A 127,484-nucleotide genomic window follows, 5' to 3' on the forward strand; every position below is an offset into this window, starting at 1 on the left:
CTGTTCTCTGCATTAATTTACTTGCAATGCCATTTAGCAGCTTCTTTTTTTTTTGTATCATTCACAATAAACCCTGTAAATATTCTTCATACTTTCACTGGTCATAAGGACACAAAGCCTTTTTAGCTGTCTGTGGCTGAGTAAATAGTCTTTTCAATGCCCCTTGCTTGGTGACTGGTGTCCTGTTATGCAAAAGGATTGTGACCTTAGATTTATCATCCCAGGCATACTCTTTGCAGAGCAAATGGAAATTACTGAGTTTCCTGACATTCAGGAGGGACCACAGAGATGTGTATGCATGTATGACCTACTTTTGTATGTACAACCTGCCTTTGAGGAGAGGAGACATACATATTGCCAGATCTGGGGAAGCTGTGGGAAGGGCAACTGGCACAGCCAGAGTCAGACTGGAAGTCCTGAGTCCTCAGTCTTTATGTAACAACTAGAGTATAAGCTGCCCCATAGCCATGGGACTGTATTTCTCTGGATAGATGTAACAATTTGAAATAATTACATGAAGTGTCTAAAGACTGTGTTCACATCAAGTTAAACACAGACAAATGGAGACTCACTTTGGTGGGAGGACTCTGCATCTGTGCCATTAGAGGGTACTTCCCTCTCAGCATTGCACATTTTGCTGAAATACAGCTCCTGAATCAATTTAGTTGAGTGTTGTACATAAAAAAACCATGTGATTTTGGCTTAGGTTGCTAGCTGCAAGAACACTGTCACCAACCATAATAAACAAACTGCCTCAGCCAGCTTAAAGATGCCATTGTATTTTCTCTCCACTGCTATTGAGAGCAGAGGAAAAACAGGAAGGCCTGAAGTCCAGAAAGGCACAGAGGCAGCAAGAAGAATAAGCCTCTAGAGGTAAATGAGCAGTGTAAATTACACCTTTTCAGTTTATTAAGTACTAATTAAAGGTTGCAAGCCTGGCATTCTTTTACCAGACGTGTGGTGCCAGGAAAGCAGCCACCCATGTATTCAGAGGTCAGTTGCCATCCTGTGATTATATAAAATCCAAGCGTGGCTTTTTCTTTTTTGGGTATTGCTGCCATTTGAATAATATATCCCCAGCATGCCTGGCTGGGCGATCCATTATTCACATGCAGTTATCATCCAAAAGGGCTGTGTGACTGCTTCAGGGAGCTCATGTGACACCCAGGCAGCCTGCCCGAGCGCTGGGAGACTCCTGAAGGTCTGAATGACCTCAGGAGTCAGGAAAAAGGTTCCCTGGCCATCCCCCATAAGCAGTGAGAATGACCTGATCCCTGGTGTCTTTAGGCAAGATATTCCTGACTCTGAATGTAGCTGTCACTACTGAATATACTATACATCTTCATGTAGCTCCAGATGAAGAATACATGCTCTCTGAAACCCTCCTCTGTGAGGAATGTTTCTTCTGCAGAAGGTTTATTCTGGTTTTCTTCTGCAGAAAAGCAATGAACTACAGAACATTTTCAACATGGCTGCCACCAAGTCTGCTACTGCTATTAAAGCCAGGCAGAGAGTGAAGGAAGGGAGCATAAAAGGATGACAAGGTAGCTCCAGGGATGGTTACAGGGACCACCCTGCAAGCAGGAAAGTGCACATGAAGGACCTGGTTTCAAAATTAGCATCAAAGGTTAAGATGAAACAGGATCCTCTCCTTATACCTAAGGAGAAAGGAAAGTTTGTCAGAGAGTGGGGAACGGTAGAGATAGGGAAGTGGAATAAACAGGGGGGAGCTACACCAGTGAGGACAAGCATCCTGTGCTGCAGAAGAGGAGGAAAGGGAGATGCTGTTGAGGAGATCAGCAAGCAGAGTGCCCTCTGCAGCCCTGCTCTGCCAAGGCCAAACAGAAGCATTGCTATGGAACCTCAGCTTTGAGATGATGAGAACCCAAACAGGAGCTTTGACTGAGAGTCCGGCTTAACTGTCTGGAGCTAATTTAGTCATGCACTAAAATGTTTTTCTCCCACATTCCAGCCTGAAGCAAACAATAGTAACTCAGCCAGACCTTTTGTGGCAGTGAAGCCAATGTGAGATCAAGGGTGGCTAGCTGGGTCATGCACCATATGATCTGCAAGCTTCAAACAAGAAGCTGACTTACTCCTGGCTGTTCTCACTGTGCCTTTCTTTGTGCAGTCACTTTGTGTTGCTCTACAAAGGCAGCTTAATCTAAGCTATATTTTACCCATACTCTGTGAGTGTTTACAGTGAGCATCTCCCAGACAGGAAAAGAAGCATGAGCGATGTTCCTGCTAAATCCCATACCAGCTAAACCCCTGCTATCTGAACATCTTCAGCATAATTCCAAATAATCCACTTGACTGAACTACAGATGAATAGAAGGAAGGTTAGGCAAGGTTAGATTACTGGTTTTCTTTCGATGTTTTAAATCCTTTCCCTCCCTTAAGCTGCATTAACAAATGCTAAAATTATTTCTTCTTTCACAACTTGAAGGAACTGTGTTATGACAGGTTTTTCAGCTTACTAACAAAACTATTCAAAAAACCACAGGACCCCCCCCCACTTAAGAGTGAGCCCTGTTCACTCTTAAGATGCTTCAAACTGTTTTGCTTTTCTACAAAGCTGAAAGTATTTCGGAAAAAAGTTTGAGGACTGATGAAATTGGGTTTTAGTTTTATGCTTGTGTAGTAATAAGAGAAGAACAGTTTGAATGAAAAGCTTAACAACAGTTAGTTTAGGATAATTATTTAGTGAAAATATAAGGTAGTATTTAGAGATATAACAAGATAGAAGTTTTCAGAAAAGGTATATTCTGGGAAAATAAGCCTAGGAAATGCAAAACCTCAGTGTGCACTTCCCTTAACAGCTGAATGGCAAAAACACATCTCAGGACATTGCAGATGCCAAGGTAGCACCTGCATACCCCTATTTTGGCTTCCTAATTAACCAAGTATTAGTGGTGGATATCAACATAAAGCTATTCTTTGGGTTGACTGCATCTAAGCTGTTGTGTGTAAAACAGTATTGTGTGGCACAAACAGCAGAGAGTGTAATTTCAGTGCAATCTCTCCCCAGGCTGCATTCCTTAATATTGCAACCACTTTGCTTAATTATGCAAATGTTACTGACAGTATTAAAGGAAAAAGCTGGGATCTCTAATCATGTGGATCTCCACATTTATATTCTGGATACATCCAACCATTAAGCTGTAATACTTTTAAGACTATTCATTGTAGCAATTGCTTTGTGCTTACTGTATTCTGCACAAATGAATTATTGAATCTTTCTAATTTTGGAAGAGACTCCTCCATTTTTGTCAATCATAGTTTGGACTATAAAATAATTAGTCGAAAGATACGTGTTTTACTGTAGCCAGACATTGGTTCTACAATGATTTCTGCTAAAATGTGTAGAAACAAGATTTCAAATTTCGACTTAAAAGTAGTACAAATGAAGTAAATGTGTGGACCAAATACCTTTCTTTTTCAAACATTCCCACTTCTGTTTATAAAAAAGCAACCAAATTAATAATGTGAAGGTAACAAAGTCCCAGTCCTGCATTATTGCTAGGGTAGCAATAAATAAGTATAAAGAACCCCAAACATTGTAAAAATTGTCTTTGCATCTCACATCGGTGGGGCAGATGGCTTACCTGGAATACAACAATACATTAGCAACATCAATTAAAGTCTGAATTATTTTAAGGTGTTCAGGAGGAGGGTTTGATCCAAACCCACGTTCCATCATCATATGTGACTAAATGTAAGAAAGATTTACTCATCTAAATGAAAACAGGGAGAAACAGGGAGAAGCAGTCACATACTTTGATCTCTCACACCACAGGCTTTTGGAAGACTTCTCTAGTAATGTGTTTGCATTGTTCATATTTTTCTCTTATGTATCAATATACCATGGAATACAGAAGCAAATTACCTCATCTGTAACAGATTTTTTCAACTGGATGATTATAGATTTACCTCTGGGATAGTATTTGAATCTCCACTACCACATTTGCACCTTGCATCAGGAGGAGAGAAAGAAGAGTGTGATCAGGAGAAAGGCTCAGCAAAGCTGCTGATGGCAGCAAAAGTGGCTGGAGAAACTTGTGTTAAATTGCAGTGAATCAGTGCCTCGGCATGAAAGGGAATTAATTACTGGGCACAAGTATGCAGTCAGTAATAGCAGATAGTTTGGAATGAAGATTAATTGTTTCCCTAATATATTATATTTGTTGGCCAGACTCTGCTTGCCTGGCTGCCACAGCCTTATGGGAGCCCTGCCAAACAGTTTCTTAGGACCATGTGAAAAAACTGAGGGATTATCCCTTCATGTGCTCTTTATGGTGAGTTCTAAATATTTCAGTTTAGACTGTGCTCGTGCCACCACATCAGGCTAAGATTGCCCCTGAGGCTGACTCATGGTATGAAGCTCTCCGTTTCCTCAGGCAGAAGGCTTTTGAATTTGGAGGAGTCTGAGAAAATGGAAAAGCTGGCAAATAAGTAAGAAATATAATGTCTGGAGAAGATCAGTACTCATTCTGTAAGGATCACTTTTCTTTAAGGAGACTGGGATTTAGTGAAGCTGTCATTCTGAAACACCTGCCTCCACCTTGGCAGGGTCCTCACCTGAGCCTGCTGGGTGACACGTGGCATCAGGGAGGCAACTTTTAGGCTCACATTTGTGAGCCTAAACACTAAAAATTACTCATCTGCAGGGCCTTGGGTTTCTGTGCTTTCTTGCATCAGTCCTGCACTCACTGCTTTCTTCTACCTCCAGAGAAGCTACTTCCCATCTATATGGTGATGCTAGAGGAAAGGAGAATCAGGCCATGTGGCTGTCCTAAAAAACATTGTCATCCTGGAGCCAGTGGCACCTGCTATGGCAGAAATTGTCATTACCAGACTAGGAGCTGACTTTTAGAAAAATGAAGAGTCTTCTCAAAAGTTTATCAGAGCCTGAAGTACTGATGAGACAGATCACTAATGATAGTTTGTATTAAAAGTACAGCAGCAAGAAAGTTGATGTTCCACAAGCTTAAGCACTTGGAAACTTTTCATTATTATATAAACAGAGTTCCTCACAGTCTGGATGTCTTGGGATCTCAGATATTTACAGACTCATTCAGCTGTCTGCAGGCAGTTGACCGAAATTCACCCAGGTCTTTATTAATTGATGCTTGCAAGTGACTCTGGTCCTGGCAGCATAATTCCCCAGGAAGATTTGGATGCTTTACAAAAGTGACCAAGAACTGCATCTTTGTCTGTAATCCCAATTATAGGACTAAGTAGTAAATGGATGTGTAGCCTAAATTATCCCTTTCCTTTTAGAGGTGGTTCTTGCAGATAAGGAGCAACTTGGAGGAAGAGGGCTTGAATTCTCTCTTCAGGTGTTGAATCTACATTTGTTCTTGACACTTCTTTGCTTGCAATAAGCACTGCAATATTTTTCACAGCACAGGAGTTGAAATCCTACTTTTGCACTGAAAATGCAAATACCAAAGAAAAATGAAAAGGAGGAGCAAAGATGGCTTTAAAAGGATGGATCTTCATGAACACTAGCGTTGCTTTATATGCCCTTGGTGAGCCAGTAATTCCTTGTTTCACTGGACTACAGAAATGCATGAAGAGTTACCAAATTAATGCATGACATCCATAAAAATAGGAATTTTTATGAATGTCATGTATTAATCCCTCTGATCTAGTAGCACGGTTGCAGAATATAATTGGCAGCTTTATCAGCAGGAGTCAACATTTGTCAAATTATCATTACATTAAAACTGGCTTTACATGCACATCTTGTATAATCACAGAAGCCAAGTTCTTGCATATTTTCAAGCCACAAATCCAGCCTGAGTGATCCAACCAACTTCTTTATGTGCTCTAAGAGTTAAGGTGATATAGAGCATCTGGTTAAGGTTATATAAGCACCTGGCCCTAAGCACTCTGTAGTGCTCTCAGTTGCCTAGATAAGGTGGGAGAGAGTGAAAGCACATTGATGTACTACTGATGTAAAGCCCTTCTCAGCCCAAATTATTACGGGTCTCCTCACAAGAGCTATGAGTGAAAAATGTAAGGGTAAGGAGACTAGAATGAGAAAAGAGGCATGTGGCAGTGAAAAGATAAGCCATCTACAGTTCTTAGAATTTATTCAGATACATAAAATATTATTTTAATTTTAAGCAAGGACTAGACAGATCATTGATAAGGACTGGTTGTAATTATGACTTCCTGCGAATTAGGACTTGTAAATTGGAGCTTCTAACTGTGCTACTTGCAGAGCTGTTTGATCTGTATCCAAATGTACTGCTGCTGCAGTAAGACATGGCTTTTCAGCGCAGTGAGTGGTCTGATAGTTTCAATACGTTTAATGTTGCAACAAAAAGTCACTGCTTTTTGGTCTCATTTGTTACTCATAATTATTAATGAATCCTATATGTAAGGCTGTCTATACTTAGCAGTCCTCACAGAAGAACAACATTAGAAATCTTTACCTTTTTGTGCTAAAGATATGCGACTTCAACATGTAATTTAATTAGCATTTTAAATACTGTGGAGTTTCCTGCTGAATAAATTTGGATGCCTTTCTTATGGTTTGATACCATACCCATGCAGTGCCAAATTCTTCTCTCAGTGTATAACTGCAAGCTCACTGGTACTAAGTGCATATTGCTGAAATGAGACATCTAATGAAGTGAAGCATGTATTCACCTTGATTTCTTCTCCAGTCAATGAAGAAATTTCTGTGGACTAATAAGCCAACAGGAAGATACCTATGTCCCTTATTGATAATTGAACATGCCCAGACACTGAAATAGGTGAGATGAATCTGACTCACTGAACTAAGATATCCTTAATATTTTGAACTGTTCGCTTGAAGAATATACATATATTCAATAAATTATTTTCCAGAATCATAAAAAATATAGTATCTGTCTTGAAAAAAAAAAGCTCACAACAATTAGTTGAAGTTAGAGTTTATTTTTTCTCATGTTGCTCTCCACACTGGTGGTGTTGGTCACAGCTTGGTATACAGATACTTCTTTCTTCTTTTTACTTACTCTTATAAATCTAAATGAAAAGTTAAAATAATTTGTGGACTTTTAAAGCTCATTTGGGGAGAATGCATACTACTTTATCTCAGAAAGCAATGTCAGGAACTAGATCTTAATATAAAAGACTTGAGTCTGGTCCTTCCAGGCCACACCATGTCAAAGGTCACTTAATAGTGCATCTAAAAGTAATATTTTGGACTGAATCCTGATGGACAGGAAAATCAATGAACTCAGCTTGTGTTGGAATCTTCCATTAAAAGCAAGCATCACGTAAAGGATGATATTGCAGGCAAACAAAATGAATGTTTAACTGATTGGCAGACAGGACTTGCACACTGCATGGATGTAGCACTCTGGTGCTCTCTGCTTCTTGTCCTCCCTTGTGATTGACAGGATGTCAATTAATATATCACAAAGCTTGTGCTCTGTGGTGGATGCTTGTCTTGGTGAAGAGCTAGACTGAAGCTGCCAGCAGAAACTTCCAGTCACCATTTTTCAAGTGTCTTCTACCATTTTATCTCTGGGGGCATGTTATATTTGGTAGTCCAGGAGAACAGAGCTACACTAGCCTAAAATCTCTAAATAAACCAGTCTCAGGTTTTGAATGAAGTTGATTCATATGGCTCAGCCAGTATTAAGAATTTCCTAACTTGCAAAGTCCTCAAAAGTTTCTGAGTATTGCATGGAATATTTCTTTCACGTACTCCTTAAAGCATAGGTCAAATTCTTAAAATTTAACAGTGTCATTAGCAGAGGTCAGCTCCCTTTTCCCCTCCCCACAAAAGAAATATATATGTGAAAATCTCCAAATATGAAAATCAGTGAAAATAGCTCCAATAATACATGTATCCCAAAACCTCTTGGTAAATTTAAAGAAGAAAAGCAGAGTTTACTAGAAGCTAAATTTAAAAAGCCACTATTTGATTTTCAAAGTTACACTAAGGAAAGAATGCTATTTCTGTGGGTATACAGAAAATGCATTCACTAAACATTTCTTGTTTTCAAGAAGTCTACTAACAACATTGAGTAATGTGAGAAAAATCTTTATATTTGTTTTTGATTTCATATTGTTGCTATATACTTTTTTATCCACATCCCAAATAATTTGAAAGGTGTTTTAAAAACAGATAATAAAAAAGTTGGGAAAACATTTAAAAAGTTGGAGAAAATATGCATGTACAGATGAAAAGCAAATATTTTTTCTTTCCATGATTGTTGGCTATCCAGCTACATTGAAAATATTGCCATGTGTATCTACTGTTACTAGACAATGAAGAGAATGAAAAATTTAAGATACTGAAGGTGGCAGAAGGAGATAGACATTGCCTGGTTAAAATACCAATTTGGACCTGGATCACTGTAATGTTTTTGTCTTTTAATCAAAAGTATTCTCTTTCCTTCTGACCATATTGGTGGTGTATGTGGATCTTTACATTTACAATAAAACCCAAACCCATCTATATTTTTGCCTGGATGCATACAAATTTTCATGAATATTAATAGAATAATCTGCTGTATGGAAATACATTGATTGCTGTCAATATGAGCTACATTTATAGATCCTACATGTAACATCTTCACCTTCAGAAATCTGAAAGTAAGGCTCACTTCCTTTACCAAAATTGAGAGACTAGAGCATTTTCCTGGACAACGGAATCAGAACCCCACAATGGGCTGACTTATAAATGGGTAAGAAAACAAAAAAGTTTGTCTTAGAAGGAAGATACATACAGCTGATGCAGAAGGACAGAGCAATACTTCTCCTAATATGGACTTCCAGCATCTGGCTATATCTACATTATTCTTGGAGCTGCTCCTCACCACAAAGTATCAGGTTACTTGCAGCAGCTGGAATCAACTAGCATGTTAACCAGCACTTAAAATGCCATATATGTTGGCCAGTGTTATGAAAGAAGTTTTACAGCAGGAACTACTGCATTCTTTTCCTGTAGTATTAAATTTCTATTTCAGTCGCTAGCAGCATGAAGGTGATCAGATAATGTCTTTGTACAGGCTGGACTTTGATCCTGGGAACTCCCTGCAACAACATAGCATTCCAAGAAGATAAACTGGTGTATGTGAGTCAGAACATAGAAATGATTCTATTTATTAATGGTGCCAGGAAATTTTCAAGTATAACAATAAGCCTTTATACATAAACTTGAAAAATAATTCTATATGGGAACTTTCTGTCCTTTTTTTTAAGGGAGACTTGTGAGGACAAACTCACAGGAGATGAGGTAATTCCTTCCAATAGGAAAAATCAACATAGAGCATCTCAGAGACTAAAACTCTGAAAGGCAAAGCTTATATTTGTTTTTGGTTTGCCATATTGATGCAAAGTAGAACCACTTGACATGCGTGAGCTGTACATTGCCTGGGCTAGTCTAGGATAGGCTTTGCTATATCCATTTTGAAGTTCGCAACAAGATGCTGGAAACCATACCTTTTTTTAGCCTCCAGCTGTTCCTGTAGCTCTGTTCCCTGATTTCCCCCTGCATCCCTCGCACCCAGCTTCCTAGCACTGCATCCACTCTGCATCTGGGCAGGCCTCACAATCCTTGTGCCACGATGTCTCCATTGCAGGCTCACCAAGAAGTGTGTGGAAACTTCCACACCTTCTCCTTAAGGCAAATGGCAGCATAATGGGCTTTGGGCAGAGTGCCAGGGCAGCACATTTATACTGCTGCACTGGGTTTGTTGATGGGCAAAGCTGGAAGTACCTCAAACTTCATGAGGACAAAACATCACTTGGAAAAGAATGTGTGTTGAACCAATTGCTTACAGAGATAACCTCCCAGGACTGAACACAACTCTTTCACTAGTGCTTAGTCCTTTAGGCTGGCCTGCAGAAGTCAGTGATCATGGCATCCTTTATTCATTAATACTGAATTAATGCTGAAGCCTGGAGAAGCACAACTTCAGTCTTGCCCAGGCATGTCTGCAGGCTGGAGGTAAGTTAACCCATCCACATGACAGAAAGTTCATGTTTTCAGCCTGGCTGTGGGAACAAAGGCATCACCTGATCTGATAAAAACTAAAAGTAGCAAAGATAGACAATACATGATCAGGCACAAACATAGTTGATTCAAATAATTAATACTTTTTGAGCTAGGATGAATTACGAATGTGTAACATAGGATACATACTGGTGCCCACTGTGGTTTTGATCTGGCTCCAGGAACCTGACCAGTATCCTTCTTGCCAGCCAGGGCCTGAGGTTTGCTTGCAAAGGCTGCACATGCCACTTCCAAAAGATCTGTCAGGCAGCTCAGAAGGGGATAGAAGCCAAAGTGTAGGAGCACTGAATAGTCTCAAAACTAGTCACACTTAAAATCTGCTTGATATTCCTGCTGTCAGTTATACAAATGATTATACAGAGTTGTACAGGTATTCAAATGTAGCAGCACTGATGTTACAGGACAGGCTGTTTTAAGACAGAACAACACAGCCAGATTTCAACATTTATTTAGATTCTTAATTTGCCATTGCATATGTTAGCTTTTTTTTTCCCCCCCTCCAAAATGGCTTTATTAGACCTAGCACATATTCCTTGTGGAGGGCTGCCAAGCTGAACTGTGACATACACTTATTATTTCAAACTCTTCTATTGTTACTTGGAGTGATTTTGGTTACACCAGTACTGCTCATGCTCTTCGTAAACAAATTAATGACATGGAGTCTGTGGTCCTCCACAATTTTTAAGAGCCATGCTGCAGAGATGTGAAACTGGGCAAAGAAATGAGCAATCACCTATTCAAAGATTTTCAGCTGTTCAATTTATTTATGATCCCTCCTTGGTAAAATAAGGGGAACCTAGGATAAAATCTTTGGTAGAACAAATTAAAGTCCATGGACAAAGGTACCAGAGAATAAGGTTTGGGTGTTATAAGACTTAGCTCTTAATGAAGAATTTTCTTCCTTCCCTGTGAGATTGCTGTGCCATTCCACCTAGATTGCCTTCATTATTTTTCTCTCCAGTACTTTCTTGCATTTGACATGTTTTTTACTATTTTTGAGAGTAGGAAAGACCTTATAGTGACCTCTTTACAAGGATATTAATAATTCAAACTCCCTGAGAATGAAACTCCTTTTGTCACTTAGCCTCACATAGAGGACTTTCTTAGGAAATGCAATTTGATTTCCCATTAGTCTCTTCCTTTGTCCTGAATTTCCTCTTTCATGTCCTCTCTTGCATTTTAACACAGTGGAGATGTTTGAAGCCAGCAACAAGCTACAGAAGTTTTTCACTGCTAGCATTTCTTTTTCAAAGAAGCCTTGCTATGGCCACTCCAGTCTCTGTTAGCAGAGAAAGCCTTTGAAATGCATGAGGCTCCACAGCATGGTCATAGTAATGATGAGTATACACACATGCACACAAAACTCCCCCAAAAAAACCAAACACACACACACACACACACACACACACACACACACACACACACACACACACACACAAAAAGAGTTGTTTGTTTAAACTGTTGGTAGCCATCATATAATTAAAGTGATGAGAAGGTCTGGAGTCTGTTTGTCTTTTAGAGGAAGGTTACTCACACAGTGGTTTCTGCTTTACTACAGGTTGGGTCAACTATAGCCCTGCAACTCATGCTGTGACTGCCTTGTTATTTACTGTTTCCCAGACGGATTTGGCTCTTGCATCTTGTCCCAGTGTCTCAGTGTTTCCCTGCTAACCTGTGTCTGTCTCCTGCAGAGCAAATGTGAGTTACCCATTCAGTGCAACACCTCCCAGAGCAACCGCAGCACGTCTGGGCTGGGAGGCTGCCCACTGCCCTTGCAGTCTGACAGAGACAGGACAGACCCACAGGTGGTTTGGCCCTGGCCCCAAGGGGGTTGCCATCATCCAGCAAAGGAGATACAAACTAAAAATAACCCCCTGGGTGCTCAGAAGTTCCAGAGCAGGGAGGACAAGGTCCTGGAGAAGTGCTTCACTTCTTGGCCCAGTGTCCTGCCAGTGGCCACCCCACTCTGTGCAGGAGCAGACAGGTGCTGGCAAGGAGGGACTGTGGCTGGAGATGTAATTAGAAGATGTTTGTTTGTTTTGATGAACCTTCAGCTGCCGGGCCTGACTGCCAAGCCCCTCCAGGTGGTGAGAGCTCACCGCAGCCACAAGCCAACAGTGAACTCCATAGGGGTAAGTCCTGGGAGAAGTAATTTCCAACAAAGTAATGCAAAGAAATTAGTCAGTCTGTTTCATCCTATCTGTAATCACACAAAAGTACTGAGTTACTCTGTCAGGTAATCCTGGCCTGGATAGAATTAAGTTTGTTAGCCCCTTCAGTAAAGCAGCATTAGCTAAAATGAGAGCGCATTATATTCAATCTATCAAGCTAATCTGCTGTGCTAATGCGATAATCTTGGAAAGACAATTTGTGGGAGATCTCTAGGAAGCTGAGGGTTACCTTTTCTTTTCTTTTTGCCATTTTTATGAGAGTTGTAGGCTAAATATATGAAACGTCCAACTACTGAGAAAGTATTGGAATTAAAAAGGATTAGTATACAACAATATAGCTCCATCCATGGAATGACAAATAACTTCATCACTGAAAAATAAGCATTTTGTTACCATTGTGGCAATGCTTTTTTATAGTGCATTTCAGAATGTGGCCATGGAAGATTAGACAAATATGCTAACAAGAGAGCAAAATACGAGATTTTACATGAGTGCAGGAGAAAAAAAGGAATGTGGATTACACATCCTTTGCTCCTGCAGGTTAGCCTCTCCACAGCATCTGCTCTGCCCCGTCATCCCTGCGCACCTTAACAATAAAGATGGCAAAGCTCACATTTTGAGGTGTCAAGCTTTTTAAGTTCATGGAGTTTGTATCAGGCCTGGAGAATCACAGGGCACAAAATGATAAGGGGTTTTTGAGTTTAATGCTATCTGGAGGGAATGACTTCCATGACAAAATGAACCATGGTGATATGGATACCTCACTGATCAGCCTTTGTCACAGACAGGCAAATACTGTGATTCACTTGGCAAACTCGAGGTCTTATCAATTTCCTCTCATGACCAGGTGACCTGCAGCAAACAGCCACAACAGTATCACCCATGTTAGCCTGCCCCTTAATTCTTAGCCATAAACTCTTGCCTCATTGTTCATCCACCCCTAGGCAGTGTTCCACACATTCCAGCTGCTCTCTCACAGAAGCAGTAATTCCATCATTTTGTCTTGCTGGCCTGTCTTGCCTTAGAGGTCCCTAGCCACCCGTGACAGCACCCCCATCCTGTGAGCTATACCACCATGTCTCTGTAATCGCAATGAGGTCATGGCACTGTTACCACATGCAGATCTCTAATTATTCCTGTTTATTCCCTGCACTGTGTGTGTTGGTGTACAGGCATTGCAGAGAGGTAATCAAGCATCCCGACTTCCCAGGAAGGGTGCATGAGGATCCACCACAGCTGTATACACCCTTGAGGTGGTTTACTTTCTCATCTAGGGAGGTAGCTAAGGAATATTTTTTACTGCCTGGCTTATTCCCCAAAAATTGGATTATTCTCTAAAAAATCCTCAAAGCCATTTAGGTAATGTTGTGCTTCTCTCAGACCACTTAAGACAATGTATCCCTATTTGAAGGGGTGTCTCCAATATAATATGCTGGGCACTGTAGGTAAGGGGCTGGAAAACCTGTCTGTGCTGTAATCACCTTGAATTCAACCATAGTACAGATACAGATGCTCTATACATGTAGCCTATAGCTTTCATGAATCCAACTAGATGGATATGTGAAAATACTTATATTTTATTCACCAGTGGTATCTGGAACTTGTTGAAATTTTTATTTTCATTAAACATGCAAGAACACTATGTACTGTGGTGTGATTTGAATGTATAATTTAGAGGGAAAATGATTTCTTTATATTTTATGAGGGTTGTTTGCTGCCATTTCTGCCTTGAGTTTATTAAATCAGATTTTTTTTGTAAAGTCAGTTACATATAAGGAAATGGAGGATGCAGCACTGCATTTACAGATTCTTTTGCCAAAAGCAATACTAATCATGTACCTACATAACTTGAAAAAATATTTTTGTCAATCTTTATGAACCAGCTAAAATTTATGTTTTTTAATGAAAAGAATCTACAGAATATGAAATGTTGACAAGTAATTCCCTGTATAATACATTCATCAGGTTGGAGTAATTATAATAAATACGGATTGTCTGCCCAGATTCCTGCTGACAAAATCTCTGAGTCACCTCTGTCTTTACAACTGCAAAGGTTATTTGGTTGGATCCTACTTTTAGTCTCCCCAGTCATCTGAACTTCATCATTGTTCCACTGTTTTCTTCTACAGTGAAATCCAGCAGAAAATTTCCTAGGCCTGTATTGGTTTTGATATAATCCCATCAACTGCACTCAATCCCATAAACTGCACTCAATCCCATACTGCTCCAGACACTCTAAAAAGCCTATTCTCCTGTACATGAATTTTATCTGGTCACTTATTAGTAAAGTTTACTTTAAGACAAGCATGTTCACCACGGAGAGAGCAGATTATGAATATTAATATCACAGTATATAATTGCAGTGTTTAGTATGAAATTCTAAATGCAGATACAGATATGCACCATAAAACTCTCGCTTCCACCAAGTCCAATGAAGTAGAAAATAGTTTTGAAGCTAAGCAAGGCATGATCAAATAAAATCCTTTGACTGATACTCTGGATTTTTAAACTTCCTTAAATTTTATATGCCTTAGTCAAGTAATTTTCTACAGTTTACAAAATACTGACAACAACACAGCTGAAAAATGTGACCTGGTACTTTAAAGGTCTTTCAGATTTTCAGGAAAATACATCAACATGTCATATCTGTTACAATGCATTAACATTGGTGACTATTTTGTTTTGTTTGTGGGAAGTACTACTTTATCTACACTACATTACAACAGCAGAATTGCTACTCTCCTCATGAAGAACTTCAAAAACATTAAGAGGTTGGTTACATTTTGATTGCAAAATTTTTTACTAGGAAAAAATATGACAAATTGGAGAGGAGAGGAAAAATACCCCTCTGTTTTCTTTCAAATTCCATTCTAAAAAGCTAGAAAAACCAGAATAAAGTGAAAACAGTGAGAAGGCAAATAGCTTAGCTATATATATACGTATTTGCTGGAAATGCTGTGATTATTAACATGACGTGCTTGTAGCATTCACTTTCACAAAACTTAACAGGAAAAAATTCTCTGGTTGGTGTGCATAGCTAGAGAGGCAATGTAGAGCTTGACTTCATCTGTGCCATGAAAGTGCTTAATTGTGGAGGGTTTGTTTCTATTTGAGGACCAGAGAGGATACCCTAGGCCACATGGGGATGGACATTTTGTCCCAGGTCTCAGCATGGTATGGAGCCTTCCACTCAGCACAAGCAACTGGACCTAGTGGGGTCAGAAGCAGCAAGTAGGGAAGTCAGTGTCCATGAATTTCCTCTGGTGTCCTCCCAGGATGTCACACTGCCGCTCAGTCAGCCATGCTCCATGTTCTCACTTGGCAAATAGACCCTTAAATCTGACATGACAGATGACATTTTCCATTTTCATACTTTTAAGCTCTGCTTTGTCTTTGCTGAGCCTTCACTGATGCCCTGAACGTGGGCTCATTAATGCTTTTCTGTGATATCAACAAGGTGTTGCCACCAAGATCTGGTGCCTATATATTGTGCCAGGGACAGCCAAGTTTAGTTATGTTTATCAAGAGATGCATGAAGAGGAGTGTGTATTTGTCATTCCCATGCTTTAACATGTGCTGTCATAGCATTAGCAGAATAAGGATTTATTTTGTATGGAGGTACTAGAAGCGATCCGTGTGATGGGATGCAAAGTGCTGTTAAGAGCTGGCAGGATGCCTGAAATTATCTCACTAATACTTCCCACTGTAACGTGGTAATCACAGGGGACTGAGATTATTTATAGATGACTGGGTGGGGAGTCTCAGAAATTGTTTTACACACATGGGGAAAAGTATTCAGGCTATTTCTGATTTCAAGACACCTAAGGAACATGAAAAATAGCTAATCATTTGGCCAGAAATTATTAAGGACAGACAAATGAGTCGTTTTGAGGCAGTTGACATGATTCAGGAGCTAGAGGCAGTGGCTATGGGATCTCAAACTTAGAACTGAGCTGGAAAGCCCAAAAGCCACCCTGGTTTTGTCAACTTCTACCTCCAGCCTGATCTCCTGCTATCACCAACACATCACTCTCACCTTCCTCCTGGGAGGGAAAGCAGCATGGAAGGAGACAGTGAGGGCACCTGGATGCCTGCTCAGCGTGGATGCCCACCATAATTTGAATAAGAACATGCCCTTAGCTACTGAAAGACCTGGAAACCATAGAGGACAGCAGCAGCTGTGATGGGGCACAGCAGCATCCCTCTCTGAGCACTGCCAGGCTGTGAGGAGGGATGTGAAGCGGAGCATCAGGAACACCTTGCTCCCTGTACTTGTACCATGTAACAAGAAGGAAACAGATTTGGTTCCCCAGCCCAGTTTACTGCAAGAAGCCCATCTCAGCACACGTGTGGCATCTCTGGTGGCCAGTGAAATACCGAGAGGGCCGCTAGAGGGCTCAGAAACTACTACAGAGGAGACACCCAAATCCCATAGAATTGCCATGTACTGCAACCCAGTCATCACTGCAGCACAAATCTGTGTGATTTACTGTGATGTTTACTTCAATGACCACTACCAGGATTAAATGGCATCTGCAAAGTATCTTATTGTGGGTTTGACACAGCTGTCTATTTACTCAGTGATGCATGTCAGCATCATCAAGTCCTATTTGCAAGTGCAGGGCATTAATTGTTAGTGAAATTGAGTCTCCAGAAGTTGAAAGCAATTACTTAAGGAGTGAATGAATTCCAAATTGCCACCTACAGGGGATTTCCCATATTGGAAAAGTTTTTCCTTTCATCTTACTGAAAAAAGAGGTAATAATATACTGAATACTTCAAAGGTAATACAATAGGGAATCATGTCACAGTTTCAGGTTATGGTGTGTGTAGCTTATCTGTGGTTCTCAATTACTGAATAAAAAGGCAAGCTGTTGCTCATGTTGAAATTACTGATTTCTGCAATGATTTGTTTTTTACATAGCCTGTGAAAGCTGTTCAAAAGGATTCTGGCTGAGCTGTGTTCTGTCATTAAAATACAAATATTTTGTAGGAGTGTTTCAATTTAAACTAAATAAGAGATGAATAAAAGTCTAACATAAGGTTTCATCATGTCAGAGTTTTTTTCCATGTTGAATAGTAGCTCAGTGACTCCACTAGAACATCTCCACTGAATAGCTAAAACTAACTGCTGTAACATGTCTGCTTTTTCAGGGATTCTTCCTGGGCCCTAATCTGCTGAGTTCTGACACATAATAATGTGAAGTAATATACCTTTAAAATGCAAAAGAATATTTCACTAAGGAAAGTGCATGACCTGATGTACTCCTATTTATTGTCACTATTTAAGTTGTAAGTTTAAAGTACACAGCTCACAGTTCATGTTCTTATTGTCACCTACCCACCTACAAAACAAAGCATATTCTAAGCATCATCAAATTGCTGCTTAATTCTGTGGACAGGGTGGTTGTTGTTTATTTTGATTATAAATATAGTACAGTTAATTTTATCATGAAGGCATCATGACATAATTAAAGAATGTCAAGAAAGCTAAGTTTACCAGCATAAGTAATGTGATCTTAAATTATTGCCCTTAAAATAAAATAAACAATGAGATGTGCAATGGCTTCCATTTCACTTCTTGCTACGAAGTGTGTAGGTAGGCATAACACATTTATTAAATCAGCTGACACAGCTGAATTAAGTGAACATGCTGTCAGACAAACAGTTCTTATCTCAGTCTAACAACATTACATCAGAAGAACATATTTCCAAGTCTTGGGTTTTTGACCCTTTTTTTGCCAGAGCTGATGGAGGTACTGTGTTCTCAAAAGTTTCTCTTAGTTTTTGCAGATGGCTTAACAAAAATATCACCGCTTTGTACAAGCATTTGCTTGTACTGGATTTTGGAACATCATGCTCAAAACACTAGTATGTTAGGTATTTGCTGAAACACTGGTTCTTTGTTGTCTGACTAAATTTGCTTCAAATATTAATTAAAAAAAATATATATATTTGTGCATCATTGATTATTTTTGGTTCACTACTAGTAAATATCCATTTCAGTACTTATATCATCAAAGAAGTGTACTGTGAAATGTTATTTTCTTAGACCTGGGAAGATTCTTCTTCTGTATAGAGGTCTGAGTTACAGCCTCTTTTTGTTTGTACCAGTGAATTACACTGTCCTTCCCATTACTAAATATTTCACTGAAGTAGCTCAGTCTAATAATATATGACATAATATAACAAAATGTCAGAGCTTCAATACTGAAAAAAAAAGCAAAATTCAGCACATGCCAGGATTTAATCCTGGTGGAAGGTGCCTACTGCATAATCCCAAGTTGCTGCACAATGGGTGTTGACTGCAAGATCCTGCTGTGAGCTGCCATCACCAGAGACCTACAGGGATCTAAGCATAGTGCAGAGAATAAAGACAGTCTGTTCTGAGAGGGGCGCTCCAGTTAGAGAAAAATTTTGCAATTTCCCTCTGTTTTCTCTCCTGGTCAGCCAGTAAGTGCTGGAGAACTTCACTGTCAACAAGTGACTTTTTTGCTGGTTTCAGGAGACAGAGACAGCCCCTGTTGATGCCTCTCAGCATCCTGACAGGGCATTGATTCTGCAGTGACTCAGAAGGAGATGTGTCATGAAATGAGTCACCAGCATTGCTACTCCCAACACCTCTTCTCTAGCAATCTAGGTCTCTCATAAAAGCTGACAGTGACATCATCTTACTTGTAGTTCCTTGAGACAGTGAAAGCAAGAAGTGTCATCACTATGAGGCAAAAATATAGTGGAGACTGCTCAGCTGTTACTCTGGAGTTTGACATCTGAAGTCCTTGGTACTTACTCTTCTTCTTTTTTTTTTTTTTGTTGGTTAGCTGGTTTTTGGTAAGGATGAACAATTGCTCAGGTTTTTCAAGAAGCGAAAAAAGCCAGGACAGCACAGCACTTACAGTACCTTGTGGCCACTGTCAGGATAAGGATCAATCATACTTATGTACACTTTAGCCCATGGATATCTAACTACCATCCACAGCTGGAGAAAAATTGGAAAATGTGTCCTTTCCTTTATTCTTTTTTATTTTAATGTATTAACAACATTACTACAAGGAAGAATCTGTTCTCTTACAAAGAAAACTGGAAATTAAGATGGTTGGGCCATTAGAGGAAGCAGAATGTGCCCCAAAGGAGCTACTCCTAAATAATATCAACTCTTTCAGAGAAGGACCTAATGCAGTAAAGAATCCCTTACTTTGTTTCCATTTAGATAAAGGTTTTGAGGTTAACTTCAAAAAATTTTTATGTTAATTTTAAATTCAATATTTATTTAAGGTTTTTTAAAATCAGTTTTACTTTATTTTTAATTCATTTGGGTGTTTTGTTTCCTGTGCTAATGTTTTTTGACAATAGCCCCACCCTCTCTAGTCTGGCTACTCAGAAAACACAAGACAGAGAAGCACACTGTTAAGGGAAAGATGCTTCTCTAAAAGCTGGTATTTCTAGTAATAAAATACCATAAAGTGTTTTTGCTTCTGTATCTCTTACCAGAAGTGGATCACATTCTCCTGAAGATTTTAAATCTCTTTGAAAAGGCACCAAGCCCATTAAGGGCACCTGAAAAATGAGAGCCTGCCATAAGGTGCCATGTGAGCTTTACTTTGTCACTCCAAACCTGGGTGCCACAGAGCACTGAACACTGATGTCTAAAAGATGGCTGGAGTCAAAGAGTGTGACTAGAGGTGCTGCTATGCTGGTATCAGGCATCCTTGCAGAATTTATCTCATTATTAAAACCACCTTTCATAATCAATGAGTTGCACTGTATGAGACAGAATTTCTGAAACATCAGCAATTTGGTGACATGCTTTTATGAGACCCATCATCAACCAATATGCATATAAAGGCTTTTGATTTTTCTAGTCAAAACAGTGAATTTGTCTTGGTTCCCCATATGCTCAGGGAGATTGGTTAGTGAAAGATATAAAGTATTAAACTTTAGCTGACTATAATTAAGACTAAATTATTCATTGCAAATAAGTTATCTGGCAAGCTGGTCATTATCTTGTTCCTGAACCAATCAAAAAGCAATCTCAATCTGTATTTTGGAAGTTATTTCCAAATACTGACAATACAGGACAAAAACATTTCAGAAGACAAACATGGGCACTTACGTTGATTGTCCATCAATGTAAAATGGATGAGTCTGGATACCTTGAACTGCTCTTTGAAATTTTACTGAATGACTGAAAAAATATACAGATACATCTTATGCATTTTCCACTACAGCACTCTTACATATACATTTTCTGTATCCTGCTAGAAAATATTTAATTGTTAAGGAACTTGTTTTCAGTTAGAGGAGGAGTACAGTGAGGCATTTACTACTGTATTTTTATGTTTCTGGAGAGGTGGGCCTGAACAGCTGCAGGGTGCAAAATGGTGCTCAAGACCTTATGGCCTTTTTCAGGTTTTTCATGTAATGCAAGGCTATAATAACCCCTTTCTCTTTTATAAAACCAGCTTTACACACAATAATAGCGTTTTTCTATTTATGCCATCTCAAAGCTTCCTGCTGCTTTCCAAGGATCAGTCTAGCAAGCGCTTTCTGTATTTCACACTGACAGGTTCGTAAGCAAGCAGTGTAACACACCAGCTTGCCACATTGCCCTGTGGTGGCAACTGGCCCAAGCACACCAGTGGTGTGTGGCCCTGGCTCCACTGGCTGCCACTCGCAGAGCTGAGACCAGCGCCCTCCCAACAGCTGTCCGGCTGCCCCAGCTTCCTTGAAGGCTAGCAGCCACCAGCTAGGTAATGCTGCAGGAAAGAAGCCCAGGAGAGTGAGTGAAAGCTTTTGTAACCCCAAACACCACTATTTGTTGTGGGATACCAGATGCCTTGCGATGCCTGTGTGCTCAAACAGCCCCATGGCCCAGCTGCCTGGCTGCAGTGGTGCCTGTGATGGGGACAGAACTATCTATGCCCACATCGTGGCACTGGTTGGTGGCTAAGGCTGGCACAAGCCCTTGCCAGTGGGCTGGATGCCACATGAACAGATGAAAAGCAGCACAGCTGTGCCAGGGATCTGGCTGACTTCCTCCCAGGAGGAGCAGAACCAGGGTCGGCAGCATCACACCTGCGAACTCTTGGTGCCAATGTGCTTTGCTGAAGATTTAAGACTGAGGTTAGTAAGGGGTGGGTCACATGGATTGAGGAGCATGTTTGTGTGGCTCCAGGCCAGAAGTAGATTATCCTGAAAATTTTAAATAAGTGTTTAGTGGCTGCATGTGAGAAACTGTTGGACTGAGTTTTTAAATGAACAAAGAGAAAACAATTATTTGCAAGGAAGATTTGGGCAAGGGTTTTGTCTTTTGGAGGGTTTTCAGGCTGTCAGGTTTTTTGCATTTCAGAGACATCAGATTAGAAATCCTGTTAGAATTCTTCACACTAGAAGATGACTGGTGTCTGAATTTCGATCAGGTTTTTGAACATCTTTCTTCTTTCAAACTAAAACATCTACGTAAATGCATATTTCAAGGAAAAATGACACCCAGTTTGTTCATAATTAGAAAGATGTTTCAGGAAAGCAAAAACTTTTATCTACCTTTTAAACATGAATGCCATATTTCCATCTGACTAGGAGGGTTACTAGAGTTTGAAGCTGAGGTGCATAAAATGCATTTCCAGGGGGAAAAAAGTGCTATGTTACTGAGCAAGGCTCAGTATTTATATTACTGAGCAAGGCTCAATATTTAGACCCAATCCTCCCATCACAGTTCTTTCAGACAGAAGGAAGATGTAAGCAGCAAAATGTAAAGGAGCCAACTACTGTGGGTTCTGTCTTTATTATTGTCTCTTTTTCCAGTCTCCTTTGCAAGAGGAGTGGCTAAAAAGGGGCATAATTTGCAGAGAATCATGCTCCTCTAAGTATTGCATGTCCTAGGTTGCCAGACTCATGTGTGTGTAGCTGCCGATAGCAATGCCAGACTTTTTTCTAATCCAAGTACTTTTTTAGCTACAATTCTTTCCACTTCTGTGACACAACTTCATGTGTGACACCAAAGCATGACTGTAAGTGAGGCCAAGGCTGGGGACAGCCGGAATATATGACAGGCAGCATCCTGGTGGGCCTGAAGCTGCACTCCAGCCATTGTTGCCTTCCACAGTGAGAGGTTTCATCATGAATAGTCATGGTTGCCACATGCTGGCCTTAGAGGTGATCCTGCATGGTGTGTTGTTGTTGGAAAGAAGCAGTTGCCTCCAAGGAGGGGTTCCCAGATGCAAAAGCTTGTTTTGGCATGGTGAGGAATCAGTACAATCCCTGATGTGTCAGTGTGCTCTGATGGCACTGAAGAAATCTGTGTACAATACCTCCCCTTCGAGAGCAGCATAATAGCTAAAGGCTTATAAGAATCCTGTCATGCAAAAGAGTAAAGAGGAGCTAAAAAGGTCATTAAGACTTCACACTGAGAAGAGACGGGGGATGCTAAAGAAAGTGCTGTACGGAGACAAGTGTAGAATGCAGAACCATACCAAGCAGGGAACACAAACAAAGGTTGAAGAAAGTGTCCAGGCTAGCAAAGTGCTTACCAAAATTTGAGACATTGAGAACAGTCTGAAAGACAGAGGTTTATGGGCAAGAATAATCTTTTCCACTGATGAGCCAAATGGAGCTGAAGAAATTGTCAAAGGCCAGAGAGAGAGAGAAAGAAAGAGACCCTGATGAGATGAAGAGAGTAACTTAGAAGGGAATCCCAGAAAAATGGGGAAGAGGCATGATGAATGGTGTCATGAACAATAAACAATAAAAATTTACTGACCTAAATCCCAGAGGACACTAAAATGCAGTAAGGATATCAAGTAGAGATTTATATGCTAAATTTCTTATGCTGCTTAAAATGAAATTCAGTTAAAAGTCAGCATTAGTGTTTCCACAGGATTTGGATTCAGGGACAACACAAACTAAACTAATAGGGTGTATTCAGTGGTTATCACTGCTCCAGTGATGTTCACCACAGCTGTACTGGAGCATCCCACATATAGTTAGTAAATCATGATATAGAGATCTATATATCATAGACCTGTACTACCTCCACTGACACAGGAATCCTGAGAGTGGCCTGAAGGGACCATTGGCAGAGGCAGTGCTGTGAGTTACCCAGCCCAGGAGAGGCTGGCAATTACATAGGTCAGCGCTGGCACGCAGCTCCGAGACACTCAGTGGATGTCCAGCATGGATTTTTGTCTTAGCTTATTACACTCTCCTGGCATTTCATGCAAGATTAGAATTTCATTTCAAAAGGTAGGCTTAAAATAATACAATGCTGAATATATGAATTAGAGAGTACCAATGGATGAAAAATGTTTCTATTACAAGATGTGAAAAGAAAATCCCCCAGGTCACTCCTTTGAGAAACTAAACAGGAAATATTTTTATATGTAAACTATAAACAAAGTAGCAATGCATCTACAGTACAACTTATGTAAGGAGGTGAATATCTCTGACATTTCTGTTGTGTTATGGCATTTTGGTTCCTTCTGTGTGTGAAGTGAATTTCATTTCTCTGGCAATTTTGGTTTGGTATAGAAGTAGCATTTCAAGGCTTCCATCACTGACATATAATAATCAGGGTATATCCCTTCTGGAAGAGTTCACAGTCTAAAATAAACAAGAATTTGGACTTGAGAAGTAAGTCTGTCAGCCAATGAGTGCAAATGCCAGCTATTTCTGGCAGATGAGAAATTAGAATGTATTTTAAAAATATTTTGGTTTTACCAGATTTGTCCAGTAAATTGTTATACCAGGGAGGGAATGTTTGTGGGAAAATTATAACTGAGCATCCCTTTTTCTCAAGAAACCCAAAAGGAAAAGAAAGTCATGTAACATGCAGCAGCAGGGATGACTAGTGAGCTTTTATTTCCATCCCAGGAGACGGGTTTAGAAAGTAGGATCTACAACTTCTCTGTTTCTCTCCAGAGAACTGTAACAGTACAGTATTCACACACACGACACACATGCATGTGACACAGCCCTTAAAACACAATTCTTAGTTATCTTCCTTGCTGTGGGTGGGTAAAGCCTCAGTGCTCTTATAAAGAAGTGAAAGACTGCCCAGTTTGGAGAATACAAACGAGGAATTATTCTAAACTAATTCAATAGCTTTTCTTTTCCCCAAACTGCCATAAAATGTAAAATATTTGATAACATTGTAAACAAAAATAGCATTGTTTGCAGTTTTCCAGATGAATTTGTACAAATTACTGCTATAGTATACCACAGAAAATTTAATTATATGTTACAAATTTTAAATTCTTTAATGCATTAGACATGATTAAACTGACGAAAATGTTCAGTGGTGGTAAAAAATGTATAAAAATACATTTTTATGACTAGGGCTAATTCCTTCCTTCAACATAGTCTTTATCTGTAGCATCAGAAACATCTTCTACGCAAACTACAGTGAAGCCAAGACACAGAAGTAATTTTGTAGTAGACTTAAGATATTTATTTCCTGATAACTACTGAAAATTTCATAGAATCATGCATTTCTTTATTTACAATGGCAACAGATAATGGATGAAAAAGCTGAGGATGGACAACAGAGCAACAATCTGGAGAAATACAGAGAGAACAGGCTGCTTCTGGGGGAAGGGCTCAAGTGATGTGCCCCAGGCTTTGCTGGAAACAGATAACCCTGGCTCCACAGCAGCTAGTTGCTGTTCTGGGAACTCTTCAGGACAGGTCCTGACCTAACACACTGCAACCTGCGCTCAGTTAAACACAAATCTTCCACAGGTAGTTAGCAACTATAACAATGATAATACTCATAGTAATACCAATAATAATGTTGAATCTTTCCTCCCCAAATCATGCTTATGAATGCCTATGGAAATTGCAAGGGAGTATGTAAAACTCTCTAGGTAAATGTGAATTCACTCATGAAGAGAAAATCCAGCAGAGGTTAATGCCTAGCAATCAGTGTTTCAGTTTAAGCTCAAACCCACATGATTTTGGCAATGAGTGTCCTACAGTGCAGTCCCTTCTATAGCTTTGTTGGTTCCACAACTAGAAGTGATGGCTACAGGTACTGTTTTAAGGTTTGATGGGACTAGAGGAAATAGTCCCATCTGCACTAGAGAAAAGAGCAGTGCCATCTCAAGTACCCCAAAGGCTGTGATGATGCCTGACTCATGCACTTCACCGAAGAAAATGGGGAAGAAGCACAAAGGCTGAACTTCCTAGTGCTTCCCTGCACAGCAGAGTAACACCAAGTCAATGTTTTTCAGACAAATGTGAGGCCTCTCCCACTGCTCATCCTCCCTGAAAACAACACAACTTTGTTAGCTGAGCACAGAGATCTAATTATTAGGGTTCCTGGGCTAAGCAGCTTTTTGTCAGTTTGCAATGTGACTAGCTGAGGGAAAAAAAACCAAAGCAACCCAAGATACACTCATCTACCCTCAGGCTGTGATGTCATGATGGCTCATGCCAGACCTATACACTGCTGGATAACTGGACACTCTGGTCCACCTCAGCATGGGCTCGCTGACCCACACAGAGCTAGTTCAAAGCTTTTCCTCATTTTATGTCGACTGCTGAAGAATGGACAGTACATGGTCTGGCATGAAGCTGGGCTCTTAATTTGGCACAAGGCCTGCTGCCACAAAATTATTCCATTCACATTTTTCTCAGCAAATATGAACCAACAGAAGAATGGCCATGGTCTTTGAGAAACAATATTGGGAATTATGAAGTCAGATCTATTTTCTGACCAACCCTCCATTGGTTTCAGGGCTCAGAGCACCAACTATCTTTTTACAGGTTGAGCACGAGAAATATCCATAAATGCCCTCAATAAAGAAATATCAGAGGCTGAGTGGGGAAGTTGGCACAGGGCCAGAGTATATCTGGTCCACTGAGGATATATTATCTTGTATTTGTACATTAAAAAAAAAATAAAAGGCATACTCCTCAGCCTTTGGCTAGTAGTTTACTTGGGCACTAGTACGCATTGCTAACAAGGATGTGGCAACCACAACTATTCACAAAATCTTTTGCCATTCTAGCAATACTAAAAATAATAAAATTCTTGCTCATGATATTCCATGTTTGAATATAAACTGTGATTTTTCATACTGTTTTTCTCCCAAAGGAACACTTGAACTGGAAAGGCCAAGCTAACTGTAGGGTAATCTAGTATATCTGAAGTCTCAGTCAGCAGCTTTAACTGAGTTTGGGAAAGGATACTGTTACATGACTTTTAGCAAGTCACTTCAGTTCCTTTTTATCATCTCCTCCATTTCTGTCTTTGTTTTGACAGTAAGCACTCAGGAAAGATTTGTCCAGCTATGTATTTATAACACTAGAACCTTGATCTCTGGAGCTTGTAATTTAAAATAAATATGCCTTCATACTAAAAAACCAGACATAACTTAATCAATATGTGAAAACAGAGAATGTTAGATTTGATGCCTACGTTTTATGAAGTTAATAACAATTTCATGTTAAGAAATTGTTTTCCTGCAGTTGATTTTTCCAGCCCTGAAAAAGGCAGGGCCCTTTTGAAATTTTTTTTAGGAATATACATTAAGATTACATTATTTTATGTCTAGAATCTTCTACAAAATTTAATCTTGCAATCAAGAGAATATTTCTGATTTTCTTATGCCTACATAATATTTCACCATATATTTTACCATATAGTGCACAAAAGAGAGAACTTTGTGCATCCTTTCCAAACACAGGCCCGGAGCAGCAGATCTTTGTATTTGTGCACAAACTTATTTTCTAGGAAACACCTCCTGAATATGCAGAACAAGTAATATGTAGGCTTCTCATGTGAGAAAACAGACTGTACAATTTCTCCCAGCTAGCACCAGCCATCCAAGTGCCATGCATCCCACCAGTGCCAGACCCTAGCAGGGACACCCACCCTCAGGAGGCAGCAGAAGGAGTGAGAATTCCCCTCTCTCCCCAATACGTGCAAGAAGACTGGATTAATAGCTTAGCTCAGGCACCTCCTTCTCAGACGGCTAAAGGTGGTGAGATGAATCGTATCCCTAGCTTGCAAATTCATCTGACTTAACATCAAAAGAAAATATAAAAAGTAAACTATATTTGTGTAGATGAGATACACGACTCCTGCCAGTACATGATACTGTATACTTTTAGTTACCATTGGGAACCAGCGTTACTCCATTGCTTGGTCAGAAGGGAAAGCACATCTACCTGTCCCTGGCCCTGGCATGCACCACCTGCCATAGCTGCTGCCTGAGACAGTGCTGCAGAAATGGGGCTTTAATGGTTCCATTTCTACCTATCACAATCCATAATGAAATAGGAAACATCTTGGGTACAGATATCGTATTTGTAAGTTTTGCACAGTATGAGCTGTGTGTTCCAGACCTGTACCAAAATCGGTAGGAGTTCCCAACAGGTAGAGAAGTTTGTTTGCACAGGAGCCACAGCCAGAGTGAGGTCAGTCTCTTGTACTAGAAGGATTTGCTGCTTACTGCAAGATTATTTAAATCACTGTGCATGTGATCTCAAAAAGACAGCAAGATGAGAGAAAGAGATAAATAGATAGAGGAGAGGAGGAAAGACAGAGGGAAAAAGAGAAAAAATATTATCTTACTTTTCTTTGAACATACTGTCTTCAGTGCCAACGCAAGCAAGAAACAGACTTAGGCAAGGAGTATGGCTGCAAAAGGAACCCTGGACTCTGCTGGAGGTGATGGGAGCACAGCAGGGCATTGAATTTAAAATTCTGCTTATTTCTGCTGAAACACATCTGACTGAGGAAGCAGCAAACTGTCTTGGTCAGTTGATCTCCATGTGCAGAGCAACTTCATTGCTCTCAGATGTGAGCAGCTCTTCCACTAAGAGTACTGAAAATTATGAGCAGGATTAGTGTTGGAAGAAGTGTGAGAGGTTCAAGTATTTGTGCATGCAATATTTACAGCTGAATTTCTGCATCATGAGATTTCACAAATAGCTTGGCTTCACGATAAACAAAAGTCTGAATTTATGGTCCTGAATGGGACAGGAGTAGGGAACCATGCTGGTATGCAAGGTGTCTGGGACTGTTTTATTAATAAACTAGCACCCAATCAACTACAGCAAAACTGAGACCAAGGAAACTTCTGGAGGGTTCTGAAATGGTATGTGCACATATTTATATATCTTGTTGGGCAGTGTAACAAAGGTGAATAAGAGGTCAAAAGTAGCTGCTGTTGCTTCATTAGAGAACACTACAATCCATGATACAGTGGTGTTGCTCAGCTGGAAAGGCACAGTCTCAGCCCTGTGATGGTAACAGCTACTGGAGTTTCCCAGAAAAGCCAGGGTGTGGGTTTATGTAAGCCAGAATAGAAAGTAATACAATTCAGTGTGCTGGCTGCAGACAGAGATCAGCTTTGATGCAGCATGTTCCCTCTCTTATTGGCCTAGCAACATGTTGCTGCTTGAATTGGCTAAGGAGGTAAGCAACAGCTCTGGACTTACGATCTAGACCAGACTCTCTGCTAATGTTCAGAGTCATCAAATGTGATGATCAGCATGCCAGTAAAGCTTTCAAAGCAGCTTAACAGCTCTCCTTTTCAAGCAAGCACAAAGCCCTGCAGACAAGTACCATGGGTCTGTCCACATGTGAAACTATCTGCAGGCTGCAGGGCCAGCATGAGACACAGGTAGTTAAGTGTACACTGGGGAGCTCAGGAACTCTTCCCCAAGTACGACCAATCTTCTAATAAAGGAATGAGTTGGCTAACTTGGGCTGCCCAGTCAGCAGTCTCTTGAGGCCTTCTGCAGCTTCATGCTGGCAACTTGCTTGAACAGGGCAGGGGCGATGCTACCATCATGCTGCTCAGTGGGACAGTGATACTGGGGTCCTCTGGCTTCTGGTGGGATGGCAGACTATCATCAGCTGGTGTAGCTAGAATTCATTTGTTGTGTTCATTAACACTTATTTGGGGGAGCACATTTTTGGAAATCGGCCTGTCAATTTTGAAAAACTGTCAAAAACCAAGAACCAGAATTCAGCATTTTCTAGCCCCCCAGGCTTTCCCTTCCCCAGCTGAGTCCTGTCATAAGGGAAACTAATCATGCTTTTGCTTTAATATGTGATGGTTTTCCCCAGGCTGCTGGTTATATATTTACCTGTCATTGTTAAAAAAACTGTTGCAATAACCCTATTCTCAGCTTAACTTTTAATTATGACCATCTTAAACACTTAAGTTTATGTTTTTGTCAATAGACACTGCAGCTTAATGGAGAGAATGTCCTATGTGGCTAATATTCATTGTAACTATGACAGTTAGTCACATGGAAGAGTCATGCCGAGGAGACCTTGACACCTGAAATAAAGCATTGCCTGTCTTTCGACATGATCACAAGTGATGTTCTGTGGGCCTCAGTATGGGGGCCAGTTCTGTTTAATATCTTTATTAATGGTCTGGATGAGGGAATTGAATGCACTCTCAGTAAGTTTACAGATCACACCAAGTTAGGTGGGAGTGTTGATCTGCAAGAGGGCAGGAAGGCTCTACAGAGGGATCTGGACAGGCTGGATCAATGAGCCAAGGCCAATTGTATGAAGTTCAAGTCAAAGTGCCAGGTCCTGCACTTGGGTCACAACAACCCTATGCCATGCTACAGGCTGGCAGCAGAGTGGCTGGAAAGCTGGCCATCAGAAAAGGCCCTGAATCAACAGTGGCTGAACATGAGCCAGCAGTGCCCAGCTGGCCAGGAAGGCAAATGGCATCCTGGCCTGTACCAGCAATAGTGAGGCTAGCAGAACCAGGGCAGTGATTGTCCACTGTACTTGGCACTGGTGAAGACACACCTTGAATCCTGTGTTCCAGTTTTAGGCCCTTCCCTGCAAGAAGGACCTTAAGACTCTGGAGCATGTCTAGAGAAGGGCAACAGAGCTGGTGAAAGGTCTGGAGCACACATCTGATGAGCAGCTGAGGGAGCTGGGGTTGTTTAGCCTGGATAAAAGGAGGCTTAAGGGAGACCTCACTCCTCTCTACAACTACCTGGAAGGAGTTTGTAGCCAGGTAGGGATTGGTCTCTTCACCCAAGTAACATGCACAAGGATACTGGACAAGAAGAAACGGCCTTGAGTTGCAACAGCAGATAGATTGGGTATTAGGAAAAATTTCTTCGCTGAAAGTTTGGTCAGGCATTGGAACTGGCTGCCCAGGAAAATGATGGCATTATTGTCCATGGAAGTGTTCAAAGAATGTATGGACATGGCACTTGGGGACACAGGTTAGTGATGAACATGGCAGTACTGGGTTAACAGTTGGACTTTATGTTCTTAAAGGTCTTCTTCAACCTAAGCAATTCTATGATTCCCTGATTGAATAGTTTCAAAAGAGAAATACCACTTCTGACCTGGCAGCTCTCCAATGACCACCAGCTGACTGCTATCTTGAAAACTAAGATAAGAAGGGTTTCTCTTTCACCACTGCCATAACTTCAATCTCTTTGGGGATAATGCTGTTTGGGAATGTCAGTCAGCACTTACTTTGGCACTTGCTTGTGTCTCTAATGCTTCTCTCCTCTGGAAAACATATTTCCATCTGCATCCTTATTCTTCTCTTTGTCTGAAGGAGCACTTGAAACTGCTATCTCTAATTCTTGATTTATCCTCTCATTTACTAGCACTCTGGCAGACCTCTTAGTTGCTATACAGCAATGCAAAGTATCTTATTTTGGGAAAATGCTACATTTTATCTCCTCTTCGGGGTCATATTATTTTCCAGAATTGGCATACTTCTTTTTAAACTTGGTATTTTTTTTCCCCCTGATACTCTGTTATAATTAGCACTAAATCAGACACTGAAGGCACTAGAGCAGAAGGCTGAGAAAGGGTTTCCTGGTAGTAAAAATATGAAAGACTGAGATAAAGATACTTCTGCTCCCAATATTCCCTCCTGGAAACTACAAATCCAGCAGATGAGAAGCCATCTGTGTGGATACCTTGTGATGCATTTTAACGCTAAAATAGTAATTGAGCTGCACTTCCAGGGCTTCCCTTGCCAGCAGCCATCCCTGGAAATCCCCTGTAGGAGTGAAAGGATAGATAAGGACAGTGCCATGGAAACAACTGATCCTTCCCTTACCTTTCCTAAATACACTAGAAACTGGAGACTAACTTGCAAAAGTCAAACTAACTAACCAATTCTGCACAGATCCAAATATTTTGTGCTCAATTTAAGTGTATTAGTTAAGAACTATGAGAAAATACAGTAGGAAAATGTGAGGTCTTAGTGCTTTTATTCTTTAAAAAAACAGTGTTGTCAACACCTCTTTGTGGTGAGATGTCTAAAATTAGACTTCATGCACACACCTTTGTAGACTTTGACACACCTTTAACCTTGTGTTTTAGAAATATTAAAAAAATTAAAGTAGGCTATACTAATGAAAAATATCTGCTAAGTTCTTCAAGGGCAAAGATTAATGCAGAGCAGTGCTGTAATCCTACAACTTTCCAAAAAAAGCAATGGAGAGACTTTTGAACATCATTCAGTAAGAAAGACATCAGGGAGAAGCTGCAGCTCCAAATTCATGAGTCTTACACTCACAGTTGTAAGTCTAGCAGAAATCAGAAACCTCTATCTTTTGCCAAACAGGTATTTCAGTTTCAGCTGATCAAATTCATCTTGCAATCAAGGGGCAGCGTCTTTTGGTTCAAGCTGTTTGTTCCAAGGGACTTAATCCCTAATCTGAGAAAGAAAAATACAGCCTGTTTTCACCACTGCTGAAAAGCTGCCAACTCTTGCTCTAGGTGATTGCACTGTATTTGTTTTTCCTGAAGAATACTGTGACAATATGTAGGTGGCAGAAGGAAAGAACCCTGCTGTGTTCCAATTAACTTTTTTGTTCTATTTAAAAATTACTTATAAGGTTGCTTATTGACCATGCTCTGCCTCCACTCATAACTGAGGATGGTGGTCTTACTATGATTAATTTAATTTAATGTTCCAGTGAAGTGGAACAGCCTAAATTTGCCCTACACATACTCTGGGCAGTTTCTCCCACTTCTGCAACTGCATTGCCCATATCTCTTGGTGACGCTTTGAATCATCAAGCACCCACAAACTCTCTGGAGCTAAGCTTCAGAAAAACTGTGGAGAATTCACAGTGAATGCTGAGATCCATAAAGCATTTGGGGATTCTAAGCACACCTGACTCTCTTGATGGCCTCTGCCCAAATTTTCCAACAAAGTGGTATAGGCTTTTAGCCCTCTGTAGGCATTAGGACGAGCATTAGCCAGTGACATCCAAACAGCTGGTGGATGAGTCACAACTGCTTCAGAACACGCACTTCAGAACTAGCTCTCAGGAACACTAGGTAGAAGGCTGTGTCACATGGATTGTTGACTGCAGGAGCCTGCACACGCAATCCCATACAGAACAGGTTTTCTGTAGTCATGTTCTATAGTTCCTTCACCTGTGCTGCTATAGACAGTTTTCAGATTGATTCCTACAGGCATTCTTACTTTAAGACGGATGTGTAGCAGCCTAGCCCGTGAAATAAGACAAAAGAAAGAGACCATTGATTAAATGAGATTAAAAATAACAGATGCATATCTGTTTGCAGACAAAGACTTAAATAAGGAGGTAAAACTGTACCATATATGGCTCAAAATGGATTAGGAGTGTCAACACACTATTAGCAGTCCTTGTATAAAATGAGCTCAGGGAACCTCTTTAATTAAGCAGGTACAACTATGGGAAACAGGCTTCATCACAGAAAAATGTATTGAGTCAAGACTAAAAGTAGCAAATGTACAAACACATACTTGACAATACACCCTCTTTAGCATCTTCGGAAGTTAACGCATTAAAACACTAACTGCTTTCACTTTCTCTAAGAAAACAAATGAGGAAGTAGAATACACAGCTACTACAGCCTGAGTAATGAGCTTCCTCAACTAGACACAGTTTTAGGCAGTTTAGGTTAGATTTTTTCAATTAACAGAATTTAAATCACAATTGATGCACATTGTGCTAGTTAGGTGGTTTATCCTAAGTTAACCAGTCTAAGACAAGAAAACAGAGTTTTTTCCCCCCATTACCTAGCTCTGTTGAACTATTCAGGCTTCTTGCCCTATAAATGTTAATTGATTTGCATGTAAACACTAATTTTATAACGGACAGAGATCAGTCCATGTAGATGCAATGACAACACAAGGTTCTTAGTTTACTTGCATCATATTGTTGGGTATTGTCTTAAATGACTTCTAGTTCACTTGCATCATATTGTTGGGTATTGTCTTAAATGACTTCTCTTTGGGAAAATGGAACAAAAATTAGCTTTTGAAAAAGAAACTCAGGCCACTAAAGTGTGAAATGAAACATAATAAAGCAAAATGTTTATAAATGGGTATAAAAGAATCAGACTATCCAAATGCTTATTTAATAACACTAAAAGATTATTAGCACTGATTGTATTTTTCAGTCTAAAAGTACTGCTTTTATATTTGATTTGTATTATGAAGAAATGTTTGATTTTTGAGACCGAACAAAAGTAGTCCAGAAGTTCATACTCTATAAAGTGCGTCATTTTTGGTGCTTTACAACGGTTTGATTTCAGCAAATGCATGAATATTTGACTCATGATGGAAAGGTTTGTGATTAAAATAATAAAATGAAGTGCTTTCCTGGATGGTGTATCTAGACATTCATTTCAATTACGTGGCAGCCATGCTCATCACACAACTGTACAGTACGTAGAGGTGGTGACATTAAGAAACTGGTCTCCTGGCTTAGATGAAGGACTGTTCTTTTATCTTCAAAACATATTTATGTTGACAGACATGTTACTGTAGTACCAATGTTTCCATAAAATATTAGTGTTGTGTAACCTACTGCATTCTTCAGTAATTTTAAATTCGGTTTGGAGGTTCAAAATCAAACCTTTGAAGAAAGCACATGTGAAACTATTTAAAGAAACCTGCTATTTCTGACAAAGCATTAAATGCTGATCTTTTTGCTCGAAATGTTAAACTTTATGATGATTTTACAACAAAACTAAGGTGTGCTATTTTTTCTTGATGGAGCAAAGCACAGTTCACAAATAATGCTGGCCTTCATCCTGTAAACATTTGTGCACAGACTTAGCTCTTATACAATTGACAGCCTCACTGAAATCAAGAGGATTACTTGCATGAGTGTTTTATGCATCAGCATGTGCTGCATTCAAGCCATTGCTTTAACATACATGTTTTAAGGGTCGATAAATTAAAAGTCCAGTTGTATCATCTTGGAAATGCTTTTCCACTTTATTAGCACAAAAAGTGAATAGCGGGACCTGTCTCTCCACTGCTACCACGCTGCAGAGAAAATAGGAACTTCCACACAATTTACCCCATCTTCGTGTCGCTCCTGACCTAAATCCCCCGCAGGATAACACACAGAGCCTGCGGCGAGGCCAGGCCGTTCCTTCTGCGCTCTGCAGCCCAAACGGACTTGACAGACCGGGGCCGCGGGGGATGGGACACCCCGTCTGGAAGCTGGGGCGCTTCCCAGGGGAGCGCGTCCACGCGGGGTAGGTCTCCGTAGGCAGCCTGGGGGTGCAGGGGTACGGGCAGGACCGGGGAGCCCGGCTGCGCCCTGACCCTGCTCACCCCCGGGACCCGCTCCGGCCCGGCGCTCCCGGCCTGCGCGCCGCCCTCTCCCCTCACAGAACACGATCCGATCCGGCCGCGTCCCCGGCCGGCAGCGTCTCAGCGGGGCCGGCGGAGCGCGGCGGGATACGGCAGCCCCGCGGCCTGCGGGCCCTGCCCCCAGCACTGGGCCGCGTCTCCCGCGGGAGGCGGAGGGAGCGCAGCCGAGGGAGCCTCGCCGCTCCTTCCTCCTCCCCTTCCTCCCCGTCCTTCTCAGCCCTCCGCAGGGCCGGGCCGTTGCGGGCGGTGCGGCGGCGCTGCCCCCGCCCCTCGGCGCTGACGGCCGGGCCGAGCGGCGGCGGGGTCACGGCGGCGGCCGGGTCAGAGGGTAAAGGTTGCTCCCCCAGCATCCTCCGTGCTGGATACTCAGCCATCTTGGATTCGCGGGACAAGAAAATTCATGCGGTGAGTCCGGCCCCGGCCGCCCCTCCCCAGCCCCGCCGCCGACCCGGGCCTCGCCGCCGTCCCGGCCGCGGCCCGATGTGGGAGGCCCGGGCGGCGGCGCGGCCCTCGGCGGGGCTCGGCGGGCCTGGGGCCGCCCCGCCGGGTTTCCGTTTGCTTTTGTCTCCGAGGGGGAGCGGGGGGGACGCGCGGCGCCCGAGCCGGGGGCGCAGCCGCAGGCCCGGCCCGGCCCGCCGTCCCCCGCCCTCCTCCGTGGCCGCGGGCGGCGGAGGCCGCCGGGCGCCGCTCCGGGGCCGGGCGAGGCCGCGGCCCGGCAGTGCCCGGGCCCCGCATCCCTGCGGCCGCCGTTGGCAGCTCGCCCTGCGGCCCGCTCGGCCCGCCCGGCCCGCCCGAACGGCTGCTTCCCGCCGCCGCCCCGCCGGCTGCTCCCGGGCCTCCCCCGTCCCTCCGAACCCGGCCCCGCGGCGCTGCACGGCCGCCCGGCCCCCGCCTGCCGCCTTCCCCGGGCCCGGCGCTGGGGCAGCGGAACCTGCCGCCCACGGCCGGGGCTGTGCCGGCCCCGCGCCTCGCCGAGCGCCCGTGCGGCCTGCGCCGCGGGCCCCGGGCGGAGAAAGGGGGTGAGAAGGGGTGCCGCTGGCTGGCTTTCGGTTGAAAAATATTTTTTTTTTCTTTTTTGCCCGTGTCTGTTTCACTCTCCTCCTGGCGGCGGTTAAGGCGGTGTGTAAACAGGTTCTGCCTTTCCTTCGGACGTGTTTGTAAAACAAACTTGAAAGGGACCGAGCGCGGTCGCCGGAGGAAGGAGCCAGCCTTCCCCTGCCCGCCGGGCAGGCGATGACAAGCTCTGGCGTGAACCTGACCCGTGCTGGGAGAGGAGGTGGCACAGGGTGACAGGTTAGGGATAAGAGGGGGACCGTAGGGCGGTGGGGAAAGATGCAAGGGTCAGTGTTAGCAGTTTAGTTAGTGTACGTGTGCTCCTGGTGAAAACAAGGTACCAACTAATGGGTATTCTCGGGTTTCAGGTCGATTATTTTTTGGTGAAGTTACAAGTAAGTTTGTTTTGGAGCCCCTGTAATGTGGGAAAATGAAAATACGCTTGTGTAAGGTGTTAGTAGCTTTTGCTGCTGATTCAAATCTAACACAAGCATGTTTTCATTTCTGCTGTCTCTTTTATCAGGGAAAAAGTTGTTTCCAACTTTGCATTGTTTTATCCCCAGAGTAAGATAAGAACTTTCTGTATATCTTTCAGGAATAGATACAGATATACATATATATAGAAAGATTGATTAGATATAGGTGTGTGTGTGACTTGAGTGTGTGAAGGAGACATTCCAGTGAGCCTGCACAGCAGCAACATCTGGTGCTGGTGACTGACTGCTAGTCTTAAATGTTCAGCTGGGGAAAGAGAGATTAAGATGATCAAACCTGCTGTCACAACCGCTATTGGAAAACTATGTTTCGGGAAACTTGGATTTGTTTCAGACTGTTCAGACTTGTGAAGACCTGCAAGAGCAAAATAATTGTTGAAGTTTATATTGTAAAGGCATCTTTCTGTGGACCTGGTGGAATTGTTGTATATGTGTTGATATACTTTGAGTTCTCATATAATGACATGTTCAAGATCACAAAACTCGATCCTGCGAGTTGTGTTCTATTAACAAGATGTGTCTGTCCCATGCCTTTTTTTAATTTTCTTTTTGCCCCCAACTTCCACTGTTTATGTTTAGTATTCAGCTGGTATGCTAAACTTCAAGGCGTTGACTGCTTCTGATTTTAGAAAGGGATTTGAATACTCACTTATCAAGAGCTGACTGACTTGACTTGCAAGTGTATTTCCGTTTCATTTTCAGGAAGCTGTTGATAAAGCTAAGAGTGTAGTAGTAGATAAACCTTGTCTACACATCTCTTCTAGAAACTTAATATTGCTGTCAAAGTAGTCATTGTTATTGCAACCTATTTGTGTGTTAGTTCTATCAACAGATGAAAGAAAAGCCCTTGGCTGAAAACTGAAAATAAAAAAACCTCAGAAATTTATATTTAAAAAATCTCTTTGACAGAATCAAATTTTAAATAATTATTTAGTGGAAAAAATAGGGCAGTTAGTGTGTCTTGAAGTTTGGTGCTAAAAAATTGTCCTGTAAGTGGCTGTTTTCACCTGAAAATCTTGGTCTTTACCTCAGTTGCTTCATATGAAAATTCTATGTGCCTGCAGTGGACTGGTAGATCTCAGAAAGTATTTCTGTTATATTTTCTATATTTCTAAATGCATTTCTGTCTAGATAGAGATTAGCTTTGAAATCAAGAACATTATTGCTTTTTTAGCCTCTGCTGTAGCTTTCTTAAAAATTTCCCTAATTTTCGTGTTGGTGCAAGGTCTGCTGTGTAGTAATTGCTAAGTTGTAACCTCATTATGGCTTTAAAGGAGCCTTGTATCATAACTTTGTTTATTTAAAAATATCTTCCACCTCCTTTTTATGGACTCAAGAAATGAATAGGACTTAAAAATACACGACAGTTGAATTAAAATAGATGTTTCTATCACCTGGCTTTCTGACTTGATCTGGAAACTGAAGAGAAATACTGAATGGCTCGTTTTCCTATGAGGTAGAATAGAAAGTGCGCCAAGTCCAGAATTTTGTTCTGAAGGAAGTAGGCCCCTGTATCTAACTTCTTAAAATTGTGTCTTCACTTAAAGCTATAATGTGCCTGAATACAGATTTTTAAAAGGCACTTTAAAAAAGTGCTCTTTAAAAAAAAAAAAGAAAAATTCATAAATTCTTGGCAGAATATTTGCTGCATTTGTTTGTGTTTATAAATGTTAGCTTAAATAGAAAGCCCTGTGACAGTTTCTGTAGAAGTACAGTAGCTTAGGAACCAATATTTTTCACCACAGATTTAAATGATTACTGTATAAATGATACAGTTTTTCTCATTTTAAAAATTACTATTAATACAGTGTATGTAAATTTCAAGGATTGACAAGAGCTTAGAAGTTGAAGTTAGGCTAACTTTGCTCTATCTGGGCTTCTGAGACATAAATAAGTATAAAAATGTATGTAAGCGTTTTGCTATACAACAGACATCTGCTAATATATTCTCTTGAAATTTATCTTTATGCTCAGATGCACTGTACTGAACAATACAACTTATTTCAGTTGTCTTGAATAGAATTGGCCTTTCTCCCCCCCTTTTTTTGTCTTTCCAGATGTGCTTTAGCGCATAGGTGCTGTGTTTGTGTGTGTTTCATTGGTCTTCTGACCCAGGTTCCTGGAAAAGGGTATGAACACCTGGAAGTTTGTGTGTAGTTTCATTGACTTAAAAGCACCTGCTCACATGTTGATGGTTAACTTTGTGCATGAGAGTTTTCAGGATGGATGTTGTATTTTGACAGCTAACTGTGCTTTTATTGAGTGTTATAATGGGGTAGGAAGAATTGTGTCAAATGAAAATACTGTGCAGTAAGATATTTTAAATTGTCCTTGTGGAATTATTTTGGTTTTGGGGCAGGTGTGTGTATACCAAGCATGGTCTGTGCTAATCGGTAAGAGATTCTTACATAGGATTGAAAATATTTTTGTGTTTTTATATGCAAAAATGAAAAAAAAAACATAACCAAAAACACAGACATAAAATGTTGCTTTTAATTTACATTTAATCTTTCATTTTTAATACTCTGATGAAAATAGAGTATTTTTTTTGTGGTGGTGTGTAGTAGCTCATCTGGTCTGGTTGCATAATAGCTCCAAGTCAAGGTGTAAGTGGTTCTTTCTCAAAGGGAAACTGAGAACTGAGAACCCCTACTTTGTCTTGCTATAGCATTGGTTATTAGTAGCATTACAGAAAAGTGTACATTATTTTTTCCCCCTTACTTGGTTACTCTGCCATGTGATTGCTTTTTGCAGTGCTAATATGTATAATTTCACAGCTCTGCGTTTCCTAGGAGGATTTCTTTCAGATTGTGCTGGTAGGTTAAAATTTGATTGTAATGAAGCTTTTTTCAGACACATCCTTCTCTTGTTGAATTGCAATGTAAGAGTTGTTGATCAGAAATTAAGTAGTAAGTAAACCATTGTTTCTTCCTATTTTCCTTTTGTTTTGGGATAAATTTTGGGGGAATGTTTTAAAGTATTATTTATTACCCCATGCCACTTAGGATTTTTTCTGGTTGTATTTTGATTTATTGAACTTCAGAAGCATTTTTAAAATCCTGTTTTCAGATTTTTTATGTGCTTGAGATTGATCAATGGTGTTTGAATATACTTCGCTGAGGTCAAGTTATTCATCAAAAGGTGTAGTTTATTTAAACTGAAAACTGGTCTAAAATGCTGCTTTATTTGTGGTTCATAAAATGGAAGCTCCCACTTTGCATTGCTCTTGCTGAGCAGACAGTAATCCAATGGATTGAGGTGGACCATGCTTTCTGTCTGAGCTACCTACTGAAGTGATGGGTTACTCTGGGTAAGTCATTTAACCAATTTATAGCCAAGTTCTAGTCTGTGGTAGGAGGATAATGGTTTGCCATGTTTTACTTGCCTGGTTCAAGGCTTCTGTGGAACCAGGTACCAGTAGTAAACACATACAGATAACAAAAACAATGTTAACCCCCCCAAAATGGTTCTATACCAAGTTCAGTAGGTGACAGTTGTATTGTTTGTCCTTATATGTTTCAGAATTCCATGTCCAGACCATTTTCATTACAATATAAATTTGTGTGCATTTGGAAACAATAGCAAGGAATTTCCAGGCACCAAAAACAGGCAGTGGGGCTCGTTACAGCCAGCTATTTTGAATTATAAAATGTTAATATTTAGATTTGTAGGCAACTTCTTGGCAAACAAGTTTTTCTAAGATTGTCTTTGTAACGCAGATGATAATGTAATATCATATCTTTTCTGTCAAAGGGTTGTAGAATGATGCCTGTCCTGCTGTAAAATGAGTAACTAGTGCTTGTGTCAGTAGAATGTGTACTTGTCTTGCAGTCTATATGACTATGTGAGTTTTTACTTTGAGCTTCAGTGGAATAGGATTTTTCCCCTTCCAGCTTATGAAAAACTTGCATTGTTTGGGGTAGAATAACTATTCCTTGTAAGTATTTTTAATGCATTTTTTTATTCGAATTGTGAAAACTACTCTTGCAAAGGAAATGTTGCCAGAGAATTATAATGATGGAAAAAATGTCTGCCAACCTTCCTTCTGTTGCTCTGCTCTACAGGGGACTTGTTTGGGTATATGCTTGAAGTCTTTTACCATTCCGTAGTGGTGAGGTTTGTGAGAAAGTATTTGTTGCATACAAATACTTACTTTTAAAAAAGCTATAAAACAGGAAAATAGCTGTGAAGCAGGTATTTCATGTAATTACCAACTAGGCTAAAAAAACATATAGAAGGTCATCTCTCGAATATTTGTACCATGTGTTGTGATGTGGAGAAGTAGAAATATGAAAGGTTTTCAGAAAGAAATCAGCCGTAAGCAATGTCAACTTTTGAAAGACTGACATGATGAGTAATTCTGAGTGTTAAAGTGCCTTGCGAGACTGTCCACTGGTAAAACTGTTTGACACAAAAAACTCTTTTTCAAGAGGTGTTTGATTATTTATTGCAGTGTTGGTACTGGTCTTGATACTTCGCTGTGTGGTGTACCTTTTCCAACATGTCAGAAGCACCATCGTAAAGTAGAAAGGTACTTTATGTTGAACTCTTAATTTGTTGCCTTAGTTTTTGGATGTGGATGCACATTTCTAGTAAGTTGATCAAGATCAAATTAATTAAGATAAGCATTACACATGAGAATAAGTCAGTATCACTTTTTAATTCATGGTGGAAGTCAAAGTAAATTCAGGTTCCTTTACTACTGCGGTATAGAGTTAATTTTTTTTTCTTTCGTCTAGGAAACTGGCATTTTCAGGACGATATGTTTTGGACAATAAATACATGTTTTGTTTCCCCCAATTTCATGGAAATTTAGTTAGGCAAGAACATAAATGTTGTGAGAGATCTACAATGGCACTGGGAGTATCCAAATTTCTTGCAAGAATAAAATCTAGTTTTCAGGATTTTGGTGCTCTTCATGAGCTTACTTTAGGTCAGTGTATATTGTGAATACCAGCAGTATATGTTTGATGGCAAGTAGTATTTTCATTGGGATTAGTATTTTAATTAAGAATTTGCAAAGTCTTAATATTAGCTGTGATCTTTTATTGTTTCTGAAAGACACGTCACTAGTTTAAATGACTTTTTCTTTAAAGCAATTGTCAGTTCTTTTAGGGTCCTCAGGGTAGCTTCACACTAGTGAAGCTAGTGAATTCAGACTAGTTTCACACTAGTCTGAATTAGGTTTTACAGCAAGAGCTCAACAAGTCCTGAAAAACTGGGATGACCAAGTGTAGGTCTGGTTGGTAAGTCAGGAGTGAATCACTAAGAGCAGGCATCTTTAACTCACCCTTAACAATGTATTCCAGTGTACAGCTGATGGACTTTTCTGTACTACTGAATACCTGCATCTGCTGAGTCCAGTTATTAAAACAAAACCCTTTTGAGCAGTGTATTTTAAAACTTGATGGACTAAAGATGCTTCACAGGCCCTGGTGTTAATGCACTTAGGAGAGAGCCTGGAGAGGAGTAACAGAGGCCGCAAATGAATAAACAGTAGTAGTAAAATCTGCTGATACTAGAATGTGCTTCATGGATTATTTTATGTTTGTAACTGCAAAAAATATTAAAATAGGTCAAGCACACAGGTAACACAACTTTTGAGTTAACTCAAAAATTAAGCATTTAATTTAACTGAATTTATATTTTATACAAATATGCATATATATGAAAACTTGAATCAGAAGGGCAAGTTAAGATTCAAATTAAGGTCCCACATCATGAAATTGTGTCTAGGTCGAGGAAGAAATTTCAAACTAGTGCACCCTCTTGGAAAAGAAATAGTCAGATCTGGTATGTATTCAGTAGGGTGGCAGCTGGTCAGGCATCCTGTAAGCACATGCAGACTTCCAGAGTGTCTGCACCGCAGCTCTTTTTCCTGAAGTGGGGGGAAGGTCATGAAGAGATGTAGAAAAGAAGGAAGTTGAGAGTTATTGTGGTTTAAATATTAAGAAACGGAAGAAATCTGTAAGAAACTAATTTTTATTAATTCTGCTGCTCACAGAAAAGGTGTGTATATATATATATATAATCTTTATGATTAGTAGGATTTTTGTGGTTTGGTTTGTTTTTTCTTTATCTACTGAATATAAATTAGGTTTTATAGTCTCAAATGGTTCAATATTTTTTGGGACTGTCAGGAGAACTTCAGTCTGAATCGAATCTAATACTCTGCTCCAGCTGAGCAGTTGTTCTTTGTGCATATTGATGTAGCTGTCCATAGCTCTGCAAAAGATTCCAGTGCAGTACTTAATTTTGTAATGTGCTTCTAAAAATAAGTGCATAGTCTTATGTAACACATCTTGTATTGTTAGCACCTAGAGGCTTCATCCCCACTAGTATGAAGTGGAACACATCCCACATAATTTTTGATTGTGGGTATTTACATCTGAAATATTTTCCCTGCCAGTGTCTATGGGCAAAGAGTTGCTTTGTTTCAGGAATGAGTAGTAGTTTTAGGAATATCAGATATCTTGTTTGCTTGGTGAACTATGTTAATCCTTTGCATATCTGGGCAAAACAACGTTTGGAAAGGTATTATATGTATAGTTCAGTAGACGTTTGTTTCCCTAAAGAAGCTCTGTGGATTCCTGCTCACAGGTATGTGCACTTTCTCAGACAGCTCTCACTTAATTTGGCTCCGCACTGCAACTGTGAGAGTTCTGAAAGTCTGTGGATGCTGCAGACATGAAAACAAGATGTTAATCATATTAATGCAGCTTTGAGGGCAAACTCAAAATCTTCTTGAAAAGAAAGGTGACGTTTATGATCAAATTACACTGTTCTGTTAGGCCTTGTACAGTTCCTGCTGTAGTCTTAGCAATGTTTTGATCTCTTTAATGTGGCTTTTTCTCATGCTTTTTGAATTCAGGCTGCAAATAACATGTTGAATTAGGTGATAAAATGCATCATGTCTTGCTGATAGGATGACCCCTGTACGGAACAAACTTCTCATATGTAAATAGTTTAAGGGACCGAAAATTTATCAAGAATTACAGCTTTATTACTGAGTAACTTGGTTCTCATTTTTCACCGCTTGAAGTTGGTGCTATACTTTTATATTAGGGGTACAGCTGAAATTTCAGAGTAGAGGATTGAAAGTTCATGTCAAAGTCTGAGGCCAAAACAGGTAACCATTGTTTATTCTATTAATGTCCTTCTAGAAGTTAATTTTCTGTAGTGTCGTTTACTGACACCCCAAGTGCTTCACTTTACAAGGCTATCCTTTTTCCCAAGAGAACTGGTAGTTCAGTGAAGAATGAATTCAGAGGCGTCTGAAGGGGAAGTTTGATGGAATAGATACTTGTAAAACTAAACAAACAGGTAGTTTCTTGATTAAGCTGCATCTTTAACAATAAATGAGATTTTTGTAGATGCTTTTAATGATTGTTTTATCTGAACAATTAAAATGATTAAATTTTCTACCAATGTTTAGGTCAGGTATCCATAACTTTGGGGCAGGGGAAGTACTGTCAGCCCTCAGATTTTCTTGTCAACTATGGGGGTAATCTGGAAAGACTGAAAATGTAAAGCTTGGTATTTATGACACCAGAAGCCCAAGCTTCAGTGTGAGGGTTACCTTTGACAAAGTATGGTTTGCTTTTGTCCTTCCTGAGACCAAGCAGCATATATACATATTCAGGTAGTCAGAATTTGTGACATTTCTATGTGTATAGGTTTTGTTCTTTGAAAGGCCAAGACTGTGTAGAAAGGTCAAGACTGTGCCCTAATCCTGGTGGAGGAGGCAGACACCATGAGGTGAGGCAAGGCAAGGAGAAGATGGGCAAGGGTGGGAAGCATCCCAGAAAAGAAGAGCCTGTGGAGACCATGCTCTGTTGTTCTGATCCTGGTGTGTCAGCCCAGGCCTAGCCTGTCACTTTGTACTGGGCTTGTAGAGAAGAAATGCAATATTGTTATAGCAAATATGTTCTTCTGTTCTGTTTGGTATTATTTCCTGTTTTTCTTGAATAAGAGTCCAGGGACCCAAATACAAGAATAATGCATTGGTTATGTATTTCAGCATTTTTATGGCCAGTTTGTTTTTTTTTTTTTTTTTAAGAGTATCCCAGAATTTGCTCACCACAGCTGTCTGTCATCTATCTGTCCACTGGTAAGAGAAGACTGCTAATGTGAAGTAGATCCTGGCAGTTGGCATTTTATCACTGAGCCTTCTTGGCCTGGTTTGAGCAGGGCTGCGTCAGGAAACTGTTGGTATCACCAGATTCATGGTTGTTAGGTGAGGGGAGTTTGGTGAAAAGAATTTGCCATTTATTTTTGTGTGGAGAATCCGTACACACGTTTCACTTTAAACACTTAATTGTCCTGTTAATATACTTTGTGAAGTTAGTGTGTTTATCCTGTACTCATCATATAACTTGCTTTTTATGAAAACTTCAGATTTTTGTGACAGATGGCATAACCTCCCTTTCCTGGCAAAACTTTGAAGTTTTATGTGAGGTTTATTCAGTGTCTACCTTTTTGACTTGCAGCTTACAGAATTAATGGATAGTTTCTTTTATTAATTAACACAGGGTCAGAATGAACTCACATCCTTCTAATTTTGCTCTTACCATGGAGTGCTATAAAATTGTGTGAGTATGTTTTGATCCTTCTGAGGTACAGATATTTTGGCTGTGAACATGTTTTCTGTGAAAACTTTTAGTCACTAATAATCGTAGTGATACTCTAAAGTATCTGCTACTGTTTTTACTGGAAAAGCAAAAAGTGCCTAAGACCATGAAAGAATGACAGATTTTGCTCTAGAAGGTAAGCTTCTGAAATTGTTATACATGAAGACCGTTCAAAATAATCCAGTTGTCAGTGTTAAACTGACAAAAAGTGAAAATGGTCTTGCTTAATCAGTTGTCCTCGTGCTTTGTAGTGTCAAACCCAGAAGACATACCAAATTTTGCCTTGGTTTGCAAAAGAAAGTTCTCTTTGGTGGTGTGTTTCTTCTTTGTGAATGCAGCTACCATGGTTCTGCCCACGTTATACTTTTTCTTTTTTTTTTCTCTCCTCTCTATTTTCTGCTCAGAGGTGAGAGTCCAGTGGTGGTAAGGATAAGGGTGCTGTCTTGGAACAGGATAGACAGCTGCTAATAGAATGGGTTTGTTTTGTGTTCCACAGTAAGGCCTTGTCATTCACTGGAAGTGTCACCAGGTCCTGTTCATGTCAGCAGTCTGACTTCTGTGGAAACTGCCAAACTGGCAAAGTAAAAGTGGCAAAAAATCAGAATTACGAATTGTAGGATTACTAATGAAAATGTGTCCCATGAGTAAGAATGAGACTCCTAGTGATACCTTGTAATTACATGTCTGTTATGAGTATCTAATGTAAATTTGAGGTTGGTATTTGAAATTATAGAAACCCTATGCAACACTGGTAAGATGGTAATATTCTTCACATATGGGTTCTTTAATATCAAATGTGCTTTAAAATTTTAGCTATCAGAAGTTTAAATTTTTTTTCACGTAATGTGAGAAGCTTTGAGTTGGGGTAGCACATAAACCTGGAGAGAAGCAGCTGTGTTCCATCAAGTGATGAGGACTTCCCAGTGTTAATAGAGGCGCATGATGCTGAGAACTAAAGTTCTGTCTCAAAACTGGAATTTAGGTAAATGCAAGGCACTCCGGGTAGCCCTTTTTGTCTGCTGTACTCCCAGAATACCTCTTTTTCTATCTTGTGTATTCTTATGATTTGTTGGGTGGTTTGGTTTTATTTGGTTTTGGGGTTTTTTTGTCCTTGTGCTTTTCTTACCGTTTCATCACATCTTTTCACTGACTTTTCATTTCTTCCCCAATAATTTAAGATTGAAAAGTGAAGGTTTGAATTACCTCATTGCTCTTCCTGACTCTTAGTCTTTGTATTGCAATGTCAGACTAGTCTCATTTTCAGTTCATAAACTGAGGCAGATATAGGTCACTGTTTAAATGAGTGTTTCAAGTTTTCTTACAAACAAACCCCTCCCTCAGTACATAACCCTGCTTCAGTGGCTGTTAAAATTGCCAACTCAAGGGAATCTGAATTCAAGGAATGCTGGAATGAAGGTTTTCTTTCTCATCTTAAGTTGAGTTCCATCTGAATGTCACTGTTACACTTTTTTTTGGATAAAATAGTGTTTTCACAGAGCACTCTGGTCTCGTTGCTTAGAGAGGATGCATGGTGTTCTCACTCTGAGGTTTTTCGTTTTTAATCCCATTGTTCAGATCATGCTCTCCAAAATTAAAGGTAAATACGGCATTAATGTTTTCTCTCCAATTTCTTCATTACAGTTTAATGGAAATGCTTTATAATATGTTTTTGAAGAAGTTTTATTTTTATATTGCCTCACTGAAGTGACAGCCATGCATTACAGATAGAGAGACTGAGACACTGGCTTCGTATTTCATAACAGAAATACCTTCATGTAATTTGCAGCTGTGAATAGTTAATGCTTCTCCATAGATTCATGAAATACTTCAAGCCGAAGGCACTTGTGAAAATCTTTGCGTGGCTCCCTCAGCATTACTAAAAAAAAAAAAAAAAAAAAAAGAAAGTACAAACCTTTAGAGACAGGCATAAAATTTGTTTACATATGTGGCATTTAAACATCTTAGCTTGACATGTTTTCTTTCTATAGTCTCTGTGTCATTAATTAGAAAAGGATAGAGATACATCACGACAGTGGTCCATTGGCCGAAAGAATGAGAAAATCCAGAAAGGGTGGGTCCAGGATCTGAAACTCTGCATGCTGTAGTGTGTGGGCCTTTGGGATTCTGCTGTCCCATAAGCACCTTACACATCTGTCTCTCTCTTTCTGTAATTTCGTTTTCTGTTCCTGTTCTGAACTGCAATTCCTTTTCTGGTTTCCTCCTCCCCTGTGTTCTAGCTACCACTCCTGATGGCACCCAACTGGTATTTAAGACAATTACAAGTATTTCTCAGTTCTAGGATGACAGGTCCTTAGCTATCTCTTACATCCACACTATCTCACAGTGGTCCTGTGCAAGCAGGTGAAACATACTGTAGATCAGCAGAGAGTCTGTATGATCTCAATGTAGCACGTGAGCAGGGTGGTGCAGAGCCTTGCAGCTGAAGCAGATTTGAGCAGGTCTTCACTGTAATGGTACACAGTGACTTCCTAAGACAAGAACATACTGTACTTGTCACTGTTGCACACCATTCAAGTACTAGAGCATCCCAACAGGCTAGATTTCGAAATACTTTCAGCTGGAGGGGGGGTATTTTTCTGTTGAAAAACATCCAGAAAAAAACAACTATTTTCACTGCTCTACAAAAGAATAAATTTGATCCCTTTGGCCTGAAAGATGGCTAAAGGTTGTGTTTGGTCATAAAAGGCTTATGTATTCTGTAATTTGGCCAAGCGAATGCATATGGGGTCTTAATGACTAAGGCTGTACAGCACAGTATTACTGCCTGTGCTTTCTGTAACAATTGAAGTTACTCTTAATTTAGTAAAACTGAATCGGTATATTTTCATAGTGTTTTCTTCTTCCAAAGTAGTGCATTTGAAGGCAATTTTAAACAAGGCCGAGATTAAAGTGCATTTCATGTGCATGCAATTTATTGGGCTGTTCCAAACAATAAGAAGAGCTGTAGAACATTTCTTCAAAATCTTTAGTTTAGAAGTGTTGAATAAACTTTGAATTACAGGATTTTTTTCAGAATTCCCAACTTAAAATATAATACAATTTTCAAAGGGAGCTATTTGCCCAAGATTTCTTTTGAAAATGGCTCTGAGTTGCATGCTTAGAAAAAGTATTTTTGTGCTCTTGATTTTTATTCTGTTTTATTTTTTGAAAGGAAATGTCACTTGAGATAAGTTGTATCCATAGGAATATTGACAATTTTTAGAAATGGATTAGAAAGCAGTTAGCTGTTAACTTCATGGTTAAGGAATGACTACCACTGTTTGTGTTTCAAATGAAGATTACATAAAAGGGTATAGGAGGATTATGTCATGAGAAAAAGGGTGAAGCAATTAAAAGTGAAAGTGTTACAAGAGGAGTGAATGTTTGCAGATGAGCTGAAGGTTTTAGTTTTATTTGGTGTGTTCACCTGCATTAAAACTACTGTGAAAATAGTAAAGATGTTTATTTAAGGAATATGTGACTCATTTTCTCCACTTTGTGTTTTACAAGTGGGACTTAATACTCAGACTCAGCTATAAGTCTTTGGGTGTCACCTGTAAGATCCATATTTATCCCACATATCTTTCTCCACTTAGTTTTATTGTTTGAGGTAAAATTGCTGTCTTCTGACTTCAGCTGGGTAAGAGGTAGGCATGAAGGCCTCTGGAAGTCAAGGTAAAGAAATGGAATAACTTGAGTATCCTTGAAAATGCATGCATACAGCAGATATGAGCATTTGCTTTCTGAATGAAGAAGTGTGACTGAAAGAGTATGTGTGTTATGGCAGTGTGTATAGCAGGTCACAGAGACATTGTAAACGTTGCTGTACCCTTTTCCTCCTTTTCAGACTGTGCACGTGGCAATACACATACAGCCAATCTTTATGTTGTGCAGATATGCTGCAAATAATAATCAAGGATTTTCACTAGGATGGACTTCAAATGTGTGAGTTGCTGACATTGCAAGGTGCTGAACTAAAACTTCCCCTCTTTATGCTTCAATTTCCAGTTAGGGATATTTTTTCTTACTCTGCAGGCCTTGTTTTCTGTGTATAAGCCAAGGTTTTGGTAAAAATCTTCTGATGTAAATAGACAGTAAAACTGTTAGACTTGTGGTAAATTACAAGAACCCTAATAAACATATCACTGTAGCAGTGACTATATAATAACAATTAAGAAACTTTTGAATAATCTTATAAAACCCCCATAAAAACCCCAAACCAAACCCTGTGCTACAGTGTATAGTCAGTAGGTTCCCTATGGGATTTTGCATCTTTTGAAGACTGTCTGTGTGTGTCTGTGTGAGTAGTGATTATTGAGCTCTCAAATGAGAATATAGTTAGCATACTTTCCTGTTAGGGATTGGTTCTGGACTCACATTCTCTTCTCCACCACTCTGTCCTCCTTGTGTTGTGGTGCTTGTTCTTCTTGGTGAAGGGCCTGTGTTGAATTATGGTTTGTTTACTGGCTCTTCACAGGCTGCTTACTGCCTGCTTTTTAGGCACAGTGCCTCTGGGATCTTTCCTCTTCAGCCTTCTTTGTCTGGCAAAGCCAGAGTTTGTAGTTGATAAAATTTATTTAGATTCTTTTGGTTGAGAGGTGTGATAATTTCTTAATGTATAATTTTATAGGGATATGTAGTGTTACTGCAGTTTTATTTTTGCAGTTTCAATGTGTGCTTCCCCTTTCAGGTACATATATAAATAGTTGCTATTCCTGACTTAAAAATGTGTGTAAGTTACAGTTCTGTGCTTTTTTTGCCTTTTTTTTTTTTTTTTTAGAGAACCAGAACAGTGTAAATTCGATTAGGTGTAGAACATTGAGAATAAAAGTTTGCAAGCTGCGTAATTTTTGGTTTTTTGCTTGGTCAGTGACTCTGTGTCCTGTCTAATTGTGCCCTTCTCTTGATATCTGTTGTGAGAAAGTCCTTACTGGGCCACCATGCTGACAGTATGAAGTTAACCCATGGTATGTTCTGTGCTTGTAAAAAGCTCCTTAAAATAGGAGCTGTAGTTCTTGTCACCAGTTTCTGTGTCCTAACAAAGTTCAAAATCAGGCTGCGTTGCCTTCCAGTTTTTAAAATTCTTTTTATTGATTTTTTTTGTCAAGTATGTAATATACTCAAGAATCACTGAGTTTTTTTAGTATTAAAATTCATCTTTCTGATATGTTTGTTCTTTAAAATGTCTATTAGTTCTTTAAAATGTCTATTAATTGTAAAAATGTGCTTGATACTGATGGGTTTATGTAAGCTGATGGACTTGTTTATAAACAGTTACTTGAAAATTTTTAAATAAAGAGTTCTGGATCATTAAGAAATGTAATGGAAAAAATTAAATTTTCTGAAAAGAGCTAGATATGTGAATGGTTAAGGGAGCATCTGTTAGGGCAGCAGACATACATTACTCCCGTATACATCACATAACTGACACGTTAATCATGGTGCCCTTCAAAGGAGTGAACTACTCAAGCAATTCCTTTCAATTAGGCTTTTATCTAATTGTGCTAATTAGAAAAGATTGTGACACTCTTTCATACTTTATTTAAAACTTTCAACTTAATTTTCATGTGGTTTTGAAGATTCTTGAAGGGTCAATTCTTTTAAAAGGTGAAATTTCTTTTGTATTACATGTCAGCCTCACTGGACTTAATTTCAGTATTAAAACCAATAGTTTCTCAATATTGCAGTTAAAAAGTTTAATAGTGAAGGTTCCTTTTGTGTGAGTATGTGTGTCTTCATCCTCTTTCAGAGAAGTCTTGAGATGTCCGGATTTTTTTTTTTCTGTTTTTGCTAATTCTTTAGTGAAGAGTATGTGTTTACTCATAATTTGCAAACACGAGTTGCAGTCTCCAAACGGATATGCCATCAGGTATATATTCCAAAATAAGACAGTTGGGGTTTTTTTATGTATGGATTTGTTTTGAGCAATGATATTAACCTGAGGTTGTGGGTATGGTATATTTTTCTTTTTTGCTGAATTAAGCAAGCAGTTCTCAAGTGAACGTCTTCCTTATAGAAAACTTCTTATGGGGAATACACCAAAATTAAAAGTATGATATCCATTTAAAAATGCCTTTAGCTTGTGTCCAGATAGGAGACAGAGAATACTGTCTTCTATTTGTTTCAAATTACACCTTTGTTAAGTGAACACTTTGGATTATTGGGATGCTTAAAATGACATGGCAGACTTCCTAAGTAAGGTTTTGTCTCTAATGTCTCTGTTAGGTCTTGTCTCTAATGTCTCTGTTAACCCTTTAAGTAAGTCTCTGTTGAAGGGTTAACACAGACATTACTTAGGCATTAAGTCTAGCTTTCTGCGGTTAATTCCAAAGAACTTCCCATAGGGTTGTGGAAAGTAAATGTCTGGATCCAGGAGTTCCACTGCTGCAGCCAGATTAGGAGTGGGAAAACAGATTCTGAATCTCCTGTCTTGGCTTTCAGTGTCCTAGAAAGTACTAGTGGTTGATAAACAGGTACCATTAAAGACTGGAAGGAGGGTGTCCCCTGAAAGCTGTTAAATGGTTTATAAAGTGGAAGTTATTAAGCTGTTCTTCATTCTTCAGCTGGTTTTGCAGCTCACCATTCCAAGGGCAGAGAGGAATAAGCTCTGTCTGTTAGAATTATTTTTACTTATTGGTCATTTCTTGAGAATGCTGGTGTTACCATTTATAGCCTGCAAAAGGTGTTTTCTATAGGAAGATATGGTGGGTTTGGCTGAGGTGAATTCGTTTTCCCACAGCAGCCCTCACAGTGCTGTGCTTTGCATTGGTGGCTAGAAAGGGGTTGATAACACCAGCAGTGTTTTGGCTACAGCTGAGCAGCACTGGCACAGCATCAGTGCTGTATCTCTAACATTTCCCCCACATCTGTAGGCTGGGGGGGGGGCAAAATCCTGGGTGGGGACACAACTAGGCCAGCTGACCCAAAATAACCAGAGAGATGTTCAATACCATATGATCAGCTCAGATGTAAAAGCTAAGACAAAGAGGAGGAATGTTGTTCTTTTACAGTGTTTGCCTTCTGCAGCAATCACTACATGTGCTGAAGCCCTGCTTCCCGGGAAGTGGCTTGCTGATGGGAAGTGAAGAATAAACTTGTTTCTCCCTTTTTGCTTCTTCATGTGCAAACTTTTGGTTTTGCTTTAGGAACTGACTTAACTCTAGAGTTGTTTTCCATCTTACTTTCTCTCTCCTGTGCATTTGGGAAGGGAGAGTGATAGAGCAGCTTGGTGGGCACCTGGTGTCCAGCCAAGGTCAACCCATCATAGAAGTGAAAAGCATTGGATGGAGAGATTTTACAAAAAATGTGGGAATTAAGTTTTTGGACAATGTGGGCTGTTCAGAACAGTGTAGTGTTTTTCTCTCTTGGAAGCAAGAGACAGAAACCGTTTATGCAACGTGCTGGTTTCCCCTAGACAGAGATTATGGAAGAACGATATAAACATATTCTGTGGTGTCAGCCTTGCAAGTGAAATGTTGGCTGCAGAGCAGTAGCTTTGATGCAGCCGTGTCTGAGCAAACTATATATGATCACCACCAACAAAGCTTTGGGCTTCCTTTTTCCTTGCCTTCATAAATGCTTTCTGGCAAACAATGGTCTGCCAGCAGAGGTACCTGTATGACAGGGAAGTGAGCAACTAAACAAGCCCGGGAGATCTTGCCAGTCAGTAAACTGGCTAGAAAGTTGCTGTGAGAACCAATGGAGAAGTTGATTAGCAGAGCCTGCTCTGATAAATGTCGAAAGTAATTTTTAAACTGTTCATTGCTAGACAGGCTTGCGAGCACTGCCTTAGGCTCTAACAATTATCTCTGATTTCCAGCAAGGCAGCTGAATTAAAGAGAACTGCTAGATCAGGAAAAGAGGAACAAGTTTCTGAACAGATACTTCGCGTAGTTTGCTGCGTCTTTCTCCAGCTTAACCGTGATCTAGTAAGCTATTTCTGTTCTTGGTTCTTCTCACAAAATTAGATTTTGGAGGTCATAGATAGGAGTATTTCATAGATGGAGAAACATCTTGGCTTGGCAATTAATTAAAACATGTCACTGCACTACGATGTTTTGAGTCTGTTCACGGTGTGACTAATGTGATATTTCACGGAGTATCCATTGGAAATTGGCTAAGTCCAAGTGAAGTCCAAGATTCTTTCTGAGCAGGATCCCTTTTTCTATAACTATCTGTAGCACGTATACTTCTTTTGCACAGCAGTTCCAGAATAATTTCTGCTATTTACAAACATCAGTAAGTAAGCTACTAACCCAAACTAGAACAGTTCAGTTGGGATGAATTTGCAAAATGAGTTACAGTAAAATTAAACTTCATGGAGGAAAATCTTCAAATCTGCCATGTTACTCTTTTTTTCTCACTCTCACTCTTTTTTTCATTTTGGTTTTGTTCAATTTTTATCTGTATGCCTGTCTTATCCAGAGGTGGCTTTCTGATATTTTCCTTACAGTCAAATTCTGATCTTCGAGTGTGTCTGTTTCCAGGAGCCAGACCCACCCACCTTTATAGTAGCATGTCCTAAGTCTAGCTCTTGGCTGCTGTAGGCCGAGTATTCATTATAATAGACTTGCGGAATTTATTTCGCTAAGAATAGCAGTTTTTATAGTAGGTTCTGTTTGTGTTGCTTCTCAAACGTCAAATTGAGACAGAAGCTGCGTTCTTTGCATTCTGTCCATAGTGAGGGAATGAAGGAGGGAACTCGTGCCTTTCAGTAAAGAGCATAAACCTGGGATTTGCTCTTCTGCGAAGCTGCAAAGTATGCTAACAATTCCCTGTAACTTTTGTTTGTGTGCTGCTCTCAGGTGGTTAAGATCTGTCCAGAACTAAAAAAAATTCAGTGCAAAATTTTAACTTTAGAGACTCTTTGATAATATGCGAAGGGCAAAAAAATGAAATAACTCCTATCATGTTAATTCTCATTGCCAGTCTTGGGGACAGTGGGGCTTACAGTATTACCAGAATGTTGCTTTCAATGTTTAAATGGTACTGTCTGAGACCTTTGAGTTTTTTCCCCTGGTCTCTGTTGCTCTTCATGCTCTTGTCAGAAGTGAGCAAAAATGAATATAGACATGTTCAATTCAACTAAAAGAAGACTCTAAAAGTGACCTATTACTTAATCATATTCTTAACATAAACTGTTCTGTTATGCTTTTTTCAAATCTTTTGATTTGTTCTGTTATGCTTTTTTGTTTCAAGAGTGTGTTGAACTTTCAAAAAAATGTTTTGCTTATTGGTATTGTAACTTAAAACATACCCATGGTCCATATATATATGTAAGAACAGAGATTATACCAGCATTAATTTTAATTTATTTGCCGTGGAAGGGTTTTGAATACTTGTTTTGTTATTGTATTGTTACAGGAGGTATTTTTAAAGGACAAAAGGCTGGCAAATACGTAGCAAGGTGTATGGGAATATGATGTAGCTTGGGATGAAACCATAGGGAAACTTACAAAAAATACTATATCTTTTTATTTTCAAATCTGTGTAAACATCATGATCTCTAGCATTGACTTTGGAGCGTTTTTTGGATGATACATATCTTTTAATCTTAATTACATATAATCAGTTGAGATAATCTCTGGGTGCTCATTTCTAGATGATTAATTAATATTAAATACTGCAGGAGAAGGCAGTATTTATCATACATAGTAACATTTGTAATAATGAAATTTGACTTAGTCTTAAATGTTCTAGTGTATCTTCCCTTGAAAGAATGGTTCTTAATATATTGTAAAATAATCAAGGCAGTGCTTAGTATAGCTCCATTTATAAGAGTGCATTTGTAATGACACATTTTTAATTGCAAAGGTCATTGTGCTTTCAGATATATCTGTGCTTATGTTAGAAAGTTTTTGTTTTCTTTAGCTGCCATCTGAATATTACTAGTACCTGATGAACTGGTCAGTGGAATTGCTGTTCTGGTCCATCAAGAAATTGAGTGTGGGTAGCATAGACAATACTGAAGCAATAATTTGACCCAAAGAGTTCTTGCATTCTCACCTGCAATACATCAAAATTTGCCATTTAGCTATTCCAGTTTAAAGAGAGAAAGGCTGAATAGTTCACTGACTTGAAAGCTGAGCAGACTTATGAGAGATGAAATGAATAAACTTCATGTTTTCCTAGATGCTTTGGATTTACCAATCAGGAATAAAAAGGTGTTTTCTAATCAAAGGTAAAATAACCTGGATACTGATCAGCTGGAAAAGATGTGCCCTTTGCTTACTTGTCAGTACTGCCTTGCTCCTTCTTATTAAATGTGTGTAAAATCTGGATGAGCCCTGGAAAAATTATAGACCTATTTTTCATATTAAGTGCAGTTAGATTTTTGTAATTTTGATTAAGAATTACAAGTACTCTGCAAAGACTAAATTGTTTTATCTGTTGCCCAGTGTCTAAACATAAGCAATAAAGTACAAATTGCTAGTGTACTTGGCCAAAGACAGTTTTCAGATAAACATTCAGTTACAGGAGACTGTGCTGTGATATTTAATGTGAAACCAAGCTTTTTTTGAAATTCCCATATTAAGGATATGTTATTACTATGCAGTTGTATATCATGGTGTGCTTTTTTTTGGTATTTTTCTCCTTGAATTCTTCTTCCTTGTTTGTTTAAAACAAGAGGAGGGAAAAAAGAAGGGGAAGATAAGTCTCTTCTGCAACCCTCTTTCCTTCCTTGCAAAAAGGGGGATGGATACAACTTAATTTTCAGACCCTAATTTAAAATAGTCTGAGCCCTGTTAGTATCAGTAAAATTCCCTGTGTGCAAAAGCACTTGCACTGGGGAAGGGATTGGCCCCAATCCTAAACTAAACATAGCTTGATTTAAGTCATGAGTTTCTGATTTGACTTCGGTGAGGCTCATTGTGTATAGTGTTTCCACTTAAGAGTATATTGTGTAAAAATAAAGTAGAAGAATGATTGAAGGTGTACTGCTGATTTGTTTTAAGCTGACATTTTCAAATAATGCATTTTAAATACTTTACCTTTTCATTTATTCAAATGCACTCCTTTTCCCCCTGCATATCACTTGCTGATCTACAATTTGGTGCAGAAACTTTTGCTTATCAGCAAAGGTATCTTGCTGCTCTGGTCTTCTTGAGCGCTTTCTGCTGTCTCTTTAGGGGTAGTGTTGTTGCCCATGTTTTTTGCTCATGGGCAATGTGGTTGGTCTGGGCACTCTTAGAGTGCATGAGGAGAGCACAGCATCCATGGATGAACCATGAAGGGCCTGTAAGAGTGAAACCAGTGACCTGCAAAGTGCTCTCAAACCAAACAAGCAAAAAGGCTAATGATATTTGGAATTAACTTTCCTCAATGGTTTGGCATTTGTTTGCAAGCAGAGCTGACAAGAGCATAAACCACTGTTGTATGGTTTTAATAAAGTCCACAAGGGGTATTTATTGAAGTCATGTGCTCTTGATTCTCTACAGAGTATGTGTATATTAAGGATGAAGGCGTATCTCCTTACCCCTGTATTACTGAGTCCTACTTATGAGATACGTAGCTGTTTATCATGAATTGCGCTTTTATTTTGCTCTGTTATATATGTTGCTGCATTACTGTAAAATTGCTCTACTTACAACCTAAAAATAAGGGCATTTTTGGAGTTATCTGATATCCACTTAAATAGCAGTGGATGCAGTTCTTGAAACATATATGGGATAATGTACTGTGGTGTTGAGTTAAATGGAGTGATTGGAGAAATAGTTACTTCCATGTCTGGGCTGCGTTGTTTGAATAAGCTAAATAAAATAGATCTTCGTCAGTGCCTGATTGGGTTAGACTAACACAGGTGTGTGCTTATAGCTCCACGCAAATACATGATGCTTGAAGAATTAAGCAGAAGAAAACTTGGAGAAGTCAGAATGTGTTAGATGAAATAGATTGAAATTCAGTTTCATTGTATGTGTTGATTTAGCTGCTATGGTGTATACTGACCAACTTCAAAAAAGCAGGAATATTGCAGATGTGCTCAGATGAGTGGTGTTGATGTGTGCTGAGCTCCCAGTATCCAGATGCTGGCTTGTTGCTATTGGAATTGTCTTGGTTTCATTTCTGCATGCATTGTGTCAAAGGCTGCATGTGCTCTAAAGCTGGAGCTTGGATCCTGCATACAGCAGTTGGAAAAATAGTTATTCTGTTAACTTCTTTGCCCAAACATCTGATTGAATGTAATACTCCTTTAACTATACTAAACATATGAACAAAAAAATATTTTTGCAGATTTTTAACAGATGTGAAGGTTGCTCTATGTTTGAGGCATGAGTCTCATAGGTGTTCATACAGAGATCCTTGTATGCTCACAGCTATTTGAGTTAGAGTCCTCTTCTATTTGTAAGTGGTATTTACCTGGAGTATTCTTGATGCCCTCCCCTGTTTGCTGACAACACTGGGCTATTTTTGTTTTTCCCTGAGCTGTGCAGTTTTTTACTTGGAGTTTCTGGCCTTTAAATCTACCTGCCCTACTTGTCATTGGCATCTGTGGTAGTGGCTTTGCGGTCTCTTCAAGCTGTGTGTATTGTAGGGCAGGGCCAAAAGATGGTGGCTAGGTGCAAAAGCTTCTCAGCAGGAGATGAGATGGATGCTTGTTAACCTGTCTGGGCATGTGCTCCAGGCTGCGGATTTGTGGGGTATGTTAGTGGATCTCTGTCTTCTCCACATCATCTGAGAATGAAATAACTTTATAATACAGTACAGGTCTGCAGCCATCTTTGTCCATCAGAGAGTGCACCATCCCCAGGTGTTGGTGGGATAATGGCTTTACTTCCAGGATTTAGCTGAAGGCACTGCAATGTCCTATGGATTAGAAACAGAAGAGGGAAGGGAAGCATCCCACAACCCACAGATGCTCTGCAGTAGCTAGATTGTTCTTACCTGCAGGTACAGCCAAAGCACAGCTCTGCTTCACTGCTGACATCTGCTTCCTTGGCTGTAGGAAAGGAAGGTCAGGATTTCTAGCCTTCTAGGAGGATATTTTTGGTGTTGCCTTCCTGTCTGGCTGTCTTGACACAATCAGAGAAATTTTAATAGTTAGAGTTTAGGGATAGGCAGGAATATGCTGGTGTTTTGCCAAAGCCTTGTGTCTATTGTAGAGGATCTGCCTGTGCTGTTTGACCTGAAAACAGATGGTCTTTCATTTTGTCAGGGTTTCTAGCTGACAGCATCCTTTCTTTTGCGTCTTCTATTTTTTATGTTTTTTCCCCCAAATAATGTGGCTTTTACACTGCTTGGAGACCTTGACTTCAGTTTTTCCTTACTCTCTTTTCAGACTTGAAGAAAAATTGTCACAGTTGAAGGCTTTATAAGCTTCACCTCCAGCTCTAATGACCCATCTGTATTCACTCTGTTGCTGTCACTGTAGGTGTTCCAGCAGGTTCACATTGCCCACTTTGTCCCCTCTGCCTGCAGTTTCCCTTCTCTAAAGTGTAAAAAACGCCAAACCAAACAACCAACCCAAACCCACAACAAACACTTTCTCCTGTTCTTGATGCACTTAGCCACAAGTCTTACCAGTCATGCATGTCCTACAGTTCACTACCTTTCTTGTTCAGGAGTCAGTGTGGAATTTTGCTGTATAAAGTTTCATCGCACTATGGAGAGAAAGGATTTTTACGGCCAGTTTTCTAATATCAAAAAGGAGGAGAAAGATGGAATAATTTTATTCTGAAGTATTCATCTTCTCTCCCTTTTCCTTCAGGCTTTTGGAACTGGCTGTTTTGTCAGCCACTCAGGAAAGTAGTTGGTGTCTCTCTTGATTTTAAGACGCTGCAATTGAAATATGGAAGTGAGTGTCACAAAGGAAATATCTGTATTTTTTAGTGATGCAGATCTGCTAACAGTAAAATACATGATTGATTGGCTTCTTTATGGCACTAAGGTATGGTGATGATATCTTCTTCCATAGGAATGACATAGGTGTCTCTTAACTGAGACTTGAGAAACTTTTGACTTGAAGCATCCTTTCTTTTTTTTTCTCAGTGGAAGACTGAACTTCAGGCCCAGTGCCCAGAAATTTTTCCTGTGTCTTATTCAGCTGTATACAGCTGAATGGGGTAATTTGTCCTGCTACCTACAGTAAGGCCCTTAGCATTGTTTTCATAATGGCTTTCCTCTTCCAATGTAAAGTTTAATTAGGATTAGTTTTACATCACCTAGGATGGGATGCACAGGTCGTGCACTTTAGAGTTGTCCATTTCAGAGAAACAGAAATATCACATCATCTCTCTGTTGCTGGTCAGTGAAGTGGAGGGACTGAGAGGTCGCTATCTTTGGATGGCAGTGATGATGTATATAACTACAGTATAGCAGTATTGAAGAACATGCTGTAAAGTCACATGATGTTCACCAGGACAAAATAATTTAACATGTCAGGGATTGAGTTTGCCTTTTGTTGTTTTCTGAGTGTTGTGAATACCTTAGCAAAAGTCTCAGTTACTTCATGGCTTGGATCCTGGGTGGGAGATTTGGACCTGTGAGGCAGACATCTACAGACAGATCTCTGGCATCTCTATTATGCATCCCCAGAATAGTTCTTGAAATATCAATTCTGTTTATGATTGTGCTGAAGTGGTGTGTGTTGCGATTTCAACACCTTAGGGCAACAGGGTCAAAATTTGCCTCAGACCAGTGAGAAAGTTTGTTGCTCTTTTAAGTAATATCCATGCTCCTGTTCAGACTTGCTTCTGCCTGTTGCTGAAAGCCTGAAGACACTCTCATTTTCCTTTTTCCAGCAGTAATGTCTTCCAGTTTTTAGGATAATGCTAGTCTAATGCTCTTGAATTAAAATTTGGGATTAAAATAGTGATCACCTACAATGGATATTTTGAAATATCCTTACTGAGAAGAAAAACACTAAAAATCAGCTTAATGGTTTGGTAGCTGTAATTTCCAAGTAACAGAAGAGATATGAGACCATAAAAGCAGGTAGCATCAACAGGAAATTGTGTCGTTTCACTGACATTGTAAACACTTACTTACACTTGCCCAAACCATATAGTTACTACTTATTTTTTTCTTTTTTCTTTTATTTTTTTTGACCGTATTCCCATTTGAAGTTGCTTTTATCTGCATGTTTATTCTCATTTTGGGTTATTTCAGCCCTGGAAATGGCTCAATATTACAGTGATGTCAATTTACCCACTTTTCACGCTTTCCCTGTATAGCACATAAAGATTGCTAGCTTATTGTCTAAAAAGACTACTGGTGTTCATTCTTACCATTCCTCATTGTAGGAAACCTCTGTTACGTCTCTACAATGTGGACCAAGACAGTATCTTTTGAATGCTGCATTTTCATGCATTTTTGTGGTAGTATTTACTTGCCCCTTTTTATCCATTTAGCAATCTGAAATCTAACGAAGTGAATGTTTTGTAAGTTTTAGAGATCTTTATTAAAAGTAAGTGGTCTTTCCATTGGAAATTCACTCCCCAGATTCATTTTTCACTGTATATGCTCTCCCAGATACTGAGAAAAACATGAGTTTGTGCACAGATAAGAGATGTTGATTTTAGTTATGTTGTCAGAGGTGCAATATGTGGAGGACTTAAAAGTGAAAGATGAAGAGGAGTTGTCAAGTCATATAGGCTAATGAAGAATTTTGAAAGAAGCAATTGAGAAATGCAATTTAATGTGAGTGTGGTTAGCCAGAAACTGAATATCATCTTAGGTTTTATGAGTTTGAACACTCTTATTGCTCTTTGTGATCTGTTCAGGTCAGGAGGGATAAAAAGACAGCTTACATTATAAGCATTTTATATTAACAAATTAAAAAAAGTCCTACCAGTTGGTAAAGCTTTTGAAATCTGTAGTCTGTAGGGAGACCTTTTTATTGAGATCTGCATGTACACACACTTGTGTATGTGTTTATATCTTTATATCTTGATCTATGGATTGTTATACGCATGCCCCTTAAGTTTGGTGAATTGAGAATCTTTGTTCTGCTGGGATTGTTAGGTAGTCTGTGTGATGCAAGTGAAAGAATGTGGTTGTAATGTGCCAAGTAGAGAGGTTTATTTTTGTTTACAGCTGTACTTGACAGAAAAGACTACAGAAATGCGAATGTTTTAGGATGATACCTCTATTTATATGTTAACGCTTGTAATTAATAATCCTGCATTTTTCTTCATAATTATCAGATGGTGACTCTTTCTGAATGGAAACTGTTATTGCAGTTTGGATTTATGTATGCAAAGAAAGGTGATGGTGATTTTCTTTGATGAAGAGGTTGAAAGGGAGACTGATACTAGAACAAGCTCCCAAGTTTTTCTTTTTCCCTGCTTAATTTTGCCTGGATAGTTGAATTAACTGAGGTATTTTTGTGCATCGGTACTTACTAAGTGTGGCACTCGAGTTTTGGAGGGGAACTTGTCTGCAAAGTAATGGTGGTTCTGCTTTGAGAGCTGTCTCCCCCTCAAGTTAATAGTGGTAGTACCTTTAGTAAAAGATCATTCAAGTGATTCTTGTGCTTAATGTTAGTTTTCTGTTAACTGTCTTTTGTGTAGTTGTTTTGTGCTCCTCCCAAAGCTCTGCATGTTTGAGCAATTTATAAAAAATTTTGATTGTCCTATGTATAGTTTATTGGTGCCTGTTCTGCTCTAGGCTTCAAGTGCTGCATCCTGACATACTGATGTCAATGTAGAGCTGTCTTAGGCCAGTGTAGGATGCAGTTGAAATAGAGTATGTGACAAAATAAGTAAATGAGCTGCAGATAAATACAGTAAGTGATAAACTTTGTTTTACTTTATTGTGCATGGTTGTTTAGTCTTACATTGCAGATGCTGGTTGCATATCTGTGTGACAGATAAAGTGATGGTGTTCTCTTTAGCATGAGCCGTTAGAATTTTGGTGTGACTAATGTAGGATTATTGGCTTTGTTCCAGTCAGTAAGATCAGAGGAAATGTCAAGTATGCTCAGCAAGATGTAGTGACTAGGTTTGCCTCAGTTACATTTATCTACAACTAACAAGTTTGAAATCTGATTCACCCACCTCTTCAGACATCTTTTATAGGCAGTGGCTTGAGATCCTTCCCTGACACTTCTCTTGCCTGTTCGTAAGACAAGCCTAAGTGTTGTTTTTGAAAGCAGGATTCTTAACACAGCTGTTTCTGAATTCTTCAGTTACTGGCAAAGAACCTGTACTACCAACTTGGGTGGTTTGGTGGAGCATACAAAAGAGACTCATTACCTAGAGAACCCTTTTTTTTAATTTATGCATTAGTACACACAGGAGAACAGTGCTATTTCTCCATAAGAGGAAAAAGAAATTCTTTGAACAGTTTGTTTGAAAATGACCTGAAGTGATTGGGATTAGGATCACTGACCAGATGAAAGTTTTTCAAATGTGTAAAGTCAAAGCACTATAAGAGTAGTTGAATTTAAAGAACAATGGTGGACTAAAATCAATATTCAACTATGACAAATGCAAATCAAAATTAAAAATAACGAAATTGTCCATCTGTCAAGACTGTTGAGTCTGAGGCTACAGAGAAAACATCTTTCAAAGTAATTCTTCTACTGGGAAAAATGCAGGAAACGTTTTCCACTATTCAAAATGCAAATATTAATGTATCACAAATAAAATCGGACTATAAAAAAATATACCTGAGTTTAGTGTAGAGGAAATTTTGCAAAATGACATGCATATTTTCATGTTTCTCAGTATAAACACAGTTCTGACTGAAAGTTTTACTGGAATTTGAGAATTAAATAATGAAATCTTACCAATAGTGAAATAAGTCCTGTTGTTTTTGCTCTATGTGACCTAAGGTTTTAGTGTCAGAAGCATCTTTGTCTTACCTTCCCATTAATCAGTATTAAATTTTGGAATACTTGAAGAAATATTTTTCAGTTTTTCTAGCCCTCATCGTGTGTGTTTTGGGATTTGTTTTTTTTATTAGGATTTTTTTTTTGTATGGACACAGTTGTCCAAACTGTATTGTCTGAAATTCCAAGTGGGACTTGTCAGTGTGAAGAGTGTATAGTACTTCTGAAAATCAAAGGGAGGAGGGATTGGTTGGGGTTTTTTTTGGTTTTGTGTTTTTTTTTTTTGTTTTGGTTTTTTTGGGTTTTTTTTTTTTGTTTGTTGTTTGTTTGTTTGGGGTTTTTTTTTGTTTTAGTTTTTTTTTGGTTTTTTGGTTTTTTTGTTTTGCGGGGATTGCTTGTGGGTTTTTTTTTTTTTTTGGTAGTTGGTTTGGTTGGGTTTTTTAAAATTCTTTCTTAGATTTCTTTCCCTTATTTTCTCAATTAAGAAAGTTTTCTCTTGGGCATGATTTTTCTTTTCCTCTTTTGGATTTGGAAATAGGGTTCTGTGCTTCCACCTTTTGGTTTTGTCTTTCCATTCATCTCTGAAAACTGTTGGTCCATGAATTTGAACTTGTTCTTTTGCTGTCCCAGGCATTAGGTTTGGAAGCATTTCTGTCTTTTTGTAAGGTGGAAAAGTTCCCTGTAAGGTAGATAATGGAAAGAGTTGTCAGTATTCAAGTTCTGTTTGGGTTAGCAGAGAATAAACTACACACAGTTAAAAATAACTTAGGGAGGATTTGGGATTTCTTATGTGGTTTTCTTATGAGACAAATTTGTATTACTAGAATAACTTGTCTTTACAGGATCGAGGCATCAGTGGCTTTCTGTTTGGAGAAAGGATATCTACATCCTGTAGATCTAGATCTCTGCTACCTTTTTTTTTTTTCTGGAAAAAAAAAGACCCCAGCACTTACAGTTGATCCACCTTTTCCCTAAATCTTCAAGCGAGTAATAATTCTGGTTTGAAAATTAAATTTCTCTAGTTAATGACTCCTGCGTTAGTTTGAGTGTGATTATTGTTTTTATTGTTTTTATTTAGGTTTTGCTTTAAAACTATTCAAAACCTTTGTATTTTATTTTCATACTATTTTCAGTGTATAAAACATTTTCAAATGGATTTTTTTCATGTTTATGGCAGAAGGAATTGTAAGAAGGCTGGAAGATATTAATACATTTCACTAATAATGTTTTATCAATGTACTTTATTTACAGGAAGCAGTCACTGGTCAAAATTTGCTTACTTCAATAGAGACAAAATATTTATGGGTAAAAGTACAGTGTGTAGGTAGGTTGCAATTTTCAGTGCACTTTAGGTTCTCTGAGGAGAACCTCATTCTGAGGGAGTGGGATTGGCTATCAAAATGTAAAATTTTGGTCTTCAAAATATTTAGGTAGTAGACTCAACAATGAGGTGTTGACGGAATTGGCTTTGAAGTGTAATTAATGTGCTCCCTTGGAATGATATGTATGTGCATTTGAGTGGTGGAGAGAAATTAAAGCAATTCTGTTTATTTGTACATGTGCTTTAAAATTTTTTGCAAATATGTTTCTTTAAGATTTGTAAATGCAGTGTTCCCAAAAGTCATCGTCTTCCCAAATTTGAACATAACTAATCTATAAAATGATTTGGCGCAGGCATCTTTATTTATTGATGGGTGATGTTGTACTACATTCAGTGCATTGAAACATAGTGCAATAATAGTTACACTTCAGTATCATATACTGCAGTGTGTAATCATAACAAAAGTTAGTCAAAGTTCTGTGATTGTAAATTTGCAGCAGCTGTACCGTAGAGTGAGTGGATAAGTTCTGCATTGAGGCATATGAATAACAAACACGTTTATCCCTGTAAAAAAAGAAAAAAAATCCTTCCTATTAACAGTCTGCTTTACACATAAACATTCTTTGGAATCCCTAGTGTTCCTTCAGCTGAAATGGTAAAGGCTAAAAAAACCCACGAAAAACTCCCTTGCTTTTGCTGATAGAGGAGTGTATGTTGTTAGTAATTATGTGGAATACTTTGGGATAGCATCGCATTTAATTCAATAAAATCATATTTGTAAATGAAAGGTTCAATTTCAGGACTGTTTCGGTTTTTGTTTGTGTTTTTTTTTGTGTTTTTTTTTTACACCAGTAAGTAGAAATTCAGTGGCTTTGGTTTTTTTGGGTTTTTTTTGGGGGGGGGGTTGTTTGTTTGTTTTGGTGGGTTTTTTTAGTGTTTTTTTTTTTTTTTTTATTTGCAAGTCTCAAACTGTGGTGCTATGCAATGTAGCCAGTTTTTGTATTTATGGCCTCAATATAGAGTAGGAAGGAGGTGACATTTCTAAGTTGGATATTACACCATTTTAAATGTAAAATTTGTTACATTCCTGTGAATTAGGGAGGAATTTGAGTGAATTGGAGTCTGTGGGTTAGTAAAAGCCTACAAATTATTGGGAGAAAAGTGAATATGGTAAAGCATGAAGTTAAAAACAGATGAGTTAGCTTCGGGGTTTTGCCAAATTGCATTTTAAAGTAACATGGTCACGTTCCCAGGAACATGTCATGACATGCTTAGAATTCATTAAGCTAAGATGAGCAGAAGAGTCAGTAAACCTCAAGAATAGCTTGCTTTTGTGAATACTCTGTTTTACATTTTGGCAATATATGTTTGAATTTAATGATACACTGTGGAAAGTCCCAGAAGTAATTTTGAAGAGTTTTTCCTTTCTGTTGTCATATATTGTTTGTTATGCTCAGTTAGAATTCAATTTGAGGATTTAAATGTGGATGTGAACTTTCTCCTATGGGCTCCTAGCTCTTGTCCCAGAATCCCAAATGGCTGGGAAAAAGTTAGGCTTGGCACAGGTTGGTTTCTTGTTCCTCAGGGTAATTTATCAGTGCACTGCCTTTGCATCCAAGATAGTCTCCAGATTGGTTTGGCTTTCCAGGAGCAAGGCTGGGTAGGTGGTTTGCCATTAGAGACTATGGCTTTTCACCAGTAATTTCTGAGAATGATTTTTGTGGCAAAGTGTGTTTCTCTTCAGTCTCCCATGTAGTGCCTGAAAGAAGCTGAGATCTGAGCCTGTAGTGTGGAATTGCAGTTCCCTGTGCAGGTGAGAGCCAGTGTTGAAAGTGCAACAATGGAGTATGTAGACTGGTAACCAGGAGTTTGAGAAATTGTAGTTCCAGATATCCTTGATGTCAGGATGACAAAACGTGTCTGGACTTAATTGTTGTCTTAAGGAGGGTAGATGAGTGTTCTGATTTATAAATTTATGTATTCTGAACCAAGGCAATAGGATCCCTTCTTAAAGCCAGAAAAGCTTCAGACACATGCAGGTACCAGGGTAGGGGGAATAAGGACTGGTATAGCTTGAGAGCCCCATGGGATGTGTTTTAGGAGTGGCAGTGCAGCTCTGCTTATTTTAATTTGGACTACATCTGATACGTCATGTAGCAGTACCAGACAGACATGTTTTGAAATACTGGATCCGTGGAAGAAAAGTCATTCATTTATTGAGAGTAATCTTCAGCTTTGCTCTTTTTGAAGTACTAAAATGGGCTTGTCTTGTGAAAGAAATCTGCTTTGGTTGTGCACTTCTGAATCTATATTGTCTCTCATTTCTCGTCTCTAACACTTCTGGTACCGAGGAATTTTACAGAAGCCTCTCATACAAGACTGTACTTTGTTTTGCTTCCTTTAGAGGTAGGTACTTTAGCACAGAACTTAGGACTGAGGGATGTTTTTGTGAGAATGTTTTCAGATGTGGATTTTTGTTTGTATTAAATGCTTACAAATTTCTTGATTTGAACAAGAATGAGGCAGTTTTATTTCAGAGCCCCTGATTCAGAAAATATGACTGTCCCTATGAAGGTATATGGGAAGAGGGAGCAAACTGTAAAGCTCTACTTTACTATAAAGTGCACGAGCAATTATAAAATTTAGTAGTCTTTACAGAAAGGGACTGGAGAATTGCTACAGAGAACTGCATGTATACTTTGCTCTTGACGAGAAGAAATTCTGAAACATCAATACAGAGTAGAATATCAGATAAGTATTGGAAGTCACAAAGTTCCCAGAGGGACTCCTGTGTTTTTAATAGCTAGGTTAAGCCACAACTTTTCTTCCTTGTTTGTTGAATCACTATAAATAATTGATATTTGAAATAATTTGTCCTCTGAAATTTTTCAACCTTTTAAGAAAGAAGGCTGTTAAACTGGAAAACAATAACAAAAGGAGAAAAACAGAACTAACCAAGGATGCACTTTGTACACAGAAAGAAGAAAACCTAAAGGTTTTAATTTTAATCTTTTGCCTATTTAATGTGACCATAGACTTCACAGGAAGCCCATAACTATGAATACACAGAGGATTCAGAGAATACTTGCAAAGTGCACAGAGCCATAGTATACTGGAAGTCTTCGTAGAATTAATTCTTCTGTAAATAACTTGAAAGGTAAGTCCTTCTGGAAAGAAAATGTACAGCTCCTTAATTTTATCTCCTTAACTAGGTTATGCATGCCCAAACAAGTTTTTAACCTAAAGTTTAGCAAATTTGTCTTTATTTACAAAAGAAAAGGTGCTTCAGATAATGCATCTTTTCTCTGTATGTTCTTCATGGCTTGCTGACGGATTATTTTCCTTTACAACAAAACTTCATTGTTTTCGAATCGTGAATTAACAGGCATTGGTCAATATTTTGTTCTTTTCAGTTGAAATTTTAAATTGGGGGTTAATGTTTGATGTTAGGTGAGAAGCATGAAGGTAGTAATAGTTGAGATCTTTTAGTACCCTTGGGTTTATTAGGGTTTTGCTGTCATTCTTTCCCAGTGAAAAGACAGTTGAACAAATGAAACCATACACAGGTGCTGTGTGCTGACTGGCACCCTGTGCAGGGGAAGTGGAGTCATGTATGTGGTTATTCCCCTGTGGTCTTGCTCCTGTCCCAGAGATGTCTGTACTTGCTGTAGGGACAGTTTCAGTACAACCTACCAGAAGTAAATTGGTGGTACCTCAGTTGCTACTTGTGTTTGCAGGTTGTCAGCAGCCCCTGCGGAACGGGCATGGTGGAAAAATGTAGGATGGCAACTTCATGGATCACCCTAGTTCAATTTTACCAGTACATATGTTCAGTTTCTTATTATACTTGTTTAACAGTATTTTCCATCATACAAGAATTCATCCTTTTGATAAAGTGTGTTTGGACAGCAGGGTGCTTGCCTTGATCTTCAGATACAGTTTCTTGGCTGTTAAGGTACTGTAAATTGGGGCTGTGGCTATTACATTGTCCCACCAGCTGTGGCTTAGTTTAACCACAGCTGTAACCAACCCGCATAGCTGGACCAAGAACCCAGCTGGCTGAAAACTTTAGGGGCCAGCCAGGAGCAGGACTATGACAGTAGACTTCACTGCTGGGAAACATTAGACCTTGTGAAAATCCTGCTCAGTGGTGATTCACACTGTAGTGAATCTTCCATTATAAAACAAAAATTTTAAAAAATCTTCCTATTCAAACCCTTAGTATAAGAATTATATTCTTAATGGAAGAATTGTGCACTGAACGTGTAGGTTTCTCTCTGTCACTTCAAAATCCAAAAAGCTTGCTTACCATTAAAATTTTGTAGCTGCAGCCTGTAGTGGGTCATGGTTGTGTTTGTATTCCACCCTATCTGTAACTGATTTACTGTCACTTTTAAACTAATTTTAAAGTATCCTAAACAACGTTTTTATTCTCAAATAATGCTTTGAGACTTAACTGCATTCTACCAGCTATCTGTAATATATCTGGTTTTCCTTGTTCCGCTTGCAAAGCTTTAGTTAGGTATTTAGTTTGAGTCATCTGGACCTTTCTTTGCAGTTGCTTAAAAAAATTCAGGTCATTACTTTTGAAGTAGTGGATCTTCCTTTCCAGGAATCTCAGGTATTGGAGGTACATGGTTTGTGTGCAATAGAATTTGCTTGATAACTGTGCAAGTTTTAAAAAGGGGGAAAGGGTTAACAAAAGGTGTGAGGAATGTATTTGCTTAACAGTCCGGTAAAAGAGCTTATGGCACCACAGAGATACATAAACAATTTAAAAAAATGACGGTAGTGAAGGAGGTCAAACACAAAGAATACTTCAGTATTTGTAAACGCTTTTGACATTTGCAGTTTTTTAGAGCTAGTTACTGTACACTTCAGTCACTTAAAGAGAGCTGCAGTATCTGGGTGGTATTTTATTAAAATTAAGAATAGCTATAAATTCGTGCAGTGTGTAGCTGCCTTCAGTTATCCAGTATATAGGTCCTTGATGGAATTTATCACCCTCCATATTATTGCCAGCCTGATACATTTTCATGACTTTAGAGTATTCATTTAGATTTTGAAAATATGATAAAGAAATTAGTCTTTATCTTTCCTGAATACTATTTAATTCTGGAATTATGCTTCTTTTTAAAAGCAGAACTTTTAAGATTCTGCTTCAAAATTGTGCAGGCTGGGGGAGGGATTATACCACTCCAGAAGTAAGAACTTCTTTCAGGACTTGGCTGACCCTGAGAATACTTCAAAGAATTTGGCATCAGATTGGGGTGTAGTGATTTAAATCTCCTCTGTTTTCCCCATCTGCAATACTGGTAAAATGTGTTGAGACTAAAATTCATTCGAGTGTTTTATTATTGCAAGTTTAGATGAATGTGAAATAATGCTGCTGGTCAGAAAAACTTCTGAATCTTGTGAAATCACAAGTAGGAACTGTGAGCAAAGTTAGCAGAAGATTGAGTAGTCCCAATTTCCGTAGAAGTACTCTTTTTTAGTGAGACCAGAATAACAGGAAGCAATTCCCTATTGCTTGTTTTACCAAGCCATTGAAGCACTAAACATTGCTGTCCTGTTTTGGAACTCTACATACAATTGTTTTTTAAGAAACTGTGAGGAAGGGATGAGATGGAGGGAACTATCCTATGTCTGGGGTTTGGGCCAGGTCTCAGCAACATTTGCAGTCTGAGCTTAGACTGCCAATTTGAGGTACCTCTGTTTTTAAAATGTTGTGGCGTAAAGTCTGTCCCTTCCAAGAAGAGTTGCTTTTAATTTAAAACTGGTATGTTATTTCAGTTTCTGATTTTGAACAAAGTTTACAGTATATATTAAGCCAAAGTTTTTTACAATATGGGAATCTGACTGAAGTCCATGTGCATAAATAAGAGGGTACATAGCTAGTCTAATTCATTTTTTGACAACCTTATTGGAGAACAGAGTGATTGGAGAGACATAAATTAAGCCTGTGGAAGATTAGTACAGTGAAAAGGCATGATAGGTGAATTTACCACTTCCTTAATTTTACTTGTTGATTGTGTTTGCAATAGCATGGTAGGGAGCTCAGTTGTAATTTACCTTTTCCAGTGTGGAGTAGCATCACTTAACACTTAAATAATGAAAAATAACGAGGAATTGCAGTTCAGAAATACAGTCTTAAATAATCCTGGTACTTTTCCATTATCTTTTTCCAAAAATCAGTAATTTTTTTTAAGACTGATTTTTGTCCTTTTATTTTAGATATGGTATAAAAACGTTGAAAGTTGTTTTGTCATACTTTATTTTATGTCTGAACCTGGTACAACTGTAGTCTCAACATAGCCTGGCTGTGTAGTCAGAAGGTTACAAGAAACAGGCCTTGGAATATTTAGGAAGCATCTTAAGACTTCCATTAAAAAAAAAAAACCCAAACAACCAACCAAGTGAATAAGTAACCAAAAGACAGAAGTCTGTAATTTTGACTTGGATTTTTGCATTTGCTCTGAAGAGTCATAGATTCATATGTGTTAGGAGGACACTGTAAAAAGCCATACATTAATTTAACCTGTCTGTGCTCCTGGGAAATGTTTCTGCTTTTGCAGACCCTAACATTAGTCTGGAGAAGAAGAGTCATTGAGAGGCAGGTATGCTGCCAGGAAGTTGTGGCAGCTCATAAATATTTCTTTTCCTTCAAGGATTCAATATATTAAATGTAGTTAATGTTTTGAATTTTCAAGTTGTATTTTAAGGTAAGATGTTTGATGGACTGTATGTGCAGAATAAATTTTTTTGGCTAGAATATTCTCAGTTATTTCTATTTTTAAAATACCTTCATGAGGAAAAAAAAGCTCAAACCAAAGGGAAGCCTATATTTCTTAAAATTCAACTTAAATTAAAAATAGTATTATTGCCTCTTTCTTGAGGTGCTTCAAACAAATGGTTACCAGCTTACGTTAAATACTTTTATGTGTGAACGTACTTATAGAAGATAAAATTATCTGTTCTCTTACTCATTTAAAAGATTCATCTATCTTGTGCCCCCTTTTACAAAAAGCCCCCTAAAAAACAGGAGCAATACCTTCCCCTACCCCCCCACACTGGCAGAAGCTAGAGTAGAAATGGGTCTAGTACTGATTTATTTAATGTCAACAAACTCCATCAGAGTGATGAAAGAAAAAAGTTGTCTGTTGTTACTCTGTTAATCGTTCTGTACTTGTCACTGTACAGTGCTTAACTTCAGGAAATGTTCAGGAAACCAGGGCTTATTTGAAATACAATGTTTTAGATTAACCAAACTTTAAAGTTTTGACTCTATTCAAGAAGAAATAGGTAGGCAGTGCAGCTGTCTTAAAAAGTTAGTGGAATGGTGCTGTGCTTGGGGAAAAAAAAAAAAAAGAAATTAAATAGATAACTGCAGTATTCCTGGAAAGAGGAGCCTGTTCAATCGTGGAGATGTCCCAGCTGGAGCAGTGGTTGCCCTTTTAGCTGAAGCACAGATACAGAAATCTAACCTCCTGGCTGAGAGTCTCAGGCAAATTAAATCCAAAGGAGCCCTATTCTTTAATTTTTAATCTTTTATTCTTCTCATACAATAAAAGAGATTTGACGTGATGAAAACACCTAAATTCTGTGATCATGAACCAAAATTGAATTAACACTTCAAAGTTTGTTTTTTCCATTTGGTTTACAAGCTTTTATGTCCCTGTCTGGTACATACTGCAAAATTTCTTAAATGGTAAATGAACCAATGAAAGATAGTGTCCAGTGAACAGATGCAGACTACCTAATAGATACTGTGGCATACGTAATATAATAAGACTTAATATTTTACAGAAATACAGACTAGAAAGCTTATCAATGGGCATATTTTGTTTCAACTGATTTGGGTGTGTAGGAAGTGTGAGATATCCTTTGAACAGTATGTAAGGTAGTGATCTACAGAGATAGCTGGAGACACTTAGCAGATGAAACTCTGTCAGCTTTGCTTAGATGTAGGGGAGCACAATAAGATTAGGGGGAAAAAACCACTCTCCCAACGATACAGCATGCATGTGATCACTGACAAGCCTATCAACACTGTCTTTGCAATCATCTTCCCTTGCCTGTGAGGCCCAGCTGACCTTCACCTTTCAACTTATCTGCTCCCATCCCTGTGCTACCTCCTCCTGCCCTGACAGTGTCCTTGATGCAGACCATTTTCACTTTTGCACCCCCTGGAGGGATAAAGCCTTCCTAAAATCTCAGTGTTGTTTCATCTCTTTTTCATCACCAGCTTTCCTAGTGAAAATTTCTGATTTAGCAGATTCTGATTTCAGTGTAAATGTTTGCATGTTACTCCACCAGGGGTTTTCTTTTGTTTTGATAGATTCTTAGAGGACTCATCAACATAAAAGGTGTCTGAGAAGCTCCTTATAATGAAATCTTTATATAATTTCTTCAGTACTAGCAGCAGATATCACTGCTTCAGAAGTCAGACCATAGTGCTGGCTTGGACTAGATGAGCATCTGGTTCATTTTCCAGTTTAAGCTGTGGTGATCCATTTGTACATTGTCTGAGTTGTCTGTTGTTTGTGGGAAAAAAATTTGAGCAGCTGGGAACAATACCCAGCATCAGAGGTAGCAAAGTATGTCATGCTGATATCAAAGCTGTAACACTTGATAGAGAAGAAATACTTCAGCACTCAGCTCTCTTAATTGTGAAGCTAGTGTCCAAACTACTTAATCTTACTAAGTTAACTTCTGTTAAAATTGCTATTAAAAATGTCTCTTTTGAATATGTGATAACTATTGAATACCACGATGAATGAAAAGTCTTAAAAGTGTTTTTCTTCTCCCAAAACTGTTCTAAGCTTTTTATCAAAAGTCATGCTTTATTTCTTTGCGGTTTTTAAACTCATTTGGCCTGTCTGGAGATTCAATGAATTAAGATGCTAGAATTCCAAACCTGGCTAATGGCGTGTCTGATTATCACTTAACCTGCTTAGCTCTCTTCATAGAAGTGCATTTATGTCCCTTAAGAATCTTTTCTCTGCTACATGCTCATACATGTGTTGTGAAATATGCTAAACAACTGCCCTGTTTTGGTGCCTTGTTGCAGAGGGGGAGTACTACCTGAAGAAAGGACCAGTACTCAAAGGTCAGAATGGCTTGTCCATGTTTTCTGTTGCCAGTATAAACTGCAACAAATTTTTTTCAGACTCAAGCTTCTTATTCCCTCTATCTGCCTTGCCTCGCCTTGACACCCCTCTCTTGAGTTTTCAGCTGAAGTTACTTACAACCAGTTCTAGGACTTATTTCATGCAGAAAGGAGTTTTTAGAGTAGGAAGTGCAAACTTCTTTGAACTGATGGCTTTTTTTTGGTCACAATTTCTTTTTTGCTTCCAAGAGAAATCTGTAGAATCTGTCACAGTTCTAAGTACTTCAGAACAATGTTCATGTGCTTAGTATGATTTTATTTTATGGTTTCATTTCTCCATTTACCTGATCCAGCTTTCAGACTGCACATGCATCATGTGAATTTGGCTATATGCATAGTTTTCTGCAACAGAATTTTGCTGAACACAGAAGTTGCATTTTTATCAATTTGCTCTGAGGTTTGCAATTTTTAAGAAAATGCCAAATCCAACTTCTTTCTCTGGGGCCTGGAGGGAATGGTAGGATTTTGTTATTTCTGAAGAACTTAGTGCAGTAGGGTTTTCCAAATCTCTTAAAACTGAGCTTTACAATTGTATGTACTCTATGAAGGAGTTCTCTAGAGGGTATCTGAGTAGATCTAGAATTTCTAATTGCGTAAAGTGTCTTTATTTTATAAAAAGAACATGCCACAAAGCAACAAAAAAAGCAAGCCCAGGTATGAAACTGGAAATAAAATTCAAATTGATGAACTTGTTGAGTAAGAGGTTATCTTATTCTAGTTGTTATAAAAGGGTAATTTCTGAAAAATGGCAAAACTTGCTGTGTCAGTAGTGAAATACTCAAAAGCACTAATGCAGTTCAGATGGGAAACGGCAATGCTTTTTAATTACAAATTCATCTAGTAGTTTTCAACCAGTATGTTTCTGAATTACCTAATGGGATGAGTCAAAGGTTACCAAGCAAAAGAAGGAAGTTGCCATTCTGATACCTTCCAATGGCAGTTTTTTGTTATGGCTGAAGTGTAAAATACTGGTTGAGAGAAACACACAAAGTTTTGAGAAGCCAGGTAAAGTGCCACTGTAGTAGTAAGTTTATTATGAGAGTATTTGAAGTCATTTCATTTTCTTTCTGGAGTGGAATTTTGAGGAGTTTTGCTTATTTACAGCTGAATTTCTCCTTTCTAAGATTGACCCGTTTCTACATTAACCAAGTACCAGTTTTCATAGGTAAAGTTTGTATTTACAATAATATCAGACAAGTAATCATTGTTCCCAATGGACAAAATTCCTAAACCATGTCCCTGACAGAAGATACAGCAGTGTGTTTTACAGTATGTGTGTGGGTGTGCAGGTGTGTGCAGTAGTCAGGACTTGTGACTTCATTGCCATGTCTGCAAAGGAGACACAGTCCTCCTTGGGTCACGTCACTGACTAAGGTGGAATGTATGTGGCATCTTCTTGGTTTCTTCTCAAGCTGCTCTAGATGGAGTGTTTGTTTGCCCTTGTCATTTTTGCAAATTTCTTGCTGCCTTTCTTGTATTTGAAAAGTCTTTCTCGTGTGTGTTTGGATTTCATTGAATGATCTGTCAGAAGATTATATTCTGAATGAGTATAGGTTATTGATCAGACCCATAAAAGACATCCAGCTTAATGAAAAGTTTTATCCCCAGCTACTTTTGGTTTCTAATATATTCCAAGTGTTGTGCTTGTAATTAGTACCAGGAGAACCTGCAGGACTCTGGTCCAGGATGGGCATGGTGTCAACCATGTTATGAGAAGAAATGGAGTTTCTTGTAATCACAATTTTCAAGTTCAGCTTTAATAATTCCAGTGTTGGTTTATTCTGATTTTAATGTAGGCTTGTTTTTGTTACTCCTCCTGTGCTGTTCTATTTCAGGAGTGTTTTAAAATGTTTATTTCATAACAGTTAAAGATGGTTAAAAACAGTTAGCATGTCATCTTTTTCAGGAGAATTCCTGTGGCTTGTTTGCTGTTAGGGACTGGATTTCTTGGATATGGGTAGCATGCAGCAGAGATTCACAGTTTTACTATAGCTTTTGCAAGCATTATTATACTTCATAGAACACTTGTAAAATTTTACCCTGTAGATAGTGGTTTTTGAGAATATGAGTGCCAGGTAGTATAAAATCATAACTATATGCCCTTTATTTCCTTGATGCTCAAAATTTTTGTGTGGAATTCCTGCATAGAAGTTTCTGTGCATCTTGTCTGTCATAGTTTCTTTTTGGAAGGAAAGACTATACCATTTTAAGGAGATCAGTTACATCTTCGACTACTTGGAGACTTGACCTGAATGGGTCTGTGGTTGCTATTATTTTCTGCAGTGCTGTGTGAATTTGGAAAATAATCAATTTATGTATCATATGACATAAGTACCTGGAGTTTATTCTAAAGGCTATTCAACTTTAAAGTTTTTTGACAGATTAGTCTATCATATTGTGGTGGTCTTTCAGTCTTCCATGTTTCTGAAATTGAAACTTAAAAGACTTGCATAACTTAAAAGAATATGATGCCAGTTGTTGAAGATCACAGAGTTGTTAGGGTTGGAAGGGACTTCTGGAAATCGTCTAGTCCAACCCCCTGCCAAGGAAGGGTCACTTAGAGCAGGGCACACAGAAACAAAATATGAACAAAACACCTATTATACTATTGCATTCTTAAAATGGGTGTAAAACTATGGCAGTATTAAGCCAATCAAGCTAAAAACCTTTTAACAAGAAGAGAAATGCAGTGAAACGTTCTGTTTGCCATGATGATGTTCCTTTAGTACTACAAAGTTGTTGTTTGAATGACTATCGCGCCATAATCATGCAGTGTACTGGTAGAGGTTATCATTCACCTTGGACAAGTGGACAGACTGCGATTGTGAAATGAAATGAAAGAACAAAAGATCTCAGCTTCTAGTTTTGTTTTGTCTTTTGTGTAGAAAATAAAATGTATCTGTTTGTACCAGTGTACTTTTCAAGGTGGTTTTATTTAATAGCTGTAACTTATCACTGAAGGGTTGGGATTTGAAAGTTTTTTTGCATTTAACAACTTGGTAATATATATTCTATTGTATATCAGTTCCCCTCTGGGCTAAATAGGAATTATCTTTGACACTGAGAAATAGGACCAACAGTAGTAGTTTCTACTATAAATTGAACTTATGTTAGCTAACAAACTGATGGAATTCTGAATTCTGTATTTTGACTTAAATTGCAGGCTGATTTGGTAGTTCATGTGATTTTTGGTAGGCATTTTCAGAGACACTTATTTCTCACTGAAAGGCTCATTAAAGGTCGCTTTTGCAGATACTTTGGATGTGCAAGTACGTTATGTGAAAACAGTGATTTGTGGCAGAAAAGAAATAAATTACTGCTTTTGCTCATTAAGATCTAGACAGCAACATCAGAAGCAATAGTATTGGGTAGAAGGTTTGTAACATCAGACTGAGATTAGAACTTCTAATTGCTTCCATGTAATGATAGCATGTATGTTGACAAACTGGAGAGGCAGGAAAGGAAAGATATTGCTAGAGTTCCTAAAATGGTTTCTTCTATTTTTTTTTAATTTTTTAAGTTTTTTTAAAAAACTTTTATTATTGTGTAGAATTTTCAGCTCTTGTGAAGATGATGAGTTTAGGCAATTGTAGGTCAGTGTTGGTTTTTCTACTCTGTGGAAAATTAAAAGCATTCTCCTGTGAGATTTTATGGTATCCTCTTAGTTTAGATTTGGCTGTGTCAATGGTGTGAGTGAGCTCTCCTTGGGCACCACCTGTAGTAATATGGCAAACCAAAAATTAATTAGTTTTCATTTCTTAATAGTATAGTTTGCTTCAGGCTGTTAAACTAACATAATATACAATCATAGTACCGCTTTACAAGTAAATTTTAAAGATTTTCTTGCAGCTTAAGACAAATTTTTTAATAATTTTTCCTTACAAATTGTGTTTCAATAAGATATTTTCAAATATTGGTCACACGTTTTTGTGTGCTGATGTAAGCTATACTACAGTGTTCCTCACAATTAAAAATATTTATCTTTAAATCTTCTTTTAAATAAGTATTGATTGTTGTTGTGTGTTACATTCTCAGCCGAAGGATAAAGGTCAATGACCACAGCAAACTGGTTATTAGATCCTTCAAGTTTGTAACATTTGTACAGTGCTTCTAGTTCCCCTGTAGTGGTTGTTGAGAAAAGTTCCACAGAAGAATTTAAAGGTCTTACCAAGTTTCTGACCATATTTTGCTTGATTAATGTTAGCTCAGAGTTGTGAGTTTTAAACGTAGAACCATAGAACAGCCTGGACTGGAAGGGACCTTAAAGATTATCAAGTTCCAAACCCCTGCCATAGCAGAGATGCCTTCTAGTCTAGATCAGGTTGCTCACAGTCCCATCCAACCTGAAAACTCTGGGGTTGGAGCATCCACAACGCCTCTGGGCAGCTTATGTCATGGCTTCATCACCCTCACACTAAGGGATTTCTTCTTAACAGTCTAAACTTACTCTCTGTCAATTTAAAGCCATTCCCTCTTGTCCTGTCACTACATGATCTATATTTCGTGTGAGCTTCCTTCAGGTAGTGAAAGGCCACAATTAAGTCACCTCCAAACCTTCTCTTTTCCAGGCTGAACAATCCCAGTTCTCTCAGCCTTTCTTCATAGGTGCTCCATCCCTATAATCATCTTGGTGGCCCTTCTGTGGGTTCATTCCATCAGGTCAGTGACCTTCCTGTGCTGAGGACCCCAGAGGTGGATGCAGAATTCCAGGAGGGGTCTCATCAGAGCAGAGTGGAGGGGCAGAATCCCCTCCCTCATCATGCTGGCCCCACTGCTCTGGATGCCCAAGATCCAACTGGCTTTCTGGTCTGTTAGTGCACACTGCTGGAGCATGTCCGGCCTGTCATTTGTCAACGCATCCAAGTCCTCCTCAGCAGGGCTGCTCTCAATCTGTTCATCCCCCAGCCTGTGGTGATACTAAGGGTTGTCCTGACCCAGGTGCAGCTTGTGCTTCGAAAGGAGCACGTGTGTTCACTTGATCAGAGGTGGACGTGGTTTGTGGCCATGTGGCTGGTTAGTTCTCTTAACTCCGTCCTAACATGTAGTTCCTTCCCTTTCTTTCCTCTGTCATCATGAATATTTTCTAATAATATTTTGCATGGGCCTACCAGTGGGAGTTGTAAGTACTTTTGCAATATTATGCTAAAGGATGAATTGACATAAGTGCAGGGTTTTTACATTTTTAATGAATGGTTACGCTGCCAGTGTGTCTTGTGCAACAGAGAACTGAGTTCCCACAGTAGAGCAGGAAGAGTAGTTAAAGGATTAGGAGAGGAATCTGTATGACATTAGTTTGAGAGGGAAAAATTCTTTGCTTGATGAAATTGCCATGCAATTGGCATACGGCTTCTGGGAGATTGTGTTGGCATATGTGTGTGTGTGTATGTATATGTATGAATGAAGAACTTAAATACAAGAGCTGATTTCTACATTTCTTCTCCTCACCAGTCTAGACCCTGTACCTCAAGGTAAAAAAACTCAGATCACTGTTACTTTCCAAACAGTTTAAAATGTATTTGTAAGTGCTACATGAACTTTGTTGTATTTACTTTCTTAGCTGATTTGACCGTGATCTATCAGTCTGTGTAAAGGGAGCTGCAGTCCATGTATGAGGTTTCCTGATGGCTTCTTGTCCTAGGAAATAAGCAGCTAAGTTCCATCTGCAGATCTGCCTGCATTTGGTACAGACCCAGTTATTCTCACACCTTCTTACAAAGAGTACCACAACAGTATTCTTCCAATATCTGTGCATATGCTTGTAGCATGAGTGACTAATAAGTATGTTAGTGATTACTGGAATAAGTTAACATGGATTGGAAGGTGCCTGCTGCTAACCTGGCAACGATATGACACCATCATTGCATAAACCTGCTGTAATATAAAAGTCTGCATGGGGATTAGTGCTCTGATTCAGAAGTCTGCCAGCTGTTTACTGTCACTGGTGACTATGGGGAAGTAGATAAACTGGCTGCTGGTTTTATCTTCAGAATGAGCAAGAAGTAAGCAACATGGCTGCAGCAGCTGCAGCTCAAGTCTGTAATCCCAGTTCTGCTCTTTCTGTAACTGGTTTTTAGGCAGCTTGCCTCATGTTATTGTACTGTTAGTTTTGTGACAGGGCTGGATAGCAGTGTGAATTGTGCCATCATGTTTCTCTGTTGTGATCTGTGCTGTGGCTCACCCTAAGAACAGGTGACAGTTCTTTCTGGTGGAGTAGAATCCTGTTAGGGGTGCAGGCAGTTGCCAGAATGCCCTCCAGTGGCTGTACCACTTACCTCAGTGGGCGTGTGGGCAGCTTGAGCACTGCATGCAACTGCTTCACTTGGCAGCATTGAACAACACAAAATCGCTTACAAAAATGCTGCTGTGAGGAAGTGTCAGTCTTAGTAAAAAGTTTAGAGGTCTTCAGGGTAGTTGGGTGCAGTGGTGCTCCTCAGCCTTCCCCTACAGCTGAAGCCTGCAGTGCACTGCTCTGTTCTCTGGAGTTCCTCAGCACAGCTCTGTTAGGTGTCATGTAGAAATACAGATTTCCCATAAAAATACTGGTATTTATCTAATTATTAAAAGTTTTCCTAATTTCCTAATAACCGTGCTTTTGTCAGACTCCATGTTAATACCATTGTACTTTATCAGTTTTCAGGGCATAGTCTTGACTAGTCTTTTTGGCCACTGTCATATATGATTATCAGTATAGAAAATATTCTTTTAGAAAGTTTGAATTTAGTGGAGAATTTGTAATACCTTTCAGCTTCTCAGTAGAAGGAGTTTACGTTTGGACTTAGTAACTTCCTTGCAGCAGCTATAGACATATTTTGAGAGCTCTGACCCACTGACTCAGAAATCTTCACGGTAGCCAGCCACGTGTAAACTTTTGCAGAAATAAGATCAGAATCTGCAGGGTCAAAGACAGAATAGTTTTTTCCCCCTATATAGCTCCTGTATGGTAATTCAGGGTTAAGTATTACATTAATACAGTACCAGGTATGCTTCAGTGACTTGCCTTCTATCACAATTCAGTTGTTATTCTGATGATGTATCACAAGAGAAGGTTATGTGGCAGAAAAAAAAAATCCTTTTCTTATCCCAGGTATTGTTGAAGGAGCACCAAACAATTCTTTGGGACCTCTGAGAATCTGCCTTTTTGCTTCTCAAGAGCAGTAGCTGGATGAGACTCCAGCCTCTTGTCACTGCTGAAGGTAGCTTTGCCAAAGCATTTCACTATCCTTTTTACTGCAGTTAAAGGCAACTGCTCATCTCTCTGCACTTTACTCAGGCAGAGCAAAGGACAAGATAATCCCCTTAGCCTGTTAAATGCTCCATCCCGTCTGGTAGGTGATAATTGCATTGTGAGGGGATTAACACAGTAGGATATGCTTACAGTGTAATGAAAGCTTCACTATAAGTGTGAAAGTCAGCTGAATGCATTCTAGCACTTTGGGGACCTTACATTTGCACATACTTTGTAAAAAACATAAAACAAAAGTTTCGTGTGAAGAAGGTACCCAGTATTTTACATGCCGTCCTTCACATGTTTGCAACAGATTCTGTGTTTGTTCTGAAATATCAGTAGTCTGAATATCTGAAATCCCCTTGTAGGAGTAGTGGAATAGACTTTGTTTTGCCAAATGTTTTGGAACCATTTGGTGACTACAGCTGTATTAAATGTGTCCCAGGTGTTGACTACTTTTACTCAAAAGTACTATGACTTTGAAATCTCAGGGTTTCGTCATTGACAGTATAGGAACAGCCATGTTATTTAAACACTGCCTAGAAATCTTCATCAGTAAAGGTGAAATTTGAGTAAGCCACACTGTGAGGAGTATCACAGTGATTTTGTGTCAGCAGGGATTTCTGTCAAGAGGATTTCTGGCCAAAACTCTTCTTGCAGGCAACCAAAAGAAATACTTTGAAATTTCAGTGTCAAGCATGAGCCTAAGGTAGTGCAAACTGACTCTTTTAAAAAAAATATTAAAAATCCTATGGTTTTTATGTTTATCGAATGCCGTAGTAAAGACAATAAATGTTACATCTCAGTGCATTTCATTAGCTAACTGTACCTTAGCTTCCTTGCCTTTGAAGATGATAAAGATCCTTGTGAAGCTAACTTATGTAGGGCGGTAGCTCAGGGTTGATTATCATCCTGTTGGGTGACTCTCCTCAGTCACCCCATATGGTACGAGAAACTGGGCAAGTTGCTCTGTGCTGACCTGCATGTGCCGCTTTGCTGGATTGAACATTAACCTCTTAGGTTAAAATAGGGCTTGGTTAGCCCACACTGTGCTGGGATAGTTTCATAGTCAGATGATTAAAGGCAAGTCAGGTATATAAATATGCACTGTGTGCCGTAGATGCTTTAGTGACATTGTATGACCTTGCTGCAGGATTAAGTTTTCTAATGAATTAAGGTTCTGAGACCAGCTGTGTGGTTGCTGTTTCTTTAGTTTTCATTTCCTGACTTAGCAGTGCTGTGTGTATGTTTGTGTGTGTGCTTCTGGCAGTAAGGGTGAAATAAAATCTAGTGGATTTTTATGGGTGTCTGCAGTAACTTTGCCGGTCTGTGATGAGGTTGTTGAGTGTGGTTAAGCTCAGCCCTCTTTTACTTAATCATGGATTTGAGTGGGGTCAAGAAGACAGCTGGTTTTCCAAGTTCTGGTGATGAGACATGAAAGTGATTTCACATAATATTTCACAAATATTTTCACAAATAAAATAAAATAATTTCACAAATAAAAGAGAAGATTATATTTTTTCTTCTCTTTTATTTTTGTTGTTTCTTTTAAGGAGGTTGAGCTTTAAAGAATATTCCTTAATTATTTCCTTTTAGGTTGAAAATGGTTACCTGAGGAGGGGAAAACTAGGAAAGTTTGCTCGTTTTCTGACACGTAGTTTTAAATGAGCTTGGGTGTAAGGTCATGGAATGCAAAAAACCAATCAACGTAACAACATCCTTCCAAAAAATGAAACACGTCCCCTCTCCTCACCCCAGTTATTTCTCGAATACGTGTTTATGTCATGTGAAAATCTCTTTTGAAAGAACCATTCATTAGCAATATATGGAAAGTATTTTTAAGAGGGATTTTCAGATATTTAGAAACAATGTTTTTACCAATCCTTACATATATATATTTAAAATATATACCAAGTATGTAGCAAACTAAATAATATACGGTATATAATAAAGTTTTCTTCTTATTTAGGTGACAAACAGCATGTTTGGTGCTTCAAGGAAGAAGTTTGTAGAGGGGGTTGATGGTGACTACCATGATGAGAACATGTACTACAGCCAATCATCGATGTTCCCACATCGGTCAGAAAAAGATGTAAGTTGAATAAGCTTGTTTTTTCTCCTTTCAATACTGAGATAGTTTCAGGTATGTGAAATGTACGTGAGGAAGGGCTTCATTCAGCCTTAGGCTGCACACAGCTCTTTCCAGTGGCAAGTGCTTTAATTTTAGTGAATTTATACATGTAAATTTCAGCCGTATGCTTGCAAGTTGGTTTTTATTTTCCATCTTGAAGAATTGTATTTGTCATTTAAATTGAGTTATCGATTATATCTTGTGCTTACATCCCATGTCTACAAGATTATTTTGTTGTGGTTTTGCGTTTTACATCTTTAGCTGCTTTTAGTTTCTGAAAATGAATTGTGCAGGTTGTTTGCCGAAGTATTCTAAGGTAGGTATTTATCCTATTTGTAATGCCATGAAGTTATGAAACTAATAATTCCTAAACATTTTTTCCCCTTGGTAATGATAAATTGTATGTTACAACTGCATTGGTGTTATTAAAGCTCTGCTGCTTCTTACCAAAGCTAAATAAATTAGGCAGTAAAGTATTTCACTTTTATATGGAGTAGCATGTAGAAATACATGGGGGACTTGAAAGCGTGACCTGAAGTTCATGTCACCTGAAGGTCAGTAATATCATCTCGTGGCAGGCTTGCATTTAATATGTGTAGGCAACATATTCTTTCTAATTAAAAAAGAAAATATAAACCTTCAAACTTTCAAAATGCTGTAAATGCTTCAAGTCTGCCTCCAAGACTGTCCAGAAATATGGTTAATAGCAGTCGTGAACACAGTCTTGATAGAACTTGACCCTGTATCAACATAAACACTTCCTTCAGACTCCTAACTCAGTTTTGATTCTGATTTTCAAAGAGAAGGAAATAAGTTTAGAGAGTTGAAGGCCTTTTCAAACTCAGTGAAATAAAAGAAAAAAGCATAAAGGCAGCTTTCCAATTCAGTTTTGTAAATTAACTTGATAAGAAATTTCAGGTGAGCCAGCGAAGAATTAAAATGAATTACAGTATAAAGAAAACTAAATGGACTGCGCTCTTCTCTTTATGTTGATTACATGTGTGCATGTACCACAGATGCACATGGGCACAATGGAATGTTTATGATGTTAAATATACATCCTTTCTGTGGTCAATGAGAGGTGCAGCTAGCACTCTCAAAAACAGTAGACACTATTTCTCCAAAGTGATTTTTGTACATTAAATCCCTGGTTTTAGATTTGATGCACTGAGGGAAAAATCATTATGGTGTACTAAGAAAGGTAAAGTGAGATAAATGCTATGCTGCGCAGTGTACACAGTGAAAGCTGATGGCTTGGCACATTGTTGAATGGTCTGGACACAGTGAATGAGTGTTTTAGTTGCCTACTTTTTCTGTAGGCAGAGTTGCAGAAGGGATCTTAGAATGCACTTCAAGAGAAGGAAGGTGGGTGTTCCAGACACTAAGAATGACAAATGAGAAATTAAAAGCTTGTGGGAGAAGTGGCCAGAATGGGTCATAGAAGCCTGCTGTAGTTGGCAGAAGAGTGATATCATTCCGACAGGAAATAGAAGAACGGATTTGCAAAGTTTTAAAAAATTTTATTTCCAAATAAGTTTTAACATTCCTCTAGCCTCTGTAGCCTCACTGTTGACAACTTTGAGTTTTTGAAATTTTAAACTGTTATATGCTGTTGTAATTTTTTTATAAGTTAATCAAAATAAATTTATGGTGATAACACTGACTGTACATTTTTGATCACTCATGTATAGCTAAATGGATATTCTGTATTACATGTTCCATTTGCTATTTCATTTGACTCACAGTAGATAAGAAGGATTAGAAAGGTTGTTACGTTACATTCTCTTAGTCTCCAACTTTTTTGCAGCTTTGAAAACCTTTTTCTGTTGAAAATAACCATGTTTTGAAATAGTCTTTCAACTAGAATTCTGCTAAAAATGTTGTATATGAGAGTACAATAAATATATTTTCTCTGTTACTTGGATAACAGTATTGACAGGCTAAAATAAAATTGCTCAGAATTTTCTCCAAGTAAGCTAATAAAGACCAATGTTCAAAAACTAGATCCAGTTTTATGAACACCTGGGGGGTAAATTCTGGCATTCTAGATCTTGAAGCACTTTCTGTCTTCACATCTGTTATGGCAATAAAATAAAGGTAGAAGAAACACTGGAGAAAGGAGTAAATTACTCGTATATTATTTAAACAACATGCAGTTTTACTGCAATTTAAATTATCTTTTTTCATTTTAAGTTTTGTTTATGTCTTTACTGAAAGCAGATAAAATTAATGTTGCAAGGTTTTGCAACGGACTGTAAAAGTTAGTTAAATGTAAACTTTTTTTTTTATTCTCTCCGTTGTATGATAAGTACATATTAATGCAGAGTCCTTAATTTATGCTTCATTTACCCTCTAGAGTTCTTCAAACTGAAATAGAATGGTTCTGGTGGAAGCCTCCTTAAATACTGTTCTTCAGGAATGGCTAAAGCTTTTTTAGTATTTACCCTTATACTGGATATGACTAGATCTGTTTTTCACTTTGCTAAAGTTTTACTGATTCTAATCTTGAAAGTTACTACTTTCCAAGGACCTGTAACTGGTCATGTATGTATTTACTACAAGCAGGGAAACATAGGGAATGGTGAAATCCTCCTAAAATTTGGACTAAATACTATTACTGCAAGCATATTTGTATAAACTTTTAAACTTACTTTTCACCTTATTGTTATAGTGAAGTCAAGCCAAGTCCTGTCTTAAACCTCAAAGGCTTTTGACATGGGGAAAGAAATAGCAGCAAATAATTTTGGAAATGTTAACTTTTATTGCTTAGCTACACTGAGGCTGAAATAAAAGTTTCTTTGAAATTACCTGTTTTTTCACTAGAGAAAGCAGTTCTAGATAAAAAGGATCAATATGGTAATTGCAGAAAAGTTGCATGTTACTCACATGCACAAGTGCTTCCAAGATCATACAGCTACTGATTGGATAAGTTATTTTAGGCCCACAATTGTGGTTCCTTAGATGAGATTACATCTTGCTCGAGTCGTTTTATGCTTCCTTTTTACTAAGTAAGTTGCTTTGCCTTGAATCATCACATGCTTGCTGAGCTAAATAGGGAAGTGGGACAGAGTATATGCATGAATGATCTGTGAATTTTTCTGCACTTGGTCAGTGCGTGATAACCAGGTCAGTAATCCTTTGGCAGAGAAATTTGGTGTTTTATAGTACTTCCAGAACACAGAACAGATTAAGAAAATAGTTTAACATTTGGCTGGAAATAGTTGGGATCCAAGTAATATAATACTCTTGCTAATGCACTGTGTACCCACAAAATAATTGCAGAACTTAGTTGTGGCCAATTTCACCAGCTTAACTGAGCTCTCTGTGCACTCAGCAAAATAATTTTCAGGACATGGATACATGTATGTTTATTTGGATAGAGTGACGGTGGTAGAAATTGGTAACTCAAGGCTCTCATGGACTTTTGAAACTACAGTTGTCCAATGAACAAAAACGCAGATGACCTTTGAGAAAAGATTGGACCCATTTAGTCTGAACTTCTTTGATTTCTCATGTATGGGAATGTAAGAAGGGCTCCACAATGTTTGACCAATCTAGCCCAATCCACTGGTGATGTGTAGATGAGAATATAAAATCAGGGCATCTTCTGTTGTTCTGAGCTGTAGTGTTAAATCTGACAGTAGACAGACATGCATTTTAATGAAGATCTGCCCTATTGGGAGAGTTAGCAGATTTTTTCAATTAATGTGTTTTCAAAGCTTGGTTCAGTGCTTTGCTGTTCATTTCCTTTCCCAGTTGCTCAACAGATAGTAAAATGCTTGCAATAAGGTAGTAATAATACTTCAGATTTGTACTTTTAATTGTGGCAGGTGAGATCTAGCTTGAAGATTAGATTTGTCTCATTGCAACTGTTTATCTAGCTCCCTAGCACTAGAAAGTCCTCAGATTTGAATATTGAATACAGCAAAATGGGTTGTTGATTCTGGGAGCCTGCTTTTCAGAGGTTTCTTCTATTCTGAGCTGAAGCATGTCTGTGATGGATGAAATTCAAGGGTTCCTCTTCCTCTGTTGCATGAAGGCAGTGCTGGAGGTACAACAAAGGGTGGTCAAAGGCCTTTTACTGTGATTCTATTAATCTGACTTACAGAACCTTCACTGTGTTTTGAAATACTGGACCTTACAAAGACATGGTACTTTTACAAGAGAGAAAACCCTGAAGGCTTAGCTTGCCATTGTGATTGAGATCCAGAATCTTGCTATGTTTTGGAAATGAAATGTGTGTTTAGTCAGTCTTTTGAAGACAGCTTTGGCTTTAAGGCTGCTGAACCTCATTGTTCCAGTTAATTGTTGACTTTTTAATGCTATTATTTTAGTATTCTGAGGAAACCTGTGATGTCTAGTTTTCTAAGGTATCTATCTTGCCTCAGTCATATTTTTACTTCAGATGCTTCATATGGAGTTGTATGCATTTAAGAATTCCCACTAAACCTTGTGTCAGAGGCAGTTGAAGCATTCACACTTACGCAGGTTGGCTGAATATAGATAGGGTGCATTAACCTAACTTGTAATTGTCTGAATAGTTTTGATCCAGTTGTGGAGGGAGAAAAAAACCTCAAGTTTATTTTGAGAAATAAATTAATTAATGTCTTTAATTATAAATGGCAAATGAATATTTACATGTGCATTACTTTGCACGTAAACATTCTTGTAGATTTGACTGAGTAGTGAGCAGATTTGCCCTGCTTGCTTTGTAAAACACATGGCTTAGGCTTCACTCTTTGAAGTGTGAGTTACAAAGCAATAGAGTTGTTTTTCACCTTCCAGAAGAGTGATTAAACAGTCCTTGCATGTATTACTGCGTACATATTAAAGTTTTTTAAAAAAAGCCTAACAACCAAAAAAAGAAAAAAAAACCCAAACCAAAACAAAAAAAAACAAATGGAAAAAGCAAAGTTTAAATGTTTGAAAATTGCAATACCATTGATGAAAATAGTTGGAAGGACTTGCAGGGAATGAGAATAATAGTTCAAGGAACTTTCTGTATTTTAACACAGTTCCCTTTCAAAGCAAACTTTCATTCTGCCTACAGTGCATTTTCGTAAGAAAGTTACACAGTATGCTAAAAGAACAAAAAGTTTCAAATACAAAATGCATCCTTTACTGTGGCATCTGTAAGTTTGCACCTGAATGGATTTATCAAATAATACATCATACACTAATCTTGCTTAGAGACAAAAGTGTTTTCATACTATTTCATACAGTATGCAAGTATGTATATGACAAATACATATCTGAATGTTAATTAGTACACATCCTTTTGCAATTTGGAATTATGTCACAAGGAAATTAATTTTATTATTGATGACTAGTATAATTTTCACTATGAATCAGTTTGTATTTAAGCTTTTTATAGAATAATTAAATGACTATGGTGGTAGGTATTCTATACTTTTCTGTGTTTCATCTTCATTTCATCTAGAAGCTTTATTTTATTGCATCTCCACAATGTATAATAATTTTTATATGTCAGCTTTAGTTTTTGAAGTGGTGCCTTGAACTAGATTAATTCCATACATAAAATCATCTCCATTTTCTAGAAGGGGAAGATTATGGTTTCGTACCCAATAGTTCATTGAACATGCTGTTTTCAAATATTGTTGGTTTACAAGCTCAGTGGTGGGCATTTGGTTTGATTTTTGTTTTACTGTATGCAGCTAGTTATTTAGTTGAAATAAAATATTTGTTTTGTTGTCCTAATTCTTAATTGCTGTGGCATTTTCATAGCATCTTTCAATGCTTTCAGTAGTCATTTGGCACATTGATAAACTGTATTATCAAAGTGTCTCTACATAGGGAGAACTTGTTCTTAGAATTTTAGTTGGGTAGGCATGTTAACCTCATGTTAATAATGTCATTGTCATTCAAAAGTAACATCTTGCCTGTAAGATCTCAAGATATGGCTGCCATCAACAGTGTGGTCCTACCTCCTTGTGCTTCCCAAGTGCTGCTGGAGGCAGATAACAACCAACCAGAAATTATGAAATATGAGAGACTGAATAAAATTTCATTTATTTTTCATTTATATTTCACAAATTGTTTACATCAGTAATAATTTTCACTGGCAGATAGTAACCTATACTTATATATGAATATAAGATCTTCATGTATTTATGATACAGAGATCTAGAAATACTTCCCTGTAACATGGGAATTTTGTGGGTGCTGTATTAAAAGGTGGTTTAAAGAGGAGGACACTAAACACTACTAAAAAACTGTCAGAGTCTAGAAAAATATGTATTTTTATCTGCTATTTGTTGACTTGTTTTATTACTATTTTTTATATCAGTGTAACTCTTCTTTTGAGGCTGTGGGTCAGCTGTTGTTAAGTAGTGCAGCACAGATGGCAGATACCAGAAATAAAGTAGTGTAAATACAAAATGATGCTGATGTTTGCATCTGTGAGAAACCCGTCATTTATCAGGCCAGATATTACTCACAGACTTGCTTATTCTAACACATTTTGCTTCCAGGAGTTGACTTCGTAGTGCTAGATCAATATATTTTAGCTACAGCTTGCCTCGTGTAAGAAAGTAGCTTTGGGCTATAACTACGTAATGTAGCAGCCTTCTCGGAATTGCTTTACTGAGTTTTCTTGGTGCCACCCTGCCGAGGTGTGTCATCATGGCAGTGATGGTGACAGCGCCGTCCCCATGCAGAGCTGGGGCTTTGCTTGGATGAAGCAGGATGCTGCAGTGCATGGGGAGGCAGGAACCTGTTCAGCCAGCTCTGCCACTGGACCTCCCTCACACCACCTCCCTCTGCTTTCAGGAAGGCTGCAGCCTATGTTCTCCACTCTCCCAAGAAGGTTGTAAAGTGCAGCAGTTCTTTCCACAGTTCTGGTAAATTTAGGCATTTCCTGGTCCTGTTATTTTCAAGATTCGTTGTCTCTCTCAAATGAACTTACAGCAAGAAACTGATCAAGAGTAATGAAAGCAGATATGGTAAAATCTCATTCAGCACTAGGGATAGGAAATTATCTGATAGCCCCTTACAGTTTGTTGATTCTTGATGTGGACTAGTCCATAAAAATTGGGCCATCTGCTTGGATCATCAATTGGTTTGAGTTTAGATGCATAATCTTCCATGATCAGAATTGCACTGTCATTGTTTGAGACTCATGAGTAAAATGATATCCATGTCTTAAGCTGAGTGTCGTCAACTCAGTCTTTCAGCCTGCCAGTACTGAGTGTTGTCTTTCTTGTATGCTGGCAAAGTGCATCCCTCATGTTACACAAGCTCTTTTTTGCTCGCATGTCTCCTTGTCCCATGGGAGAGGCAAGTCTTAGGCCTCCACTGTCTCCGAATAACAACATAGGGAAAGTTAATTGAAAAGAAATCTGCCTAAATTGGTGATACAGTGTGGGAATAGAAATCCCATGCTGGGTTTTGTGGCTGTTAACCACTAGCAAATTGATTTATGTTGTTACAACTATAATTCTGAGCATTTTCCCCCTAAGATTCTGACATAATTGGGTAAAGCTTAATAGGTCTTAACAACTGGAAGAGGCTTTAGTCACCTTAAAGCGTAGTCGGCTTTGGTTTTCATTAAGGTTATGACCTTTGGCTGTTGTAGATTAAAAGAAATTCAAGTGACTTCCAGTCACAGTTTGAAGTTCTTACATTTTTTGTGTCATGTAGCAAGTAGCCCAGTCAGATGAAATAATGTTTGGAAAATGCCAGAAAGAATGTTTTTAGTCCTACTAATACCATTCATCTTGAATCTTCATTATCTTTGGTAGACCAAGTTGGAGTAGACTATAATAGTGACTCAGAGGCTTTGAATGCAAATAAAGGTTCTGGTGGTGTAGGTTTTGCTAAATTTCATTTTAGTTGTTGATGTAAATTGTATGGAAATAATAAAAAAACAAGACAATTTTAAGTTGTTCCTTACTTAGATATGACAGAAAAAGGTGTTTAATAAAGTAGAGATGGAGTAAGTGAGATACACCCATTCCTTCTCCATGAGATTTGAGAAATGCTGCATTTAATCTTCCTGGAACGGATCTACAGGATTTTTTATTGATTTCTTCTTGAGGCTTGTTATCTTTTATGTTCTAAGTATGTTATGACATTAAGTTATCAGACTTACTGAATTTAACGCTTGGCCTTTATTATAAAGGCCAAACCTATAAAGGTTTCTCTACAAGTGTTTTTGCAATTAACTTCTCATGTAAAAGTAAGTGGCACAATGGATGTGACCTACTTTGCAATGTTTCAAAAGAAAATCCTCTTTCTGATAAGCAGTGTCCAATAAATATTATTTGCTACTGCTTTTAACTGAATTTTAAAAAATCAAGTAATACTCATTGTACAAGAGGTGGGATTCTTTTTTCTCTCTTTATAGTATAGTGTCCCTTCGGGGTTTTCTAATTAAGGGGTTTTTTACTCCATATTGACATTATAAATAAAATAATTTTATGCTGAGGTCTGTACCATCATCTGCTTATTACATCTCATGCCATCACAGCAATTTTTGAATTCCCTGAGCAGCTGTGCTTATGGGATACTTTTTTGGCTTAACTGTTTTGCTTATCTGTCGCATAGCTGTTAGTACTTTTTGACTGATGTTTCTGTCTCAGTGTCTGGTTTGTTTATTTTTATTTTTGAACTTGTGTGCCTTTATCATTGTCTCAGAAGGGGTTTTATAACTTTCTGCCTCTCATTTTTTCCCATGGAATTTGTCACACCTTGCAGCATGTTCTAGGATTTTCCAGCTTGTCAAACTTACAAATGTTGTTTTTTGTAACCTCACCATTTTACTTTGTCTTTCCTTTCTTAAAAACTACTGTGTCAGCTTGTTTTATCTGTGTTTAATGAACAATAGTGTGTTAGTTTGGGGGAGGAAGTTTGCTTTTGAAATCTTGTCTCCCAAGCATCCCCAGTTCAGCATGCTTTGGTTCATGCTGCAGAGTTATATTAGGGTGAGTGAATTTTATACCTTCTGAATGAAAACAGGTTGGAAGAGATGCTTCAGCAGTGCACCAGACATATGCCACTTACTAAAGGGTATCTAGTCCATGGCATCAAGAGTTTTAGTTAGGAATGCATACAGTAGCTTTTAGGTCCCCAGAACAAATTTTTTTTTACAAATGTACTTCCCTCTGGCTGTATCACTTGCTGATGCAGATATAGCATGTGAACCTGGTTATATGAATGCTGAGCTGAAGCCACTGTCATTATCTAAAGTGGATTTTTGTTCACAGTGAGTTCTTTACTCAGAAAGATCTTGTCTTGTTATTTCAAATTACTTGTGTATGCTAATGTGGATGTTTGTTCCTGTAGTTGCTTACTATCAAATATGTGCACAGTGTTCTTAATATGAGTGCATTTAGTGTGTGTTGAGGTAATATTTCTGATGTATTTTTTTATGGTCTACAGTAATTGCCTGCTCTAATTTCTTTCCTCGTGCCTTCTGTATATATTCAAAAAATCATAAATACTTCGTGACTTACAGATATGAATGCTGCTTTTGATACTTAGTGACTTACCATGCCTGTCTTGTTTCACATTTCTACCATCTGGATTTGGCCCCAGTATAGACAACTAGCAAATTCAGTTTATAAGGTTTGTTTGAATTTTACGTCTGTCTAAATGATATCAACAAAGCAATTTGCAGTTTATCACAGTAAAAGTTATTTTTATTTGAATTCTTCACTCTCAAGTTGAAAAAGCTTGAAATTACCTTATGTTTAAGAATTGAGACATTCCTTTTCTTAAAACCATCCTAAACTTCAGTCCAAGTTCAGACGAATTCACTAAACAAGCAGCTATTTGCCCATGTGTTACTAAGTACAAGTAACAGGTTCTCTTGTCGGTGGATGGATGGATTAGATCAACTGTTAACTCTTCTTCCCCCAAGGGTACAATTAGCTCTACCCTAATGTTGGTGAGCAGCTAATCAATAGAAAGTGTCCAGGATGGATGTTCCAGTTTTTAACTTTCTTTAAGGTTGTAGAGGGTTTTTTTCCCAAGTGTTAGACTGTGTTCTGTTTCTCAAATTTATTAATACTTTACATGTCTTCAGAGGTATGGAGAACAATTTATTCTTTTCCTCTTAGAACAATGACTGAAAATCTGGTGTCATGTGCTTACATTGCTTGCCTTCTTTCTAGGATGTGCAAACCCAAGTCTCCATCTTTCTTCATATAGGGTGATTGATTTTTTTAGTTAGATCCTACTCTTCCCAAGAGTTTCTGTAGTTTGTCACATTTCTGATGTGGTGTCTGAACGCTGATAAAGAAAGGTTTAATGGAAATATTTGGTAATGCGTGATTTCTCTTCAAGTGGGCAAGATAGAGCAGGAAATATTGCTTCTGACATTTGTAGGTCCAGTTCATATCTGTGTATAAGCATGAAGCTGGCTCTTAGGGCAGTATATTACCATTTTAATATTGGACTCTTTCCTGAAACGCATATCTGTTTGTATATACCTGCTGCTACCTATCCACTCATATAGTAAATGCTAATACAAAACTTTGGCTTGTTAAGCAGGAATTGATCTGGTTGTATGAGGCATGTTTTGCAGAGGAAAAAGACCTCTGATTTAAGTAACGGAGTATTTCTTCTTGTGTAATGATGGGTCTTCTAGCTGCAAGGGTAGAAAACCTGAAAGCTTTTAGATCTTTTGTGCTCTTTGTTGCAAGTAAAGTCTGTGTTTATAGAAGTAAAGTAATAAATTCTTATTGATGTGTAATACACTGCTACGGGTATTACGGTGCAGATATTTTGGGGAGTTTCTAATATTTCTCATGACTTTGAACAAGTTTTCAATTGTTTTGGTTTTCGTGGCATAACAGTGTTGTAAACTTTCAGAGCAAGATAGCACAGTATCTTTGTGTTTTTAATAATATTTATTCTTCTTACATTTTAGATGCTGGCATCACCATCAACATCAGGTCAGCTGTCTCAGTTTGGGGCAAGTTTATACGGGCAACAAAGTAAGAATTCTTTTTATTAATTATATTTTTATTTTATGCTAAATATTTTACAGTTTGACACTCTGGAACATGCAGGTTGCTTTGTTTTCTGGTGATTGTAGAAAGGACAGTACATCTCCTTATGGGCAATTATTTTAAGATATATTTTTGCTTCACTTAGTATGCTTTTTTGCAGTGTTTAGTGTGCAAAATGTCATATATTGACACTATAACTACTAAATATCGAAATATAACCATGCTATAAAAAATGTCTGTGATGTAACAGACTCTCTGAAGGAAAATATAATGAAAGAAAGCTGGGCCAAAATGAGCCTAATTCAGAAAAATATATAATGAATAGAAGGAAATTTTACCTTAACTGGTATTTCATGCTCTACAGGACCACTTTAAATCTTGTACATGATTGGCAGCTTGCATTTGGCAAAGAGCTATGCCATTAAGATTATTGCTCTCTGCATCACTGTTTTTTTCTTTCTGGTACCTTGAAGATTTCATATATCTGCCAGTCACATGGACATTGTTGCGATAGAAGAGCTATAGAGCAACAGTCACAGTGTAATGCCAACTTAAGGACCACCTGATTTAGGGCCAGCATTGAGAACTAAACATCCTTGTAACTGAGAGGTGCATTCAGTAACTCAGAATGTCTGAGTTAGATACAGTTCCACAAGTAAAACTGGTTGTGAACATCACCTCTCCTTTGTTGTTCCGCAGTTTTGAATGTTTTCAGCTGTCTTGTTAAGTGCATCTGACTCAGATTCCAAAAAAAAGTGAAGTGTCTTCAGAGTACTTTAGAGAGTCTGGACTTTTTAATCTGGACAAACTAAAAGCTTTGTTTGCTAGATGCATGGCCTTCCCAATTTCTTTCAGCCTTCTTCAAATAGTTTAAAAAATCCAGTGGGGTTTTTGGTTTTTTTTTGTTTGTTCATTTTTTGTTAAGGTTTTTTTTTTCCTATCTCAGTGGCTGTTGATGAGTGACCCTGTAATATAAATCTATGTAGCATAATCAAAGGCAGTTTATATGAGTAGCTTCTAGCCAGGCTGAGAGTCATGTTTGGCTCTTGTCTTTTAGGTGCTGATTCTGGCACTCTTGAACCTTTCAGACGTAACTCTATACAGATACCAAAATAGTTTATTAATTCTGTTTATCACCATTATTTGTTGGGTTTTTTTAAGGTCAACTTTTTTCATCAACTTGGTTATTCTTTCAGTTGATTGTTGTGCCTAGGATTTAATCTCTCTAACATGGAGACATACATGCCTAAAACCTTGAAAGTAAATATTATCAGGTGGCAGTTTCTACCAGATCTTGAGGAAAAGGAGCAAGAAACTTTTGTGTTGAAGTCATGGTTATAATTAAAATACTCTTTAGGAAAACCAAAGCTGATAATACCTATGCACTTTTAATGATTCGTAGCTGTCTGTTATTAAGCAAGATGTCATGTTACACCATTAATGTAAACTTGACCACTAGGAAGGAAATTGGCCGTTTCATTGGTCAGCCTCCAACATAGCCCATGTAGATCTCTTGTCTCAATTAGAAAAGTGGAAAAATAATGTGTAAGAGAAAAGGGTTTGGGTTTTTGGTTTTTTTTCTTCTTGGAATAAATATTTCAACTGCCTCTCCTTGCCAGGAATATGGTTCTATTTCACTGTAGCAACCCTAATAATTAAAAATTCTAGTTTAAAGAAAGCCATCAAGAAGAAATAACCATCAGTGTAAAACCGGTTTTGCTAAAACAAATGTTTGGACAAAATTAACTTGAATATCCTAATTGTGTTTTTTGGTGTGCTGTGTCTAGTTTGGAAGTGTATGTATTTTTTCTGTACCATTTTATTTTTAAAATCCCATATAATTGTTAATCAACATGAAATACTATTTATAATATATATTTATGCTTACTGAAATTATTGTGACTCAGCAAACTGCCAAAATATTTACAGTGAACACTTTGATATAATTAACTTTAATGGAGGATGCTTGTTATAGCAAGTCACACTACCTCTTAATCTGAACATACAGAGATAACTCTGAGTGTTTTAAACACTGAGTTTTATTGCAAATTGTAGGGTAGGACACAGACCTCAGTTCTTCAAGTGTGAAAGCTGAATGACTGGGAGATTTCTGCAGACCTTGTCCATGATAATAATTTGAACATATGCTATGTCTGTTCTCTGTGTTCTGAGTATTTAACCACGTTATACACTGACATACTCAGCTCTTCTGCAGGGGCATTCTACCATGGGAGAGTGCTGATCCATCATAATTTTCTTTTGTTTGGTCTGCAAGATAAGGTTTTGAGTTCTGTCAGTCTACCTCAGCAGCCTTATGCCAAAGCAGTAGGAACTGCCACAGCTATCATGTTTTATATGCTAAGTTTGTTATTACTGCCATGTTGCACTAAATTACCTTTTCTTATCTTTGAACATAATTCTGAAGCTTCATAAACATAGAAAAGTGAAGGGAGAAGGATGAAACTTCATAAAGTTTATGGACATTTTGAAACAAGGCAGTAACTGGTTATTTTGTGCTGTTCTCAATTGAAGTAATTTGTTACCTCACTGAAGTGTTTGCTTTAGTCTGTCACACACAATTGTTTGTGTATTAAATACTTTTGATCACATAGTTAAAACTCTTCTGTATGTTTTTAAATGCTAATTTAATGCTACTAGAGGGCAGTTAAAATTCTACTTGCTTTCTTTACTCATAAGGTCAAACTTAATCACAGACACTGAAGTACTGTTGCCATAAAGAAGCAACTTAAACTGTAAAGTGAAAATTGGCCTCAAATTTTACTTTTGTTGTCCTAAAAACAATGTTAATGTTAATTAGGTATCTATCACTTCCTTTTTTGCCAAAGATGTGCTTAACTTTTAGCAAGACAAATCAGTGTTCTAAATACTGGCCAAATATATACTTATTTATTCAAAAGTAATTAGCATATTTCTTGAGTGCAGTTACTGATTTTCCCAAAATGCTGCCTTCTTTTGAGGTGATTTGTAGGTTTTCATGTCCTGATCAAAAAGCTCAAAATTCAACCCTTTATCTACAGTATACATCTTAAAGGAAACAAAATTTTGTTAGTGACTTCAAATACAGAAATTCCTTAAAGAGCCTTTCCAAAGTTAAACAGAAATGGGCTAAATTTGATAATTGAATTTCTACTGTCCAAACAGCGACTTAGTTTTTACAGTGCACTTTCCTTCAATCTTTACACTTTTTTTGTACGTTGTCAACATAAATTGTTTCCATCTACACTTGATGGAGAAGACCTTGTTCCTGATTGCTCTGTATCTCCACCCCTCTGAATTTTTTTTCAATAGGTGCACTAGGCCTTCCAATGAGGGGAATGAGCAACAATACCCCTCAGTTAAATCGCAGCTTATCACAAGGCACTCAGTTACCGAGCCACGTAACGCCAACAACAGGGGTACCAACAATGTCACTTCACACGCCTCCATCTCCGAGCAGGTATTTATCGATAGCCGATATTTCTGCGGTTGTGTCTTTCTGCAGAGCTCTCATTAAGTGTTCTGCATATTTTGCCTCATACTTTACAGTCTGATTAATAAAAAAAGAAGAAAAGTCATGTCTATGGACCACTGCCTGTGTTAGGGAAATAATACCATAAAAAAGTAAGGATTTACTGTAAGACAGTATCTTATTTTCGTATGTGAAGGACAAATTGCCAGCAAATTCTGCTTCAGAATGTGAGAGGTTGTTATTTGATTGTATGGTTAAAATTTTGGTATGATGTCATGCACAGTATAAGAATATAAAGGTAGTAGGTCTGAAATGCTCATTAGAAAAGAGCTGTAACAGCTTTTCATATGTATAATACTTAAGTATTTATCTAAACCTGACAAAGGAGTTTATTAGTATGTAATGGGTCATCTGGTATTTCTGAAGAAATCCAGAATTGCATTAATTATAGAGAGTAATCCAAACATGCTGTTTGGTCACTAAGCACAAATTAAGTTGCAACAACTCTGAGTCCATCCTGCATTAATAATCTAAATGAATAGCCAAATGCTTTTGTACAGATTCATCTCTGTGGATGATTTTTCTCTTCCAGGGGGATATTGCCTATGAATCCTAGGAATATGATGAACCACTCCCAGGTTGGTCAGGGCATTGGAATTCCCAGCAGGACAAACAGCATGAGCAGTTCAGGGTTAGGCAGCCCCAACAGAAGCTCTCCAAGCATAATATGTATGCCAAAGCAGCAACCCTCTCGACAACCTTTTACTGTGAACAGGTAAGGCTGTCTAATTGGACCATCCCTGTACAGCCATAGACATGCTGCTCTGGAAATGTAACTTTTATCCATCAGAATAAATCTTGAAAGCTGCTTTATGTACTCTTGTCTGGGCAATAAACCTTGAAGCTCATTGTAATATTCTCACAAGCTCTTGAGGCCTTTAAGCTAAGTTCCGTTTCTGACGATTGAATTTCTACTGCATCTGCTTTAAAGTATGTGTTCCCAGGTTTATTTTTGATATATATCTTGACTTTTCAGCATATGCATCTGTTTTAAAACCGTTCATCTATGACTTTGGGAAGAAGTAAGGCAAAATTTAAAACCACAATAATTATTCTGAAAGAATAGTAAACTGAGTCAGATACACTAAGGACCTAGTGTTTTACTTCTTTAAATTCTGAAATGACACAGAGAGCAGTGGTTTGCCATTCATTTAAGGATTTAATGCTCATTTGGATGCCAAAAGTTTCTCAATTGCTTCTTCTCTTTTCCTAACTCTGGGCAGGATACTAACAACATAAATCATTAGGCTTTAACTGTGTTACAGTGCTGTGTTTATGCTTCATTCATATTGGTAAACTTGTAGTAAGTACTGTCTTAGTTCTAATTACTTAATGTGTGTAGTCACAGCTTAGCATGGCTGACTGCTTTTGAGGCTTGGTTCCATGACCTCATGATCTCCGTGCTCCCAGTTTAGTCCTTTTTCTCCCTTCAGGCCCTTCCTTAGAGGAGTGACTCTTAGACTGAGCACAAAAAAGCTCATGGTGGTCAGATGCCACCTCTAACCCAATCTAGTATTTTATAAAATAGGTAAAGGAAGGTGAAAACTAATGTCACAGTTACCTGAATCTTAATCAGGTTGTTTTGTAGTTTCACACTGATGTAGGCATACAGATGCTTTTCTGAATCACAGCAAACAGTGATCTGGTAATAGCAGTTCGTGGTCTTGGAGTGTGAAAAGAGTTTGTATCTTGCCTCTGATTATGCAGAATTTGCCTTTTCTATCTCTTATAGTAGCAAGTAGAGATGATAATTTTAAATTATAATATCATATTCTAAAGTATTTTTGAAATCTGAGGTCACAAATTTTAAATTTTCACAAATCTCAATTCACAAAAGATTTAAATAGTAATATACTTAAAAACTCTGTGTGTAGAGGACGAGGATATTGGACATTGATACGTACATACAAAGTATTTCCTTAAATATCATTCACCAGTAGGGTAGATAATGAAGTACCTGTGTGTGGAGCATTTGAATTAAAATGCTCATCTTTTACTGTTTGCATCCCTCTCTTTCAAGAATCTACAAGTTTTACAAATTGGGAAGGAAATATCTCTGAAAAAATGACAAGCTCTTATTTCACGGTTTATTAGCCTATGGAAGTATATTAGTAGTACATATCCAATGGCTAATTGATATGTGTAACAAAATTTTCAAATTATTCTTGGGGAAAAGGATTTATGGCATTTGTTTGTCAGGTGCATGAATTATGTGACTTTCAAGAAGCGTTTTCTGAGTAGTTGCTTAGTTGGAACAGTGTAAGTTTTTAGGTTAGGTTTTTGAACATGAAGCATTTGCAGGTATTTCAAATTAGAGTTAAGTGCTTGAGACTTGTAACTGTAAAAAGTTTGCATAGGTAAAATTTCTGCTAGGGAAGCATTTAATACATTGTTTATGGAAGCTTCCAAAATACCAGCTTCCATCCTGTTACAGGGGAAAAGTGGATGTTGTGATTTCCCACAGGGTAAACATTCAGAATTTCACTCAGCTGGGGGCCTGCCTTTGGGCTTCTCAACATCTCTGGCTCTCATGGGATGAAGCAGATTATTTTTGAAGGTGTCTGTGCAACCACAGTAGTCCTATGTGATATTTAGATTTTTTCAAACATTTTTGTCTGACTGTGTGAAACTTCAGCTCATGTCTTTGTATGACAGAAATCATTGCTCTGCTCACAGTAATGCCATGTGTATCTGGTGGTGATTGCACACCGTAACTGTTCAGGTTATAAATGAGTCATGACAAACTTGGTTGTTTTCATGATCCAGCTTCCCACCTGCCAATGAATGGATTACAGTCCGACTTTCAACTACTGCATTTACTGCTGTTTCATTTTTGTATATGAAATTATTGAGTAACGATCATGTTTGTCATAACTTGTTTGTTGACAGATGTCTTAAGACACAATGGCTATTAAAAAACTAAGATATTTTGAAGTCACTCCAGTTGACCTGTTTGAGCAGTGCCTGTTGCATCTGCTCAGTGTTCTCAGAAAATAATTAAAAACCGAGTTTAGCCTAATATGGGTTGCTTAGGCTTGAAATAATTTAAATTTTTTTCTCTCATAATACTTTCCACTGGAAATTACAAACTACGTGTATCCTTTTGTCTGACTTGCTGGATTTTTTTCACAGTATGTCTGGATTTGGGATGAACAGAAATCAGGCATTTGGAATGAATAACTCCTTATCAAGTAACATTTTTAATGGAACAGGTGAGTTTACTCTGTTTAATGTTGATGTTAAACGACAGTAGAGAGGTTTTTTATTTTTACTAAGTCTAATTAAAAATACTTTGTCCTGTTGGAGTGCAACTTTCTAATAATTTTCAGTTGTTCCATAGAAACGCTGATCCAAGAGCAGTGTTAGGAAACTGGTATTATTTTATAGGAGTGTTTTTTAATGCATTTGAAGACAAAGTGAAGGTAGTTCTGTAGTACATCACGTGGCTACAGATTATACCTAGTTGCTTAGAAATACAAAATAGGTCATGAAAAGGATATCACATATCAGAGAAAAAAAGATTTATCCATTTTCCATTAAAACAGTAGATATGTGAAACCAGTGGGAAAGCATTTTTTTTTTTTTAACTCAAACAACTTTTGAACAACTGGTTTATCATGTGATCCTTTCAGTCAGTTGATTAAGTTGTGATTTTTCTCTGGGAATTACTTTGTGGCCTGGATTTAGTGAACTAGAGAGGGGGAAATATCCTTGCGCATAAAGTGATTTAGGTTCATGTGTGCTGATGTTTCTGTATGCGGATGCATATATGAAACAACTTGAGGTGCTGGTGACATCACAAGAGTGGAAGGGTTTGGGCATTGTGACGTTTTTATAGAGCTGCAGCTCTGGCCTCACCTGTGTAGCGTTTTCTGCTGCAAGTCAGAAAGTGTTCCCATGTAACTTGCACTGCATTGGCTTTTCAGCTGCTTCAGCTTTATCTTACCTTGTCTAAGGACAATAGAGCTCTTTGATGCTGCTGCTAATATGGGTTATTCTCTCAAATTTCTTCTTGATAGCTCTTCAAATTTAGAACAGATTTAAAGCAAATTTAAAAATGTATTCTAGAACTGTAATTTTGATAGTTTGCCTTTATTGTACATGTAAAGTCTTTAATTCAAGAGAAGACCTTACTAAATGCTGTTGACAAGCTATTGTTTAAAAGCAAACTTCAAGTATCCTGGTATTCTTTAGGTTAGTCTTGTAACACAATGGTTGTAGTTATTAGTAATAATTATAAAATGAGAAAAAAAGATAAACTTGAAATAAAATATGACCAGCATTTACTTTGCAAATAATGAAGTCTTTGAGTACAATATATTAAGGATTTAAAAATACCTGTTTTTATTGTAGATGGAAGTGAAAATGTGACAGGACTGGACCTCTCAGATTTTCCAGCACTAGCAGACAGAAACAGAAGGGAAGGAAGTGGCAATCCAACTCCATTAATAAACCCTTTAGCTGGAAGGGCACCCTATGGTAAGACCATACTTCTGAAAACTCTTCAAATGTAATGAAATTTGCTTGATTAATCTTTTGCTGTTCATAGGACAACAGACAGTATTTTCAAAAATGCCAGACATGTGAGCTGCTAAGACTCATTTTTAAAAATGAATTATCAGTATCTGTGATTGGAGACCCTTTCATAAGTATTAGAACTCATCTGCTTTTGTTTCACTGTTAATAGAGATTTTTGAGGTTTTTGGTCTGTTATGGTATGATTGCTCTGAGGCTGCTCACTCTAGAAATTTCTTAGGATCTATTCAAATTACATGTATACAAGAGCTGTTGATGTCTGAGTAGCAAGTTACAGGAATAGTATTTGACTAGTAGAGGTGTTACTGGGTAAAAAGTCATAAGCTATAAACATACTGTATACTTCTGCTGTTTTGTCTGATGGTATTTGCTGTTGTACTGTTCATTGTCACCCTTACGATGAACATCAGATTTCAAAAAATAACCTTTAAGCATCAATTATTATCAGTCAGATTCCAAGTATGTGTCATATAATTCTTGCTGAACAGGTTAAAAAAAAATAAAACAAAAAGCCTTTAGGTGGATACAAATCTTATTATTTGGGTCTTGAAAAAATTGAGGTAAGCTTAGTGTGGGGCACAAAACTTTCTTTTTGTTACTGCTTTAGTAGATTTTGTCCCGCATGTTGCATCAGCTACTGTAAAAAATTGCTTTTATAACCTTAAGTTATTTTTGTGACACTTGTCAAATTTTGAACCAAAAATAAGCTAGTGTTTTTTAACTATAAAAGGCTAATGTTTTTCAGAGATAGCTCCAACTTTAACTGGACGTAATAGATATCACATTATCAAGAGAAAGTAGCCTCATGGATTTGGCATACCCAGGGTCCTCTGCATAAGACAGCTGTGAGAAAGAGTTGAACAAGTTAAAGTGAAGTGTTGAACACAGGAAAAAAAGGGACTTCCCCAGATAAAGACACTCAAAACTCACACCAAGAGTGAGTGGAGACTTACTGCAGCTAGAGGCTTACATAAGATTTTTTCCATCATAGAATGGCTTGAGTCAGAAGGAACCTTTAAAGACCATCTAGTTCCAACTCTGAAAGAGGAGACAGTATGTGAAAAATTGATAGAAGATAGGCAGGAGATTTGCACAGATGTACTTACAGCATGGAGCTTGAGTTCACTATTAAATGACACTGCAACATAAAAAAAATCTGTAATTGCTCTTGTGCTTACACCATTTCCCCATTTTGGTGCTAGCACATCTGTTTGCATGACTGCATGGTGAGCCACAAAATAAAGTTCTCTGAAGACCTACCTTGAGCATCTGCTTAATGCAGGAGATGGGTGGTGGTCGAAACAATCAAAAACTGAAAATGTGAGATACACTGGATATTGTCTTCCAGCACAAAAAGTGGAGAGTACTTTTGGTTGTGGACAAAAAAGAGAAGGTCTGAAACAGAGCAGAGATCTATTTTCCTCATGCTTAGTTATTCAGGAAAATTATACTTAAATAACTTCTAAGTGGAATAACAATATGCATTAAAGTTAATTCATTATCAATTTTATTCATCCTGTGGAAGGAATTGTAATAACTCTGGATGAAAAGGCTGAGCAGGAGAAACAAGATTAACTCAGTGTTGATTTTTTTTTCTTTAATAAAGAAACTTTGATCTCTAATTTCAGAATACTAAAGAAAGTCATATGTTGGCATCTAATAAACCACTTTAGTCCCATCCATCTACTAAGAATCTTTGAAAAATGGGACCTAGGCTTCCTTCTGTCTTCTGTTCCTCTAGTGCAGTGTTCTTTGCAACCAAATCACTATACTACTTCTCTGTGTCTCAGCAAAGTCTAGTTGTCCTTGGGTGTGTGGTGTGGTGACTTTTTTGGTTTGGTTTGGTTTGGTTTGAACTGGCATTAAAAAAAAGCTCCTGTTCAGTAGTCAGAATCCATGTTCCAATGTGACTGGCCCCCTTTTTTTAAATTAGGGTCAGAGCACTGAGAGTTGCAGGCTAAATGCTTTCAGTTTTCATACTGAAGGTAGGAGTCATTTTTATGTCACAGGCAAGTATTTCATTGTTGATGTGTTCTGCTGCAAGTTAGCTGGTTGTCCTTTGAGAATACGTGTTTCTGAAGAGATTATGCAAAAGAATTCTTCATGCAATTAGGGGACAGAGAAAAAACGTATTATACTCTTAAAAGCAGTACATCCTTCATCAGTGGATTTGCCTAAATACAGCTTTAATAATGCCTGTAAAGATTACTTGATTATTTACATGGATAAAACAGGTGCACTAGATGTGTCTATGAATTTAACCCAGAGTGTTTCTCAGCTCATACTTAAATAAGAGGCTTTAGTCTAATATATGTGGATGTTTTGAATGAATATGCTGTGTTTTGCTTTATGTGTTCAAGTCCTCACTATACAGCTTGTGCATAGTGAAAATGGCAGTAAGCAAGATAGCATAAGAAAAATCTTTTGCTTAGCAGTCATTTAATGTTATTCCTGCTTTTATTTTTATGATAGTTGGAATGGTAACAAAACCAGCAAGTGAGCAGTCCCAGGACTTTTCAATACACAATGAAGATTTTCCAGCATTACCAGGCTCCAGCTACAAAGATCCAACATCAAGTAATGATGACAATAAATCTGTAAGTAAACCTTAAATATTTTCTTATTTTCTTTGTTCACACTTCTTTTGATGATTATAATTTAAAATGATCAGTGAGTATATCTGTAATAAGAGATTTTTCAAATTTGCCCCTCTAAATTAATGGTTTTGTATAAGCAACATTTGAAATGTAACTATGTAAATGGAATTTCTCAGGAAGTTTTTTGGTCCAAAGTCACCTTGCTTGACCATGTCAGAACTTATTTTTGAGAATTGATAATAGTTTTTTAAGTTTGAAATTTGGGGTTTTTTCTATTAATTGCAGCTCATTTTTTGCTACTGATGCCTCTCATCAGTAGTAGTAATCTACACATTATAACATTTTCCTTCGAAGTTGTCAAATCCTTTAAAAGTTAGGTGATACAATATCACTTCAAGGAAAAATTCTTAATGGAGATGTGGAATCAGAGTGAAAAAGCTATTTTAATCGAGAGCATTGATGGCTATATTGCAGACTGGTGAGGTACATTGTATCTTAAATGTTGGTATCATTATTGTACATTAGATGTATAGCTTAGATCATAAGATTATGAGCTTTTCTTCATTTCCTCTGAAAGATTTGTAATAAAAAAATGCTATTTTATTGCAAATGAAAGGTGAATAAAATGTGGATGGCAAAGGACAGTTTCTAGTTTGTTTTATTATTTCTAACTGCAAAAAAGGTGTTAGTGACAGTGAGATAAATACTGGTGAATAAGTAGTAGACATGACTACAAGCTTGTATAAGAACTGAAAAATGCAACTGTTCAAAGAAAGGGACATGAGGAAGTCTGGCCCCAAATATTGTGGGCAGTGTTATAATGAGGAAAATGTTCTGATACAGTTAGTATTGAGTACAGTAAAGAGAGAGAGTAAATGGTATTAATTGTATTACTATAGACTTGTTGTAAAAAATGATAGAGAGTAAGAAATTATACATATGGAAAATACATTTTGTCAGTATTAGGTTCCTGGAGCATAGTCTGTTTTCTTGCCAGACATAGTCTGACATAGTGTTTATGTCAGACGTAGTGTTTATATCAGGGGTAGTGTTTACATCACTTTCCTGGTAGTTGCAAATGTGCCAATTGTTTGTTGCTTGCACCTGAAATTGGTTTGAATGTTATCTATTACTATGTCATGGAGTGTTATGCAGGAGCAAGACTATGGGGAAAATACATGATGTGGTGAGTGCAAAAGAACCTCTAGTCACAGGCACTTGGGATATCCACTGTGTATTGCAGTTTGGGTGTAAAATAATTTATTCTTTTAGATTGCAGACTTCTAGCCTGTTAACAGTACTTGCTGTATGGCTGGTATACTTTGGAAAATGGTAAATACTACATATGGTTTATCAACAGAATTTGGGAGCTTCCGTGTGATGCCATTTATGGGAGTGACTTGATATACTGGTTTAGAATGCTTGACTAAAAGATATGTCAATAAGTATTTCCATTTTGGTTTGTTTTCATCATACCAACTCTGCAAATTATTTTTAATAGAATTTGAGTACATCAGGCAAAACATCATCCAGCACAGATGGGCCCAAGTTTCCTGGAGATAAAAGTTCAACTACGCAAAACAACAACCAGCAGAAAAAAGGGATCCAGGTGTTACCTGATGGTATGTGTCATTCCACTTTTTCTGCTTTAGAAGTTCTGATAGTCATTTAGATCACCTTGTTGATTCCTCATCTTCTTTAAAGGAGAAAACTAATTTGTTCTTCTTGCCCAGGTCGGGTTACCAACATTCCTCAAGGGATGGTGACGGACCAGTTTGGAATGATTGGCTTGTTAACATTCATCAGGGCAGCAGAGACAGATCCAGGAATGGTACATCTTGCATTAGGAAATGATTTAACAACACTAGGTCTCAATCTCAACTCTCCTGAGTAAGTTTCTGGGTTTTAATCCTATCTTCAGTTTTGGTTTTATTATGCTGTCATTCATAATACGTTCACTTAGCTCACTTGTCTGTCAGACCCACAAGCTATTTTGCCAAATAGTTTGAAAATGTAATGACAGTAAAGTAAAATTTTTATAGTGAAGAGAATTGTGCTTCAGGGCAAGCTTTCAATAAACCTAGCGCTTTGCTTATTCTCCTAACTCCTTTAGGACTTTCTTCAAGGAATGGACAGTATATTGTGTATAGACATAATATATACATTAGTTATCAAATAATAACATTCCTTGGGGATACCTATACTTAACTCTCAGCAAACTGGAGATAAATTCGATTTATATCAGTGTAGTGATGATCAGAGCACCTGCACTGTTATGCTGCAGTGAAGATTAGTTTAAATGAAAGTGTAGTTTAATAGTTGACTTCCAGACACTCAGTTCACCCAAATGAGCTAGTTTAGCCATCTAGGTTTGCCATAGAGGCAGTGGGGAGAAAAGTAGTTAGTGATTGCACTAATGGTAAAAGAAGTGCTTTAAGACAGCTGAGATGAATAACCAACCCAGGGTGCCTCTCTTTTTCCACTAGTTATAGAAGGAGCTCAGATCATTTGGGACAAAGCTGGTGTCTTCTAGGTGACAGTAATTGTGAGAAAAAAATTAATTTTTGGTGCTCTGATTTCCAACTGAGAATCTCACACCTTTTGTTTCAGCACGGGTTTATATAGTTTGGCCTTATAGACAGAATAGTATATGTATTTTAAGGTTTGCACATACTATATTAAAAAAACAAAGACCAGACAGCATACACACATACCGTTTCTATCTGTCGTAAAGTTATAATATGGAGCAGCATGTAATTAGGGAAGCTTGATGAATGTGGATATTAAGCATAGGAAAAGTGGCTCCTTACTATCCTGCTTTTTATACAGCTATCTTTTTTTATACAGCTGTGCTGTAAATAACTGTATTTTTAGTATTTAATTACTGTGTATAGTGTATTTAGATTCTTAGATGGAGAGTGATTAACATTCAATGCAGACAGTTCCTATATTAAAAAGCTGGTTTTACTTTATGCTGCAAAAAAGCTTTGCAAACAGTCCATGCAGTCCTCAGTGTCTGGCCTGCCATCTTTTCTTATGTTAAATGTTCTTTGCTTGCTCTGTGAATTGTTTGAAATACTAAAAAGGTGTCACATATGAAAAGGCAAATTTTTCTGCCCTGAGTGGTAGTTTGGTTGGTAAAAATACCTGTCTGACATAAAAACTTAGCACAATAAATGGTCTTTTAGAAACAAAACTTTAGAATTCTGTGTATATCGCTAGTGGTTTAAATTAACCCTTCTAACTCCTGTTTTGAAGAGGAGTAAAATCTTTACTGGTTAGTTTTAAAAAGCAACCTGCCAGCATAAAATTTCACTCCCCTTTTAAATCATAGGCTAATAAATTAGAACCCAACAGTGACAACTGTTCCTAGTTAAACTGAAACCCTGCATAACATTGGATAGCTGAAAAAGGTTGGGACCTCTGGCACCTAAGTTGAAGGACCCTGTAGTTTGCCATGGTAGTTTAAATGCAGCCTTGCTCTGCGGATAAAAAAGAAAATGAGTAAGTGTAACTGCTTTAGGAAAGTTTCCTTCTTTCTTCTCACCCCAGCTAGGGATTTGGTTATGTGATACAGCTTTTAGGTTCTCAAAATTGGTGATGGAGGTTTTTTTTCTGGTTGGTTGGTTGGTTGGTTTGGGGATTAATTTTTATAAATTTGTGCTTTATTTTTTCTTCAGAAATCTTTATCCCAAATTTGCATCCCCCTGGGCATCATCACCTTGTCGACCTCAAGACATAGGTAAGAGAGAAATTACTATTAAATTCAATATTAATATTTGCAAAATATATTCATTTACATGTCTTAATAGTTGCATCAATTCCGATTCTTTTTTAGACTTCCATGTTCCATCTGAATACTTAACTAACATTCACATTAGGGATAAGGTGAGTACGTGTGTCTTTGTGTGTGTGCATTTTTTGTTAATTTATTACCAGTAAGTTTCTAAATTTTCTTTCAGATAGGTAATGTTCAAAATCAGTGCATTTTGTGCATGTCCTCAGTCTTTCTAGAAACAGTGGTGTATTAACAGGCTGATTGGACACATCAAGCACCCATTATATCTTACGGAAAGAGAATGGGCATGCCAAAGAATAGCTAAAAAGCACAGTATGTTTTTAAGAGTTTGACTTTCATGTGAAGATGAAGTTTTCTATAATATAATTCAAATGCCAAATTAAATGGAGGTATTCCTTCTTGAGATAAGCTCGGAAGTGTGTTCTCACATATCTGTTGCATTCCATATCTACATGAAAAGGGATTTTTTGAGATATATTTTCTTTCAGCTATTGTAGGGATCATTGAAAAATAGCGTAGGAAGTTTTAGTGATGTTACTTAATAGGGCGTGAAGGGAGCAAATACATGCAGAAGTTATTTTGTTGGTTTTTTTCAAATAAAATGAGTAGATGAGGATACACAGATAGATATAGGGAGAAAATTCTGTCTTGCTGATTTGTTACATCTGTATTTTTCTATTGTATCTTTTAACTTGGAAAGATTAACTAAAATGAAGAAAAATTGATTGTTTTAATAATTATTAGAATATCATTTTCAGCACATTTAGAATGGAAGAATGGAAGTTCTGAATGTATCCTTGTGTTATTTAAGTGGGGTAGTGTGTTTTAAAACATTTATCTATTGTGATTTTTCATCCTCCTTTTCTTCAATCTTTTGCAGCTGGCTGCAATAAAACTTGGCCGATATGGAGAAGATCTCCTGTTTTATCTCTATTACATGAATGGAGGAGATGTATTACAGCTATTAGCAGCAGTAGAGCTGTACGTTCAAACTGTTTTGTCAGTCTTATATGAGTTAATCTATTGCAATAATGAAATAGCAGATGTTAAAAAAAACAAACAGAACACTCCAACAAGTTAGACATTGAAAGCAAGAAGTTTAGTCACTCTTGAACTGTAAATATTTTTTTTAAATACCTCCTCCAGCCTTGGTGTCATTTTGTACGGAGTTTTTGTACATTCATATAGTGAAAATCAAAAGCCTGTCTCATGTATTTTGCATTATGAAGCACTGTGAAAAAATGGCAGATGTCAGTTATTATCAAATGTGTAACTTACCTATCTTCAACAAAACAAAAACCAGTAAATACTCATAAAAAGAGATTGCTGTTTGAACCTGCCAGACTTGACGTTTCTTAATGTGTTTTAGTTTGAGGTGTAATAACTGTATGGAAGAGGTATGAAATTACAGGTTTAACAATGTCGTAGAAATTCTGGTTTGGATTTGAATGCATTGTACAATTCTGATTGAAACCTTTACAATTAATTTATTAAGCCAATTTCAGATAACTAACACTAAGAATTATTTTTCCTCTCTGTTACAAATGAAAGATTTAACCGGGATTGGAGATACCACAAAGAAGAACGAGTATGGATCACCAGGGCACCCGGCATGGAGCCAACAATGAAAACCAATACGTACGAGAGGGGAACATATTACTTCTTTGACTGTCTTAACTGGAGGAAAGTAGCTAAGGTATCTCTTTTCCTTTGTCTACATATTTTATGTCTGGCAGCTGTGTATTTTTACAAACAGAAAAGTAAAACACAACCTTCTTCACAAAAATCCCAAAAATTCTGACCTCCTGTTACTTAGGTTCATTACCTTAATTTCTGATGTCTGAGAGAATAAAGGTTGTTTGGAACATGAGCTTGCTTGTGGAAAATAAGGAGCTGTTTCTCTCATTTCCAGTTTTTTTGAGAGGTAGAAGGATGTAAAACTTCTGTTAGGAGTTTTGTTAAAATTGAAAGTTCTTTCCACAGTATAGAGTTGTAGAATGGAAGGCATTATTTGGCATTTCAGAGGTTATACTTGCAAGCATTTTATAACTTCACTTTAGGAAATGAAATAGGAAGCTACCACATCTCATTTTGGAATTAAAAATGGATGTGGAATGGGTGCAGGGCATGCTTTTTTGGTTTTTGGGTACAGTCTCTCCTTAACCGTACTTAGGAATTCCATAATCTGTTGTTTGAAAACCAGAGTTCCTTGAAATAAATAACTTCTAAGGAGGAGGCATATTTCCATGACACTTGTTTTCTATATTGTAGACCAAGAGGCATTAAAAAATCAGAAAGCTGTAGGTTTTTCCCTTCCCTGCTGTCCTAATCTGTTTGTCCCGTTCTGTCCATTAATACTGTCAATAATGTTCTATGTCAGATCTTCTGTAGATACAGTATCACACTCTTGCATTTCTCTAAAAAACACTTAACAGATCAAACCGGATTAACCTTGAACTCTAAGCATTGAACTCTAGAGATGCGATTCCAGCATGTTGGAACTGTATTTTGTGATCCCACATGCCTGGGTATTTCATAGAATCAGAAATCTTTTCAGTTGCAGCTGAAACTTAAGAATTATTTGTTGAAAAGGCATTTCATTTCTGTGGGCGAATTGCATCTATACACTTGGAGATTATGAAACATTGCATTAAATAGTTACATGTCTGTTGATGTGTTTTTAAACATCCGTACTAAGGAGAATAAAGTTCAGTGTCCTCTGTCTATATTGAGGTTTGCCATCTAGACATTCAGTAGATACATGCTATTTTTATTTCCTCCCCCACTCCCTCCACCCAGTAATTTTGCGTAGTTTGTGCAAGCTTCCCTCAGAAATTAATGTTTCAGTTGCCCTGAAGGGTGTGGGAGATTCTTTAGTCCAATTGCATGTGTGACTCCTTGCCTCTGCTGCCTTTCTGCTGCTGCAGAAAAACACAAGAATCTGTAACTGACAGTTATAATGGAGAGCCTTACTTGTATTGCTTTTCATAAGTGCAAGGTAATTCCAAAACTCCTAAGCAAAAGCACCACTCCTCTAACAGAAAAGCCAAACAAAGGGAAAGTTTTTATTTCTACTTGAATTGCTCATTTGCTGTGTAGCATACTTCTTTAGGTTCCCCAGGTTGCTATTTAAAGCTCCTTTATTGTTGCCTAAGATTATCAGAGGGGATGTAATAACATTTTGAAAGGATAGATTTCTTTTCTGGAGTCAACTGAACGTGTTCCATTTATTTATGAGCAATAAGAGCCACATGTAGTGTGGCTTCATATGTCAATGGAATTGTGGTTTTAGCTTGTGTGGACACACAACATTTCCTTTTACTAGGAGGAAGTGGTGCCCACTGTATAAGGATAGTAACCTCTTCAGTATCTCCTTTTTCTACCTGTGGTAAATGTATGCAGCTGCTATTTGATGCTTTAGAATTACTTTTTAAGACAATAGTCTCTATTTGGAATCCTGAGTGCTGTTTTGAAACTCAGCATCCAGTGCTTGAGTGATGCACACTACATCCTTCTGTTAAGCATTTCTGAGATACTGGAGAGATAGGAATCATGACTGTTCTCTGAATGTTTTTCCCCATGATTTACATAGATTCTCTTCTTTTTATTTGCATGCTGAAAATAATTACCCCAACATTAAGAAGCAATAGATAGCTAGTAAGTCAAGGGATAGTATTTTCTCAAGTTTTGCAATTGCAGTAGTATTTTAACAAGGAATGTGATTATTTTTTTTTTTCCCACCAATGTCCATAAGAAGCAGTAATGTCTTTTATTCTAGGCTTGCATATTTCTTAGTGCAAAAAATTGAACTGGAATATTATTTTGAAATTTTTACTTAACTTCATGCAGGCAAATTGAGCATTGATCACAGAAAGCTAGAGAATGATTTTGGGGAAAATTGAGATTTTTGTTGCATGGAAAAGGAATTGCATATGAGAAGTAATTCTGTGACATTTCCACCTTTGATAAATAAATAAAAATTTTGATGTATGTCATGTGTGATCTTAGCATTCCATGGTAATGTTGTTTCCTCTGGTATTAATTTCTGGAGTTGCCATTTCCTTTGAGGAAGACTAATATTAACTCACTCTAACAAGAACAGCAATATTTATGAACTCTGTGTTGCTTTGAATGCAAAGAAAAGTATGGCCAAGTAATTTTTTTTCTAACACACGCAGAAGTAATTAATAAATATTTCCGGAAATTAGACCTATAAGGATCTGGGAAAAAAAAAGAGAATTCTGATAAATTGCAGTCTCTTATTAAAACTCCTACATTATTAGTCAATGCTGGGAATATCAGTTCCTTAGAAGGCCACAATAATAATTGCTGCTTAAGAGTTTCACTGGTCCGTTTTTGAAGCAGTCAGGAATACTTGCTCGTAAATTACTGTCTCTTATATGTGCATATTCAGTTGTTTTCAGGGTGCTGTATAAATTTGGTTCTTGTTCTAGTGTAGATGCTCAAATACAGGGCAACAGATACTCTAATGTGTTGTTCTTTGCAGACATCAGGTATCTTGCATTAGGAGCTTACATATTTATTGTCCCTATTTTAAATTACACTGCAGTATGATATACTGCTGCAGTGAAATACAGCAGTTTACTCTAGATAACACAACTAAATCTTAAGTCTTACATCTGTAAAAAACATAAACCAGTTGTGATTTAGTAGGTTTAGTGTTCTAGATCAGTTTTAATAAAAGTGAAAAGGCTGAATAACTTCTTTCAAGAAAAATAATAAATTTATCTTTTTTATTAAACTGTAGGCTCTATTTTTATATTTCTAAAAGATAGTAGACTGAAGAAGGAAGTGCAGCAAAGTAGCTGAGTAATGAGACTTCCTAAACTGTTAAGAAATAAAACCAAGTTGATTCTGTTTTGACACATGGTAGTAAATTGCAAAAAAATATGAATGACAAACTTCAAATTCACCTTAAACACAAACTAAAATGCAGAAAAATTCTGATTACAGACATGTTTGTTATGTGGTTTTTCATCCTAGGGGTGTGGAAAGTATGCTGAGGTTAAAGACACTTCGATTTTTTTTCACTGTGGTTTTGGCTATAGTTTGCTGCTGTTGAGGAGACATGAGAGAGATAGGGAAGTAGATCTGACACCCAGAGTGCTTTCTACAATTGCACATTTACTGAAATCCTGATTTGAGTTGTATGAATTAAGCTGTCTAGAATTTCTCCTTTTTACTTTTCAGTAAGGAAAATTAATTCATTTAAGTACAAGATTATAAAACCTTTTTACATTGATGTCATAATTATAAAACATGGAAATTTTTCATGGGAGAGAAAGTTAAATTCATTAGCCTAATAGAGATGGGCCACAGTGTTTCAGCTCAGCCCCTAATTTAAAGTTGTCTTTGCATCCATCTTTAAGTCAGTATAAGTGCTGCTTTTAAGTTCCATTTGGAATATTTAAGCTAGCCTTGGGATTTGTACCCACTGCTCTGATGGACTTAACACAAGCCAGAATATTTTGTCGTCAGGATACTCTAATTCTAACTTTTTTGATTAGTTTTGCTCTACAAATGCTATCGGTCATCCTAAGCAATCCTCTTCTACCTTAAGTATCCTTGCCTCTTACTGTTTGTACATGTCCAGACTGATGTAACTTTACTATCAAAGCAAGTTTTCAGGATGATATGAGAAGTGATTATTTTCTTTGCATAGAACAATTTGTTTAGTGTCAAACATGCTTGTAAGTTTGCACACACATTCCGTATTCATAATTCCTCTTTGATAAAAGGTAATTAAGTTTTAATAATTACCTCCATGTGGAAAAGAAGGCAATTTAACACATTCATCAATGGATAAATGGAAATTTTTTACACTTTATTTATATCTGTCGATATTAAATAATACCACTGCTACTGTTGACATCCTAAACCACAGTGGCAAAAGCAAAAACATTAAGTGTACCTGTAATGTAAGTATTTTCCCGTATGTAATAAATATTTGTGTTTTAGCTTCCAGAAGTACTTGGTCAATGAATTCTTTTTTGGGTATTGTCAGATAAAACTTTAGGTGTTCTTATACACTACTGAATTTTGAATTTGAGGTTTGCTTACACTGGAATGCAAATCGAGAAGGCTGTTTTAAGCCTGTTGATTTTAGCAGTCAATAACAGTTTGAAGTATGAACTCACATACTTCTAGAGAATATTTGATAGGAAAACATACTCCTTCTGAAGGAGAGACTTCTAATTTGTAGGATGGAAACAATTGCTCAACCTTCTAAGCATTTACCATTTATTCCAGACTCCTTGTTTGCAGCTACCACTGTCAATAGAGGCTCGCAACAACCTTAAGTTTGGAAACCCCTTTTTTAGGATACTGATACTTTCTGGTTTCTGATACTTACTTTGTCTTACCAGTTTAATTAGCAATTTTCAATGGCTAATTTTTAAGGCATTTCAGAGCTTGTGGAAGTTAACTGATTGAAGCTAACCATAGATTGATAGTAATCTGCAGGCCCTTCCATGATAATGTGCAAGATAGAAACTTAGACAGCCATGAAAGGCAGAGAAAGCTTGAGTAGTATCATTTCTATTATAAAATGACTGCAAAATTGCTGGATATCATGGATAGAATGGTTTGGGTTAGAAGAGACCTTAAAGATCATCTAGTTCAAACCTCCTGCCATGGGCAAGAATACCTTCCACTAGACCAGGTTGCTCAGAGCCCCATTCAACCTGGTCTTAAACACTTCCAGGGATGAGGCAGCCGCAGCTTCTCTGGGTAGCCTGTTGCAGTGCCTCACCACCCTCATAGTAAAGAATTTATTTCTAAAATCCAATCTAAATCCTGTCCTTCTTCAACTTAAAGCCACTCCCCCTTGTCCTATTACTACATGCCCTTGCAAAAAGTCCCTCTCCACCCTTCCTATAGGCCCCCTAAGACCCACCCAACCTAATCCAGCTTTTGACACCAAAGTATGTGCATGGACTTGGCACCCCTTGATCTTGCTTCTTTCCCAAAGAGAGAGCAACATGTCTTCAGTCTCAGCATGTGTATGTATCTGCACAAAAAGAGAACATACTGGCAGGCAGTTTTTATTAGGAATGCCAAAAGCAATTCACTTGTGTATGTATGACCTAAAAAAGCTCAAACAAACAAACACATCACCTAAATAAATAAACAACCCCCAAAACCCAACCAAACAAAAAATACCTTAAAAAAATCTTTGCTTGGAGTAGAGAGCAGGGAACTAGAAATGAAGCAGATGTGCAATATTTCAGTGCAGATGGCTGTAACCTCACATAGTTTTTGCTAGGGTTTTCCAGATTTAGGGATAGTATTCTCAAGGGAATAGAGAATGCTTCACATTTTCTACTACTTCGTTTTCTTACCGTGCTTACTTGATCTTATGCCAAATGGGCCTTGTTTTTCCTTGAAAGATGAGAGATCTGAGAGTTGGATTTCCTAGATTTTATTTCTGTTCTTGCACTTGATGTAGTATTTAATTTAGTACAGATTTAGGTGTACTGAAATATTATACTATTTAATTACTTGAGAGAGTGTTCTGAAATAATCTGTTCATTACTCTGTGTTTTCCATCTCTATGTGAAAACAGTGAGCCAAGTTTGCTTTGCAGATACAGATGATGTTCTGCTGAGGTTCTCCACCGAGTCAGGAAAAATAAATTAACTGTGCATGTCCAAGGTAGTTGTTGAATTACCAAGAAGTACCCTTAAAGAACAGTTCTGAAACTTCTGCTTACTCTGTTTTTTGAATGAAGATAAAATAGGGATGAGACACAGTTAAACTGCTGAAAGGGTCTGGAAAATACAAGCTTTCAGATCTGGTGGGTCTGGGGCTTAAATGTGAGTATGAAAAATGGTGATTTGTGTTAAGTGGGTCTTATTACTTTGTCTCTAGCGTTTTAGGTAATGCTCCCAAAGGCGAAACCTGGCTAGTTTAAGTGATATTTTCACAGAATCATTTTTAGTAAAGACCTCTAAGATCAAGTCCAGCCTTTGACTGATCACCACCATGTCAAATAGACCTTAGCACTAAGTCTAGTTGATTCTTGAACACCTCCTTATGTTCAACCTGAACCTCCCCTGGTGCATCTTGAAGCTATTTGGTCTGGTAGTGTGACACAAAAATATCCCCAAACTTCAGTTCATGCACAATAAGCCTCTATTCCTGACACGCTGAAAAACAGCTTTTGTTTATAATTCAGCTCATGCTGTGATTGTGTATTTGTGTTTGGTGTATGTGCATATATAAAAATTATTTGCGATTGTAACAAGGGTTTTGAGGATCATGTAGCATTCAAAAGAATAGGAGAACCTACATGTTGCAGGTGTAATGGCTTAGGATTGTTGTAATTTACTATTTTTTCTCCTTAAAATATGGAATCCAAGATAGCATAGTCACGTGGTTTTGCCTTACGATAAGTTAGTACTTGATCGCCTCTGTATTTGTGCTTTGTAAAGTGTGGCTGGTAGACCAGGTCTTGATAGGTAACTGATACATGGTTTTATTTGTTTTTTCTTTTTTCTTCTTTTTTTTTTTTTAACTGTAGGAGTTCCACCTGGAATATGACAAATTAGAAGAAAGGCCTCATCTGCCATCAACCTTCAACTACAACCCTGCTCAGCAAGCCTTCTAAAGACTTCCCTTTTCTTGGGGTATGGCTGTCTCAGCACAATACTCAACATAACTGCAGAACTGATGTGGCTCAGGCATCCTGGTTTTAATTCCTTGAGGATCTGGCAATTGGCTCATGCGAAGGGTCACCATTTGAGGTCCTGCCTTACTAATTATGTGCTGCCCAACAACTAAATTTGTAATTGTTTTTCTTTAGTTTGAGCAGGGTCTGAATTTTTGTTTTTGTTTTCTTTTTTGCCAGCAGACAAGCTTGGGTCTGTAAAGACAAGCGAGTACACTGACAAAAGTTTACCACTTAGTTTTCCAAAATGTAAAAACAAAAAAAAAGAAAAAAGACAAAAAATTAGACAACAAAATTTGCATTGTTCATTGTAGCACTATTGGTAATAAAAAATGTTTGTGCATTTTTATGTGAAGATCCTTCTCGTATTTCATTTGGAAAGATGAGCAAGGTTTGCTTCCTTCATTTTACTTCCCCTTCTGTTTTTGAAAGGCAGTTTTCGCCAAGCTTAATGCAAGAATATCTGACTGTTTAGAAGAAAGATATTGCCACAGTCTCTGGTTAGTTTCCAGAGTTGTGTATTACTGAGCTTCATCTTTCCAGAATGAGCAAAACACTGTCCAGTCTTTGTTACAATTTTGTAATAAATGTGTACATTTTTTTTAAATTTTTGGACATCACATGAATAAAGGTATGTATGTACGAATGTGTATATATTATATATATGACATCTATTTTGGAAAATGTTTGCCCTGCTGTACCTCATTTTTAGGAGGTGTGCATGGATGCAATATATGAAAACGGGACATTCTGGAACTGCTGGTCAGGGGACTACTTTGTCGCCCTGTGCACTAAAGGGCCAGATTTTCAGCAGCCAAGGACATCCATACCCAAGTGAATGTGATGGGACTTAAAGAAGTGAACTGAGACAATTCACTCTGGCTGTTTGAACAGCAGCGTTTCATAGGAAGAGAAAAAAAAAAAAGATCAATCTTGTATTTTCTGACCACATAAAGGCTTCTTCTCTTTGTAATAAAGTAGAAAAGCTCTCCTCACTGCAGTGTTGACTTTGATTTGAGATTGTGAAATTATTTCTTCAACAATGAAAAATGGAAAAAAAATTGAAGTATTAAAACTATCGAGCTGTACAGTGGTTAAGACACTTGAAGAGTCTTTTTGCTGCTGACAAGTAAATTTATGAGAGTCTCATTCTTTTCCACGGTAAATTTTCCACAGGCAAAATGTTCGGTGAACCTTGGTTTCAGATCCCCTCTCTATAATAGCAAATAATTTTTAGAAAGGTGGGTGGGTGACATGTCAAATGATAGAAAGATGCTTCAAGAATTTGTCACTTGCGAGAAGCTTGGGTTAGAACTGATCACTGCTTAGTTCCATGTTGATGTTTTCCCACTTTAAACAGAAATACATTTCATTTGGTGATTGCTACTACTTGAACTTCCAGATGCAAATAAACATGAATATACACTGGTTCTGAAAACTGTAACTGTTCTGAGCAGAAGAGGAAAATCCTGAACTGTTGGGTGGGATGGTTTCTTTTTCTAGATATGCTGGCAACTTCTCATTGAGTTGCCTCTGGTGATGCAGATCATTGAAAAATTCCTGAAATTACCAAAGCAAGAAAAGACATGTCAATGAATCCTGGGATTTTGTTCCTACATTTTGACCCATTTTTCTATGTAGTGCAAAAGCAGCTTGCTTGCATGTATTGAATTATGCTTGGAAATTGGACCATTAGTGGCCTTGCTGTGGTTCTGTATCAGGTGTATGATGAATTTTAAATTCTGAACTTTTTTTAATACCTATTTTAAGATGGTAGACATAAAACTGTAAGTCTGTTGATTATATTTTTGTTCTATTATTAAAGCAAATATTTCCCAGCTTGAAAGAAGAGGATGGCTAGAATCCGTATGATGGCTAACACAGCTGAAAAAGATGGTGGCTTTTTCTTAAACCAAAGCAAATTCAAACATATCCAAACATAAATTTATAAATTTTCAAAAGGCTAATTTTCCAAAAGCATCTTTTTCACTCCACAATTAATGTTACCTTTTTTACTGTCAGATGTTTGCTATGACCATTGATTTTTTTTTTTTTGTAAGGATTCCTGAAGTGATACTTGCATCTTCAAAACAAGTGTAATTATTTCGTATGTTTATTCAAATTAACAACATGTAGTAAAGGGAGCAAGATAAGTTACATTAAAATACTGAATACCTATGGCACTTTAAAAACAATTAAGCTGAGATTTGGAACCTAAGTTCTCCAAAACAAAATACTTAAACATACAGTTGTATTGTTGTATTCAGCCGCAGTCTTTCAAAAATGTGAGATGCCTGGTTTTGGGAAACTTCTCACCTGTGAGCAAGGAACTGGTGCTTTGCTTATTCCAGGTGGAAGAACAGTCTGGCTTTCATTTATCAGTTAAATAAGTATATATGGAAACTTTAATATCTTAATCTGACTTAATTTCATATTACACTCTGGGTTGAAGGAAGAGAAACAGATTTAAACAGAAAACAAGATGTAAGATTAGAACCACTTCTTAACTGATACCATATTAATTTAAAAATTGGAAAAAAGAACATACTGCTTTTTTTACTGAAAGGAAGAAAACCTCAGCCCTCATTTACGCACTTGTGTGGCTAATGGGTGACTGAATTGACCTGGAGATTTTCAGACTGACAATTATCGTCTGAGGCTTATTTAATACGTTGTTTTGTTCCACTAACACTATGAATAGGGACATACTAGGATGCTGTTTTAAAAATACCTTTTTTTGAGGTGGGTGTTTTCTCCTGTAACTATAGTTTTGTACAACAATGTGCAAGGTAAGTTCTGAGTCAAAAACCCAGTGTTCTTGGAAACAAGTAGAAGTATTCGTATTTCTGGCCTGTCCAACATGCTTATAGGCATTGCTCCTTGTTGCATATTTTTTATAAATCTTTATTGAGTAGTTAGCTCCACTTTCTCTGTGAATCTGCTACTTGCAACTTCCAGGGTTAACACGAGTTTCACTGATTTGATTACTCCTAGTATTGCAGAAAACGCTTCTTATTTAACAATTGTTACTCCAACCACCCGGTTTGTGGAAAAATCAAGGGGACTGGAGAGTCATGTAGAAAGAGGTTAAGGATGCTCCACTGGGGTGTTTAAAAATGAACAACAAAATAATCACCCAGGCCTCAATCTCCTCCACCTTAGTGCCTGGTGCCAAAAATATGTAAGCACATGAGAACCTTCATGGGCTTGATTAATTGAAGACCCAAGTAATCCAGGGAAGCCTGCAAATACATGTGTAAAAATGTCTTTCACATGATTGTGACCTTCAATGAAGTGTTGACTGCACCTGTGTTGGGACTCACAACTGACCACACCTTCACATTTATACACTACAGAGATGTATAATCACTTGGCTCCATGCCATGTCTGAAATCCTTTCTGTCCCCAAGCCAGTATTTCTTGTCTGTTTCCATTTTAGAGTTTCCATGAAAAAAAAATAGGGAGAATGTTCCCAAATAAGAATTTGTGTATTGTAGTCAGATGCAAGATTTTTTGCAGAGTCTGGAGGGACTCTTTGTTGACCATGCAGAGACCAGAAACAGTCTTTGGTGTGACCTAAGCAGTGCTGGGAGACATGTCTGTAGGGCCATCAGCTCCAGATGTCAGCTTGGTCCTGAGTGGCTCATAGGAGGCCATGGCTGTAGAAGAAGGCTGTCCATCTTCTAAATAGTACTATTTAAAGTCACCGGTCACCTAAAAGAAACTTCCTCCCCTATCCAAGTTCCTGGTAGCTTCTAATTGAGAATACTTCCATGGCTGGATATTGAATGAAACAAGAAAGAAAATTGTGTTGCTTTCTGTCACACTCAAGCTTCTAAATGTATGGCTGCTGTCCTAAGCAGGAGGTAGCTAAACAGTGCTTTGGTTTAAGATCCTAAATATAACAATTGCTTCTATTAAAGCAACATTTCTGAGTGTGCTTAGTTTTCAATTACCTTTTAGTTGTGTTCCTCAAAATTTGCCACAGGCCCATATTTATGCTAGTAGAAGTTGAATTCTGGTAATGCAGATTGGACTAAGCAGTTAGTTTTGTTGACAGCTGTTGCTTTTATTTTCATATATAGTATGTGAATTAAAAAGTTTTTGTTTTTCTATTATGAGCGTGCATGCTCACATTTCCATAAATCTGAAAGTTTCCAGTACATTAAGAACACATGAGGAAATGCAGCTGGATAACTTTTTAAATTTCTGGCTTTAATTGTTTCAGTAGCTTTACAGCTTAAAATCACTTTACTGTTAGAGGTAAACTGTATTTTTTTGAAAATAATGTTAAAGCATGTTGAACAATAGTTTTGATTATTACTGGTTCAACCCACTTCTGGATTAGCAGTGCTGACCAAGTTTCTTTATTGTTTTCCTAGGCTTCAGTTTATCATTTGCATTTCATATTATCTTCTTGATATTAATTGAGCCAATATATGTGGGTATATGTCACGTTTTTCCTTCTGAAACTAGCAAAATAATGTTCTGTAAAATCACATCTTTGAACTCCCTCTGGTTTAGCAAACAATCCAGTGAAGTGGCCAGTTTTCATGATTGAACCATCCTGGATCGGCTGTGAAGAGTCTTGAGGAGGAGTGAAAGGAAGGCAGGTCTCAAAGCTGCTCGGGTGCACACATTGATGAGCCTCTGTGGAAACCCTTTGGAGTTCTTTAAGCTCTTATTCTGGACTAAAGAGCCAGTTTGGTTGTTCCCCAGTGATCTCTCTTCCCTTGGAAGGCTAGTTTAGTTCTGGTGGGCATCACAGTATTGGTGTCAGAAAGGCATTCTGTTCTTATATAGACATTTGGTCTTGGAAAAGGCAGTTCATTACTGATGATTTCCTGCAAGAGGTGCAGTCAACATTGTAAGGACCACCACTAGGCTTGTGCAAGGAAACAGGTGTGAGCCCAGTCCCGATGGCTGGCCTGGGTGGGGATGGTGGCAGAGCTGCACTGTGGGCTGCCCAGCCTCCAGGTGCCTGGCCAAAGCAGGGGCAGATGGCCACAGGTAAGGCTGTCCCTTGGTTGTGGGGCAAGGAGGGGCCCAAAAAAGCAGGCAGCAAACCTCTTTTCCTGCTGTTGAGGTTTTCATACAGACATTGGACTTTGTGTGCTGGCTTTCTCAGCCCTGGCAGCTCCTTGTGCAGCCCATGGTCCTGGAGCCAGCATTGCAACTTCTGCCCTCAGCTGGTGACAGCAGAGCTAAAAGCGTCACAGGAAGTCCGCAAGTACCCAGCTTTATTCTACTACATTGATCAGGCATTGATAATCATTTTTCAGTTCCAATTGATCCAAATAGACTTTGAGTCTTGACTGAGTCATTTGTGCAGAAGTTCAAAGTCTATGAGATCACTTGGTGAATGCTAAGGACCTTCCCAGTTAAAATACAGCTTTGGCATCTCCTTCAGCTGTGGATGGTATAGGGGTTGGATGCACACAGGAGGTGTGTATCTCAAGGTTGCTCTGTCACCCAGTGTGCTGTTGCCTTAATTTTTATCTGACAGCACTTAATGTACAAGGGATTGCAGGGAGTTGAACCAAGTATGGAAGGCCAGCTGTTCAGGAGGTAAGACAGAAGGAAGTCATAGCCCATCTACACTGAGAAAGCAGAGCTGTAGCTTCCCTTCAGGTGGTAAGTGACAAATCAACCTGATTATAATTTTATTTTTTTATATAATAAAAGCTCTACTGAGCAAGCCCTCACCATTAGAGACTGCTGTCACCATAAGTGCTGGCAGCAAAGCCTGATGATGGGAATGGATGAACAGAGCCAAGGACTAACCAAGATGAGTTCAGTTTCTAGTATAAGCACCTATGGCAGGTTTAAGTTTAAAAAAACATAATCCCAGGCTCAGAGCTGGTATACTTTTTCAGAAACCCTTTGGTATCAGGGCAGGCTACTGCAAAGCAGCTGACCCAAGAGCAGTGTGGTAGTGCAGTGGTGCAAGCAAGGACAGCATTTACATCTATCTATATTCATGGCACAGTGTAGACTCTTAATAGCCTTCCTGCCAAGCCTTGCTTAATAGTCCATTTGGAGAACCTATGGATCAGTGTCATTTATAAAATTTGACGTTGCACTCTGCAGCGGGAAAGTGATTGAAAAAGGAAAGTGCTATTTCCCAAACTTTTTCTGTATTTCTGTATCTTCTTGTCTGCTGTGTCATCAAGTTTGTCTATCAGCTCTGAAGCTTGCATTTTGTTCTACCTAATTGCCTGTGATAAAGACTACAGAATACAAATGTAAGTATTGCTTATGGTACTTTGGCACCAAAGAGCTTATTGTGTTGCCACAGTGGGAAATGCTGGGTAATAACCAAACTCTGTTTGCAAAATAAATCTATTTTCTTGAATCAGCTGCTTTTCTTGCAAACCTCCTTGGAAGACAGCACTTCCTAGATTGAACCCTCAAAAGTCAATACCTCCCTGTGTTCAAAACAATTCCTGTGTCTGACAGCTATCATCTGGTTTACCTGTTACCTCTGTCCCTACTGTGCAGATGCTGGATTTGGGACTGGCCAGAGCACTTAACCCTGCACCCCAAGAAATCAGGTTAACATTTGGCCAACTCCCATTATGTCCCTTCTCAATTAATATGGTGAAAATACAATCTGTTTCCTCACTCATAGGTATTTAATCGCTTTAATTTCAGATCAGTTTCCTCATCTATACGTAGAGACCTTGCAGACTGGTGCCTGGGGGTGCTAAACAGCACTTTACGCAGGCTCTCCAGGACTTGACCAAGCCAGTGGTGAGATGTTGCCTTAGGGAGGGGCACAATGCACCCAAAGGACCCCACCCACCCACCCTCTTCTAGATACTGTACATCGCATGATGGTACCCAGGATTAACCCGGACTAGCCCTCCCCACAGCAAATCTCCCGGGTCAGATAATCCCGTTGCAAGCTGTCCCTTTCCACCCCCGGAGGGCCCTGAATTAGGTCAGACGGGATTAAATTTGCATTTTATTTATTTATCTCATTTTTTTTCGTGCTGGTTACACGCACACTCAGCCTCGGAGGAGGCGGGGAGGGAGGCGGGGAGCGGCGGGAGCTTTAGCCGATGGCAGTGGCTGATGCCCGGCGGCGGATGCCAGCGGCAGCCGGGCGATGGCGAGGAGCCGGGCGGCTTACGAGTACACGGAGGCGGAGGACAAGAGCATGCGGCTGGGCTTCCTCCTCATCGCCGCCGGCTTGCTTTCCCTCTTGGGTCTGGGCTGTTGCTGGCTTCGCCCGGCGCTGCAGGAGCGGGGCGGCGGCGGCTCCGCCAACTGCACGGTGCTGGCGGTGCGGCAGCTGGGGGAGCGCTTCGCCTGCACCTTCTCCTGCGGGGCTGCCTGCCGCGGCACCGCCCGCTACCCCTGCCTGCAGGTGCTGGTCCGCACCTCCCGCTCCTCCGCACCCGCCCTGCTCCATGAGGACGAGCGCCAGCTGCGCACCAACCCCAAGGTGAGACCCGCGAACGCTCTCCTCTCCCGAGTCGCGGGGCGGTGGTCCCGCCGCGGCCGTGGCTGCCCTTGCACAGCCCCTGGCGCTCGCCCTCTGTTCCGTGCGGGGTTTGCTCTTTTGGGAGGTGGCGGGTTGTAAGTGAAGTCGGGGAGCATCCCTACAAAACGCCTCTCTGCTTGTTGCTCAGCAAAAAGTAGTGGATCTCTATAGTGTATATCTATAAACATATTATCCACTGTACATCTATATTTATATGCTGTGTTCATATATATCTATAGCATGCCAGGGAGGGTTTAGCTCGATACTAGGAAGAGGTTCTTCGCCCGGAGGGTGGTTGAGCACGGGAACAGGCTACCCAGGAAAGTGGTCACAGCCCAAACTGACCGAGTTCCAGAAGCGTTCGCTCTCAAACACATGGTGTGACTCCTGGGGCTGTCCCGGCCAGGAGCTAGACTTGATGATCTGTGGTGTGCCTTCCAATTTGGAATATTTTGTGTTTCTATGTAGCACAGTATAACATACTCTGTATGTATAATGTGCACTATATAGCGTTATTACACTATACTACATACTGTACTTAGTATGATACCACATACGTGAGCACACACACACATATACACACACGTTTTTTCGCGACCAGCCCCATTCCCAGTCCGTCCCGCCCGTGTCCGGAGTGCAGCCCGCGGGCGGCAGCTCAGGAAGAGCAGCGGAGGCTCGGCTGCCGTTCCCTGTCCCGCCCCGCCGGAGACCCGGGACGCTGGTGGGGAGACGAGGAGAAGCTCCTGCTGCCGGCAGGGAGGTCTGTCTGCCCGGTGCCCGGTGCCCGCTGCCGCTGCGTTGCGTGTCCCGGAGGGTGAGGGGCTTCCTAGTGCCGCTCCCCAAAGCGCACGGAAAAACGGAAACGGAGCCGCTGCTGGCGGGGCGCTCGAGAAGGGACTGCGCCCAAACAGCAGTTTCCTCCGTGCTGTTTTGATTCTTAAACTTCTCCATCACCCACATGAAAAAGGACCAAATGAAGAAGTTGTGAAAGTTGCATCTTCCGGCAAACTGGGGTAGTCTGAAGGCAACGTGTGACTTGTGCTTTCTCTTTCTTTAAAGGCAGTTATTCTGCCTTCTCCTTTTTATGCTGGGTAAAGATGGCCTTGAAAACATGCATCTGAGAGGAGAAGATTTTATTGAGTAGCTTACAGAAGAAAAAGAACGTGCTGGAATCCTCCTGCCCCTGAAAGAACTTGAAATCAGGAGTATATTGGAGAAGGAAATGTCAGCTGTTTGACCAAGGTGTGGATGTAGCATAGTGCCAAGGGTCACACTAAGCATGATGCAGGGGTCTGCTTGCAGGGACCAGGAAGCAAGCTTGGGTATCCAGCTGGGATGTGCAGCCTCACATCTCCTCAGTCATGCTTGCACTGGTGTGCTCTGTCCCTTGGAAGGCACTTATGTTTCAAGCTCAGGGTGTGAGGGTTGCTTTTTTCCCCTTGGCAGCTTGGAAAGGTGGTTGGGGCAAAAATCAGCAAAGTAGCAGGATGGTAAATCTGACAGGATTTGGATTAAATTGTTGGCACCGCTCAGAAGTGATGAGCGATGGAGCTGCAGTGCTGGATGGTGCCTGATTGCAAAGCAGCTGAAATGTTGGCCTGTGAGGGAGGTTTGCAAACCTTTCCCTGGGAATGCTGCTGCCAGGCTCCCTGGGGAGAGGGCTGTGGTGACAGAGGTGTGCCGGGAGTGCCCCAACTGTCTGAGCTCCAGGACTTCTCTAAACATCTCTCCACTTTCAGGTGGGCAGGGTGGAGTTGGTAAAATACAGAAGCAAGGCCATCCTTTTGCTCTGGGGTGACGATGACGTGGTTCTGCAGAGGGTGCAGTGTGGCTCTGTTGGGGCCAACTCCAGCCAGGATGGGAGCTGGGAGCTGGGAGATGGGAGGCAGGTGCTGAGCCTTGCCACCACAATGCCTGGGCTCAGCAACTCTGGCAGCATCCGCAGTTTCAGCAGTGGCTTCCAAATTGGACTGCAACCACAGTACCTTTCTGAGTAGTCAAAGCGTCTTGTTTTGTTTTTACTTCTTGATCCTATTTTCTTCTGTCTTTCTCTAAATGTGGTGGGAAGAGGACTGCCCCTGCCCAGGGACTGAATTGCAACTGCAGGGAGGCATCCCAAGTTTCAGAAGTAAGGCCTGTAAATGTCACTGTAAATGTTAAATATTTTTATTTAAAAATTAGTTTTATGTTAACTATTAATAAGAAAACAGGGCTGGGTATTGGCAGTGTGTGGTACTTTCCTGCTTTTACAAATATAATCTGTTTTCTTTACCTTCCACGTTGCATCTCTGGGTGTGGGCTGTTTACCCTGGAATATTGATTGCTGAGCATTAAATCTGATTTACCAGATGAGACCAAGCAGAAAGGATGCATTTTTTTGATGTAACTGCATTCTCTGGTAGTAATTGAACTTATCTAAATGGAAACCTACATAGAAAAAAAATGTGCTCTAATTTTCCCTACCTTAAGAAGCTTACATAAAACAAATACAAAATAATAAGAAAAGTTGGTTAGGTCTCACCAGGAAAACACACCTTTGTAAGGGACTGAAGGTTTTATCTGTTGCTTTGGTTTTCCTTTTTTTTTTCCCTAGTTCAATATCTGAGGAGTCAAACAGTTATACTCTCCTTTAATCTTTGTTTTAAAGTCTCACTCTCTTTAAAAGCTTTCAGGATTTTATGCTGAAATACTTCCGTTAGTGCAACAGAGTAGGAATCTGCTGGATTTAATGCTCAGGATCCAGTGTGTATTTATGAACAAACACTTAGGGAGCTGTTTAACTCTTCCTCTTCCCATCACCTTTTTGCACTTTGCTTCCTTGTGTTCATGCACTTAGACAACATGCAATGTGCTATTTGGTTCCAACCAGCTAGAAGGGGGAAAAAAGACCAATTTTGTTTTGAACAGTCTTTAAATTTGACATTCTGTTTAGCTGCTCCTCTGTGTAGGGTAGCAATTTTGCCCTGTAAATCAATAGTTTGGAAAAGGCATAGTTCAGGCTCCTTACAGCACACAACAATGCTAAATTATTTGGCTCTTTCATTCCCCCCAGAAATCCCCAGTGTATTTGACTAAAAATCTTCTACTTTCTGTAGTATAGTGGGCTGACACATAAACATATCACAGCTACGAATCTGTGTGTTCTAGTGAGGAGAAACCTTTTCCTATATGCAGGAAAAAGGTTTTTTTTTCCTTTCTTGCTTTCTAATATAATCACATCATTGTACAGCCCAGGATTCATTTTAGCTCTTAAAAGATTATATAG

At 38.4% G+C, this 127,484-nt stretch overlaps 2 protein-coding genes across 5 annotated transcripts in view; both read left to right on the forward strand.

Annotated features, from left to right (window-relative positions):
* The first annotated feature begins 35,088 nt into the window (after positions 1 to 35,088).
* CNOT2 (CCR4-NOT transcription complex subunit 2) lies at positions 35,089 to 117,725 on the forward strand. Of its 4 annotated transcripts, XM_085044864.1 has the most exons (16): positions 35,089 to 35,219; positions 82,446 to 82,568; positions 93,499 to 93,565; positions 96,890 to 97,037; positions 97,642 to 97,824; positions 100,242 to 100,321; positions 101,463 to 101,588; positions 104,118 to 104,242; positions 105,744 to 105,864; positions 105,976 to 106,132; positions 107,923 to 107,984; positions 108,081 to 108,130; positions 108,922 to 109,022; positions 109,593 to 109,737; positions 116,584 to 116,689; positions 117,443 to 117,725. In XM_085044864.1, the coding sequence occupies exons 2-15, from the start codon at positions 82,458 to 82,460 to the stop codon at positions 116,668 to 116,670; spliced, it is 1,563 nt and encodes a 520-aa protein (XP_084900990.1). In that variant the 5' UTR covers positions 35,089 to 35,219; positions 82,446 to 82,457; the 3' UTR covers positions 116,671 to 116,689; positions 117,443 to 117,725. The 4 variants fall into 4 exon arrangements, with proteins under 4 accessions (XP_084900990.1, XP_084900994.1, XP_084900978.1 ...); XM_085044868.1 differs by having other exon boundaries at positions 116,584 to 117,725; XM_085044852.1 differs by lacking the exon at positions 35,089 to 35,219 and adding an exon at positions 35,931 to 36,107 and having other exon boundaries at positions 116,584 to 117,725.
* A 6,050-nt stretch (positions 117,726 to 123,775) lies between these two features.
* KCNMB4 (potassium calcium-activated channel subfamily M regulatory beta subunit 4) overlaps positions 123,776 to 127,484 on the forward strand; it is an 18,486-nt gene continuing 14,777 nt past the window's right edge. The window contains exon 1 of the mRNA XM_085079476.1: positions 123,776 to 124,180. Coding sequence (XP_084935602.1) covers positions 123,842 to 124,180 — 339 coding nt within the window. The 5' untranslated portion in view covers positions 123,776 to 123,841. The remainder of the gene's footprint in view (positions 124,181 to 127,484) is intronic.

The sequence above is a fragment of the Lichenostomus cassidix genome, chromosome 1Aa (assembly GCF_008360975.1).
Source record: "Lichenostomus cassidix isolate B80296 chromosome 1Aa, HeHo_3.0, whole genome shotgun sequence".
Lineage (NCBI taxonomy): Eukaryota > Metazoa > Chordata > Aves > Passeriformes > Meliphagidae > Lichenostomus > Lichenostomus cassidix.

Coding starts and splice junctions, on each gene's coding strand:
- CNOT2 (XM_085044868.1), top strand. CDS start 82,458: ATGTTTGGTGCTTCAAGGAAGAAGTTTGTAGAGGGGGTTGATGGTGAC. Junction 93,566..96,889: donor AAGTTTATACGGGCAACAAA/GTAAGAATTCTT, acceptor TTTTTTCAATAG/GTGCACTAGGCCTTCCAATG. Junction 107,985..108,080: donor TTGTCGACCTCAAGACATAG/GTAAGAGAGAAA, acceptor ATTCTTTTTTAG/ACTTCCATGTTCCATCTGAA.